The 121896-nt window shown below is 41.3% G+C and overlaps 6 protein-coding genes across 7 annotated transcripts; 5 read left to right on the plus strand and 1 right to left on the minus strand.

Annotated features, from left to right (window-relative positions):
• Positions 1-7012: 7012 nt before the first annotated feature.
• On the plus strand, positions 7013-31862 carry LOC139220328 (SH3 and cysteine-rich domain-containing protein 2-like). Its single transcript, XM_070852408.1, has 11 exons — positions 7013-7102; positions 19635-20010; positions 20774-20868; positions 26274-26358; positions 26553-26665; positions 26803-26863; positions 28024-28079; positions 28276-28364; positions 29415-29466; positions 31391-31528; positions 31764-31862. The coding sequence occupies exons 1-11, from the start codon at positions 7013-7015 to the stop codon at positions 31860-31862; spliced, it is 1254 nt and encodes a 417-aa protein (XP_070708509.1).
• Positions 31863-46125: 14263 nt separating this feature from the next.
• LOC139219672 (large ribosomal subunit protein eL19-like) lies at positions 46126-48471 on the minus strand. The gene is made up of 6 exons (XM_070851604.1): positions 48405-48471; positions 47244-47350; positions 47015-47137; positions 46720-46840; positions 46506-46616; positions 46126-46315 (listed from the first exon to the last, which is right to left on the minus strand). Exons 1-6 carry the CDS (start codon positions 48407-48409, stop codon positions 46189-46191), a joined length of 594 nt encoding a protein of 197 aa, XP_070707705.1. The 5' UTR covers positions 48410-48471; the 3' UTR covers positions 46126-46188.
• A 637-nt stretch (positions 48472-49108) lies between these two features.
• On the plus strand, positions 49109-67558 carry gpam (glycerol-3-phosphate acyltransferase, mitochondrial). 2 transcript variants are annotated; one of them, XM_070851291.1, is made up of 21 exons: positions 49109-49264; positions 52444-52580; positions 52763-52882; positions 53401-53474; positions 54478-54591; positions 54974-55123; positions 55377-55476; positions 55777-55913; positions 56735-56834; positions 58571-58783; positions 59024-59137; positions 59427-59512; positions 60267-60379; positions 61469-61539; positions 62040-62307; positions 62480-62637; positions 62939-63016; positions 63136-63273; positions 63451-63640; positions 63847-63905; positions 64380-67558. In XM_070851291.1, the coding sequence occupies exons 2-21, from the start codon at positions 52497-52499 to the stop codon at positions 64494-64496; spliced, it is 2484 nt and encodes an 827-aa protein (XP_070707392.1). In that variant the 5' UTR covers positions 49109-49264; positions 52444-52496; the 3' UTR covers positions 64497-67558. The 2 variants fall into 2 exon arrangements, with proteins under 2 accessions (XP_070707392.1, XP_070707393.1); XM_070851292.1 differs by having other exon boundaries at positions 55780-55913.
• A 681-nt stretch (positions 67559-68239) lies between these two features.
• On the plus strand, positions 68240-72013 carry LOC139220180 (FERM domain-containing protein 6). Its single transcript, XM_070852249.1, has 13 exons — positions 68240-68311; positions 68484-68574; positions 68722-68801; positions 69104-69162; positions 69361-69586; positions 69663-69818; positions 70039-70104; positions 70249-70317; positions 70452-70626; positions 70926-71102; positions 71387-71518; positions 71611-71633; positions 71713-72013. Exons 1-13 carry the CDS (start codon positions 68240-68242, stop codon positions 71755-71757), a joined length of 1371 nt encoding a protein of 456 aa, XP_070708350.1. The 3' UTR covers positions 71758-72013.
• Positions 72014-72911: 898 nt separating this feature from the next.
• Positions 72912-78655, plus strand: ghdc (GH3 domain containing). The gene is made up of 11 exons (XM_070851918.1): positions 72912-73097; positions 73281-73571; positions 74877-75073; positions 75183-75377; positions 75477-75596; positions 76019-76316; positions 76407-76596; positions 76930-77001; positions 77119-77252; positions 78034-78122; positions 78228-78655. The coding sequence occupies exons 1-11, from the start codon at positions 73013-73015 to the stop codon at positions 78447-78449; spliced, it is 1893 nt and encodes a 630-aa protein (XP_070708019.1). The 5' UTR covers positions 72912-73012; the 3' UTR covers positions 78450-78655.
• A 5228-nt stretch (positions 78656-83883) lies between these two features.
• On the plus strand, positions 83884-118478 carry kcnh4b (potassium voltage-gated channel, subfamily H (eag-related), member 4b). Its single transcript, XM_070851489.1, has 17 exons — positions 83884-83959; positions 92664-92897; positions 95150-95281; positions 95774-95901; positions 103959-104199; positions 105558-105715; positions 106041-106242; positions 107423-107617; positions 108110-108309; positions 108563-108812; positions 108912-109126; positions 113780-113818; positions 114720-115099; positions 115687-115778; positions 116369-116445; positions 117423-118098; positions 118156-118478. The coding sequence occupies exons 1-17, from the start codon at positions 83884-83886 to the stop codon at positions 118476-118478; spliced, it is 3618 nt and encodes a 1205-aa protein (XP_070707590.1).
• The last annotated feature ends 3418 nt before the right edge of the window (positions 118479-121896 follow it).

A 121896-nucleotide genomic window follows, 5' to 3' on the forward strand; every position in this document is an offset into this window, starting at 1 on the left:
GACCACGTGTTCTCTCGGTTAACTACATTATATTCATCTTTGCTGACCTGCTCACTGAGTGTGTAATGATCCATGTTATTTAGTGTGTGAGGCAGCACGTAATATGTTTTCTGACTATAATTAGGTCAGAATCATTTTGGTGTAATCACGTTAAGGTCAGACAATTTAATTTCTTGCCGTTATTAAGTCATAATCATTTTATTTTGTTTTAATGAGGTTAAAGTCTGGGTTGTGATCGCTATACCAGCCACTGTGTCTAACTGTTTGCTTTTGCCTCGTAACGCAAAACCCACAACAACACACATAGGACTGAATATTTCGTTGAACTCACGATCACATGCCTGAATAGCATCTGTTGTTCAAACGTAACACTCACACCTGCCACAGCACGTTTTTACTACAGAGTCCTTGTGGTCAAATGATGCCTGTTCAGGTTTACAGATATTACATAATATACTGTTTGCATTGATACCTGATGCCACTTTCTATGTATGGCTGTTGTTTTGTGGAGTTTTGCCTGATTAAAAACAGACCCATTCACAAACTTTAAACGTCTGGCTCTAAAATGTGATATATTTGATTCTCTGTTTGGTCCATCGTTCAATTTCCTCAGTATGAATAGATGCCATTTTAGATAAATACAATCTTCTTCTCCAGCAACAAACTCTTTCCCCCCTCTCTACTTTCCTGGCACCTTCAACGCCTTGTTAAGTGCAGTTCTTTTTGTGATATCTCATACCTCTATATATTTCATAATTCACGGCTACCCTGTTGGAGAGGATCTAACATTAGCTGTGCAATGGGGGATTCAGTTTTCACATTGTCATCGGATTCTGACACGGTGTAAATTTTTACTTATCCTAAGAGTGGAGAGTCACACATGAACGTCTCAAATTGAAAAAGGCAACATAAATCCACCACACATATAGTACACAAAACAATTCCATGCAGAAAAAAAAAGTGGGCCATGTATTCCGCGAGGAGCATGCTAACGGTGAAAAACCCTTCAAAGTGATAAATAAAAAACAGGGCAGTTTCGCAGATGAGCAAACGTTTGCTTGTTACATCATGAAAGAGATTTGTCTCCTATCAGGAATTAGTAGGTTAACGTTTGACCCAGATACAGCTGGGATCTGCGGATGTTCATTACATCAAAGAGTTTAAATTAAGCTTTCTCATTTAAATAGAAAAGGATCCTTAAAATAACATTTCTTTCACCTAGTGAGCTTACAGCTTTAAGCAAGGCTGAGCGACTTGAAGCTTTTTTTTGTTTGTCATCATGAGACAACAAGGTAAGTAGTTTTCCAGGTGTGTTTAGATGCTCACTAACATTAAAATTCAAGTTGTGCTTTTTCATCATTTAACGTTGCGCAAAGGCAAAAAGAGGAACATTATACCAATATGTCAGCTTTTTCTTTCGAAGGAAGACAGCACTCTAAGTACATATTCACCCCAGCCTGTATTTAAAGCCTGGCTTTGCTCACACTTCCGTCATAAACCAGCTACAACTACAGGATCTCATACAGATTTGTCCAGACTACTGGTGGCTCTGGCTGCTCTGAGGCTCAGGAGGCAAGAGATTTTCACCCTAAACTCTGCTGCGTGAAATAACATGTGGCGACTGTCCTCGTGATCTTCCCATTTTTGCAAAGACAAGCACGCACTCTCCAAGATCTGGTGACGGCTTCTGACACTCATCACCAAGAGTGAGAGGACAGACCTTACTAAATCATATGGCTGTTGTTTAAAAAACTAGTCCACCAAAAAAATCTTTGCAACAGAAACAGAGATATCATCATTTTCTTCCACGCATTCTTCTTCCTTGTCAAAATCTTATGCCTACGTTACCCACAATGCAACTCAACTTGGTCTGAGATTTGAGTCTCATATCTCATATCTCATATCTAGTAGCGGCTAATGTAGCCTCAGCCTGTTAGCCTCGAGCAGAGATGAGGTGTGGTGAGATCACTTCTGTCTAACTTCACACCCACATATTTTTGTATTTTCATATGTTGGCCTTGATCGACCCAAGCCTTCGCATTAAGTGACAACCTTGAGTCAGTTTATCAGACTTCACACAGCTCCCCCTGGAGCCACAAAAGGCTTTAGACAACTTTACTTAGATATGCAATATTGCTCCTTAAAACCTGTAAACAGACGTTGATGTGTGCAGCTACTTGCCTCACACTCCTCTCGTCAGGCCTGTTCATCCTTTTTACCTCTGAGCTGCTGCTGAGTGTTGAACAACCAATGTATGTTTAAATAAGAACTTTTCACCCTCACAGTCTTATTCAATTTGGTTGATATTACATGGATTCCTTTAATCGTTTCATTGGTTATATGGAAGTCATATTAGTTGATTATGTTTATTATGTCCAGTCTCAGTATATGGAGACAAGCACATTATGAATGATCATTACTTATTCATTTTTATGACCTTTATATCCATAGTCCCTTCCTTTAAGTTTAGCAGTATATTGCATTAATATCTAACTTTCCATTTTAATTTTAAGATGTTGTTTTTCTTTATAAGACCATAGCACATTTATGTTGACAAGGTCTGCAGCTGACTAATACATGTGTTGCCACTTAATGTTACCCAGATGAATTCTCCGGTATAATTTTGTTTCAAAATAAACTTGACGGCACCATGCTGGGAAGACCCCTGAGCCCTGGGTTAGATGTATACATAATCCATTTAATTTCCTGCGCTTCCTTTTGAATTTTGGAACATTTTAATTAGCAAGGTCATTTCCCAGCATAATGTTCTAATTATGGCCAAGACTTCCATTTCGCTGGAGTCGTAATGCATATAATGAAGAAGAATAAAGAATGTGGGTGAAAATGGATGCAGCAGGACAGCAACCCACCAGAGCAACACAAGGGATGTTATTGTTCATTTTATATATTCATTTTAACTATCATGATAATAGTGAAATATACAGCACCTGTGCACACATCATACATTGAGATGATTGAGATTTATCATTTTAATATGCAGTTGCAGCAGATTTCACAAAACAAACAAATCTGAGACAGTCGTCATCATGTGTACTGTCTCTGTCATCACTGTTGAGAAGGATGTGTTCTGAATTGTGGCCAAATGGCACCACATGGGAACCTGTCAGACTCCGGATAAACCACAAACCGAGCAGAGCCCAACCAAAGCCTCCTAAAGCAAAAACTAAAATCTCTGGCCACCCTGCACTGAGAAACAGCTGACGTTCGCTGTCTCACTAGACCGCCTGCCGCGAAATGGCTCCGTTTCCACTGGAAATAGATGAGAAGAAAAAGTTGGCATAGATGATTAGTGATAATGAGCAAACAAGGAGGGAGTTTGTAGAGTGATGGATTTTAAAATGAGAGAGGAGAAGAAGATAGACAGGAAGCACAGAGAGAATAGGGTTATGCTAATTTGAGAGGATGGGGAGATTAAATAGAGTCATATCAGGTCGTGTACCTCCCAGACACGGGACCCTAATCCCCCTCGCACGCTCCTTGCAGCTCTACTTTGCACACATCCAGTTCAAACACGCACACTCCCACACCTGAAGTAGCATAAAAAGAGGAGCAGTAAAACAACTGAAGGTGCAGGGGAGACAAATAAGATTGGAGGTACAAGGCAGGTATAGAGTGATGTGTTATATGTTTAATTTTTGTAATCCTTTTACAAATCTTGTACAGGAGTGACAGTATTTGTTTTCAATCACGTGTTCAAAATGAAATGTTTTCTAAGCACTGCCCTTCAAACAGAGGTTGCATGTGATGTCAAATGTACACAATGTCTATATTTGTATGTGTTTATGTGTGTAGTTTAATGTATGTTTGTGGGGCAGGAGTAAAAGAGACAGAGACAGAGTGAGTGGATGGCGGGTAGTGTATCGTAAGTAGAGCGAAAAAAAATTCCCCCGAGCACTTAATAAAAGATGATGCTGCTAAATGGATACCAGCTAGACCTCCTACAGTACAGGAGAGAAAGGATATGACTGTTTCTTTCTTTTGTTGTGAAAGAATTACGCTCTTGTTTGATGTTTTTCAATGGCCAACAGTTGTAAAACTTGCTTAAATACCGAAATGTCCATTGCAGCCACTGCCATCCAGTGAAAGCACAGATAATCACTCGAACTGTGTGTGGTATCTGCCTGACTGATCACATCCACATACAATCAAACAGATCAGACGTGTCACATGCAAATAAAAACAGCACCATGGCACTTTAAAGCATTAGAAAATAACTATCTAAAGTGAGAGTTGTGTTGAAAATAGAAAAGGTTATAGTTATTGTGTATATGCAGCACTACAGTATATGCAGTACGGTCATACCCACAGACTTTCGAAGCTGATTCCAGCTCTGTCTCCAGCACACAGAATTACAGTGAGAAGCCCTTGAGAAGACCACATCAGCCTTTTCATGCATTTGTGAACAAATAATATGGTGTTTCATTTAGATAATTACCTGCTGCACCACAACATTTGATTGTTTCAGTGATGGAGAATGGCAGGGGCTTTTCAGCGCACTGTCAAGCTGCTCAAGGCCAGCCATGATTGTTTCAGACAACTGCCACAAAAAACAGGGAAAATCCGGGACATGGTGCACAGACCTACTCTGCCTCTGAGAGAATATCTCACCCAACAGAAAAAAAAGATTTTATTAAAAGATTTTATCTAAAAAAAGACATAATTATACATTATTTCAGTTCAAAATATATACATCAAATTGAAAAAAGAACTGTGAATCATCTGACTGATAGATAGATAGATAGATAGATAGATAGATAGATAGATAGATAGATAGATAGATAGATAGATAGATAGATAGATAGATAGATAGATAGATAGATAGAATGTTTTTTAGTGGACATTCAGTTATCCAGCATCTGGCTTGTTAATTATCATGCCACAATTGTTCTGTTACCTTCACATATCCACTTGGGCGAGAAGCAGAAATCATTAGTAGTCAGTGTTATTCCTTTGTTCTAGGTTGTTTCTATACTTAGATCAGAGCAGTGGAAGACATAAGACATAATGTAACAAACCAAAACTGAACATGTATAATTTGGTGACTACAAAACCATGTAGTTTTAAATGCAGGGAAGGCTGATGGTTAGCCACACACACACACACACACACACACACACACACACACACACACACACACACAGAGGCAGGCAGAGAGGAGCTGTCCTTGGTGCTGAATCAGCCACCCATGCTTGGCTTCTGGTGCTCCCTGCAGACGGCTGTGTCTGTCTAGTTGCCTGTGGCCCTCAGCGGTTGTATCGCACCCCAACGTTGTTAGCTTGTAATGCTTTACAATGTACTTTTGTCTGCTTTTATATTAATTTGTAGGTATTAGAATGTAGGTTAGCAGGCACAAGATAAAGATGTACCTATAAGAGTATATAGATTTTTAACCAGACCAAGAGAGACAGCAGCGGACAAGATTTCTTTATTCTGTTGTTTGCTTGCTTGCCTAGGAGGAATAAAGCAAAAGCAAACAACAAAATGTGCGTAATTTCATCATGTGCATCAGTGACCTTTTGATTTCAAGTGTGTTTCAGTTTGATTTTAATTATGGACAAATAGCCACAACTAGAGCCCTCATTTTTCCTCACCATACCCTCTAAAAATGATTCAAGCACAGCCCTTCAGTCGTTGAAATCAATGAAGTATCTGTTCAAGAGCTTTACATGGGCAGTAAATCAAAAGACAAACCTGAATAAATGAGAGGAGAAACCATATGAACCATAATGAATGCAGATGCTTCCAGTGATGGAAGAAATGTTCTAATATTTCACTTACAAGTAGCAAAACAACAATGTAAAATGCATCATTACATGTGAAAGTCACACATTCAAAAGCTTTTTACAGACATATGCCCAACGTTAATATCATAATGTTTTATATCATATTATTGGATTATTGTCCCTGATGCATTCATGTGGACATAAGAGTTTACTGTCATGTGGATTAATATCATAATGTTTTATATCATATTGGATTATTGTTTCTGATGCATTCGTGTGGAAGTAACAGTTTACTGTCATATGGATTAATATCACTATGTTTTATATTATATCATTGGATTATTGTTTCCGATGCATTAACGTGGAAGTAACAGTCTACTGTCATATGGAGCTGGAGCTAATCTGAACTGCATTGTATACTGGTGGGTAGTTACATTTGTAACAACCAGTCATATTTTATAATTAGATGATGTGTTTGGTACGTAAAATCTTTCATTAAAGTAACTGCAGGTGCCAAATAAATGTTGTGCTAATAGATAATATTTCTCTCTGAGATGTAGTAAAGTACAGTATAAACTAGATTTAAAAAGTTAAAGTAACTCAAAATTGAGTCATCTTTCCTTTTAAGTGACTTTGAGACTTTGTTATTTATTTCCACGATACTAAATAAAACACATGAGTAATATTTAGTTGATGTGAATCTCATTATCATACACTGAAATTAAAGGATGTAAATAGCCGCACCACCAAAAGTTAAACAGTATTCTGGCACCGCCCACTTCGTAGAGCGTCATCACCTCTCAGCCAATCCCGACGCGCTCCACCGGTGCCTCTGACGTACTCGGAGCTACAGGACCAATCAGAGGCAGCTGAGCGTTTCGTCACGGCGAAATCAAAGTTGTTGTAAAGAGCGCGTGTGTGTGCGCGAGGGGAGGAAAGCTGGCCGGTGGCAGGGAGACAGAGGGGCGCGAGGCAGCGGAGAGAAGTGCTCAAACCGAAAATATTTGTGTCTGTGTTGTATTTTTTTCTGCACCAAATCAGACTGTTGAACCGGGAAAGAAGAAGCGCGTTGTGGACGGAGTACAGTGTGTGACTCACAGATGGATGCTGCCGATGAAAGATGACTTGACAGATAAAACTACCTCTTCGGATGAGACACCGGAGCGATGTTTAAACCTGTGTGTGCGTAGCTGCCCTCTTTCCTCTGTCGCCGTGGACTCGTCACTTTGTGTCACTTCTGCTGCCGAAGGAGCGTTTGCCGAACCGAGATGACGGAAATTAGCGAAAAGGAGAATGAACCACAAAACCGAGACCTTCACCGACCGCAGGCCACCGTGCCCTGCCAGCCTGAGTCAAAGGTAACAACACACCTGTGCAACTGTGCGGACTGTTTTTCACGTTGAAATATAGCTAAGTGGTTACTGAAACCTCCTGCTCTGTCTTAAAGTTGTTTGTCTGTCTTATCGGGCTAATTCTGTGGAAGCTGCATGTCTTGCATAAGAAGTTTAAGTAGCTTTAATCCTTGTAACTATTCTGACCTCACAGTAAGAGGGCAGAGATTACATGCAGGTGTGTGCGTGTGTGTGTGTGTTTGTGTTTGTGTGTGTGTGTGTGTGTGTGTGTGTGTGTGTGTGTGTGTGTGTGTGTGTGTGTGTGTGTGTGTGTGTGTGTGTGTGTGTGTGTGTGTGTGTGTGTGTGTGTGTGTGTGTGCTCTCTGTGGCATGGCGTGTGGTGAGTGCACATCACACATTAAAGACATAGGTTCTAGAAATGCCTGTTTTCTTGAACTACAATGATGACATGAACACAGGTTGATCCCTTACTGACATCCTTATTGAATCGGTCGGACCAGTTTAAGAGATGCAGGCAGACGAGGTGAGGAAGATGCTTTGAGGCTGCTTTTGTTGGCCTCCTGCAACGTCCACAATGTTGTGTCCATGCAGTAAATGTGGGAGGTGCAGCATCCCGGCAGAGGAGTAATGAGCCTGAACCTTTGGGGGCCTTGCATCGTTGCTCTTGGAAAACCAGTCGGACCATCACAAGACACGGGAAGGCAAACATGGTAGAGGCATGGGTGGACTAACCTGCTGTGGAGCTCAGAATAATGAGCTGCTGGTCCCTTATTAACATCACATTCCTTCCTTTTCTCTTTGCTGTATATATATATTTTTTTATGCTTTCTCTGCTAAAATATTGCCTGGCTCCAGATTTGCTGCAGGGGTAATTTGAGTTAACACATTCATTTAGGAGCATGCACCATATAACCATCTTGCGGTTCTACCTTGCGATAATTGGAAGACACATATCTGCTGTTGCTAATGCATGGATATACGTTGGAATGAAAGCTTGTATGATTTCTGCTCCGGCCACTTTAGATAGTCTGCAAAAAGAATTTAGATGGATTTTAAAACGAGTGGAAGAATTCAGGACAATCTTAAATTCTTTGATAGATTATTATGATGAGTTAATTGTCTGTTCTTAGCTTACTGTGTTTAGTATTGTTACCAGTTCATCTTATTGGTCCCTCTGTTTTGTTTACAACTTTTTATGCTGCCATCTTGGTCAGGCCCTGCTTCCAGCATTAATTAGACTGAAAATATAGGCTAAAATTAGATGAACTCAAAACTAGAATATTGACGGTTTAAAACTAGATTTGGTGAGAGAAATGTACTGAACAATGGGAAAAATGGCTTATGTATGCACTCAGTTTAGAATAGTATGACATGATGTATGGAGAAAAATGTGTTGAGATTTTAAATGTGACACCCATGATGACATCATGTTCTTTTTTTATATTTCAAATAATTGAAAAGTAAAATAAAAACTAGATTTGGACCCTTTTTAAAAAAGGTGCCTCACAATTAGGAACCAAAGCTCGACCCAACATATTTATCATATGAACAGCTTTAATGGTGCATATCACCAAACTACTTCTATTGAATTAGCACAAATCGCTAAACACAGTTTTCCTGGAGATCTCAGGGCCCCTGGAGGTCTTGGATCCACTTTACTGATAATCAAGTGTTGTATAAAAACCTCAGTCCCCATCTTGAAGTTTTTTTGACTTGTTTTTGATTGATCCTTCTTGTCAGAAAGTGGAGCTGAACTTAAACCTCAGACTGTTTTCAGTAACTTCTCATTTACTGTCCTAAATCTCCTGCACTACAGCTATTTCTTTACATTTTCAAATGAGCACCAAGCACAGCCTTAATTGCAGCAGCAATCACAGCAACAAATCACATTCAGGCCGGCTTTTGTTGGTCATCACCACAGAGACCTGGAACAAGCCTGGCAGGACGGGCCTCTTGTTGTTTCTATTTGACTACAGACAATACGATGGATGGTGGGCGTTGAGGTGCTGCGTGAATTTATGAGCCAATCAGCTAGCAGATGTTTGCTGTGTCTTGCTACGGGCTAGGTCATAATTCACACAAATGGCCGTCCAAACAAAACAGAACTGGGAGGAAGCAATCCTCCGAGCTGCGTCAGCCGTGGCGCTCTGTGTTTGTCAAGCCCCTGCTGGCGGCCGCTCCGCATACCGCAGACGAAGAACGAATAGGGAAAAGATTAAATGTGTGTTACAACTGGGGACTCTTTTAGAGTAGACTGCTGGAGGGAATCTCCAGAGCTTCACTTGCTCCTTCCTGTCTCTCTCAATCTTCTTACTTCTGTGTATTGCTCTATTCGTTTCATAACAGCTTCCACCGTTTGCTTTCCCTCTTCTGCCTCCACGGCTTTCTCTTTCTCAGTTCCTCTCACCGCATCTCTCTGCAGTCTCTCTCATCTCTTCATCAGCTCTGTCTCCTTCATCTCTCACTCTCTCGCTGTCTCCACCGTCCTTCGGCTCTCAGAGTATCTATTACAGTGCTAAGTGGGCCCACCAGCTTTCTGGAGTGCTTCTAATGGCAGAGGCTGTGACAGACAATGAATAGTTATTCCACCTCCTCCACCTACAGGCAAGGTGACGGCTCCAAAAATATTATTATTCCTGTCTAATCACTCTAATCACAAGAGACTTGCATTAGTGAGGTACAGTAAAGTGGATGACGGGCAAAGTTAGGAGGTGGGAGAGACAAAGCAACGGTTAAAGAAATAGTTATACATTTTGGGAGACACACTTATGTGGTTTCTTGCTGAGAGTTAAATGAGAAGATCGATACACTCTGATGTACTTAACATCACATCACTTTTCCTCAAGCAGTTTTTTCCAACAGCAGGGGGAAAGGGTTTTGTTGTGCCTGGGTGGGGTGAGTGTTGGTCTGAATATCAATAGGTTATTTAAGGATAGGAAATAAAATTAAACGTGACCGCGAAACAAACTCCAGAACATATTTATTGACATTCATTTATTCATATTTGATGCCAGGCATTTCTTTCCCTTCAAAACTTTAGCTAAGAACCGTGAGCCCCTCCCTCCATAGCTAAAGTAATGTTTCCCGCCTGTCTTCCTCATCCAAATTAAAACATTTCTCCAAGAAGAGAGAGATGCTAAACCAACTCGTCTGAAAATGCAATTAAGATAATTTTAATGCATAGCTTATATAAACATTGTTGCCACTGACATGTATTGAAGTAATGTTGGGTGGGGCAGCGTCATTGACCACTGAGCCTCCACCAGCTTTGTGATTTAAAAGCTGCCACTGCACTGGGGCACATGCTGCCTCCCTCGCTGCGCTCACAGCATGGTCACCGAGTGGCACGCCAGTGGGGACACTCGCCAATAACTCGGTCCCAGACGTCACCACTGTCCCCCTAAACAATGATACTGTCGCCCATCACGATGGTTCACCGTGGACATCGTCATATCGCAGTTCGGTTGACATCGCCAAACCCTACTTTTCGGTATTATTAATCAAGTTCGCTCACCTTAACATTTATCTTTATTATCATCTTTATTTATTATCCATGAACATGAATAGATAATACATTTAGAATCTTTGTTTAAACTGTAAAATCTGCCTAATTTTAGCTTCTCCAGCAGTTTGTTTTCCGGCAATGTAATCCTAACCTCTGCACTGTTTGTCACAGAAAATGCTGCAGTTTATTCAGTTGTCATGGCTTTGTGAGTGATTAACGTCCTGACACTGTCGTCCACTTGCTCATCTTCAAAGTGGAGAGAAAGTGGACAATTGAGTCTCTTGGAGCGGACAGCTCTACAAAGTGTGCAAAACTTCATGACATTTCATGAAATTCTGAAGTAGTGGTAGTGATAACTTTGGAGCAGCTGGCTCTTTACATAACTGAAGCAATGCTTAATATGAAGAAACAAAAAGCTGCCGGTTAGCTTAGCCTAGCATTAAGACTGGAACAGCCAGCCTGGCTCCGTCCAAAGGTAACAAAATCGGCCTATCAGGAGCTCTACAGCTCACTAATTATCACGTTGTATCACATTGTTTTAAACCATATGAAAACCTAATTGTTAAACAACAAGTTGCTGTTTCTTTGGTGTATGTGCTAGACTGTTTCTTGGCTGGAGGCAGTTGCCAGGCAACCAGCAGAGGAAGATGCTGGTCTCCGCCAAGAAGTTGTCTGGCACATAACCCCCATTAAACAGCAAATTGACATTTTTACACTTCAGTGTTGTATGGATTAAACAAACAACATATAATGTGCTAATAGCTGAGCTTTAGAGGCGATAGGAGGCCAATGTTGTTATCTTTGGAAAGAGCCAGGTTAACTCTTTCTCCCTGTTTGCAGTGTTTATGCTGAGCTAAGCTAACCAGCTGCTGACTGTAGCTTTATATTAACTCTTATTTTGATTTTGATCTACTATTCTGCAAGAGAGACAGTAAGCATCCTTCCTAATGTATCACGCTATGTAAACTTAAAAGTTTACGTTCTTTATAATTGAAGGAAATGAGAACTCTGCTCAGAATCAGCAGCTACATTAAGTTTACTACCGACAAAAAGACAGTAGGTGTAAATGCTGATAAAGCAAGGTGGTTCTGGGCATCAGTCCGCAGGGCCTTCACATGGCCCATCGCATTCTCGGCCAACACAAAGACATTTTTATGAGGTGAAATGATGGCAGCAGTTTCTCTCTGACTTTGCCCTTCACACTCACTTTCTCAGAGCTTCCCTCCTCCTGCCGGTCTTCTCACTGACTTCCTTATCAGCCCCTTTTTTCCTCTCTTCATCTAATTAATTTCCTGCTGTCCTCTTAAAGTATGTATTTCTTTTTTCTTTTCTATTGGCCCATTTAGATTAAAATGAAAATCTTGTCTTTTTCCACCTGCACGTCAACTCTCCTCGTCTTTCTCACTTTATGTCTTTGCTTTTCCCATCTTCCTTACTTTCCTACATTGTCTTGTTTCTCCACGTCTCTGAGTGACTGGCCGGTGAAGGCTGCTCTAGAGGATAAGGTAATTTAAGAACTGGACCACCAGCCAGAGGTCCTGCCAGGCATGAGAGGAACTGAGAGAAAGAGGACAGGAGTGAAGTACACGTATGAGGAGAAAACCAGGAGGAGAGGAGATAAGAAACAGCAGAGGAGAAGAGAATTTCAAATTAAGAAGCAGCAGGATGAGGAGAGGCAAGTGACAGCAAACAGACACGTCTTTTCATTTGCCTGAGCAAAATGCACGACTAGGGTGGCCAGTCAGATAAACCAAACTACAGTAACCATTCTTTGTTGATTAAGACTTCCTCGCTTCACTCACCTTTATTATCTTCAGTTTTAATTCTCAAAATTACTTTTCAATAACGTTTGCAAATGTGCAAACGTGAAAACAACTCGGATTCCAATTTGTTATTGCTAGGAATCAATAAACACACATGTGTGGTTGTAAATTGGAACGATACTGTTTTATTTAATTAGTTTTGGATGAGCTTTGACAGTGGTGACATTTAATTTCCCCTTAGTTGAAGGTAATTAAACATCTTTCATGAGCAAATGCAACTGCAGAGCTTTTCTGATGTGAATCAGCATGTTTCTGTAACGTTCCTCTGTTTATACGGTGTAGATGACATTTCTGAACAAAGTGTGTTCTGCCTCCTTATGCTCTGTATCGCTGTTAGCAGGAGGATACATCACTCGCCAAGCTTCTGACACACCATGATATGTTTGTGTTTGTCCTGCTGGAATGATTGACTTGCCCTGCCGACCTTTGAAACAAACTACACTCTGCACGGAAAACAGATGAAGGGTTACAGAGTAAGATGTTGATGGATACAGACAGAAAACACACAGAGAATAGGACACCAGCACCGTTTTATCCACGAATGGCTGCAAACTGATAAACCAACTTTTTGTACGTAACGGGGTCACTGCTGTGCTCATGTGTCCAATGTTGACCCCGCACCATTTCAATTAATGATGACGTCATTGAATTACTGTACTTGATTGAGTTCTAAAATGCTGCTGATCCAGCAGAGTCTCATGTGCAGTGTCAGGGTAAGAGCGGAGTCATTCGGGAATAACCACGGACTTTATTTAGTACTTTGTTTAGTACTGACCTTAGGTTTCTGCTTTAGAGACGGTCAACCTCTAAGGTTATGTTGTCTCCAAAAGGCAAAGCTGTTAATGTAATGGAGTGGAAAAAATACATTTTTTACAGATGGTTTTGATCTTTCAGCTCTGAATGGCACTCACCTTGAAAAAAAAAAGTACACCTCTGACTGCAAAACTTAATGCATTAACAGCAAAAGATCACTCGTAAAGAGCTCGGGTTGCATAGCAACTATGATGTAACTTTGTCCTAAAGAAGAGAAGAATTTCTCCCCATTTGTTCACAAATCTTTTATTTCAGATAAATGGGCAACATATCTTAAAGTCAGTCATAAAAAAAGCTTTGCATACAAATATAATGCACCCTGCACATCTCAGTCTGCACAGCATACAGTTTGGTGTGAGTCTGCATAACAAAAAATACTCTCAGATTTGCAACGCTAACTCATTTAGATGTACACTGATACAGACAAAACAGGTTATTATCAGTCACTTGTCTTAGTGTATGATCATTGTTAAAGGTCTGATAGGGCGGCTCAAATTAAAAACTGACTCTCAGTAACCACTACTGTGGACTTCCCAAGTATTTAATCTAGAGGATTAAAATTTAATCAATGATAATTTAATCTCTCTCTGTGTTAAATGTGAAATAATACAGCCCCAGTGGGTAGTGAAAGGGTACCTCAATCAGTGTTGTTCTTTCACCATTGTGTGAAGATCAAAGAGCTGTGGCAGTCACCTAATGCTAACTGCAAAAAGCTCCTTGTGCAGTTTAGCCCTTTTAAACGCCTGGATTTGGAAATGCAAGCTCCTTTTGCTGCACTCCCAGGCAGGCAGCTTGTGAGCCGGTGAAGTCTTTGCCACCAAGAGGCTCATGGATGACTAAGAAACAGCTCCTCAAACAGCAGCCAGATATTTGCGAGCCACACACACAGCTCTGCGAATGTGACAGTGAGAGGGGGGAGGAGATTAATTTACCTTGATTTGCACCTTTTCACACCAGGTTCACCTTTTCTCTTCTGGAAAATCTGGAAAATAAAAACATTTGTCATCGTCTACCTCTGAAATAAGTCATAAGGTTCTGACATGACAGTAATACAGTGGAAATCAAGGGAGCCATATCTGCAGCTTAAAACTGTCATACAAAGTTAATATCATTACATTTGAGTTTGATATTTGTTTTTCAAACAAAGTGACACAACTAAAAATACAACTTCACCTCTCATATGTGCTTTTTAAGGTGTGAATTCCTCAATTAGTGCCACTTTTAAATACCTAAATGTAGAGATTGATAGAGAAAATATGATTGAATTTTTTTCTGTAGTGGAAAGGCTGTTGGTAAACTGACAGTTTTGCATCGCTTGAGGAAGTTTTCAATCTCCTCCAAGCCCCATGACCAGCAATGCAGCTTGTGCACTGAGGCATTACAACTTTCCACTCGTACAAAAGGTCGTTTCAGCAGGTGCACTTTTACCTTACCTAAGGGTCCAGCTGGAGCAATGCCTAATGAGGTCATCTGTAATTCAAAGCTCAGGTCACTGCGAGAAGAATGCCAAACTTAAACAGGTTCCTGTGCGTGCAGTTTTACTTTGAATATCATGAGCAGCCAAAGATGTCCTAAGAAAAACACTGCAGTGGGCATGTTATGTGCAAGAGCTGGCACACGCTGAGGAGTAAGTTGCTCATCCGTGGTCTATCTGCAGATGAGGATTAAACAAACACACTTTCCACACAGAAACTGTTGGTTTACTGTATGAACATTTAAACATGTTCATCTAAAGTGCACAGTAAGGCAGCAATGAGAACAAACATTTAGAAACATGGAGATTACAAGCAAAACACTTTATAACACTTTATTATATTACTATTGCAAGAATTGGAGTAATGAAATTTTGATCATAAATTGTATTTGATCTATTTATGTTTCTTCAATCAATAGGCTGCCACAGTTTTCAACATAACGTCCAGTATACTGCTGTGTCACGGCTGGGGATGAGGACACAGACGCAGCTTTGGCACTCTTCATGGAAGTTAATGGTGCCTCATTATGGATAAAACAAGCAAAGCATTGAGTTTTATGGAATTGCACCCAGCTCACCGGGGATCGACTCCTCAACGGGAGCAGACCACCAGACCAGACGTGCCTGAATCTACTGGCAGACTTGTAGTGCTGTTTATTTGTTGTATTTATTATTGCTGTGGTTTTCTGTAAAGAAAACTTGGATTTCAGTCCAACAGTACATCTTGAATGGTTTGATGGGTACCGTGTATTTTTCCACCAGCAGTTGATAACAGCTGAACATCTGTTGCTAGTAGCAACCAGCGCAGCCCCATAGCACTTACAGTTTAAGTGACATTGTTACAGCCGCCATTTTGTCAGGTCTGTGACAAAGCAAATGTTAACAAGCATCTTTTATCCATCCCCCAAATTACCCTTATTGGAACACTATCTGTAGGTCCTCTTTTAATTGCTGCTAACCAAACCAATCATTAAATTAGCTGTCTGAGGCTAATAATGCTAACACTACTATTTCAAGTAACTGGTTAAGTCTGTGACTGCAGGCTCTGTGTGTTTACTGGAATACTGACTTTCTTGTATTTGCGTGTTTAATCTTTATTTTTCACTGGTTTTGTTTCTTCTTGGCATATGAAGGAAAATATAACTAATCTGACAGTTAGTCTTCCATGAAAACATCATTGGGAGAGTTTTTAGCTCACTGCATAGCTGTGCACCTACAGTAAATGCACAGTGAGGGCAGAATATTTTATAGTTTATGGATTCATCAAAAGATGGAGGACACTGTGCTCAATTTCATAAAGTTTAATCCTTTTCTCTGAAGATTCTGTGTTGAAGACGTAACCACAAACAAAACATTATTACTGAAGCAGAAAATTTTAAGATTTGTCCATATGTCAGACCCTTAGCTGAGAATTCTTCTTTTTCTTTGTGCTGCTGCCTCCCCGGTGTGTTGTAAAAAAAAGAAAAAAAAAACACAGTGTAAGATGACTTTTCGCCCCTCACATGCATCTTGTGTGAACACCCACCCCCCACTTCTTAATCATTAATTTATCCAGGCATTTCTCACAACAGCCTATTTATAGAAGCTTTCACCAAACATCTCTGCGCTCCGTGCTCATTTTTAAACGGCTGAAGAACGAGGCCTAGATGTCTGCTCCGTGTCCGTACCGTCTGTCAGAGGTGTGATAGAGGAAGGTCCAGGTAAACTGTTGGGCTTTCAAAGATGAAGGGGGAATGGTGGTGGTGTGGTATTTTCAGACTCTCTCTCTCTCTCTCTCTCTATGCCCCTTTTCCCCCCCATTTCCCTCGCCTGTGTTACCTAATTTTTCCTCACTTTCTTTGACTGCCCTCATACTTTTGTTCTTTTCTTCATCTTCTTCCTCAAGCCGCAGTCTGTTCTAGTACACTACACTACTTGCACTGTGATGAGCTAATTGCCGTCAGTAGTTCAGAGTGTGATGGGTCCCCAGTTCTGTGATCCATAAATAGACTTTTCAAAACCTTACAGAGCGACGCAAGAGTGCCATGGAGAAATATAGAGATTTGCATTCATTAGAACTCGTCTGCTTTTGATTTCTGCTCTGCTTTCAGGGGAGGATGTTATGGGATATAAGAACAGCGAAGCCGGTTTAGTTTGTTTATGAACACACTCCATGTCTCAAACCAGCAGACACACATTATGACACAAAACCACACATATATAATAAAAGTAACCACAAAGGACAAGAGATAAGATAGTGGTGTGCAGCGTGACGCCCTGCAGCTCCCAAATTTGAGAAACTCTGGCAGCTGCAATAATGTTTTCATTGTTTTAATACTTGTAGTGTGCACTGGTAATAGATTAGATATGAATAACTGGATTTGTTTAGTGCCTAAAATGTTGCCAATAATGTTAGAGGTCTGATTAGATCCCGCAGACATTGCAGTCTCTGTATTTGTGCATACTTGTTCAGTCCCTTATCTAAGTGTTGGTTTAGTCGATTGTTTTGCAGTAATTGCAGATGACAGTGCAAAGTTGTAAAGCCTTTTAGAGGACGAAAGATTTGTGACAAAAGATTTGTGAAATAAAAACTGACCACATACACGACAATAAATGTCCCAATGACATTTGTCAAATGTCAATGTCCAAATCAAGTATGTGAACACCTGAACATTGAAGAATGTTTTTTTGATTATTGAACGAGGCAATGCAAACCCAAGAGCATCTTTCCTTTATATTTTACAACCTGACTGCAGGGATTTGGTCTCATTCAGCCAAAGGGTTTGACCGCTGATGTTAGACTATAAGGTCTGACTCACACAGTGTTCTAACAGCAAGCCATGTGAACAAGCATCATCAACTAAATCAGTTTGATTTGCCTTGTTTTCTGTTGGACTGTCCCAACTGGCCGTGAGCGATGGAGCGCCGTTTTGAGCTGAACTTTTGTCAGACACCTGCTTTCCATTTCTGTCACGCTGAAAATGCCGTACTGTATGATGTATCATGTATCATGAACCGCTGATTGGTGAAGTTGAAATGAGGATACCTCCTTTATTTCACTACAGACACCTAAATAAGGAGGCAGCTGACTGGAGGGAGATCGCAGAGAGCTGATATCAATGATAACGACCTGCTGCTGTTAACTGGATTGTGCCATTTCCAGTAAAGAACCGTCTAAATATCATAATGTAAAATGCGTATCTTAATTGTAAGTAAGAAGCCAAACATAACCGTAAAAAAAAAATTACAGCCTTAAACCAAAAGTGACCATCAAGAGAAATTGTTTCTTTTCCTGTGGAACTGGAGCAAAGATTAACAAAGTCAGACAAGTTAAAAAAAATCTAATAGAGAGGAACATCCATTACTGAATGGGCCACCAGCCGAGCCAAGAAAAGGCCATTAAGGAAAGCATGGACTCAGCTCCCTGCAGAAAACATTTACGAGAGGCACTCACTAATGAGTCAACAGAGACGACTATTTTCATCACTCAAACTAAGTGGCATCTGTGAATCTGTGGCTTAAAGAGGAGAAAAAGGAACCTGTTCAATGTTATTGATTGGATTTTCCTGCGAAGGAATGAAATGGGAGATGTGGCGGCTTTCAGAGCTCAAAGGTGCAATAGATATGATGAGGGTGCTAGCTGCACACATGAGCGTTGATATAAAACGGTGATATAAATCACACATAACAGGTTCTGGGTTTTTGTAGAAGAGGAAAAATGTCTGAGTTGTTGCCCCATCGCTACAAACAGAAACATGTTAATCCTACAAAATAAAAAAAATGCAGCATGACTAAAAATCAGCACAACTTTGAAGTTTGAGGACCCTTGCTATCAAAACAATGTCCTGAATGCAGTCGCTAACACAGACAGCTAATGAGCTCTGTGTGAATCGAGGAGGTACTCCTCAGTCTCAGGGACCCATTACATCCGTGCCTTCATTATCCCGGCCATTCTGTTGATATACGAGTCCACAGCGGTTATTATTTCCATATATTGGATCCCATCACTCCTAAGTCCCCTGTAATTGTTTGTCATTATCAGTTCTGCTTTATTGTAGCCACAAGCAATGGATGGCAAGCATGCAGGAAATGGAGGCAGGCAGAGTCAAAGATAAACACTGTTTGCCGTGCATCACTTGACTGCATCAAATGCAAAGCTGCAGGCCGCTCAATAAAAGTAATCAAACGTGAATTTAAAGGGGTATTGACTTGCGTGGATTCGCAAGGGATGGCAAATTTGTGATGTAAGGAAAGAGGGGGGGAAAAGGGGAAGATGGAAGCTCAGAAGCCAGCCCGGCAGGGCAAGGACAGTCAGAGGGTAGAGCTACCAGACTGCTTTTTAAAACAGTGCACATTCCCTCGAGCTGGATACGTTTGTTTCTCATTTTAAAGGTCACTTTCATTGTTCCCATTTAAAAAAAATCACCCATTTCTGTATATAATGTCACTTTTTTTTTAATGGTAGTCAGTCGTCACTTAAGGACTTTAAAGTCCCTGACAACTCCTTTTCAAATATTTCGCTGTAACATTTAACAATTACAACTAGATGGGGAACAAGCAGACCTAAAGTTGGTAACATTTAATCCATAGTTTTACAAAAACAAAAATTTACCTAATCTGCTTCATTACAACTTCATCTGACCACTCTAAACCAGTGAACACAGGCTAAAACAGTTATACAGAAATGGTAAAATAACCAAAACATCTCTAATTTTGGTAGAAAATGTGCTCAATCTTTCACAGTGAGTAGCTGGCTGATAAAAAAATAGGTTTTAAGGCCTTCAAGACTTCTTGCATGTTTAATATATTTTGCTTTTGCTTACTTAGTCTTGTTTTTAATAATTTATTTCTAATTTCTCATAAACTGATTCTCTTCATGGTTGTAATTTCACATGCTCTTCGAGGTCACCTGCATATCTTCTTTTCTGTCTTTTTGTCTTGCAGTTGCAGCGGTTAAAACGCTCCCTGTCCTTCAAATCTGTCATGCGCAGCAAGAGTGTGGATAACTTTTTCCAGCGCAGTAACGGTGAATCCCACCCTCCCTCAGCCCTCATCACCACACCTCCACCCCCTCCATCTCCACCACCCTTCTCCGAATCCCCCCTGGCCTACGAACGCTCTCCCTCCGGTTCCCCGTCGAACAGTCCCAACCCCTCATTGTCATCACGCTCACCTTCGATCAGTCCCTCGCTGTCCGTGACCTCCAAAACCCAGCCAAAGTCTCAGGCCCAGCCGGTGCAGCCGGTCAAGACCCACTGTTTCCAGGAGCACATCTTCCGTAGGCCTACCAGCTGCCAGCGATGCAAACACATGATCCAAGGTAGGTCCGTTACTAGTTATGGAGCATTCATGGAAAGTATGCAGCCGTGTTTGACAGGTGTATGAGGTGTATGAACCAGAATAAGCAAAGTCTGCCATACCTTATGGTTTATTTTGTCTCTACTTTCATTACTCCCATGGAGGAAATAAACATGTTCCAAGAAGGGAACATATTGTTTTTTAGCTGGAGTTTTCTCGATGGCTGAATGAAAATGCTCCTCACCAATGTACAAAGATATGATGAATGTTTTTCCATTGGGAATTCTGCCACTTTGTTCAAAACAATGAAACAAATTTCATGGTTCTCGAAGGAGTAAAGATCATTACTCAGAATAACCTGCAAATGTCACAGTGGACCGTATGAGTCAAAAATGGTCCCAATGAAAATCATTGACCGCGGTGGTCCAACCTTGCTTTACACGCCTCCTCTGGGAGTCGTATCACCTTTTCATACAATTGGTATGCTGATGTTTCTCTGCTGTACCGTTCGGATCAGGTTCAGGACAGATGGTTTCAGTCCTCTGGCTGCCTGCCTGATCAGGATCAATTCAGCACTGTGATGATTGTGTTCGGGGGACACATTTGTGAACTCTAACTGCTTAATCATTGGCAAAGCGGTTCCTTGGCCTTCTGACCAGCCTCTAGAGCACATTGATCAGTCATAATTCAAGGCCAGGGCTCACTGCCGCCCTTCATTCTTGTGGCTCCACATACTTTAGATGAGATTAGATGACTCTAAACTGAATTGGTTGGTGTCTATGCAGGGAACTCCAAGCAGGGGCTGCGTTGTAAAGCCTGCAAGATGGCAGCCCACCTCTGGTGCTCGTCGGAGCTCTCACAGCAGCCCTGTAATGGCAAGGTAAGAACACATCAGCCTGTATTGCCATTAAGTCTCACTAACCCGCACTGTGCCTTTTATGAAGCAACAGTTACACCTCACTGCCCTCATGAAATATGTAGAAACACAAAGTTTCTGGCACAGATATGACACCCAGAAATATGTAGTCATCTGGTGTTAACGGGGGTGTGAAACTCTGAGATGCTCTCCCAAAATCTCAGAAAAGTAGATGGATTTGCATCATTATTATTATAATTATTGTTATTGTTGTAATAAAATGATTAACTCAAATTCATCACATTTACTTCTTTTGAGGATTCTTTTTTTTTTTCCCAGTTACTGTATTTAGTGATGGGTGCTTCATGAGAGTAAATGAAAGTTACTTCAAGGGTGCCACCATTGAAGGGACACTAATTAGCATAAAATGCTTAATCACTGGCCAGGGTGGCTTTGTATTAATTAATAACATTAGATTCAATGTACCTGAGTTGCTTTTCTCATTTGCCGCAGTTGTCTCCCAGTAGCCCGGCTTACCATGGGCGAAAGCATTTCTTACATAGTTAATTAGATTTTTATATGGAGCGTATTTGTTTATAAAATTCAGTGGAACCGCATGATTTCTCTGTAGGCCAGAGACTAACCCAGAATGCATTGTGTCAGCAGAATTAAGCGCCATCTGAATGCTGTAATTGTCTCTCTGTCAGCTGGCATTGCCTTTACTCCCCATAATATGTTTAGCCTCAAAGCCCCCGTCTTGTTAAAAGAGGATAAAGCCTTTTTCAAACCAGCACAGACAAAAAGGTAGAGGTTATAAATGGACTGGATTGACCAGGGCTTTGCGAGGAAGACTAAGACACCATGTGGAAACGTGTGAAAGGGTAGCAGTGGGATAAAATTATCTCCCAACTATAAATGCCATAAGAGGAACAAAAGCTGAGAGGATGACACTGATAAAGTTTCAGTGGCCAGGTCCCAACATTTTTTCACTCAGCCTTTTTGTCCTTCCTGCCTGCATGTGCTGCTCTTCTCACATAACGCCCTCGTCTCTTCCTCTCTCTTGTCTCGATGCTACATTTCCTTCCTCCCCTCTCAACTCTGTTGGAAAATCAATATCTCCCTGTACCAGCTGGTCTGGCTAATTCAGTGTGAAATTCAGTGTTTTTGAGGCGCGCACAATCCCTAGAGGATATGACACGGCAGACTCTCGCCAAGCCTTCGGCAGTGTCCTTTTCGATCACTGCGCACTCATCAAAGCAAGGATTAGGCATTTTACGGAAACTGGACGGAGTTCGAGCTATTTCTTATCCATCTACGTTAACAAAAGGTCCAGGGTTCACTGACTCTCAACCAGTGTGCATCATCCAAAGCTTAAGTGCGATAAAAAATTGCTTTTGAGATGTTACTTATATTGAATGTATTGTACAGATGATCATATAAAATTGAATAAAATGGAAATGTAGGAGAGATGTAGGGCAGAACAACAATGTCGTGTTGTTGCTAAAAATTTCTAGCCGGAAATCATCATGATAGAATAAATGTAAGTCATGTGATTGATGGAGAGAACTTGACTTTCAGAGTAGAAATGCCAGTCACACTCTTGGGATGACTTGAGGCCAGAAAGAGCAGTGATGTAGTCGCTGCAGGAGGAAGAGAGCAGAGTGTCTGCTAGCAGCAGAGTCCAGTGACAGGCAGGAGGATGAGGCCATCTTAGTGTGACTAATGACATGAATGTAGCACTGCAACTACTGTATGGGGTTCACACATCCACAGTGATGAGTGTTACACTTAGTCCACTAAAAATACCTGAAAAGCATTAACTTACTTGAATATTTCTATTTTGTGTTACTTTATACTTTTACTCCACTACATTTCAGAGGGAGATTATTGCACTTTCACTCTCTTCTATATCTACAATACAACTACTACATCTACTACATGTGTGTGTGTTACATTTAACTGGTTAGTTTGCAGATAAACATGTATGTCATTATTTCGGAGCAAAAATCCTCAATCCTCAATCCTCCAGTAACGTGGCTCCATGAATTATCCAGGTTAAGGTGTCATGTTTTTATTCTAGAGCAACTGTAAAAAAAAAACTTATTTTTCAGCTGTTCTCAATACAAAGGAAACGGGTTGAAATAATCTAACTAGACTGAAAGATAGTTTTAAAATCATCTTTATCAGCTTCATCATTACTATGAATGGGGCCACTCTGCATAACGAAAACTTTAACTTTACAAGAAAATGCTTGCACTTTCACTTAAGTAAATAATGTGAGCACTTCTTCCACCTCTGGTCATTCATAACAAACAATAAAAAACACAAAAATTGAGCGGGCACAATTTGCACAGGCGAGTGTTTTTTGTACAGAAGTTTAATTAAAAATGAAAAAGGATTATTGATGACTGCAGTTCCTCTGGCTCACTCTCAGACCATTTGCTGAATGCACCCATACGTGACAAAATGCATTAAGATATCTCCAGAATCAAGCAGCTTTAAATTACTTTGGAATCATGACAACAATTTGATAATCAGTGTTAATTGAACTTGAAGAAATATTACAGTTTAATTAAAGAAATAGGCCTGCTGAGCACTGCACAAAACTGCTGAAAAGCTTTACTCTCACACACACCCATCCTCATCCGAATACTCCAGTTATGCCAGCCATCAGAGTCCGGTTTTGCTTTCTTCAGATCTAAACTAAGCAAAGTGTGAAATTTCAACTTGTGTGCTCTCAAACTTCAACATGTCTCTAAGACGGCGGTCCAGTCACGCTCCACAGCCACCACTGCTGATACTGACATGTTGATATGTGAGTGTAGGAGTAGCGTTTGGCTCTTGGAAGTGAAAGGGAAGATTCAAGGTTTCCAATGCTGAGGAAATGATTTATCTACCACCAGTTCTGAGCACATCACTTTGTTTCAGTGTGGAGCATCGGCAGAGGAGATGAGGCCAATTGCCACTCATTAATTAGCATAATCCGACAGTAAGTGAAGCATTAGCCAAGTTTATTTACAGAGGGCTCTTTTATTTTGTTTCCTGTGAAGCGCTTTGTGACAAACAGAATAAAATGAAAACAATATAAAAAAAAAAAAGCATCACAAATTCCAAGAGACTTGGCCAGAGCTGCATGTCTATGCCCACCGGAGCTGTCGATCAGCAAGGAATCCGCCAACTATTTTGAGGATCATTTGATATCATTATCTGATAATAACTGCTGTCTTTCCCTCCTTCATATCATCGTAAATTGAATATCTTTGAGGTTTGAACAGTTATTTGGATACAAAACAAGAAGTTTTAATGAGTTCATCGTGGACTGAATGGCATTTTCCACTATTTTTAGGACAATTCACAGACCGGTTTATCAATAAATCAATGAATAATTGTTTGCAGCCCTATTGTACACACACATATGTGAGCACCTGTTTACTTTCTAAATGGGTAAAAGTTCTAGATATCATAATAACTTTACATTAAATATGTTGATACTTTTGAATTTGTGAGGGTGTATTGTTCTAATTGCATAAGTATTCAAAGATGGATAAAAATCTCATGTAATCGCAGTGTTCAGTTATGTTTTAGCGTAGAGTTTCCTGCAGTAATTTCGGTGTAGAGGTGAAGTTTGTGCTCTGTGAGTGAGGAGATAAAGAAGAGATTCTGGGCAAATTCTTGTCGGTCAGTCCTGAAAGCAGCCGTCACACTCCCTCAATACCTTAAAGCAATGTTTCACATTTGGATGACTTCTGTACTTTTCAGGACATCAAAACTCACAAGCTCTGTCAAATTGTCACAGCAGTCATTTTGATTTATTTTCTTTTATGTAAATGGTATCCCTTTACTAGGCTTTCAGGCACAAATGTACTGTGCAAAAAATGCCCTATCTTGAAATCATTCACAGTCAATGGGTAAATCATTTGACTTCATATATCATAACTTAATGACTAATATTTCCTGTACAATGCAAATGAATATCAAAAATATTGAAAAAATTTGCCAGCAATAAGCAGATGGAGCTATAAATGCTGTTTTATTTTGATACAGTGGAGGTAGTTCAGCTACTGAATCTGCCACCAGACAGCAGAAAAATAACTCCAAGATTAAAGACGTTTTTCTGATGACATGTTATTTTCAGCATATGAACTGTTTCTATTTAGAGAACACAGGACAGCCTCTGTCAAAAACAGCGCTTTGTAATTTTATCTCCAAGACTGATGAGTCATGTACTGTAGCTAAACATATTTCTCCTGCTAAATAAAGAAACACAGGCGGACATCAAAGTTGTACAGTACCAGATCTGCGCTGGCTGATCTACAATTGGACAGAGAGGTCGTTTGTGATGCCTCGATACGCAGACCACGTGAATGAATTAGCTTGAAGCCAGATAAGAAAAATATTTAGTAACACCCCATCAGGCATACAGCAGTGTTGGGGGGGGGGCAGAATCCCAGAAACTCCCTGCTAAAACTAATGATGAGTCTATGATAGCCACCATCAGTGGGCAGTAATAGAGTTAGGGCAATAATTGAGTCATAAATCATTTCAGCTGATGTTCATGTGTCAAGATGGAAAAGTATGTCAAATGTATTAGTTTTTCCCCTTCAGCACTTTACAGTTTGCATGTAAATATCAGATGACTGAAGGTCGGGGTTATATTTTCTGTCAAACTGGTATTAAAGGGACATATGCTGAAACACACCTCCTTATGCATCACGGCTTCTCTAACCGGCACACTCGGATGAAGAACCAGCGCAACTTGATCAAACTGTTTTACCTCCAGTGCCAGGTGTATCATTCATGTAAGTGCGGTAGAAATTGAGTTCATGCAGGTCAAGATGTGTCATATCAATGGTTCGAATTGACTTTTGTATTTAGCTACATACTGTGTATAGATACATACATACATACATGTGTGTATAGTTGTTTTGGGGTGTCTTTATTAGACAACTGACAATAGAGAGATGACAGGAATCGTACATGTACAGATATCACAACTGAATAACTGAAAATGTTGGAGATATTTACGAAAACAGATGTATTGTACTAGCTCTCCCTTGCTGTACAAGTTTGTTCATGCATGTGTTATGTGTCTGTGTCATTAGTATAGCAGCATTTTTTTATTTTTTTTTCTTACATTCAGACAAATAAAATTTGTCCCAAAAAAAGGTTTCTGTAATGCAAATTGTCTGTATCAAAGTTATTTGAAGGAGATTTTAAGTTGAGCTGGAACACTGAAAGAACACAAAGACTGATACTTCCACATCTTCAGATACTCGGCTTTCATCCCACACTCACACACCGTAGGCCCAGATGAAACCACACAGGTATTGTCTTACAGCAAAACAGTACATCTGCCCTTTTCCGCCTCAAGTAATGTTTCTCCTTCCCCTGTCCTCCCTCTGCTGTCTCGCTGTCTCTCTGCCTGTCAGACGGGAGCTTTCAAGAGGAACTTCAGCTCTCCTCTGCTCACGACCGATTCACTGGGTGTGGTCAGAGAGGCTCCTGCCGCCCAGGGTGAGTGATGGAAACGTGCTGATTTCTCACAGCGCCAAACAACTGTAATCTCAGGATGACTAATCACCATGTCTGTGGCCTTCGGTCCTTGATGCCTGACAGGCCACTGTGTGTGTGTGTGCATGTGTCAGTATAGTGTCGGCTATAAAACTGCACATGTGTTGCTTTGTTCCATCTTGTCTGGCGGTGTGCAGAGGCAGATAATGGCATTGTCGACCCTGTGTATGAGGCACTGCGCTATGGGACATCGTTGGCTCAGATGAGTCGCTCCAGCATCAGCAGTATCTCAGAGTCACCGAGTCACGAGGTATAAAAACACGCACATAAAACACACAGACAACCCCACTCATTCATATAAATTCATGTTGACATTAATCACACCAAGAATATTGTTGACTTTGCTGGTTGCAACTCTGGTTGTTTTTTTTTTTATTATTATTGGAGGAAAAACTGCAAGACAACCTAGAAAACCAGCCAATACCTGAAGAGGAGCACATCCCAGGAAGTAAGTCAAATCATTTCCTTTGAATTTCTACTGATAACTTACTGTGGCAGCTTTTAAATCATATACTGAAAGCCTTAAAGGAATAGTCCGTCATTTAGGAGAAACCATCAGATATTCCAGGAAGTCCCTGCCTCCAGTCAAGAAATAGTCCCACGCATAATTGCCTCAAAATGGCTAATTATCGGTTTTTGAATGCATTAAACAAATGAGACATAACGTGTTAATTAGTGATGTTTAGAGGAGCTGGTAGGTGGATTTTGTTGCTTTTGGACGGAGCCAGGGTGATTAACTCATGGCAAGAAAAAAATAAGCACATTTCCTGGAATGTCATTGTAGCTGAGCTGTATATTATCATGACCTGGCTCAGTGATCTGATGAGGAGGGAGTCCACACAAGGGACTTACTTTAGACAAAAATAACTGACACAACATTGTCTCCTGTGCATTGGATGCTGTTGTTGAGAAGGTGACACAGGGTGGACGTCAGCTGTAAGAAAGGAGTGACAAGAGTATACACATTGGCTTTTATAGCAGAAGGACCCAGGTGAGCTCAGTCAGATGACAATGCTCTCATGTCAGCCAATAGCCTGCTGAGAAAAGAAATTTAAACCATCGAAAACAACTATTCGTTTCTGGAACCATTGTATTATGTATAGTTATAGATATGAATAGTTATGAATAGTTATGTATGGTGAATGTTTCCTTTAAACGATGTTTTAACATTTCAATCCTGAGATGAAACTGTCTATATGCAAAGTACAAATGTTGAGTTTTTTTCCATAATGTGACACATTTGTGGCAAAGGAACTGCACATTAAATGTCTGAATGTTAAATAACTGCATTAACATGAGATACAGTGTGCTATAGAGGTGTGTGTGTGTGTGTGTGTTCTTTCCACATTACTTTAACCTTTCTGTCTTTAGTCCCAGGAGAAGGGATCATCTCTGTTTGTACTGCTGCCACTTTACAGTAAATGACCTTGGCTTCAGCCTTCCTTCTGTTTGCTGCAAAGTGACAAGACCTCTCTGTGTCCCTCCTTTTTTTTCTTTCTCTCTCACTTTAACTCTTTCCCTTTTTCTCCTTTTCTACACACGACCCCTCTCTTCCTTGGTGTCTCTCTCTCTCTCTCTCTCTCTGTGTGTCTGTGTCTGTCTCTCCAGTGCTCACCCCTCCTGAAAGCGAGAAGGCAGATTCAGAAGACAGGGTCAGCCTGAAGGTGTGTAGTCAGCAATCCTCCCTTCTTTCAGCATATTTTTCTTGGTGAAAATGCACTCCACTGCCAGCTCCCTTTAAACTCTTCTTCTTTTTCACTCGGTTTCAAGCCTCCACACGAGGAACACACAGATAGCCTTAATATCTGTCTCTTTCTCTTCTCACTCCCTCTGTCTGTTGATACTCCTTCTTTTCGTCAGACTCCTAAGAGAGTAGAGGTTCACTCCATCCACACCTATGTGGCTCTCTACAAGTTTCTGCCTCAGGAGAAGAACGACTTGGAACTACAGTCAGTTAATTTCCTTGTATACTGTGCTGTTTGTATGACAGACGGGGAAGTGTGTACCTGGCCAGAATTTGCTAACATTCACACACCATCTGCCTCCTCAGCAGGATCATCGTAGGGGGTTGCAGGGCTCTGATTGGGAGGGGGGAGTGTGCTGGGAGGCCGGGAAGGACACACAGCTGCGTTGAGTGTGTGACATTAAGAAAAAGAGTCTTTGTATGTTAGTAGGTGCAGAGAACTGCTGAGTGTGGTGTGACACCCACCACTAATCTGGTGGATACGTCTGTGCAAAAGGACAGCACACAAGGCATTTCTTTACATGGACAGAGCATCCAGTTCGCTTGTAAATGAATAGCTGATTTCATGGTGACATTTGCAGTACTGCATATAAAACTCAGCAGAAAAATAAGTTAGAAAACAGGCATTTAATAGCATCAACCATGCAGTAATATCTAACCAATATAGCCTAATGTTCTGACTTTCATACAAGACTCAAATTTAGAAAATTAAGTTAATATAAAAGTAGAGAAAATGCTACTTAACGGGTGGTAATCGTGCCATAAATTGATTTTTACTTACTGTATTCTGACTGTAAATGGAACATTTTTGGGAAATAATTTTATTTTGCAGAGAGTTCATTGACAAAATTGATACCACTCATGTCTGTAGACTTGATACCTAGAGGCAGCAGTGGGTTAGCTTATCTTATCTTAGCTTAGCTTAGCTTAGCATACAAGCTGGAAGAGGGGGAAACAGCTAGTTTGGCTCCAGCACAAAACAACAAAAAAAACACAACATGCAGTTTCCAGTATTTGTTCTGGTTAAACAAACAAAATACAGAACCAGGCTAGCTGTTTCCTTCTGCTTCCAGTCTTTATGCTAATCTAACCAGCTGCTGGCTGTAGCTTTCTAGCAGCAAGAAAGTGAATACGTGTATTTTTCGAAAGTCAAACTATTGTGCAGCACATTTTAGATGGTAATGAATGCTTATAAAATTCTGTATGAGTCCTCTCAGGGAGCACTTTGTTTTACCTCCTAACCCTAACCCTCCAGGCCTGGTGACAGAGTTCAAGTCACAGATGACTCTAACGAGGACTGGTGGAAGGTGAGCTATGACAAACATCTTTCTATTCAAATGCACTCAAGTGCTGTCTAATCAAACATTTAGCAATTTTCACATTTCTTTCTCCGTCTCCCTACTAAGCCTGTGAATAGATACTACAGTAACGTGTACATAAGGACTTCAGTTACAAAGTCGTGGCGTCAGTCGAAGTTCTTCCATTCAAAGCAGAGCTGTTCAGAGACAGCAAGACTAACGAGCTGGTGGATGTGCTTGAAGGACAGCAGGTGTGGGTGTTTGCAGAACTAGTTAGCATGAAGAAGAAAAAAGGAAGAAGACAGATTGCGGTCGGTGTTTAATGAGGCAGCTGAAGATCTTAACCTTCACCTGCTGAAGGACAGACAGGTCTTTACATAAACGAAACACCAGGGAAAACTACTGGGATCTCCACTTCAGAACAATGGCAGCAGACTAAACATGCGTCTTACGTTAGGGGTGCGAAGAGCCATGTATGTTTGGGCGGCTTTGGCTCACAGGTGATCAGATCACCCACCAATCTGGCGACTGGCAGTTCGATCCTCCAGTCTGCACGGCCAAGTGTCCTTGGGTAAACGAGAGCACAGTGTTTGAGTGGTCGAAAAGACTAGAAAGGTGCTATACAAGTGCGGTCCATTTACCATGAAAACACATTTAGAGTTACTGCCCAGTTCACAGGAATGCTTATGTTGAGGCAACAATGTAATGAGTGTGATTCGAATGTAATGCAGTATGTAAATAGATGTAAAATGACAATCATACAAAAAGCCTTATTATAGTATTGAGAGTAATTCCCACCCATGAAAACCACATTCCAGTACAGAAACAATTACAATTAAACCCTCAGTCCTGCCAATTTAGGGTAAACGTGCCTTTGCTGAAGGAACAACATCTGGACAAGGACAGAATGGATAAGTGGGCACCCATGGGCTTTGTACACGTGCCAGAGTCTCTGTGGAGAATAGTGGGGGATTAGGGCTCCTCAAATACAGATGCTTTTTGGTGTAGTACGGATGTTGCTAATTACGGAACAAAGAAACACTTTTCTGCTAATTGTGATGATTTATTCAAATTCCAATGTGTTGCTGGGATATAAATGTGATGTATATTTAGGCAACTGGTCAAGTAAACAAAAAACACAAAGAGCCTAATTGTGTATGCTCAGCCAAGGACTGTCAAGGACTGTAGCGGAAGCTGCCTGTGGTGGATTTGCTGTTTGTGTCGAAACGTATGCAGGCAGATGATTGAAATGCTGTAGTTCCTTTTATGTCAGGAAGGTGGCAAATTGTGGCTTTTTTATTATCATTATTTTTACCTTATTGAAGGCCAGATGCAGGTCATACAGAGTACAGCCGAAGCAATGTATTTGCCTCCATTTTTCTTTTCTGTAGCAAACATCCCTCCTGCCCTTGCTTTGGAGGTTTATGGTATAAGTTCAACGGAAAATGGAGTTGGTTCCATATGAGGAAATGATCAATAAAGATAATAAAACACCAGCATATACGATGATAAAAAAAAACGGACAGCCAAGAGAATGCATGCACTTCCATATGCACTGGATCAAATTAATAGAATATTGTATATATATTGTATATTTTTTAGCAAAGGCCAGATGCAGGTCACACAATGTACAATTGAAGCAATATTTTTCTTTTCTTTAAAAAACATCCATTGCTTTAGAGGTGTATAAGGTAAAAGTTCAACACAAATGGATGTCTGACTTAGTGATATAGATATCTGCTACAACAGACTGTGGCCTGTTACATAGAGGAGGAGTTTGATTTCAAGTCAGCGTCATAGATTCTTGTATTACAAGCAATTAAGAAGTGTTTTTCCCATTCTGTCCACCTGAGAACTGGACAGAGACTATCTATTTATATCTGCCGCTGACTAACAGCCTGTGTGTGTCTCCGTGTTTGGATGTGTTTACCAGGGGAAAAGCAGAGACAAGGTGGGGTTGTTCCCGGCCAACTTTGTGCAGCGGGTCCGCCCAGGCGAGCGGGTGTGGAAGGTCACCGCCGGTTTCCACGGCAACCGAGACAAAGGCCAGATGACTGTGAAAGAGGCCCAGGTGAGCACACATAAAATACACACAATTGTTCTGTCACATACACACACGCAGGATAATTGTATGTAAATTCATGCAGAAAACTGCTGAGATTACAGAGGACGACATGTTATGGCCTCCAGTGCGGCTCACTTTTTGCCTCAGTCCACAAACCCCCTCACATTACTGAATGTCACTCGCTCCTCCCCCTGCTCCATACTCCCCCCCCGTCCCTCCCTCACCCACTCGCCCTCCGCAGATCTGTGTGGGGAAGAACGAGGAGATTGACGGTTTCCACCGGCTGAGCAGTGGGAAGAAGAGAGGCTTGGTCCCCGTGAAGTGTCTGCTAGAAATATGATGGCAGCGCACGTCTTTGACCGTCAGTTTGACAGAGAAGTTCACTTCGACGGAGGAATACTCAGGAGTGTTTACCCAACACCTCACTGATCGCCAACCACCCACCTCCACCCCTCCAAAAAGTGGCAGTGAATTAGCAGCTTTAGTGGACGACGACCCACAACTTTGCTTTTTACTGCAGAGGACTTTAAAGACTTGAAGGCGGGCGACTTCTTCAGAGTTCTTTAGAGCTACTTTTCTTGTAGCACAAATTTACTTTGTGTGGTTTTATACACACTCACAACAGAAATGTAGCATCATGTCGGAGAGGATAGTGCGCAGGAAGCCCGGCTACCTCAATAGCCATTTCCATTGGCCATCCGTCTACGATAAATGGGAGAGGACCACCTTACTATGATGTCAAGGGACCTTGTTAGCAAACTGTCTTCATTTCATCATTTGTGTGGAGAAAACAAGATGTAAGAAGGCTGTGAAAGATTGTAGCTGTTTATAGAAGTGGCTTGTGCAAACACTCTTTGGTTGGTTGTTTCACACCCTAAAACAGATTTGGTTTAATACATTCAAATAAGGATATAAGTCATGAAGATCCAGTTTAAAGTACAGCTCACAGGGCGCACATGTCTGTGGATGTAATATGGATTCATGATGTGCATATGTGTCACTCCTACTCTAACTAGAAAATAATTCAGGTATTACATTATGTATATGTAAAAAAAAAGAAATTAAAAGACAGTCCTCTTCTACATCTTGGTCAAATGAAAGTCATAACACACACACACACTCACACACACACACAGGCTGGTGTGTCTGCTCTCCAGTGTTTAGATTACAGTACATTCTTGCTCTTCACAGCTCTGACGTGACAAATGCTTTCCATGCACCTCTGGGAGCTTCTCCCTCTATCACTATGCCCTTCAATCACACTCTCTTCACACACACTAACGCACATGTAGTTCACTCTGTTTCACGTAACTCTGAAATCAACTACTAGAATCTGCTTCCTGTCCTTATATTCTCATCGTCGTTTATCTGTATGTAATGTCCTGTAATATTCGCTGTCATATCTGGTCGTGTACTCCAACATGAGGACGGTGTGCTGTCTTGACTTTCTGGTGTACTTGCTTTCTCTTGCATGAAAGAGCAGAGCAAAGAAATACTGTAATTCAGGATGATGGATAAAAAACAACAACCAAACGCTGTGTTATTTGTCAAAAAAGCGGTGAAAACTTTCAGTCTCTCAGAGGTTCATGTTCCAAACGTCAGCTGTCAAAAATGTGATGAATTTTTGATGAATGGCTAATGTTTTTCCCAGCACACATGATTACTTGTAAGTAACTCTGAGGGACTGTTAGTGTTGCTGTTTATTTTAGACGATACAAGGCGAAATCACCAGACACCATTTGATTTATTGCTCTGTCATTATAAACCATAAGGCACTGCCTTTGTCGCGGCAATAACTGTAAATAAAAATATGACAGTATTTGTAAATAGCCTTATAAAGATACTGTATATATTGGCTCTGAATAGCATTCTGAGCAAGAGGTTTGCAGCTATTCAGCAGCCAACTAAGGGCATTAACCTCACAGTTATGAATTACAGGAGATTATTGTTTATTATCCCACTTACCAATGTATGCATCCCTTCGCTCAATTAACATCTAGCCCTGTCAGCACAAATCTTTTACTATGCACAACAGTTCTAGTCACTCACTTTATTTTGTACTTACTTCAAGCGTAGCCACACGTGTGTCGGTGCATACCCGCGCTTTCGCAAAGAATTTGAATTTGGACTCCAGCTCCGAGAATATTGCAGAGCTTTTACGAAGTGTCCATTCTGGCTCAGTCTGCGCCAACGCTAATCCTAATCATTACATTCACTGACTAGAACCAAGATTGGCTCAGGATCAGTATTACCCAGGTGAATCCCCTTTCTCACCTTAATGCACACTACCAGGCTAGTTCTTTGCATGGCTAGCTGCCCTTTGATCCTCACATCTCTCAATAAAGCCAGATGAACTGTCAAAATTGTGTGCTTTTTTATTCGAGAAATAATTCATACTTTGTTCCGCCGCTGTGTGCTTTGTCTCACTGTCAAAAAGGCTAAGCAGGGTGAAATGAAGATTTGGTTCTCAAAGAGCTCATGACATTAATAATAAAGGCACTACATTGCAGCTTTAATTCACTGCTACTATTATAAGTCAGCTGGATTCATGAATATTTCCTCATTTTTGCCAAAGAAAAAGAAAAAAATCTTTCTCCATCTCAGAAGTCACTCTAGTGTTTAGCCCTGAAGATTATGAATAGAGCACTTAAGTGAACTCTTAAACTGTGTTTTTTTTTTTTACCTGATAAATGCCGGAATTGCTGTAACGCTAATGGTGGAAGAAGTTTTCTTCTGCTTAAGTAAAAGCAGCAATACCATTACTACATTACAGTATGAGCCTTGCATTCAAAGATGTACTTAATTACAGATACAGAAGGAAACAAAATAAAGTATCAAAATTAAAAGTGCTTATGCAGAAGGGATCTTATAAGTTATTACATTCTATCACAATTATTAAGGCATTAACATATCAGCAGTACTTTAATGCTGTAGGTGACTGAGATGGAGCTATTTCTTATTACTTCATATACTGTTGATTAATCAATAATGCATCCTATTTTAAAAATTTATTTTTTAATGTAAAGTCTCAATGTGAAAAGTAACACGTAGCAATATCTGTGCAAAAATAAATGTGGAGTAAATAGTACAGTCTGTTTCTACTGAATGTAGAAGAAGGAAGCATTAAGTATGACAACACACTTGAGTAAATGTGCCTGGTGACTTTCCTCCACTGTGTTAAACATGCATTGCTAAGATCACTGTGGTGTGGGTGCGTACCGGGAGACTGGACCATGTCCCTCACTGCTCCGTCGCTATTAAACACCCAGATCAAGACTGTCCATCCCTCATGTGGCCAAACTATCTTCTGTCGGGTCGATCAGACAGTGACCCTGACATTAATTAGTAATGCTGTCAGCCGCAATTCTTCACAAGTTGATGTGATAAATGACTGAAAGACTGGGCGACATATTTCACTTTGTTTGTTGAAGACATGAAAGTAAACAGTGACCTCGCAGTGAAGGACAATTTTTCCCACCATTTTGCTAAGGATGTTAACTACACCACAACCAGATTACGTTAATAAAACAACAGGGACTGTGTGCATTTTTAACTAGAGTCTACAGCCATGCTAACAGCTCTGTGAGGTTGTTCTGTCACCAGCACATCAACATGCCCACGATGACAAAGCAAACATGCTGATGTCCAGCAGGTATAATGTTTATCACATTCACCATCTTAATTTAGCATTTTAGCATGCTAACGTTTGCTATTTAGCACAAACCACAAAGCTGAGGCTGATTCACATGTCAGCTGTTTTGAAGGAATTCGGCAATAAACCAAAGAAGTGGACACATTATTGACCTGATGGTGGCACTAGATGAAAAGTCATGGAATTACCAGTCATGAATGTTACTAAAATTAATTCTAAAGTGGAAATGGATGTGGCAATCGCTTGAACAGTCGGTGTGATATTTCTCACAGACCTAAAAAATGTCTCGCTGCCTAAAAAAAGGACCATTTCGTGTATTTTTTTTAAAGAAAAAACCTTAAATAGTCCTTTTGTTATCCACCAAGTTCGCCTGCTATGCACTAAAAAGCACTAATTTAACGCTGAAAGCCTGCACTTCGACCTCGTATCCAATGTATAATTTCACACCTAAATTCATAAGCTATTGAATCCAAACAGAAAATGTCTCCCTTCATGGCCACGGGATTATAGTGAGATCTTTCATTTGAGTTGACAGTGCAGAGCCTGAGAGGACTTCTTGTTCTTAATGACCATAAATAATGTGATTAACTCCCAATAAAATTAATTGGCAATGGAGGAGCTGCTGGCAGGCTATAGACTAAGCTGGCAAAAAGAGAGTGTTGTGTGTTCATGTGTCTGTATGTGTGTGCCGTGTGTGTGTGTGTGTTGTGTGTGTCCCTGCTGTGGTGTGAGGAACATTTCTCAAATCATGACCCAGTTCTGTTATCAAATTGGATCAAATGTGATTTTCGTCTCCGTAGAGAGAGAGACAGAAATGTGTGCAACTGGCAGTACATCAAGCTGCTCGTACATTTCACAAAATTGCTGACTTTGGGGCTCACGGTGGCATGGTGCTCTCCTCTAACCACTGAGCTCCCTCTCTCCATGACAATGAGCAGAGGAAGTTGAAATCCTTCTCTGAAATTCTCGCTCTGTGGCTCAAGCGGCAGTGATAAGCGGAGAATGTAAGACTGAGTGACTGCCTCTCCCATAGCAAGTCGTTTTCACTTTCCTTTCACGCTACATCCATCAACATCACGACAAGACACTGAAGTGTGCAGTTTGGGGCAACAAATCCTAACCGAGAGCATCAAAGAGACTGGTCCTCAGCGTATCACACCCGCCCCAGAAAATGAAGTAAAATGGCTCATTAAATGTGTGATTTGTTACACAATCATCCCCTGTCCTGAAGTGTTCACACTCACTTCTTTGCATTTTTCAAAACTGAGCAACAGCTGCTGGACAGCTTCGCAGTAGGGGTGATGATCGCAGCACAAGGGCGTTAACAGGCAGCAGGAATATAGCAAAACTGCAAATTTGAGAAGAAAATCCACGCTCAAAATAGCTCTTGATTATATAGGCAGGCAGGAGAGGGAAGGGAGGGAAAATAAAGCTTTCTGGTGCTTGGCAGACAAAAAAAAAAAAAAAAAAAACATCTTACAGACCTCTGCGTCAAACGCACACAAATAAAAATAATCTCCTATCCCTCACTTCCTCTTACTGTCTGTTTCACTCAGTGTATGTGTGAGGATAATACACACACATTTTAACAGCGCTTGAAATAAGAAAATCTTGCTTCAATCACTCTACAAACACAAATACAGCAAGCTCAGTGCAGCAGAGATTAGGGACCGAGGGTAAGACATTTCCCTGTAAGGTTAACACGGGGCCCACAGGTGGATTCTCAGGTTGGAGACTGGGTTTATGAACAGCAGCAGCGCACTGACACTTTATTGCAAAGTGTGCGGTGGCTGTACAGTTTGCCAGTGGCCAGTTTATTAAGTTCATCTACCTAACACTTATGTAGCTCACTCATGCAGCAGCCCCTCCCTTCTTGAAGGTTGTAGTGTTCATAAATTCATTTTGGAGAATATAGCTTGTGGTGGTATTGAAATTTAGCCTACTCTAATTAAGATACATAGGGTGGACGAAATAATAGAAACACCCAAACAGTGTAAAAAAGTACAGCTCAACCACAAACCACATCCTCCAAAATGACCATACAGTTGAATCAACACCTCTGATCAACAAAAACAAAAGGATTTATTGCAAGGCTGTTGTATTAGGCTGCACTAGTTTCAGCTTGGCGTGCCTAATAAAGTGGCAACTGAGGGTGTGGTGCAACCAGCTGAGTATGTCTTGTATGTGTGAGACTAATAGCTTACAGGAATCGCTCCATTTGCTGAATCCTCATTCCTCATTAAGAAAAATGTCTTCTGTCAGTGGCAATTCCAACATTCAATCACATCAGAAGCTCTTTTCTTTAATACTACATTTACTAACTAAAACATCTCCAATATATTCTCTAACTAGTTGCTAACCTCTGTGTCTTCCCATTTGGTGCTGAGCAGGAATCTCACAGTGAGTTTTTAAGAGCTTCTTTGCTGGAAATACTTTATGCTGATGAGAGCAGATAGACTCAACCAGAATGGTAAAGTTTCAAGTCTTTGCAGCATGATGTTCATTTAGCAAAGTATGGTTCCTTTTAGAATAAAATATACAATAAAGCACAGTATGCACTCCTTTTATACAGTCCCTGGTTTGAAGTTGTCATCATTAAGTGAAACTCTATCGTTGCATCGATGTGTATGAGACTATCAACACCTCCTGCTCTGGCTGCAGCCTTTGATGCCCACATCTGAATTCTGGGTTTAAACTTGTCTGTCTCGTCTTTCCCGCCTACCTGTCTTATGGTGTCACCATAACCAGGTCCTCCAGTCATGTTTACATTCTTCCAGACCCCCGGCCAACTGGACCATTAAAAATGAAGAGGGTACACGGAGCTGACATGTTTAATGCATGGTCTCATCTCCTGCCGCTGAGGCTACCTCCGCTTTCTCAGGATGCTGCTTACATAAACACACGCTCGGTGGCAGGAATGAGCACCTCGTGGCACTGTCCAGGGATAAGAGACGCTACGCCGAGTTCCAGGGCTTCGAGCCTGCACTGTGAAAAGTCGGCGCATATCCTCTGAGTTGATCTTAGAGGTTGAACAGGACAGAGAAACTAGGCCCCAGGGTTGACACATGAAAGCTGTCTTTGAAGCGTGCTACACGGGGAATGAAAAATTCGAGGGACCGCATGCAATTCTCCATTTTAGGGGAGGCCCAGGGTGAAATACTGTTTATTCTCACACACAATAAAAAGAGATCAAGAGAGTTTTATTTATGAGAATAGAATAGCCTCAAACCACCAACATCTGAACAGTTTCCAAAATCACCTTTCCATCATAAAAAGTATTGTCTTATAGATAAAACATTTATGAAAAGGAATGGCATTGTGGGATACACTGAAGAGAAACAGAATAGAGCTCTGCAGGGCCAAACAATCAGAAAGTAACTTCCAAAGTCCCAAAAATCTCTTTTTTTCCAAGAAATAATACAGTAATTGATTATTGTGTGATTGATGGAATTGTACTTTGGTCATCTTTGGAGTTGTTTTCCACCACTGCTTGAAATAATGTTATATTGGTTTGATTGCTCCTTAACAATCATCACAACAAGGACCTCCTCTATTCACATAAGTACAAACATGTAACATAAATCAGAGTATCCAATCAATGGGCTCCTTGAACTAACCTTTTCCAGCTCCCTAAAGTAAACCACTGTTAATCATATTTAAAGTTACACCTTCAGCAAAAGACGGGAAGTGTTCCTTCTAATGTGTAAGTTGCTTTGATTGGATGAAATGAAGGTCAAATTTATATTTTAAAATCAAACTACTACTATATTGGCTGTATCTAACGTTGTCCTCAAACAGAAGTGAATGTCTACACAGCTTCGTCCTGCGTACCAGATGGCTGTTTCATTGATTATCACAGATGTTTCTCTGAATTAAGCCCACTGCACCTTATGAAAACACAACAGCAAGTTCCAGTCCTGCAGATCCATCCCACCTCCACACCTGCTCTGCGCGCTTTCCCCCCCTCAACCACAGGACTAAACTCCATAACATTTCACCTAACATGACTTTTCATAAGTGAGGACTTACACTCGCTTGTTTTTCCTCTTCATCGTGTAGCTCTGATGTTATCGCTGGCCTCTTGACTTGGCCGCAAAAGGAAAATCAAGGAAGGTTGAGCACCGCAATTAAGCGACAAGGTCATGAGGACGTGGCTCCTGGCTGCACAGGAGAGTGTTTTGAATGTGTATGAGTTTCCCAGCTTGCTTTTATCCATGGCTTTGATCAAGCGGGTTAAAAAAAAGGGTAGTTTGCTTTAGAGTTCATGCTTGTTAATGACTGCAGGACCTACAGTGATTTATCTCCACACTAAGCTAAAAGACAGTCTCTATCTCCCTAATTATTGAGTAAACATGCTCTTTTTTTTTGTCACGTAAGTGTCCTGGTGTCCTACTTACTCACTGCTTTGTTGTTGCACATTCGCTCCAACTGGCACACGGCACTGTTCCTCCTTCTGAGGACGTTATGCTGTAGCGTACAGCCAACATAATTATGATTGTGGAGACATTTTATGTGCGCTGCCCTACAAAGGCTGACAGTATACTAAAGAAACAGTGAAGCTGAAAGGAAAGGGCTTTTTTAATTTTTAAAATGTTATGGAGAATAATTTGTCACAGACCTCCAGACCTATTAAGTACGGACAATGTCAGGAGAGCCAGGAAAAGGCAGTAGCTATAAATAAATGTGTTCTGTTTTCTTAGCTTGGACGAATTAACTATACTTTTAATTAACTATAATTTAATATAATTCTTCAAATATGTGATTAAAAGCTACCCCATAGAGTTGGCACACTGCTGTGCTTGGCTAGCTTTTAGCATGACTACCTTAGTGGGGTTTAGCTACATGCTATTTTCTCAGAAATTACACGTTTGTTAGGTATAATAATCTTTTATATGATAAAGACAAGGGTCAAAAAGTCAGATTCTGGTTTTAACTCAGTTTTGATTGTGACTGCGTTTTGGTTTTGTAGGACAAGACACAGAAGCTCTCCGGTTCTTCCTCGGCCGGACAGCCGTGTGCTTCCTCTGAGGCGTGATGATCGGAGAGTGCGATGGGCTGCCACAGGTCCTCTTTATGCCTCACCTCCCCACCCTCAGCCCTCACCGCCCTTAAATGGTTTCCAAATCCAACATGCTCTAAAATCTTGAAAGCGAACTTCAAAATCCATTAAGTCGCTAAGAAAAGGATTTGAAATCCACGGGACAGGTTTTCTCTGCACTCTCTCTCCCCACGGCTCATGCTACGGTGCATTTGTGGATCTGAAGATATTAATTTTTCAGCTACTCCGCCTCAGCTCTTTTCTCTGCCTGGATATATACATATATATATATATATATACACACACACACTCCACCAGTCTATTGTTTTCTTTACGATAGGCTCAATTCAAATAAGTCCTCAATTTAGTCACATTCCCACAAAGGGCCCTCTAAAATGTCCTGTCTGGTATGAAGAGGATAGGCAAAACTAATCTATTCAATTTGAAGTGTGTCACAGACTTTCTGCCTTCACGTTGCAGGGATTAGAGGATAATTGGGGCTGTTCTGTTTTGCTAAAGATGCTTTGCTTGCTATCAGCAGAAGCTACTTTTTCCTCTCATCACCCAAGTCAACAACTCTGTTATGACAACGAGAGATGAAAAAGCCAGAATAGTCAGCATACTGAAGAATCAGCCAGACAGGAAGAGAGTTGGTAATAAGTCTTTCCTTCCCTGGTATGTTTTTACAAAGGAAAGTGCAAGCTTTTGAGAAAGAGGGTAAAGGAGGACATGAAGGAGACAGAAAAATACAATAACAAGAGAGAGCAAAAAGATGGCGATAGGGGAGGAAATGGTCTATTCCATCAGCTGTGCTATTGTGAAACTGCCCACAATGCATAAAGTGGAATTAGAAGACATCTGACAGTACACTGCTACATTTACGTCAAAGGACAGACGCATCTCCAGCCTAAATGGCTTTTTCAATCTTGCCATTTATTCCAAACGTACTGTACACAGTACAGTTCTTTAAATTGCATCCATAATGTTGATGATAATGTTGCTGCATTTTTTTTACCCACAACCCCACTGCCACCTCACTTTCAAGAGACTTTCAGGGTAATTAAAATGTGGCAGCTCACCTTCATGACTCAGCTTGTTTTTTAATGATCAAAATTGGTTTCTTTCATTGATGAGAAATTGCTAATGTCATCCAGATGGCCCTCTCTCTGAAGCAGTTTGTTTTGATTGCTTGATATTCTTTTTTTTCTCTTAATAAGAGAATCCATCTGGCCCTCAAGCTGAAGAACTGACATGATTAAAGCAAGAATTCATGTCTAGATGTGAGGTAAAATGTCACATGATTTTCACATGTGAAAATTTGGGGGAAAGTTTTGATATTTTACGTGTATAAAGAGTGTTTTCTGTGCCAACTCTCCTTCTCAGAAGCATGTTTTTATATCTTTGTGTTCACATCTGATTGTTTTCTGGTATTAAATGTCCGTAAATGTGCTTTTTTCTTTCTTGACGTATCTGTGACGTGCACCCTTACCCCCTAGTGTGAGGAGGGATGCTCGCGTTTGAAGGGTTTAAGTGTCAGGATTTGAGCGTCTGCAGTCGCTGCAGATGAACAAATCTCTGTCAACAATGTAATTCCTGCTGCATTTTTCAGCCAAACACTGAATACATTAATTAAAATCCACACACATCTCGCAAAAGGTGACAAAATGAATCATCAGCCGATCATGCAGCAGAAAACACATTTATTTAGCGTTTTAATCAGTTATTGATGAATGAGCACAGCTGACTCATTTATTATCAAGTGAAGCTTTTAGTTCACTGCTGTATCTGGCACCGCCTATAGCTGCATTGATCCATTTTGTTTGGTTTGCTTTTAAGCTCCGTCTGCGTTTACTGTAAGCTGTGGCAGCACTTTCCAAATCGTAACTGACAACTGTATTTGTACCAGTTTAGCAGTTTATTAGCAGTGAAATTCAAATGTTACATGAGAGCCCTGAGCACAGATACAGGGCGGGAGGCTGCGCTGCAAAGTCATGTCATTCTGAGCAAACACACCTTTGCAAACCAGCAGAGTAAAGAGCAAACTTCGATATTCGCCCAATATTATTGACCCATATTTATCAAATGAAAACACCTGTTGAATCAGAATCAGAAAGTTTTATTGTCATTGCACCAAGTAGTGCAAAGAAATGTAGCTGTGCTAAGAGAATTGTAGTTTTTATTTAATCTGCTCTCAAATTACCAGAAAACTGTGAAATAACTTGCGTTGTAGAAGCATCTCTGTTCACTATAATATCACTATTTGCTCTAAAGAAGCTGCTATTTTAGCTGGTGAATGTTACAAAACTATAAGATTGTAAAATAAAATCTTTGTTTTGTCAGAACAGCAAATATATATTGTCCCAAAGCATCATATGCTCCCGATAATTACCACTGTGATATCTGTCTCACATGTACATCAGGTCCCGTATTAGATTTCAGTCCAGTCTGCAGCATGTGATGCAGTCTGACCTCTAACTGGACACCAGGGCACCCAGTAACCACATCATCATCATCCCACGCCAAGACTGACGCAGCTGGAAAAGCAACACAGTCCTGTTTTGGAGGATCAAAAAGAGAGAGAGTCAAAAAAAACTTTTACTGTGTGAAAATTATTCAGTTATTAGAAGTCGACGGGTTGTTTTTTGGCAAATCATACATTAGGAGTCCATTGTCTGATCTGACTTTACATAAGTTGGGTCGTACACAGGATATCAGAAAATTCTACCCTGGTTTGATTAAAAGCAAATTTTGTATTTGATCGTTTGATCGCCACAATAAAACCACTTATTGCAGAATTGCTTACTGAGGGCTCTTATTTTCAGTGTAAACGTCATAAGAGAACATGCCCCTCTTTGAGGCAGCACACTCACACCTCAAGATCTATTGTGTTTTCTTTCATTTTTGACATGTTTAAGCTGTAAGCGGTGTCTGTGGGGAGATAAGACTGAAGCAGTGTAATAGCACATGACCTGGCTTCCAGAAGACAGGTCTGAGGCGTCTATCCGTGAACGTGAGATCTGATAACGCCGCCTGTCCGACAGATCTGTGATCTGTATCGCTGAGCACCATTAATCCCCCACCCAATCATTCCTCGAAAGAGACGTGTGAGAGGAGACATTGAAGAGAAAGTGAGAGAGAGAATTAAACCTCCTGAATCCTTCCTGTGCTTTCTGGTGGTGTTATATCTCTCTATATCTAAACCAAGGCGGAGCAGGAGGAGGTTAATTATGTCGTTTTACAGGCAGGTAACTGTGCTGTCAGATGAGGATTACAGTTGGATCCCATGCACATCCCACCTGACGCTTATCCTTCTAAAAAGTACCTGATAATAGTCTGTACAAATTAAAGGTGATAATCAAAGACAGCCTGATACACAATGTAAAGTGTGTGTGTGTGGGGGGGGTCATCAAACTGGCATGTGCAGGGTAATTCTTTTCCATGTTAGATCCCTGTTTTTAGATTTCAAAATAATCTCCTTTTAATTGCTCTCATCTCCTCGTCTCAATTGTTATTAAAGATCCCCTTAACTCTTGAATGTGCTCCATTTGTTTTGTCTGGGTTGAAGGCCAGCTGTAATAAAGAGCGCTGCTTCGTTTCACCTCATATTCCTCTCCTTATCTAATCCCATTAAGGCTCACGCTTCAGGAAATAGGGGCGCCTCCTGGTAATGAAGAAATACATTAACCGAGCTGCAAAATGGCCTCGCTGCACAAAGCCTGTTTCCTCCTTCAACAAACCCCATCACATCTCTCTGTAGGTCTCACATTTATTCACGTGGATAGTGTTTGTCTTTATATATAGCAGGGACATTTAGTGATGATTACATTCAAACTGTGTTTTAGTAAAAGTATGTTGGGCTGCGGTGTATCAAAATTAAATCAGGGTGTCAAGGTAAGAGGATGCATTACGTTGTATAATCCTCCACTCAAGCTCCTCAAGGCCTGCAGCTTGGGTGTGCTTTTGTTTGTGCATGACGGTACACGCTTTGAAGACAGTGACCGGGCAGTGAACTCTCCAGGCCAGGCTGTTCAGGAGGTTCACCCCGACTTCTTAATCCAAACATCCAAAAAGTCAATTCTGTATTTCTAGTCATCACTATATGTATTCATATAAGGAAACAGCTGAAGTCAGGTACCAGTAGCATTCACGTATGATCTAAATTGGATATATATATCTGTTTAATTCTCTTCCATATTTCCACAGACAGAAGCTCACAGCAGTCTGTGTGTCCAGGCTATCGACAGCTGCATCTGCAAACACTTCAGTCACACCCTCTCCTGGGGGCACAACAGAAGGAAACCTTCAAGGCCTGAGCATGAAGTGAAAACAACTGGATGACGGGAGCGTTGGGGACAGGATTAATCTGGCTGAAGGTGGTTGTAAGCTGGAGCACGGCCCACGTTTGTACGAAGGTGTGATGCAGTGGATCGCGGCTTTGTTTGCTGCCTTCAGGAAAAAAGCGAAGCAGAGAAAATTATTTATGAAGAATATCATTTATTTATAGCTAAATCATTTATTGATAAAACTTGGGGAGCTAATTGTTTGGGCTCATCTGCATGTCGGCAAGGGACATTCAGCGAGAAAAGAGGTAAATTGTCCACAATGAGAAGTCAAAGTTTGTCGAGCGCTTCACCTCTCTGAGGTTTGTCCACTCCAATCAAGACAGGCTGAACTCAAAGTGACTGATGCTCGCACAGTTAAGTGGAGAAATTGATAAGTCATGGATGAAATGCATCACTGATGCACATAAAGATGGGCAGATGCTGCACTACTTATATTCAATCATCTGTATAAATAATAAACCTACAGCAGGGAGTGCAATCACATCGGCACAGAATAGTTTAAAAGTTTGTATAGTGAAGATTTAGAGAGATACGACGTGCATCAGCTGCTTTACTGCCTGAATTCCAGTTTCATTATTGAACTGCTGCCCATTAAGTTGTTCGACAACCCTTTTTTAATAGATATCAGCAGGGTGAGCAACAAAACACTGCCTGCACCCATGCATGACAGCACCACTCCCTTCAGCAGAGCGGACACACACACACACACACACACACACACACACACACACACACACACACACTCAGGGCCCCAACTTGACTTACCCCTCGTCTTAGAAAAGTGGACATTGAATTAAAATAGTGGTTGATACGTGGAAAGTGCATGTCCATCATGAAATGAGTATAAATAAACCATGTTCTAAAAACTTCGCAACTCCTTGCCTCAGCATGGGAGTAATCGTTATATAAATGGAGGTTTTTGAAAGTGCCTCATAAAAGATGCATTTTGCAAAACTGTTGCCATTCATTTCTAGAAACACACAGAGGCGCTTAATATGGAGCGAAGGAAACAAAGGTTTTCTTGAGTGTGTACAAAAGTTGATAGTCACAACCAAATAATTTATGAGTTTAACTGTGGAAAATATATGACAGAAACACTAATTCTACTGTATGAGATTAATCACTACATTTGTTTTATGTAGGACCAGCTGGCTCTATTTTGTCACCCAGAATCTGCCCATCTTTGACCCTCATTATAGTCTGGTGGTGTTATTGAACTAAAACAGAGCAAACACTGTTCATGAAACTGACGAAGCCTCTGGTATGATGGCATAATTAACTAGATCACTTATATAGTTATGAGTAGATATCTTTCTGTGTTTTAAACATCTGGATGACCGAAATGAAAGTAAATATCTGATGTTCTTGAGTTTGATGCTGGTGCTCTGCTGCCATCTGTTGGACTGTTGACATCCCAAAAACAGAGCATAGAGCCTTTTCTTTGCAACATGAACCCAATTAACAAACTACGTTTCCTCTCAAACAGAAGTGTTGAACTATCCCTACAGATTAGATGGCCATGCCCAAAAAGTGGAAGGTCTAAAGACAGATACAGATAATCATCCAACCATTGTCTCTTTTATCCAAATTTATTAACAAGAAAAAAGAAAGAGGAAGATTTTTCAGTTTAGATTCACTTCTTTGCAGTTTCCTCCTCCTTTGACAAATTCTTGATGATCTCTTCTTTCTTGGCCAGCAGACGCTCTTCTCTGCGTTTGCGGGCCTCCTTTGTCTTTGAGCGGCGAGCTTCAGCCTGGTCACTGGTAGGTAAAGGGAGGTGGAGAAGGGCGGAAATTAATTTGACGTGAAACAGCGAAGTAATAGAGGAAAAAAAAATCTCATTATACTTGGACTCTTCTAGAAAGACGACAATATTAATATGGGCTAGTAAGCTGTGAAAAAAAAAATATATATTTTATTCACTCTAACAATGAAAAGAGTGCAACTTACGCCAAAAGCTTCTTGCGAGCTTTATCTGCCTTCAGTTTGTGGATGTGCTCCATCAGGATGCGTTTGTTTTTGAAGACGTTACCCTTGGCCCTCAGGTAGAGACTGTGGTACCTGCAGGGAACAGAAAACACATCAGAACGTCTTAAAGTAAGACGCCTCTTCCTGACACATGAAATTAAAATCGACTGAAATGCGCGCTGGAATTCACACTTACATGTGCCTGTCAATTTTCTTGGACTCCCTGTAGCGACGCAGGAGACGACGCAGGATTCGCATGCGTCGCATCCATGACAGCTTCTCCGGCATACGAGCATTGGCTGTACCCTTTCTCTTACCTGGGTGGGAGGAAAATGGGGAATTAATTTTAAAAATACCAATCAGCTGCCATTTACAGGATTCAATGAATTCCTCAAAAGCTGAAAAAAATTTGCATTTAATGTAGAATCTGTAAAAGCAATTTATAGTTTTAAAGTGCATTTTAAAGAATTTACATATAAATCAATACCCACCATAACCCATGTGACGTCCCTTGCGACGTGCCAATGTGTTCTTGCGGCAGCGAGCACGGGAATGGACTGTCACAGGTTTTCTGATGATCAGTCCATCCTTCACCAGTTTTCGGATCTGCTGGCCTGTGGTACAAGTTCAATGCAATGAAAATGCTGGCATACAGAACCACACAAATCCACAGAGAGAGAGTGAGCGCTCCACAAAAAAAAAAAAAAGGTAACAACTCACGAGAGTTCGCATTGGCAATTTCGTTGGTCTCATTTGGGTCCAGCCACACCTTCTTCTTGCCACAGCGCAAGACGCTGGACGCCAAGCGCTTCTGGAGCCTGAGCATGCTGGACAAACAATAACATATCAATTTATCAGGATGTGAGATACATGCAGTGCTAGGCATCCTTTTGGATTTCCTGTGAAATCACAGGATGACACCTTACAGCAGTGACATCTATGTCGCCTCGCATTGACTAAAATTATCAATCCACTGTAAAGGAATAGCTTGTTTATGGTCAAGTTCTGTCTTTGAAGTTAATGTGTGTTCATTTGAATGCTTAGTACTTTACTTTAATATTGCTGACCAATGTTAAAGGTAAATTTGGTTATTTCATTGCCACAAAATAGAGTGCTACTACTATTTAATCTAAATTTGTCATAAATATCCTAGTACCGTTAGATTCCTCATAACAGTCACACAGTCAGTTTTGTTTAAGCACACACTGGTCAGTCACAAGAGCCAACTAACAGGCTCAGTGGTTTAATGTGTGATTGAGGTTGGTTTATGGCATAAAAAGGTGCAACAACTAGTCAGGTGCCACCTGTTCATCAGATTTGATAGCCGGTGGCAGACTGATTCATGACTTTTTAAACTTGTAAGACTAGAGACGGTTTCCTGGGGATGTCATCAGCTTTGCCTGTAACTACCTGGCATAAAATGGGGAAATATATATAAAAAAAAGTGTCTGACATCAATAAATATTAGCTTTTTATCCATCTGGGAAGTACGAGGGCCCCACTTTACGCCACCAGGCGCACCAAACCAAACTGAATCCCCATTATTACAGCTTGTTTATTAGATTTAATTGACTTTAATAACCACCCTGATCGGCGTAGACTGGCACACGCTAAAAGTCTGCTGCCACCTGATTCCTCTCTGAGGACCTGCGGTGTCAGTAGCACGCACTGACATGTCTTAGGCTAGCTTGCGCTCAGTTAGCTCACCAACAGAGGCCCTCACGCTACATGCTTTCTGGTAGAAATTAGCGACTTTACTCGAAATAAAATACAGTCCACATCGAGCAGAGACCCTCTTCTAAGGAATAACAAAGCCAATGAGCCACGAGTTACCTGCTTGTGATAAAAAACACATGTTTAAATGCCAAACGTCTATCTTACCTCATGGCTGCCGCTAGCTTGATGAAAACGGAGGAAATAGATCGTTTGAGTCGCTACCATTATAGTCATCGTCATGGGTGACTCAACTGTGGCAGTATCAGAGAAATATAGAAAATATAGCCAAAGATTGAGCAGTAACAGCAAATATTCAGATTGTGTTTCAAATGGGAATGAATGTCATATGTTAATATTTGTTAGTTTACTGTGCCTTCAGTCATAGTGGGTGTTTTAAACGATTCCCCTCATTATAGCACAGTGGTATGCTCCAATAAGATGCATTGTAGATAATCGACCACTGGAGGACGCACTACATCCAGAATTTAGACTTTTTAAGTCGTCTGTTCTTTGTGTTATTGCCGTCTGAGGTCATATGAGTAGGTTTTATTGTTTTTTGCTGCTGTTTTGTGTTTGCTTCAGTGTTTGATCAATATTGTGCTGAAACAGGAACAAAATCTGAACATGCCTTCAAAATAAAAGCTCAGTTTTATTCCAAAGCTGTATGAATTGCTCGAAGCCAGTCGATAGAAAGATAGTTTAACCTATATATTGTACACGCTGTTTGTGAATAAGCGTGTTTAGGTAAAAATGGTTAGTTTATGGTGTCGTGGTTTTAGTGAATGAGTGGTGAGATAGGCGCAGTGCTGCCCCCTCCAGGCTGCTGGCAGTTTGCCGCTGTACCAAAACAACGGCGCTGCTGTTGCCTCCTGTCACACATTATCTGCCTGTCAGAGGTGTGCCCGGTCCTCTTAACAGAGTGGAGCTCTTGTAAGGAGGACACAAAGGGAACTTAGACCGGCTGGCTGCAGTTTTGTCGACGAGTTTATTTCTGAGATATGAGTCAGCGTGACACAACATTCAAGGTAAGTGAGGTGTCGTTTTAGCGAGCCCGGCTAGCTTGCTAGCTAGCTAGCAGCTAGCTGCATCAGCCAAGGCTGGAGTGACTGATAGTAATGCTGCGGGTGAATTGTCATGGAAACAATAACTCTGCTGTATCATTAGCTTACACGACGCCGGTGACACATGTGTGATTTTTAAGAGCTAAGTCACTATAGGAGACGATTTTAGGGGTATAATCTCATGTTAGCCGGTTAACTTTACATTGACATTGAGTTCAGGAGGACCCAGGATGGGGTTTGATTGCTAACCTCGGTGTGCCATGTCTGCCCCAGTGACATTAATTAATTAACGCTCACAGTTTACTCATTAGACCTAAAGTCTGGCCACTAGCTAAAGTATCTGAAGCTCTAACTTAACCCCAGGTTTGTCTCATGAGGCTCTGCAGCACGCCGTGCGAAGTCACGGTGTGTAGTATATGGTTTAGTTATGGCTCAGCACGAACCTCCAAATTGAGCCATTTAACCAGGTAATTATGTGACAGCCTCAGCCAAACAAAACTGTGTTAGTTTGTAGCCAAGCCAGACATCAGGCTGTCCGGTTTGTGCCATTGTTGTCTGCCCTGCTAGTTATCTGCACAGCCCATCTGTCACGCTGAGACTTCTCCTGTTTGACCCGCTTATTGCAGACGGCTTGGAGCGTGTGTGTCGGATTAACGCAGTAGTATAACAGTGTGTATGCACAGGGGTGTTTTTGTCATGTAAAAGAAAAAAAATCAAAGCCACTGTTTCCCTAATATGTGCCTGCCTGTAAAGATCCGAGATCCAAGGCTGCATTGGCTGATACAGGTGGATAAATATTGTCTTTTCCCATGTGCTTCCAGGTGCTTTCCTAACAAATAGCACAGTAGAAACAAATATCTGTATTTTTATCATGCTGACACACCAGAAATTATTTGGATGATAACATGGTGATCACATGAGTATTTTTTTTATTTGAAGACTAAAAAAGTGACAGTATAAGCCCTATAACTCTACACTATCCAATGTATTTACTGGTATATAATAAAACTTTGGCTTCATTATGGCTACCTTTACCTGTTACCCCTCCACCGCCCCTCATTCTTCAACCTCTTTGTTTTGCTTCCAAGAAAGTCACCCCATCAAGTGGAGTACTCTCGGTCAGTGACCCATTTGAAAAACCTCTTCCCCTCATCAGTGTGCATATCACCTACCACCACCAGAAAAACTACAACAGGACAAGGGCTCAAAGTGCATTCATCCACTGTTGGACACTTGTTAGGCAGGAACGTTTTTTCCAAGAGGCTTGCATGTCTGCCGTCTCCCTCAGACTAATAAGTGACAGGAACGTGGGTCTGCATCGTCCTTTAAATGACACACACACACTCTACAGTGTTAGGTGAGAAAGCATTTATTCATAAAGTCACTCACTAACTAATGAGAGGCACTAGCCATTGTGTTTTCTGTTCATTATCTTTGCACTTTGCACTTGTGCCAAAAAAGCATTTACACATTGGTAGATGTTAAACCCTGACATCATCCAAAGTAGAGTATATGGCGCTTATGGCCTGTTGATCCCATCTACCATCACTGAACAGGGCTCCAGACAACCAGCACTGAAATCTTTACAATGTGGGGACAAACAAACGAAGCCCCGTGTGGTATTTGGGGCCCAGACGCTGCACACGTCCATTGTAAAAAAAGAAAGAAAAAAAAAAAAAAGAAGACTGTAACCAATATAGTGTGGGACCATTGTTTGTGATGTTTATGTGTTCATTTCAGGTCAGATAATTACCTAATATAGTCTTTTACGTTGCTTTTAATCTTCAGAACAACATCACAAAAAAATCAACCAAATAAATAAATTATACAGAATCATTCAAGCATTTTACAGTCTGTTATTTTTCTGCAACAGTTGCTATGGGTGCAGTTCTTATAACGCAAGGAATAAAATCATTTTTAAACTGATAAAATCATTTTAAAGTCAGTATTTTGTGTTAAATTGTTGATTTTAATACAAAGTCGTGTAATGAGTGGGATAATGTACAGCGAGCGGCGGCCCCTTAGGGTGGCTTGTTTTGTATCCCTTACTTCAGTTTAATAAGGAAAAACTGATTTGAGTTAAACATTTCTACATTTGTTTTTGTCAAGTTTTCTGTTATTTGAAACCTTTTTTATGTTTAACAATACTGTTTCAAAGGTGGATGAATATCAACAACATTCAGGAACTCGGCTGTTAGACGTCTGAATATGCCTGAGTGGCTCTTAAAATGAGGAAGTCACACCAGTATTCAATATATTTCACGAGCAGAAATATGACTTAAACAAGAAAAATATTGCATAACATAATATAAAACATGGAGTTTTCTGTAGGACTGTCACCTGGTTGTTGAGAAAGGCTGTTCGGTCTCAGATGATTGGTCGTGTAATGCACAAAGCTTCTGCAGTGGGTTGTTATCAGCTACTACAACCACAACAAGCCCATAAATTGTACCCAAAATGTCTGAGGACAGGTGAGACAATGAAGCTCTGACATTACTCAAAAAATCCGGCCTAACTGGAGTAAACAGGTTTGAGTTGAACCCAACTCTTTCTAGCAGAGTGATGGGAGGGGCAGACCTCTTTTTGTCTTTCTGATACACTGACTTTTTTTGGCTTTCCTGTTGAAGTGAAACATCTGTGACATCGTGTTCATGCTCAGTTCAGCTCATGGTTAGCGCTCAAAATGCTTAGCAGAGGCAGATGTTGCAGCATGTGGGGAGCCACATACACATGTTGCAGAAACAACAATGATATTCATGTATTTTAGAAATGTGAAGCACTGACATGACAATACAGTATGTTTTGCATTCAAAGTTAAATAAGTATCTACTACTCTGTATTCTTGTAAAATTGGAGCACCTTGTTATTTTCACACATGTTGTGTAGAATAAGTAGTCTAGAAACTGACAGTGGAGGTGAAGAGTGCAGTCTTTTTTGCAGCAGTAGTTTCCTGTGAAGATGCCCATGTGGTTTATTCATAGTTTGATCTGACTTATGGTGCATGTAAAGTAAATTAAAGTATTGTCAAATGCAAGTTTTAATTTAATAGGCAATTCTCTTACTTAAAAACTGAAAACTTGCACATTGCCAAAAGTAAGAGGTCCTTTAAAATGTAACTTTATGATGTCCTTGGGTCACAACAGCTTCCCAGCTAGTGGTGTGTGATCTGGAGGGAGAGGAAAGGGCAGCAGACAATATGGAGGTGTCAGATGGCTTGTTGCTGCAGGTCAACAATGGAGAGCAGTGGAACAACCGCTGGAAACATCCCAATGATGACTCGGTAAGCCACAGATCAGCAATTAACAGTTTATCTTCATAATGCCATTGTACAGAAGGATCAGCATTACACATCTTATCAGATCATAGGCATTAATCGTGCCTTAGCAGGCGCTTGTTCCACAGAAGAGGTCCTTGTATGCGTGTAACCTTTTTAATGATTTTTGTGTGTGGATGTGTTTCAAGGACCGCAGCACGAGCCCCTCAGTCCTGCGCTGTGTTGCCAGCACATGGAAGGAGGGCTTGTTGAACAGAAAGAGGCCCTTCGTGGGTCGTTGCTGTCACTCCTGTACACCACAGAGCTGGGTAAAGTTACACTAATTAATGCTAACAAGAGTTCATTTGCTAGACTCTAGTCAGGCCCAGGGTAGTATTTGTTCCAATGTAAATATAGGTAGGGAAAAAGATCAAAAGTACCTGTAAAAGACTGTGGAAACAAAAAAATTACTTTGAAAAGCTAAAGAAATGGCAGCAGATAGACAGTTTCTTCCAGCACATTAAGAAGCACTGCATGTATAACAGTCAAGCAAAATCAGAGCAGGCTGACACTGTAACTTTTCAGTCAGTCTGACACAGTATTTGAAGTTTAGACGTTGACGGGTCTAGTTTGTTTAGCGAACAATTGCTTATGTGGAATCCCGTCTGCATTGCTTGCAGATATTAGTCCTATGATGAGCCAAGTACTCAAGTTCAAAACTCCATTTTTGTCTTAATTCCTTAAATTTACAAACACATCACTATCACTGAAGCTTTTAGTGGAAGTCATGTTGATGATTTAAGAGCTGTCTTCTTTTTAATGATTATCATCTTTGTTTCGACCCCAGGAGAGACTGTTCAATACCAGCATTCCATCTTTGGGACTGCGCAATGTCATCTACATCAATGAGACCCACACCAGGTAAACAAAGAAAAATCTACTTCCTTATAGTATCATTTCCCTCCACAGTATTTTCCTCTGGGCACATATTCAACTTTCAAGACTACATGGCGCGCTGGTTGGTTTGCACATGTTGCTTTGACATCTGATGACCCTTAAATTGCCCCTTGGAACAACAACAAGAGCTCCAGCTCCTCCTGCATAGTACAACCAATACAACACAGACAGATGCTGGCCTTCCGGACAATGTGTGTATAATAAATGGCTTTAAGTCAAGAGGACCGATCTGTGAAACAGTGTAAAGGTAGATGGATGAATAATTTAAAGTGTTTGTCAGTGGACACCTGACACATGCATCCAGTGACTGACCTCAGCAGTAAGACGCCTCAATACCTAAACCCCAATATAAGTCCAAGGCAATAGTTTGGATAGAGGAACCTAAATGAAAGCCATCATGTTCCACATTTCACTGGAAAAAGATTCATATATAGTTTTTTTTCAAACTGCATAGTATGAGCATGTAGACTGAGATATCTGGAGCGAAGATGAGCTGAAGTCAATAAGGGCAAGTTCGTATTTGTAGTCTTGTCTAATTGATTTTTGATTAACAATGTGGTGTTATGTATAAGCTCAGCACGTCGGAACAAAACTGACCTTAACACAGGCATTGCTGTTGCTGAAAAAGCTGTGTGTGATGTCAACCAGTGCTGATCTGTGGTTCCTGAAAATGTGTTAAATTACTGGCAAATCAGTGTAACTGTAAAGGCTGATTCAGTTAAATGGTACCTTTTTATTCTGACTGTGTTTGTGTGAGTGTATGCGTGTTTTTGTATGTAAAGAGAGAGAGATTTTGATCTGTTTGCACAGATATATCAACAGATATTTATGTCTTGTATTCTAAACAAAATATGTACTCATTATTGCAGCCATGCATGCAGTATGTTTATAATTTCTCTTCTTTACGTGTCTCTGTTTGTGCACTGTTACTCATTTGTGTGTGTGTGTGTGTGTGCTGTGTATGCAGACAGCGGGGCTGGCTGGCGCGCAGGCTGAGTTATGTGCTGTTTGTCATGGAGAGAGATGTCAACAAGGACATGTTCACCAGAAATGTTGTGGACAACGTGCTCAACAACAGCAGGCAAGCCTCAATGAAACACGAGACATTTGTCGGAAAGAGTCATCAAAGTGCAACTGAGCCTCCAAACGTGTGCACCATTATGACGCTTTTCCATTACACAGTTTTAGCACTGCTTGCCTCTACTCAACTCTACTCGGTTTCGGATAGAGTTGAGTTGAGTAGAGCCGAGTAGGTGCTAGTGGAAAAGCGCCATTAGTGTTATTAAACTATACTTGGAGCGGAAACACTCAACTAATGAGAGCTGGGGATAAAGTGTACCAAAGGAGACCAGATTAAGGGAACTTTTGTTTGGAGAAATGCTGCACTCAGATGTTTTGAGTGATGGTGTGTGTAGACCAGAAGATGCAGCCTCATGTTCACGCTGTCCCTTTGTCCATCTCAGGGTGGAGAGCTCTATTGTGAAGGTAGCCACAGATTTGGATGCCGGAGCCTCCCAGCCTGGCCAGGAGCTCAAAGCTGTCAGTAAAGTGAAGCAGAAAGCCAGGGCTTTCCTTCAGGAGATGGTTGCCAACATTTCACCAGCCTTTATCAGGTACATACTGTATATCTCCCACCCCACCTCAGCTGCTTTTCAGTGATGATTTGAGTATTTTAACACATGAACAATTTGGGAGAGCCCCGGAGAAACACTCATTTCATTCTTCTGCAGTCATCTTCTTTTACTGTAGAATATTACAACTGCAGCACCATGTTACCATAAACTAAAACTGTCTAAATTCTGCAGCAGCTAAAGTTTCAGGCTCTTTGTTTTTGTTCCACATCTTCACTTCTGTTTTTTCGCTCAGGCTGACAGGATGGGTGCTCCTGAGGCTCTTTAATGGTTTCTTCTGGAGTATCCAGATCCACAAGGGCCAATTGGAAATGGTCAAGAAAGCTGCTACAGAGGTCAGCACCAACCACACACACAATGAAAATGGACTTTACTGTCACAACGTGATACAACGTGATACAACATGATCTGATACACATATTTGTTGCAGCTAAGCACAGCGTCTAATACAAAAATACATTTCACAAACACATTTCACAAACTGGCACCACAACAGGACTTATTGTGTTTCATGTATACACTCATACTTTCTCTCAGCCGTGTGTTTCTTAATGTTTTTTCTCTTACATATCTGTTGCTATTTGTGAAAACACTAGCTGATATATTTGAAAATCATGTGTATCTTGTCTTTACAGCAGAATGTGCCCATGGTCTTCCTCCCTGTTCACAAATCCCACATTGACTACCTGCTCATCACCTTGATCCTGTTCTGTCACAACATCAAAGCCCCACACATTGCTGCTGGAAACAACCTAAGCATCCCCATCCTCAGGTAAAAGGCCCACAAAGCCTCTTGTCAAGTTCAATCTGGCAGTAAAGTGTATTTCTGCTCTGTAAGTGAAAACCCAAAGATCAGTTGGATATTAGAAGAAAAGGATTTCCTTGGAAAAAGATCAGAGAGGAATTAAAGATCAACTAAAGATAAACACTGATTTTACATTGATGGACTATAAATGACCAGGCAGCCAGCCTGACAGCAGGTTGTGAACCTTTTTTTTTTTTTATCTGTTTCAAATAATATGTGAGGTTCTGGATCTGATCATAAGCACTCATGTACTATAAAAGACCAGCTTTAGAAGTGCCAGCCTGAATCATCTTAAAATCAACAGAAACAAATGCAAGTGCTTTCTGGAATTCTAGGATACAGAGAACAAAATATCAAATGGACTGCATTTATATAGTGCTTTAGGGCTTTACACTACATGCCATTCATCCCGCTCACACACATTCAGACTTTTGGGGTTCAGTGTCTTGCCGAAGGACATTTGGACATTGAACAGCCCATCTTCAGATTAGTAGACAACCTGCTCTACCTCCTCAGCCACAGCTGCCCCCATTTCTTCACTTTAGTAAATGGAAAAAAAAAAATAAAAATGTACTAATACTCTTTATAATCACACTTTGTAAAGAGAAATCACTATAGTACAGTGATACCTCTTAATCACAGTGACACCATAATCCAAATTGTTGGCCCATAGTAATTACACAGTTAATGGAAAAATACATTTAGTGAGGCAGTAGATTTTGTGTTGGTGCTGCCAGTGTAAAAAGTTTAGTGTGGAAGATACTTGATCAGACTGTATTCGTTTACAGCACCTTGATCCGTAAACTTGGAGGATTCTTCATACGACGGAAAATGGAGGAGACGGAGAATGGGAAGAAAGACGTTCTGTACAGATCACTCTTACAGGCAGTAAGTCCCAAAAGTCCATTAATCTTCTACAGTAAAGACTGGTTTAACATACCATTGTGTGTGTTTTCTTTGCATGACTTATTATATAACCTCAGGGTATCAGTAAGTTACATAATGTTTGCCCATCCCTTTCCCTCTCTTTCTTAGTTTTCGTTTTTAGGTGTACTGCAATTAGTCTTTGCAATTATTTATGACTCAATTAAACTCATCATAGCAGTTTGCCACTTAAACACATTACAACTATCCTCTAGTAGTGTTTATGTAACTTGTATAAGCTCATGCCGTCAGGTTGTTTTTGCTCATGGAAGGGGCCTTATGTCATCAGTGACAAATTAGTATCACATGAAAATAGTAGTGTACCCCGGTGACTATATCAGTGTACAACTATGGTCACAGCTCTGACTCCTGGGACTGTTACAGTGTAGGTCAGCCCAGGGTAAAATTGTGAACAGATAATAATTTTAGCGTTGTATTGTTTTGCCTTTAAAAATCCCCAAAAATGTCTGATATTTTGTTTTTTGGTGTAAGTCCATGTAAAGTAAGAAGTTATTGCCTTGGTAAATAATTTAAAACCTTCCAGCTGTGACGCTGGCTGGAAGGTATTTGCACCCTGATGTGTGCATTGTGCATTTCATGAAAGCCACACGTGTGAGAGATTTTTGAAAAGACTGAATGAGAATTAGAGGCTGATTAAAACAAATCTGAACCTTATGTTCAGCTCTATTATTTGGATAATTTGGCTCAACAAGCTTCCGTTAATGAGAAGACCTGAAGCTGAATTAATGTGAAGGACCACTGATGTTAATATGGCTGCTTTGTCATTATAAGCTACTTGTAAATCTCTAAATGTGCTTTCTACTTAATAGCTGTGCTGCTTAGTAGATTTACTTAATTGTACCAGTCTATCAGTTGTGAATTTGCTGCTAATTTGTATGTTTGGTGTTTGTGGAAGAGAGTTGAGACCAATGAAAGCAACAAAGGCGGCGTATTTAGCCCATAAGATAGGTGTGTGTTGTGCCTATAAGATTAGAGTTATCAGCAGAAGACATGAGTTAGTGCTGAACATGATGACGTACATTTTATCTCATTTTATCTCCAATATTTTACCACACATCCCACCAAACAGAGTATTTTTAGTTCAGTGTAATTGTGCAAAATGGACCCATGATACTTAAATTTGGTAGTAGATTAGATTTTTAATCTGGTATGCCTGTGTGGCTCACAGAAACATAATTAGCCAAACTCACTCACAGGCACAATCACAAGCAGTAAAAAGTGCTGCTCTAATTTTAGTTGCGCCTTTGAAAGCCAAACTGGGATGTCTGCTGTGGCATTTAGATTAAGCTGTGACGGAAACAGAGAGTCACAAAAGGACAAAGCTCCTCTTCTCAAAAGTGTATACATAGCAGGAGACAGCTGTGAGCGTACTGTTACACAACATGGCTGTCATGGCATGTGCCCAACTCCCTGCTGTGACCGCCACTAACCTTTAACTTGAATTCGAGCCGCATTCACAGCAGCTGCACGGCGTTCACTTTATTTGGAGCTAATGTTGTTTTATACAATGCCAAAGACTTTGCAGCAAACTTCACTTGTGATACAACCTTTATACAAATTGTATGCACGCACATTTGTCTCACTTTTGACATCCAATGCCACCTTTTTTTCATTAATCTTTGTCCCCCCACTCGCTTCCTCATCCAGCATGTTTCTCTGTTTCATCAATCTTCCCTCAGTATACAGAGGAGTTGTTGCGTCAGCAGCAGTTTTTGGAGGTCTACCTGGAGGGTACCCGCTCCCGCAGCGGTAAGCCTTCTACAGCACGTGCAGGCATGCTGTCCATCGTGGTAGACACACTGTGCACTGGGTCCATCACAGATGTACTGGTGGTGCCAGTTGGCATCTCGTACGATCGTATTATTGAGGGCAACTACAATAGCGAGCAGCTGGTGAGTGCTTGGATGATTTCTGTTTGTTTGTATGTACTTTTGCTTTGATAACAAAGCTGGTTACCCCACTTCCCCAAAACAACAAAATAGATCTTCTCCAGATCTAATTCGATCTCAAATTTTTGCTGTTGGAGTGAGTCTTTTTTTTAGTGGGATGGTTAATCATACAGTATATGTTGTTATGGTGACTATGAATATGAAGTCAACACTATAACCACCTGAAATCCTCAATGTCACCAGGGCAAACCCAAGAAGAATGAGAGCTTGTGGGGAATAGCGTGTGGCGTGTTCAGGATGCTGCGGAAGAATTACGGTTGCGTCCGAGTTGACTTCAACCAGCCTTTCTCCCTAAAGGTGAATGATCTCAGATTTACATCAGCCTTTTTTACAGACAGAGCTACAGCTTGGTTTATAGAAGCTAGAACTATAACAGAGTTTGGGTATCACTCTTGATTCAAAATAGAGGAATCTTACAATGTTTTCTTTTGGTTGAATAAAAAGAAAAAGTGAAAGAATATAAACTGCAAAAACAATAAATGTGGCTTATATGAGGCGTGAAGTTTAAACTAGTTTTAGAAAGGTTTGAAGGTTAGAAAGGTAGAAAGTTTGTGTTTGTAATGACCCCTTTGTGTGTCTAATGTAGGAGTACCTGGACAGCCAGAGAAGTCGCCATATTCCACCACCAGTGTCCCTGGAACACACCTTGATGCCCACCATTATTTCAGCGCAGTAAGGGCGAACACGCACACACTCCCCGCTCAGTTAAATCCGCCTGTGACCAGTGCACAAGTATAAACCAGCAGTCCTACAGTCCCACCTGTAATATTATATATCCTCATGTCACAATCTTGGCTTCCTGCTCTGTTATCTATACATCTGAGCACAGCACTTTGGCAGGAGTCACTTCAGTTCAGTGCCGTCCGTACGTGATAGCACTGATACAGTAACGTAATCCATGAGGTCAGTAGGTTTGGTCTTGAGTCACAAGTTCAGAGCTTATGCCAGCAGAGCCGGCATGAACGTGACCTATAGCATGCATAGTAACACACACTGAATGGTAGCCTACCCTGTCTTCTGTACCATAAGTCTGGAAATAAAGGAGAGAGTGACAGTGAGCAGAGACAGCCACAGATTCAATAGCATAATAAATATAAATTAAACTAAACTTCAGTTCAGATTAGTGTATATTTTCAACACATTTGCAGCATAAAGCCATTATATAGGAAAGTAGATCAGATCAGACTCAAGCCTTTTTGGTGGCTTTCTATTTACAGTAACGTTTAAACTATCACCTAAAAATTATATTAAACCTTATATTAGTGGTTTCAACTGTTTACACCTGTTCATTTCAGGAAATAGTTTCCAACCAACAAAAGCACCATGGCAGTGTTTATTTTGACACAAAAACCCCCTTTTTGAATCCTACACACCACAGGAAGCTGACAAAAGAAGACACTTGTCAAACATGTTGTTATTCTTCCAGACCTGACGCTCAGGTGTTTGATGGGCAGGACGAGGAGCAGCTGAACAGAGAGCTGCCTGATGACATCTTGAGACGACATCTTATTAACAACCTGGCCAAGCACGTCCTCTTCAGTAAGAAATTCACTACCCCACATCCCGTGGATTTACTGCATGCTAAGTAAACAATATTTAGGGATCATTATCAGCCTCAACTCGAGGTGAGGTTAGTTAACTGAAGCTGTCTTTTTAGGTTGTAGTATAGAAAAACATGAAGTGTGACTGACATGTAACAGGGGTCATGAATTATCACACCAAGATCTTATTTGAAGTCCTCCAACCAGCCACATTCAGCTAAATTTCATATGCCACTGTTTAGCCTATCGCATCTCATTTATTAAACATATCAGAGCACATGGTTTCTGCTTTATTAGGCATTCCTCTTTTATCTTCCTCTGCTGCACATGTGTCTGCTTTTCATCCTGTGTTTAAGGTGCACCTGCTCGCCGGAGCTAAGGCAGCGCTTATGAAATACTATCCATCATACTTCCTCCATTAATTGAACCCCAGTGCAGCACAGCATCAGTCCATCCACTTCACATCACTCAGGGCGCTCTGCCCCAGGGTAGCCACTACAGAAACCGGTTCTCCCCAGCTCATTCAGCTGCATTCTCCTACGCTAGGCCTATTTGCTTTTTCCTCTCAGCCAATCACAAAGCCTCCAGCTGGATGGCATGTTGTTTTCAGCCAATAGGATGAAGGGGAGGATAGAGAAGCAGAAGAGGGGAGGAATGCAGTACCAGTGCTCTCGAATGTGTTACACCCCTGAAGTTGAACACTGCTCAAGATGACCGCTAGTAACCCATGTCCTAAGACATGCGCACACACACGCGCATACACCACAGTCTTTTCCCTGTCTGTTTAATTTGTTATCATTATAATAAACTATTATGGATCTTTTTCACACTGTGACAAACCTTGTGCTTTGCACATTTTTCACATGTTTGAGAATTTCATTTAAGACAGTAAGATGCTTAAAAGCCCAGCATTCACATGTTTTTTTTTTCTCTTTTGTAAAGTAAATATATATATATATTTATGCATGTTGCATCTTTTTATGTTGACTAAGTGTTAATTGTTGCCGTCAACTCCAGAAGTCTCTGCTTTGATATTGTTGTCAGTCTCTTGTGTGTTGGTCATTATATCCTCTCTGTATCCTCACAGCGGCTAATAAGTCATCAGCGATCATGTCTACCCATATTGTAGCCTGTCTGCTGCTGTACAGACACAGACAGGTAAGACTGGCTGTCCTCTCTATAACCTCCTCACCTGGTGCTTTGTCACTGCATACTGCACCCTCTTTAGTTTTTTTTCCTCTTTTTCACCTCTCTTCTCCTCAGGTTTCTACTCCTCTTTGTTTTTCCCTGTTCATACACCTCTTACCGATCACTCCCTCTCCCTCACATCAAGGTGATCCAAATGTCACAAAGCTCCTCATGGTAGTAATGAATGTCTCTCTCTGTTAGAGATCTCGCTCTTCCTGCATCCTCTCTCACCGCCTCTGTACAGCAGTGGGCCTCTGCCCTCTGCAGGCACACTGATGCAAGTGTGTGACAGCAGAAAACAATTACTCAAGTGGTTTTTCTGTCCTGCCGATTCAGCCCGTGGTGCATACTGTATGACAAAGACAAAGACAATCCTGCATTTTGTTTTACTGAATCTTGGCTTTGAGTAGTTTATGGAGTCCCCAGTTTCTGGACATAATTTCATTCTTTTTTTCTCCACTTTGCTTCAGGGGGTGGTGCTGTCCAAGCTGGTGGAAGACTTCTTCAACATGAAGGAGGAGATCCTGTCGCGGGACTTTGATCTGGGCTTTTCGGGGAACTCAGAGGACGTGGTCATGCGTGCCCTCCACCTGCTGGGGAACTGCGTCAATGTGACCAGCAGTGCGAATCGCAATGGAGAGTTCACTATCGCACCCAGCCAAACTGTACCTGCGCTTTTTGAGCTCAACTTCTACAGCAATGGCCTTTTCCATGTCTTCATTTCTGATGCAATCATCGGTATGTCGAGCCATGAGGGTGTTTACCTGTGCTCAGTCTGGTGTATCACCGATCTTTTTCATTTCACTGCATCAGTCTTAAACAGTTAAACAATAGAAATATAGTCAACTCTAGTTTTCGCAGACTTGGATGTTTTAATTTTTCTTCTATAAATTTTGTAATTTGCCTCCAGCCTGCAGCATCCTGTCACTACAGCGAGAGCTGGTTGTGGAATCAGAGACTGATCACCAGGCTGGTGATCCCAGTAGCCTCCTTCTCAGTCAGGAGAGACTCATCCGCAAGGCCGCCGGGCTCTCCCACTTCCTTATCAACGAGGTGTCCGTGGCACCAGTAAGTCCTGCACCTTGTGTCCATCTTTCCAAACTTTGCACTGTACATAATGAGTCCAGCAATTAGTAAGAGTAGTTTGGAGGTTCTTATCTAAGTTCTAAATAAACACCTTCACGTCCCTGTTTGCATCTTTGCACTGTCTGAAATGACATGATTTTTATTTATATGGGCTCCAGAATGACAACACATAGTAATGCTTATAGTCACATAGCAATAGTGTACACTGGTACTGGTATTAGGCTTCAGAATCTCAAATCAGTGTAACTGGTTTCATGGTGTCTCCTTCCTCTTCGTCCCACAGCCCTGTCAGACAATTTACCAGGTTTTTCATGATGCAGTGAACCGACTGATCCAGTATGGAGTGCTCTACGTAGCAGAGGTCAGTGCACAGAAGCAAATCAGTGTTTGTGGATAAAAATGAAATTAATAACTGCGACCAATACATGTAATTGCTTACAGTATGTGTAATAGGTGCTCTAATTTGCGTGTGTGTGTCAGGAGGACCAGGAGGAACTGAGCCCCAGCCCCACAGAGGAACCTTGGCCCAAAAAGTTCCCTGAGCCCCTCTCCTGGAGAAGCGATGAGGAGGACGAGGACAGCGACTTTGGAGAGGAACAAAGAGATCGTTACCTAAAGGTCGAGTTTAGTGATATTTATCTAAAAAGATTGTTTTTAAACTGTTTTATTAAAGCCAACAAAACCACCACCATGGCTTATTTTACAACTTCTACAGCAGTTTTTATGTTGTGTTTGATCAGAGAACATCCAGTCACTGACCTTTTCTCCCCGTTTTTTTTTTTTTTTGTCAATCAGGTGAGTGTTTCTGCAGAGCACCAGGAGTTCTTCATCTTCCTGCAGCGACTTCTCAGCCCGGTGCTGGAGGCTTACAGCGGAGCCGCAATCTTCGTCCACAGTCTGAGTCAACCCATGGCTGAATCCGACTACACCCAGAGGCTCTTCAGATACCTGCTCACCCGTACAGAGAGAGGAGTGGCTGCCTATGGTAATGCCTATTTGATAATAATACAAAGAAAAGTCTTTATTTAACCACAGCAATTACTGAACTATGTGCTCGCACTAGATTTATTCCATATGAAACCGGACATGTCTCACCGCTAAACTTGTAACCTTTTCACAAATAAAATGTCAACCATGAGCAGGTTTAATTAGTGTTTTTGAGTCCTGTTCATAATCTCTTTTATTTTCCAGGTGAAAGTGCAACTCATTACTTGGTTAAAAACACAGTGAGGACATTCAAAGAGCTCGGGGTAAGAGTGTGTTCGACTTTAACAGGGTGCTTTACAGACTTTCACCTTGCTTTGTATCATTACGGTGTGAGTAGTTAATGAAAATGAGCAATTTTTAACTTTACTCCGTGTTGCCTGCAGTCAGAGCTCCCCACTTGTCATCCACCTCATTGTCCACAGGATGACATTTATCAGCTCAAGAGCTGTTGTGTTTGAATAAATGACTTAAAAGTAAAAGAACGGTATTAATTTTAATGTTAAGTCGGTTATTCAATCGAACAACCGCCCTTGAGCCGTGCATAATCTGGTGGACAACAAGCTGGATGACGAATGGGGAGCTCACAGTCAGGTTGGGAATGAGCAGAAAGCATCCCTTTAAATTGTGGATCTATTATATATGTCATGTATGACATGTTGCTTTCAGTTATTAAAAGGAGGAAGTTCCTCCAGCAGGAGTTGAGATGTGCTGATGTCCTGTGTGGTGATTTTCTGCAGGTCCTGAAGGAGAGAAGAGAGAACCAGGTGACAACTCTGCAGCTGAGCAGCACCTTTCTACCTCAGGCCAATCGGAACAAACTCCTGCAGTACATCTTAGGTTTCACGCTGCTGTGACCGAGGCACCTTTCAGCCCAGCTCTGACCCCAGGCTCCTTCCAATAAAAGGGCTTCTACTGGTTACTTCTAAACAATCCCAGGTGCTACTCTGTGGAAAGCTTTACCAGGAAGTGCCTTCATGTAACAGCCGCTAACTTTTAGCTGTTAGTCGGAAGAGACTTGAAGCCAGTCTTCCCTTTTTTGTTCCAGTCTATGACTCTGTCTTAGAACTGTGCAGCTGATAAAACACATGTATCGTTCTTTGAAGAGGTACTCTAGGAATCACCTTCTCTATGTGAACTTTGCCAGTGAAGTCATGAGGTTTTAATATGATAAAAATTTTAAACTATCAGAAAATATACTCAAGCAGTTTAGTGAATAAGAATCACTTTTACAGCAATCCGAACAAAGCGAGCTGCCTTTCATCTCTACAAGTGATTAAGCAAAATATGCATAGAAAATAATGGTAAACTTTACCAAGAACAAAAGCAGTTGTTTTTTTTTGCTGTGTTCTCTCCAGTGCGCTCCACTATCATACAGCAGAAAACATGTCAAAATGTAGTTTGACGAAAGGCTAATTTTGAAAACAATTTCCTGTACATAGGCCTCAAGAACAATATGTCTCTTATTTGTTGTGCATTTAAATGCATGCACTCTGGTCCCATCAAAGTTAATAATGCAGGAACGTTTGGTTTGTCCCTGCAAAATGCATACATATCCAGATTTGGATTTATAAAAACAAATGTCCAAATCTAATCTTTCGTATAGACAGCTTTGGTCGGCTATACTGCACAGTTACTGGTTTAAGTTATTGAAAAAATAATGCCATGCAATAACACCTACTTGGTACAAACACACCAAATGTACCTGCTCAAAGTCCAGCACAGCTGAAGCCTAAAATCACAAGCATCCACAGTTAAGTGCATTCAAACGACTAATATCTAAGTGCATTCAGTTACACTTTTTCTCATGAAAAGTGACTTTGATCTCTAAGTTTGTGTACACTTTTTTCACTTTTCAATGAATGTTTCATAGCACAGCGCTTAAACTACTTAATACCAGCCATCACATCTGCTTAAGTTCAAGTGCAACAAGCTCAGAAACTCTGAGGTCATCCCTTTCAGGGACAGCAGAGATTTGGGATAACCACCATTTATTTACTGTATTATAAACACTGTATAAACACCATTGTGGCATCACTGCTGAGAGAGCAACAGTGCTCTAATGGTTGGGCATTCACAAGACAAAGGAATTGTTTAGTGTGGTAAAAGTGTAAATGGTACATATCCACTGTGTAATCCTTCAGAACAATAGGTCGAGTCTCTAAAAGTTTATTTGTGAGAACAAGATAGTGTCTTTGCCGTACTGTCGAGAACCTCTTGAAGGAAGGAGATCATCGTTCTCCTTTGTTTACTTTGAAGTGCAAACTGCTGTGAGGAGCAGTGATGTTTCTGAACTAACTGTCAGGTTTACCTATTCCTTCTTCTTCTTGGTTATATCAATGCTTCTTTTCAAGTTTTCAGCACCACTGTTTCACTTTCACAAACTCACAGCCTCCAGTCATCCTAACAACACGCTTTAAACTACCAGTAAGTTGATCCCAATCATTTCAGTCTTCATTTCAAACTGCACGTGTCAAAAAGCTGGTCAGACAGGTTGGGAATAAAAACGCTGCGGTACCCGTATGTGTTGATCATGAAAAGTAGAAACGTACCAAAATGACGTGTGAAGTTAAACCCTGATAGTCAAACCTCAGTGCACAGTACCTGTGCATTTGGCTGGAGAACATTTGCCAGTTTTCATTTCTTCTGTAAAAAGAACACAGGACAGGACTCGGTGTTTATGTCCACGCGTGCAAGTCTAAAAATGAGTACATGAGCATAATAGTTAAACATCCAAGTTAACGTTGGCGTGTGAGTGTTTTTGGAAAAGCTGGAGAAAGTCTGATGAATTGTTGGCATTATTAATGGGCAGGCCAACCCAAATCTGAGCATGATAATGTGAAGACAGTGTGAATGTTAGAAATCGACATTCTTGATCTGTCAGGGCAATAAAGTAAATGAAAATCGGGTGTCGGATGGTGTATATTAAGCAGAATATTCATATTGAAACTAGTCTACAAGACTGCTTGTTACAATTAATTTAAATGCTTTTTTCTCAACATAAGCTTTATTTAATATGACAAATCTGCATATTTTCATGCAGTTTTTCAAATATGTGTACAAAGAATCACTGAAATGGAAATGGTTCCTTCATTGAGGGTCGGCGAATGACGCCCACAGCATGTTGAAGAAAAGAAAAGTATGTTATTTAAATGGGAATATGATCAGAGTGCACAAGTTCAGAGGGAGCATATTGACATTCAAAGCGTTTCTGAGCCCACAATGTGTGAGTACGTTCCCGCACCGAGGGACCCCTCCGCCAAGACAAAACCACTCGACGTACTGTACTGCATGTTTCATCTGGTCGCCATTAATCATCGGCACTTCAATGTGAACTCTACTTAACCTGAAAATTGTATTTTTCGGTCTAGTGTGTGGATTATGTTGCAGAGAAAGTTGTTTGTGTAGGAGATGTTAATTTGTTACCTCTTGAATGTATCTCATCTGTCCCCAATAAGGTCAACGTGATGTTGTAGACAAGTCGATGGAGCCGGTACAGATATGATACAGTTTTAGAGAACTTCTCGTGGGGATTGTTGAGACTCATTGCTACTGAAGCTGCATTAACAACATCCCTCTACAACTATGTAACTTTGTAGGATTAAAAAAGAAAAAGCCTGTGTCTGGGGAGCAGGTGCCTTTTTAATGCACTGTAGTGTTCTTTGGTCGTGTTTTTTTTTGTTTTGTTTTGTTTTTGTGCATGTTAACAGATTATTTCGTGTGGGAATCCAAAAGAACACTGTAGATTGTCACTTAAAAAAAAAAATACAAGAGCAGAGAACTTGTGGTTACTATATGAAGAATCACCAGCTACTAAAAGGAAAAAAGTGTCACTTTTCTGTTCTTGCTTTCTCAGAGCAAAGCACAATTGGCATTATTAGATTTTGTTTTTAAATAAATTAACGATAGACTAACAATGGTCTCTTGTCTGTCTTTTTATTTATTTTCCAAGAGGAGGTGGGACAGAAAATGTCTGGGGGTTTTTTCTCTCCTCATACAGAATATTTTACAAAATAGTTAGTTAGTGAAAAGTTTGCCACACTGTGTGTAGATGTATAAGATAAAAAGAAAAATATAATAAAAGAGCATAATGACATGAATAAACAGGTCAAACTTGGCTATTGTTCATCACTCCATGTTGATTTAACTTAATTTAGTTCAACCATTTCATCCATCTTTTTCCATAGAAACATGTTACCTCTTAGTTTATATGTTCTGATAATCGATTGTCGTTTCAGTCATTTTCATGCAGAGCAGCCAGTATGATATTATCATACGTTTATTTTTAACGTGATATTAATATTTCATTTTTTTTTTAATGTCAATACCTATATATCACAACACACCTACCTCTTAGTTTATATGTTTGGATGTTTGATTAACCACTTTAGTCATTTTTCATGCAAAAATGCTAAACATTCTCTGGTTGCAGCCTCTAAAATGTGACAATTTGACAATTTTCCCCCCCGCTTCAAATCAAAAAGAGTGAGAAGTCATCAGGTTTCAGGTCGGGGAGGACGGCTCACTTGTTTTGGTCGGCCCATGGGAGGACAGGAGGAGGATATATGGAGGCCCGAGATGACCTGAAGCTTTAGTGATCATGAGGACGATGCAGAAACGACGAGTGTGCATCCTTTTACCAAACAAGCAGCACCTGGAGTGTACCGTTGGGGTGAGTGGCCTCCGTGTCCTTTTTCTTTCATGTTTATTTATCGGTACAACCGTCTGTTACCAGATAATGAACAAAATGCTGATATAATAAAGCCAAAATACTGTATCAGTGTGCTCCTATGTGCTTATTCTTGTGTGTGTGTGTGTGTGTGTGTGTTATGTGTGTTTTTTAGGTGAGAGCCAGAGGCCATGAAGTGAGGAATACTGTGTTGAAGCACTTTGGCGTCAGTGAACTCCAAGTCTTTGGTCTGGCTGTCCTCAGAGGTCAGTTAGTGTCTGTGTGGGAGTTAAAGAGAAAATGTTTTCAATTCATTTAGTGCTGAAATTTAGGGAGGCTACTGGTCATGTTACTGTATGTCAAGGCTCTGTTTTCTTTATGCAAGTTTAATTTGTGCATTTTTTTTTCATCAGATAACGAATACCTCTTTCTCGATTTGGAGCAAAGGCTGAAAAAGTATTTTGGCAAAACATGGAACAGAGGATCCTTAAGGGTGTGTGTGTGTGTGTTTTGTTTTTCAAGTTGTGTGATGCGTTACTCAGTAGATTTCCCCGCTGTACTGCATGGTGCGTTGTGCTTGGGGGAACTCTTGAACTTACATGCTTTGATGATGTGTAGTATATTGCCTTGTATCTGGGGAGTTGTTTTGCATAAACTCCTCTTTGTTCACGGAAAAATGTATTACTGTGCATCGGGTCTGTGAGACATGATTTCTGTTTGTGTCTTTAAATATTTACTCGACTGTCTCAGTAGAGCTAAAGTCAGCAATATTTCTGTTTGACTCCACATTTCCAGGTCCCATTCGTCTTATTTCTGAGAGTGCAGTATTATGTAGAGAGTGGGCGGCTAATATTGTAAGTTGATGTCCCGTCGGTGTCTTTCTCTGAAGAGTTTTCATCTGTCTGCACACACACATTCACAACCATGAATGTTCTGCCCACTGCCCCTTGTGTGACTGTTATGCCTCAACATCACGTGTGTTTTCTTTAAGAAGTGTTACCAATCGCATTAAGACAACCTCTGTGACTTGATGTCCCACTTTCCTGTCTGAGGAGCAGCAAAGTGCTGCAGCTCTACTACGCAGAGCTGAGGCAGAAGGTGCTGCGTTCACAGAGCCGCCATCAGGAAGCTTTGTTCTTCCAGCTGGCAGCTTCTGCGCTTCAAGCTGAGGTCGGAGATCTGGAGCAGAGAGACGGGACTGAAGTGGAAGGAGAGGAGAAGAGACAGGAGAGAAAACACAGACATTACTTTCTCCCTGAAGATTACTTCCCCTCTTGGGTAAAGTGTGGACCCAACATTGGAAATCCTACCAATTCTTACATGTGTGTGTACTGTAACAACCTTGTATCCTCAGCTGATAAAGCGTCGTGGACGAGACTTCCTGCTCCAGCAGTGCCCTGTGCTGCATGTTGAGCTCAGAGGTTTGTCACGAAGCCAAGCCATCCTGCAGTTTCTAAAAGATGCCAGCAGCCTGCAGGATGGACCAATCACCCTCTACAGGATGAGACAGGTCAGACACACACAGACTCAGACATACTGTAGCGGTAATAACACATTTAAAGTCGGCTATATGAGCTCTAGAGAGATGGGCACTGATTTTATTTGCCGCATCATGAATCATCCTGAGCCTTCATTTATGAAAACAGTTCTCTCCCTCTGAAACATCTGTTTCATGAGCTCATGTTTAATTTCTCTAAACTCTGCTTCTGCATCTGTTCTTTTATGTGCAGGAGAAAAAAGAGCTGAGAAGTTCAATCCTTCTTGGTGTGGCATCGAAAGGAGTCCATATTTATCAGGTCGGTCCTCCACAGGTGCAGGTGACTTTACTGAAAGTTGGGGAAAGGTTTGATTTGTAGATATAAATCAACTTTCTGGAACTTTTTTTAATGAATTTAAGTTTGCATGTGTTAAGAATGTAAACTGACTGTATTTTTCTAAAGGAGGTGGAAGGGAAGCACTGTTTGTTGTATGATTTTTCCTGGACCGATATTGACCGCTTCACTTTCCAGGTTGGTCCTAAAGACCACACACACACACACACACGAACGTACATATATTCACATAAACTTGCATCTTACTACCTGCACAACACAGACTCTTCCTCTCCTTTTGGGTTGCACTGTACCTCTCCCTCGCTCTACAGGGCAGCAGGTTTGAAATCGCTGCTGTGGGCTCTCTGTGCCTCCCTAAGCTGGTGTATTACACTCCTTCAGCCTTCCACTCCAAACACGTCCTGAGGCACCTCAGCGACAGTCACCGGCTCAGCATCAGCACCAGAGAGGCCGTCCGATACGTCCAGCAGCTGGAAGACATGCAGGGTCAGTGATCTCATGCTCTTATTTGGTAAAACCATACAAAACACAAAAATAAAACATAATATATGATAGAATTATACACAATATAGAGGGCTTTTATAGATATACTGTACATACATGTAAAAGCTGGAGAACTGGGAGCTAAAATATCAGTAAGAAGTTCTCATCTCAGCTGAGAGGAAAGAACAAGAGGCCATGTTCCTGGAAACTGAGGAGCTGAAGCCAGAAGGCAGACGCTTATCACCAAATACACACAATCCCAATCCAAAGTTGTCTTTTTCTGTTTCTTCGTACCTCTGCAGCCTGTCAGTTCTACAAAGAGGCCTACATCTGTGACACAACACGCTTAACACGCAGACTCCAGTCCAGCAGCCTCACATCCTCCACATCTGACTGCAGTGCTGCAGTCGAAACAACCACAGCCTGGTTCAGAGAGGAGGAGGAGGATGAGGAGGAGGAAGATAAAGTCTATGTCACAGGTCAGCTGAGTGGAAAAGAACATTCTTAAATATGTTAAATATGTTTGTCAGTTGTCATTTTGTATGAAAATGTTAAAAAGATAGAGCATGCAGAGAATGATTTCTTCCATTTTACTTTGACATAGTTAAAAGGCCAAATAGTTGTATTTGTGGCTTAAACTGATCTCTCTCTCTCTCTCTGTCTCTCTCTGTCTCTCTCTCTCTCTCTCTCTCTCTGTCTCTCTGTCTCTCTCTGTCTCTCTCTCTCTCTCTCTCTCTCCTCTGTGTTTCTGCTTCTGTGGCAGAGTTTGAGCTGTGTGTGGACGAACCAGAGGAGGTTTTTGTGGACGACCCAGCTGAGGTGTCGTGGCTGGCTGAGCTGCTCCACGGTGCGCCTGTCGATGAGCCTCTGGTGTTACCCTCTTCTTATTGGACCGGTTAGTCCAAAAAGCCACGTCCAAAATATGCCTGATCATGTTTTTATCATTTCATGGGCACCACATAACTTCCTGTGATCTTTCATTATCAGCTGTCACCATGGAAATGAAGCAGGTGAGCAAACGGCAGATCTCTCCGATCCCAGCACAGTCCTGCTTCAGAGGTTTACGTGTTACCTCTGATCTTTGTGCAGGTCCTGAGGAGGAGGAGTGCTGATGAAGGTGTTTCTGTGGACTAATGTCCTGCCAGAGGCAAGAGGGAGTCATCACATGGTCTGCAGCTCAGGACAAAACCCCCAATGTTACTGTGCTGGTGCTCAAATCACTTCTTAAATCACTAATTATAGACCTAATACATCCTGTAGCTAATGTGTACATTATACTGATAATTGCTGTGTATGTCCAGTGCAGCATGAGCTCAAACAAATACCTTTAACATAGTGTTAATAGAGATAAATGAATAATTATGTCAACTAAGAAAAAATAGGAATAAATAAATAAGTGTGTATGATACTTTTCAGCTTCCCTTAAGTTTGTATTATGTTAACTATTATTGTCTGGAGATTAATTTAGTAAATTTTAGACAAGAAAATAAATAAATTAAACTTGTATATATGAAATTAACCAAAGAATATAGTAAAAATGTATAATGTAGAATTGTTTACTCTTAGTCTCAATATTGCTTGCGAGTAGATTTAATCTCAAAATAGTGAGTAATCAATATCAATATCTAATGTGTAATGTAATGTAAAGCCCCAGAACAAAAATTATTTGGGTTTCTTTTAATATTATTTATTTAACTGTATCAACAAACATATAGCAGATTATTATTTAGCAGATAGATACATGATGCATTATTGTAAATTATCCGTATATATGAATAGGCAATAATACATGTAAATAAATATGGTTTGTTTAAGCATGAAAAATTTTGTTTTTAGTTTGTTTGTTGTTTCTACATGCGGTAGCACACAGTGTATTCATGTCTATAAGATCAAAAAGAGCAAATATAGTGCATAGAAATGAAATCATAACGTTGCATATGTACGGATAAAATAAAAGGGTAATGCAGGGAGCTCTTTTCCTTCAGCAGAGATAAATGATATAATAGGAGGAGGAAGGAAGATATAAAGTTTATAAAGTCATTTCGATCTTTGCTGATCTTTCTTTTGCAACTTGTGGGAATATTGCTGAATATCATTAACAAAGTCTTTCCACTTGGTTTAATGTATTTGGTATTGCCGTGAAATCACAGACAGCCACATTTGAACCAAATTTCCATCTTAAAAAAAGGTGTGTGTGTAAATCAGACAGTCATACGTCATCATTGAGTCACCTAATCAGCGAAGGATACGACCCAAACACGGAAGTAGGTCAAAACATCCGAGAAAGCAAGAGTTTAGGCCCTTCAGGTGTTAAATACTGTCTTAACTTTTTTATTCATGGATAACAGCGAAAACCCCAAACAACATTAAGCCACACTGTTCGCTCTAGATGGCTTTTTCTTGGTTTCGCGTCGCTGCGCCGCTTTGTTTTGCGGTTTTATCGCTCGCCGTCGCCATCATTGGACCAAATGAGGGTAAGTGGCTTCGGTGAGGTGAAGCTGGATGTGTGAAATGAGGGAAAGGGTTTATTTGGAATAGCAGCGCACAGTTAGCTTCCTCTAACTACAGGTGACTCAGGTAGGGGTGTGATGTAGGCTGACAGCGCCCCCACCCGGCTCCTCTCATGTATGTTGTGTAACACCGGCTCTCCACCACAGCGATGCCGCGTCCCCTGCCCGCCGCCCTCGGTGTGTGCTCTCTGGCCGGGATGGCGCTCATCTGGAGGGACGTAAGCTCAAAGATGAAGGGTGAAAAGCGGACGCTGGGCAGTCTGCTCAGCCAGTATCTGGCGGTGAAGGGTGTGGGCTGGCTGGGCAGGCGGCAGAGGGGGAAACTAGAGGACGATACTGTGGATGTGAAGCGGGTCCAGGAGGAGACGCTGCTGAAGCGCCTGAGCAAAAGCGCAAACACATGCTACGGTAAACAGCACGACTTCAGCTCGATCAGAGGTAAGGACGGGACCCGATGGTGCCAGTGAACAGTGTTGACATTGTAGCGGAAATGCACTCATCCTGCACGTGTTGTACTCTGGTTTGTCCTCCGACCTGCTGTGATGTAACATAATGTATTTATACACAGTCAGAGCCTATAGGCTGCACAGCAGGGCCGTAACCAGGATCTAACAGAGGTCAAGAAGGGCCCCAACCCCCACAATCATACCTGACAAGGCACCAAACACCACTATGCCCTTATTTTAAGTTTATTTATACAGCACATTTTATACACAGGGGCAGTTAAGTGGGCTTTGCATAATTGTTGTGGAAATTTCTAGGAGATAAAGTCTGCTGCATGGAGTTCTTGTGTGCATTTATTTTTGCAAAAAGGATCAGCTGTTACAGAGAGAGTCCTGCAGTCTAACAGTTCTGAAACAGAGTTCCCTGAGTCTGTGTCTCTGTTGCTTTTTATGAGGTGGGGACCTGTAGGCTTGAGGGTTTGGCCTGTAGACCCTGGGATATGCAAAAGAATACACATCCTGTTGATCAGACATTATTTCAACACCTCCTTTGTTCCCATACCTGGCCGGGATGCATCCTGACAGACCAAATGTTTTAACACCTCTTTCTTCTGCGGTCTGGTCGGGACACACCCTGGTGGACCAAACTGTGAATTTACATTTCTTTGTCTTCTGACATGCAAATTCCCATCACAATACTTAGCAAACAGGGGAATTTATAATAATAATGAAATACAAATACATGGAAGTATAAAATAATGAAAATAAAGTGAAAGCCCAGTGTACGTAAAATAGAATAAAATTATAGTGGACATAGCCTCCCCAGGAATAGTGGTGGAAATATAGTATATACTGTTTTGTGTGAAGATGACGGGACAAGAAAGACCAAAGATGGAGGGAGTGTATTACAGGTCCCATATTACGCAAAATCCACTTTTTAATGTCTTTTCAACATTCTTGTGTATCCCTGGTGTGCCTACAGACCAAACTATGAGAAAAGGCCGTCATTTCTCCGTTCCTCCTGCTCCACCTTAAAATATTAATATAACATGTTCATAAGAATGTGTCTGAATATGTAAATGTAACAATGTGGGTCCCATATCGAGCAGGGTCGTCACCGACGTATGGATCAGTATGAGTGATAGATAATCACAACTCAAAGGTCCACTTACTGGCTCTTCTGAGCTATCAACCGCATCTCATCGTCTTCATCAGGGAATTAGGGACTTCAGACAGAACAGAAACTAACCAGCATCTAAACTGGAACAATAAAATAGTCTGTTTTACGGGTGTTTTTCAGACAGCGATGGCTTCCGGGCGCATCACCCCATCACCACATACGAGCATTACCGCGAGCTCATCAGTCGTATCGCGGCGGGCGAGGAGAAGGTGATCATTGCTGAGAAGCCGTTGATCCTGGCCATGACCTCTGGGACGTCAGGACCCAGCGCCATGCTGCTGAGCACCAAGGACACAAACACTGAGTTCTTCCTACAGGTGAAGCTTGATGATGATGATGATGATGATGTGCTGGTCTGGTTCTACCTGATGCTGTGTTGTTGAGACGAACTATGTTTATAATGATATTCATATGTGTTTCCACCAGGGAGTGACTGTGTGCTTGGACGCCATGCGAAGGGCATTTCCTGCGACCGACAGCCTCCAGCGCACCACCAAGTTCTTCTACTCACCTACTTTCCGTCAGTCAGAGGCCGGTATTCCTATTGGACCAAACTCCTCCACGCCAGCTTCCTCCCGCCACATGCTCAACCTCTACACCACCCCAGCACCCGCCTTTGAGGTACTTATTAGTTTCTGTTTATTGTTTATTTTTCTATTGTTTGAATTTCATGCAGAATCTGTTCATTTTTGTAAATCGTTGCTCCATCCTCCCCCTCAGGTTCCCAGTGAGAAGGACACCCTCTACCTGCATCTCCTGTTTGCCCTCAAAGATCCCAGTGTGGGAACGCTGGAGTCCAACTTTGCTTCCACAATCTTTTATGCTTTCAGTACTTTACAGGTACAGCACAGCTCATGTCGTGATTTATTGTACAGATAATGACAGCATGTCTTTTACCCCTTGTCTTAATTACTGTCTACTTTGTGTGAATAGAGACATAAAAAGCAGGAAAGTGTTATTGAAAAGAAAAATTATTTCAGGAAATTCATAGATTTTAGCTAAGATATTTATGATCTTCAGTCCTAAAAAGTTGTTATCTAACTTTTGGTTTGAAGAGATTCAGTTTTTATCCAACAGCAGCACAGTGATGTGTCCTTCATGCTTGCCTGGTTTGAGCCCCAGCGGGACATTTTCAAGTAAAATGGAATGAAAACTTGAGTCAGGTGTCAGGCTCCCACTGACCTAAAGAAAAGCTCTGGTAATTTGTTTGATAAAAGGATTAGAAAAGTAATTTCTATTCGATGTCCTCTCCGTTCCCATAGGATCGCTGGCAAGAGCTCGTGGAGGACATCGAACGAGGGAAGGTCAGCAGCGCTCTGGCTCTGGAGCCCACAGTGAGGTCCAAGCTAGAAGCTCTGATGAAGCCAGACCCGGAGAGGGCCGCAGAGCTCCGGGCCCACTTCCAGAACGGCTTCCGTGGGATCGCCAAGCGACTGTGGCCTCACCTTCACCTGGTGCTGGCAGTGGATTCAGGCTCCAATCAGATCTACGGGGAAATGCTGAGGGAGAGCTACTGCCAGGGAGTGCCTTTCTATTCGCCATTCTACGCTGCTACTGAAGGTATGAACGTGTTTTACTGCATTTCCAAGAAGAATAAACTAATCTACGTTTAGAAGTACTATCTCTGACCATATGCATGGGCCCCTGCAGGTCTGATAGGAGTGAACCTGTGGCCTCAGGAGCCAAACAGACGCTACATGCTGTGTCCTCGTTCAATGTTCTGCGAGTTCCTGCCAGAGAGCAGCCTGGAGGAGGAGACGCCTCACACTCTGCTGATGGAGGAGGTGAAGCAGGGACAGAACTACGAGCTTGTTATCACAAACGCTGCAGGACTCTTCAGGTCTGATTTAATTTACAACCAAAAATGATTTAATTATGAGTCTAAGAACTGTAACTTTTGCAGTCAATATAGACACTTTTATCGTCTGTTACGTTTAAGATACTTGAGAAATAGGCCAATTTTTAATTCATTTAATTAAATGACTTTTTTTTTTTTTTGAATTATAGGCTACAAAGTGAGAAACTATATTCAATAATTGCTTTGTGTCACTGCCGTTTCAATGTGGTCTCACTTCACTGCACTCTATCAAGATAAAATGAGCGGCAACTGAAGTCCGATAATGGTCATGATTCGTGCTCAGACTCCATAATGACATTGATTTCTGTGTGACAGATATCGCATTGGAGACATTGTGAAGGTAGTTGGATTCCACAACCAGTGTCCCATCGTTGAGTTTCAATACAGGTACATGCACATTTGCTCACATAGTGCATGTCATCTCATGCTGCAATTGTTTGACTGCATGTATATTTTTAAAATATGCAACATAATAACCATTTCCTCCTCCCGTTTTTTTGTCAGACGGGGTCAGATGTTGAGCGTTCGAGGGGAGAAAGTGTCGGAGGCGTTGTTCCTCGATGCTCTAAAGAAAGCCGTTTCTCAGTGGCCAGGAGCCCAGCTGGTCGACTACTGCTGCGCTGAGAGCGGCATCATGGGTAAGACGTCTCGCTTACGCCACTCATGCTGGGCTCATGCCACAGGAGTTTTAAATCGGGTCGCACCACACACACAAGGAGACTCGTGTTAGATGTTCTTCTCTCAAATCTCAAACATGCACAAACGATAAGATCTGAAAATAATGGGGCATCACACACTAGAGGATATTATTAAGAATATGGCCTAGAGGGAGCAATGCATCACCTCACGTGATCTCATGGTGAAGCAAAACGGAGACTGAAGTGGTGCAACTTGCTCAGTGGGAAACAAACAAGGCTGGACAATTCTGGGAGAAAACATTGTTGGGGAAGCACGGTCAACACAGGAGACTGTGATATCTGTCAACAGTAGTGTGTTGGCTGACATTAGCCTTAAAGGCTGAAATGTTTACCGTTGCTGTCAGCTGCTCCGGGACTTCTATCTCCTTGTAGATTTTTCTTTTTCATTGGCTATTGACGTCCCGCTTAGAAAGTAGTGACGTATTTATCCGGATGTAATTAGACATTATCCAGATTCTCGATCCTAAATATGAAACATGTTTGAAATTATTGGGGTTTTAGATTGGATGTGTATACTCCTTACATTACCAGATAATCTGGACCGAATGTTGGTACTGACCAAGGTACCAGAGGGGATTTCTCCTCCGATCATCGGTAGAGCTAAATGGGGCCAAACCAGCCTAAAACTCCTGTAGAGTGAGACGGTTTCAGTCACACGTTTGAGTGGTCGGTCAGGTACAGTTTGCACTATGATGAATCTTCCTTTACTGTGGTGTTTTAGGAGATTCAATAGGCGGCTCGGATCCTCATTACCAGGTCTTTGTAGAGCTGAAAGGTGTGAGAAACCTCACAGAGGAACAGCGATACAAGGTGAGACAAATGTAACACACAGCCATAAGAGACATTGTGTTTTTCCTTCATCGTGAAGTTGATCTTTTTCTCCCTCTGTGTGCCGTCTCCTCTCCGTCCCACCAGTTGGACATCTGTCTCCAGCAGGACTCGGCTGTCTACAAGTCTTTCCGCATCAAAGGCAGCATCGGACCAATGAGGGTGCAGCTGGTGGCGGACGGTGCGTTCAAGGAACTTCGCAAGCACATGATGGCCTTCTCGAACACCTCACCCAACACCTTCAAAATGCACAGAGTGCTGCGCAGGAAAGAGTACGCCGACTTCCTCTTGGGAAAAACCATTTCCTAAAACCTCCCTTTGCTCGGAATGAGACACGACTTGTGGACTCGGTTGTGAGCAGTGACTGAACGAAGCGTCTCCAGTTTTTCTATCAGCTACCCATGAATGAGTAAATTAATTGTGCCTTCAGGAACTGTTAAACACAAAAACACCCTCCATTTTTTAATGATGAAATATCTGAAGGATTTATTTTCTCAAACATATTTATGATTGTATTAAAACGAACTGTTGAACAGTTACCATACTTTTGTTTAATGTGGAAACTAACTAAAACTCTATCTAACTGAGGTTTTATTCTTTTTCATTATTAGTTTTTTACGGTTTTAGAGCAGCTGAAGAAAAAGCTAAATGATACACACATAATTCCCCTCAGTAACAGCTCTTAAGGTTGTCAAATGTTTACACTGATACACGTTTTTAACACGATCCTTTCAGCTGATACCATCTGGTGTTACTGAATGTTGCGGCACCACCACATTCACATTGTCCCATAAGCGCAGTCACCTGTGAAGGTTAAAGCAACATTTGGCGAGAGTTATATCTAAAAATAAATCCCTCTTGTATGCCTAAATCATGGAATGAGCCCAGGATGCAACCATCCTATTTATAAACCATAAATTTGCTCAAGTAAAATTCATGTGAAGGTTGTGATCTCCTACAAGTGACAAATTAAAGTGACCTACAAGTGACTTAAAGTGAAATTAGAGTTTCACTTAATCAGCAGCTTGTGTTCCATTTAGCATTTGGTGCAGACGTTACCGGTGCCAGGACTTTGATATCACCACTAGAGGGTGGTAGTCTTATATGTTAGACTTGTTCAGCAGCTGTTACTCACACTGCCTGCTCCAGGTCAGCAGTTTTGTGTCTCATGGTTGTCTTTTGTTTTGACTAAAAATGTGGATTCTTGGTCTTAACTCTTCAGAATCCATGAAACCACGAGCAGACAAAGGTTTCTGAAGTGAAAATGCAGAAAGGTCATTTTTGCTTTAATAGACTTGTAATATTCAGGAACCCCAACATATGAGATATTTATTCTGACCAAAACTGAACCTCTGGTCAGGCATTTATTATGTAGCAGGCACTGAAGAAAAAGAGCAGCTGAACACTGGATAAGCTCACATCTGAAAGCCTGTTACCCTCGCGTGTTGTTGCATGGCACGCTTCTCTCCCGCAGGTCTCTCCGTTCACAAAGTGGGCTAATATTTTTAGTAACGTCCCATTTCAGCAGAGATTTGACTCTGCTCTCGCTTTATTTTGGCTTCATAGTGTGATCAGACCAAAACAGGAGTCAAATGAAAATCACTGAATTTACCTCATGGAAGCCCAGACCAAATGTTTTAATAGTATTGTTAGTCACATGAATCTGTGAAAGTCCGTCATCTTCTCATGTTCTCCAGCACATCAGAGGTTAGGGAGGCTTATTAATGACCTTCCTGTATAGATAAAAAAATGTAATTCTTGCTTTGCCCCTTCGCCTTCAATGCCACTTCAGGATTTAAAATATAGATAAATTGAAAAATAACCAACAGCTATACAGAAAAACTGTACAGTTCAAGTGGTAACTCACTCAGCTGGTTCTGACAAAGACTTAAGCTTAAGTTAAGTTAGATGAGAAGATTGATACCAATATCTAGCTTTGCAGGTTAACAAAATCTTCCCTCCAGCTCCTCTAAAACTCACTCATTAGCATGTGTTTGTGGTTTTACTGGGTTGCCAGGCAACCGGCGGAGACTCCAGTATGTAAATGCTTCTACCCAAGAAATAGTCCAGCACATGACCACCTGCAGAATGCCAAATTGTTGCTTTTACACTTTGGTTTCTGTATAGATTAAATAAATGGAATATATCATGTTAATTAGTGAGCTTTAGAGGTGCTGGTTACCTGGATTTCATTACTTGAAGGGCCGGGCTAGCAGTTTCCCCCAGTTTCAAGTGTTTATGCTAAGCTAAGCTAACCGGTGGCTTTAGAATAAAAATTAGATTAAAATTAACTAAAATAAAAATAAATACATGCATGAATGTATACATACACTTACACAGTCTTATTTTTATTGCTCATGTGGTTCCAGACTGCAGTATAATTTTTTAATCAATGCCTCCACCGTTTTAATTTATTCATTACAGATGGTCGTCTCTCTCTGGTTGGTGTTTAGTGAGATTTGCAGAGTGTCTTCCTTTGTCTGTCTTCCTCACGTGCCTTGAGGATTTACACACACTCATGAACACTCAGAGCTTCGGAGCACATCTGCTCAGTCACAAGTTAATTCAACATACACAGCCGGGATTTGAGAATGACAGGCCTGATTTCTCAATGGGTTTTCTGAGGGGAAAAGCAGGCGTTTAATTGAGAGAAGGGATGCTGTATGTGGAGTGAATGATGTTTATATATCCTACAGCCTGAGTCAGGATTACAGCTGTGGGATTTCATTGAAGTTTAAACTGTTGAATAAGAGTCGTTTTTTTGTCAATATTATCGAATAATTGATCCAAATTTTAAATGTATCCACTTTAAAGCAAGAAAAATCCCTCACGTTTTCACCTCCATGAACAAATCAGGGTGAATGCCATTAGCCGCCAGAGAGCTGAGAACTGTGGGAAATGTAGTTGGAATAATATTTCACCTGGCCGCCGGTGCGTCACTCTGTGGTATTAGACTGCGGAGTAGATAGTGAGCATGTTTAATGGATTAGCCTCTTTATTAGAGACAAGCAGAGATGGATGAACTACAAGAAGAAAGCACAATGAGAAGCCATTAAAAATAGATAGCAGTGAAGGGCTGCCAGGGCTTGAACAGGATCCGAGAGGGGGGAACAATACTTTCTTACAGTATGAGAGCCAGTCTTTTACTTTCACTGGTTGTGGTTTTTCCCCTTTTCTCCAAATGCGGCGCACCTGTGCTGCCAGCTGGATGGGATAATTGTACATTTTTAATCACCAGCAATTTCTGACTGATAGTATGTTAACGATGAGCTCCGAAAATGTCTTCTCCTGCACTCAGAGACAAGTTATCAAGTTATCAGAGTCAGCGCTGGTACTACATGCAGCTCTTCTGCTTCTTAAAGCATATAACTTAGCATATACTGCATACAGTATAAAACAAGGGTCATTCACCACTTCCTCTATCTGGTTATTCCCATCTCAGAGATGTGCAGTTGCTGCCAGGACTACATCAAAAAACCAAACTTATTTTCACCCTAAAGAAGGAAACACCCACACAGCTGCTGAATCTGCTCAACTTTTACATTAACAACGCCTCCACGAGGAAACTTATACTTACAGTATATTTCTGGTTCATTTCTTATCCATTTTTGTTTACTTGACTCCCACTTTGCATAAAGTTACACTTTATCCACGGTCTATGAAATATATTGAGATATAATTCTATTTTTATTTTTTTGACAGTGATAGAAAGAGCAGAAACATTTTATGTACAAACCCATGATGTAATAGGTAGGCTACTTTAAAAACAATTGACTCTCATGCTAATTTGAATATAGAGTTCAGTGCTGAGAGATATAAAAAAAATCTTCGGAATGATATATTGTTGTAGGACATTTTCAAGGTTTTCCTCTAGCTTCTGGGTAACTCTATAAATCCCAAGCATCATTTTCAGGCCCGTCCTCAAGCTTCACATAAATCACAGTGACAAAAAGAAACAATTGTACCTCGCAATTCAGTAGAACTCAGACCCTTCCTCCTACTGCAAACCTCTTGTTTTCTACTTGAGAATGAACAGAATCAGCTGCCTTCTGCCTACTTGGTAACACCTCCTGCAAAAAGCTGTGGACATTTTAAAATGGACAAATTATGTTAATACATTGCATGTAAAACTGTGCTGGTCTCCTGTTAATTAACACATGGACTACATTTACTTTAAAAAAAAGTAATCTCTTTAAAAATTAGCCCCTAATTATCAGGTTTCCTCATGTGCTTTACAATAATTAATATTTAACGACAGCCACTTTAATTCACTTAATAGCAGGATCATCTTTTCCATGTTACTATAAAATCTAATGAGATTACTGTTGACAACATAGATAATTAGATATGTTTGAAGAGAAACAATTGTTCCTGCTAAGCGCCCTTAGCATACCCGGAGGTATTTCCCTCGTCAGCTGAGCTGTGTTGTTTGCTTGGGTCAAAGTGAGTTAAGACGCAACATTACTTTGGTGTGTTTAGCATCATGAAAGTCCTCATGAAAAACATCTCCAGGCTTATCCTTTTAATCCGCTCTTAGCGGCTTTTATCCCACAGCCTTAATTCTCTCATGAGGATGCTGTAGGGGCTGGGAGGGCATCAGTGACCTGCTCCGTCTAGAGGAGACAAGTTTGAAACAACAATAGTCTGGAAGCTGTATCTTAGCGCTACAGTCCCTATAGCTCATGCTGCTCCTTCTTTTGGCATATGAGATTTGTAACAAAAATCTAAATACCCTCCCACCCCACCCTTCCAGCCCTTCCTCACTTTCACATTACCCCTTGAGTCAAACTCCCATGACAAAACAGCACAATAGCACACAGTCCAGCTGAGTACAATAGCCTGCATTGACCGACATGCAGGTAATCCATCTTTCCTTTATTTGCAGACATGCACACAAAAGCCATGTGCTGATAGTAGCACTATGGGGTGTAATGGTCCTGTCAGCTGCTCCAAAAGCATCCTCTTCCCCTCCTTCTCTCCCTCCCTCCACCTCGCCTCTCTCTCTCTCTCTCTCTGTCTCTATACCCCCACCACTGTTGAAAACAGGTCCCCACAGAGGATGCCAGCATCTCATTGGCTGAGACATCACAGGAGTGGATGGGAGCAGGAGCGAGAGAGAAAGACACACAGAGAGAGAGAGAGAGAGAGAGAGTAGCAAGGAGGGGGAGAAAGCTCAAGAAGATGCAACTACTCTGCCACAGCATCCCGACAGAGCACTAAGCTAAGGGATGCAAGAGGTGTGGACACATGCACTGTCGTTTATAGAGATTCTGGGTCCTCTTACAGATGGAAAGCGCTGTGGACTTACAGGATAACTTCCTCCACGTTGGTGCTGGAATGAGCTCTCGGTCCGAGAGGAGCAGACAAGCAACAGCTGGGTTGACTGATCTGAAGCTTTGTGGATCTCCGTGTCACCTGGACTTGATCCCTCTTTGCTGACTGAGCAGCTGCTTGCGATCGCTTCTCTTAATTTCTACTTATCCAGGGTACCCACTCTTGAACCTCTGCATTGTTGGAGTGAGCTATTTTAGTCTTCCCAGACCTCACTGGTGTCTTTGGGTGAGGCATCGCTGGGAGGAGGGTGGCCAGTTTTACTGTAAATGTGTGTCCCCGTGACCGGCACTGGACTATCACCCTCAAAGTCTCCTCCTGCACCTGCTGAGAGCCCCTGGAAGCCACCTGCTGTGCCTCTGGGATGGTGTGACCTCCAGCCAGCTGTTGGCCGTCCCACATCTGGGTCAAGATGCCGGTGATGAAGGGCCTCCTGGCCCCACAGAACACCTTTCTGGACACCATCGCTACACGCTTCGATGGCACCCGTAAGTACAACAGAAACACTTTGAGGATGATTTTTTCACAGAACTTACTCTACCATAACGGTTTAAAGTGTCATCCATGTAACTGCAACATCACAGGTTAGAGTCTCCCCCCTCTCTCCCCTCATATCCTGCCAGCTCTCCACCGTATCCCATCTAATAAAGGAAGAAACTGGGTAAAAATAATCAATTCAAGGCAGTTAAAGGATTTCTGCTATCACAGGAAATAACAAAGATTGAATTTTTTGACCTGCTGTCAGGTTATGGGTCTCTGAACAAAACACAGCCCAACACTGCCTGACTAAAGCCGCTGGTGGTTGCAGTGGCATGTAGAGAAGTTTTTTTTTTTTTTATGCTTTTACAGTATGACATGAGCTGAAAATTGACTTTCAGAATTCATGTTGTCTCTTCACATTTGTTTCACACAGTTGGCTCCAAACTAGCCGCTACAGCCACTGAGCAGCAACTGCTGTTTCTGTTTGGCTCGTGTCTCTTGTTTTGTACCTTGTGCCACCTCAGGGGAGGTTGTGGCTCATTGTAAACAAATACCATGGGGGTGTCTGTGTTTGCTCGCCCGTCGATTCAGCCTGTCCTCCCTCTGCTAGTCTCAGCAGCCTGCATGAACCGGTTGGCTCGCAGTTGTTCTCTGAACTGGGTTCGACTTGGGGAAATAAACACAGTGAAATGGATGGCATTACTGTGTAATTGATGTGTAGGGTTTGCAATTATAGCTTTCACTTGCGAGTCAGTCATTTTAATGAGATGTGAGAGGATCTCTCATGAGCTTAAAGCACACAGACATCGTCGCTCATCAGGAATTGTTCTCATATGTTAACAGTAACTGTGGTTTCGAATACAAACGACGAGATCTGTGAGATGAGAAGATGCAAACACTGAATCTGGAGATGACGTGGGTGGTGCACAGTTCAGCTGGAGGGCCAGGGGTCATGCCCTCATGTTGCATCTGTCGTGTTGAAGAGTCCTTGAGCTAAACGTGGACTCCCTGCCAACTCCGGAGGGCTGCGCTCTAGTCGAACCTCCTCTCTGATCTCCAAGTGACCATGAGGGGACAAAAACACTTCCCCTTTGGGCTCAGTGTCTTTTCTAATGTCTGGAAACATCTTTTATCTGCAGATTAGAGAACATATTCAGTCTTAGTATAACTAACCTTCCTGATCTGCCATTTTCTCTTCCTTTGTTTTGTTTATCTATCACTGATAGAAATGTCTAGAAACATGCAGCGTTGTCGTGTCAGTGGACATGTTGTGGTATTTCAGTCCTCAACATCAACAGTTCCTGAAGCACTACTGTAGCTCCAGACAGGATAACTGGGCTCACATCCATCACTCCTAATAATAAGTAGATATAAATTTCTACAAACTACTTCATTGCATAGCGAATGCTTTTCATTTGCTTTACTTCAGTGCAGCAGTTTGTTTCCTCTCTCTCGTCGTCTCCTGTGTACTTGGGAGGAAATAAACAAGGCTGAGATGAACAACACGTTAGTAGTAATAGGATACACATCTTTGCAACTACATGCCAGTTTTTGTCACTTTTAAAGCCATTCTCAAAGCCACCATAAGGCTGTGGCTCCTAGAGGAGTGGCAGAGTGCCCATGGCTGAAAATAGCTTCCTTCCTGTTGCCGGGGTGACAGGGTGCCGCCACTTGACATTGATGATGCTTGAACACTTTGGTCTTTGAGAAAAAGATGGTCCGCTGAAGAGAAAACACTTGAACTTGCTTTCCAATCAAGGACTTTTAGAATACAGCTGGTCTCTTGTTTCAAATCGGCACATCTTAAAACAAGTGGCATCGAGGGTCGTGCAGCTGTGACCCTATTTCACCTCAAACTGCCTTCAACCTGCTGCACTTGTCATTGTGGTGGTTTTCCGTGGTTTTCCTAAAACAATTTGGCTTTACATTCAGTCCTAACACTTAACAAGTTACAGTGTATCACTCATAAGTACAGCTTACATGGACTTAATTTACCTTTTTCTATGGAAAAACAATATCATTATTATCAGAATTATTATTCAAAGAATGATTGTCTTTGTATGCCTGGAGGGTATCTTTAAATACTTCACTAAATCTTCTTCTAAACTAATATTCCTCCTGGTGCAAGACATTAAGTGTTACCATTCAGGCATATAATGCGTAACAAAAACCCTGAAATTTAAGCGCCTGTCCATTGCTGCACTCCGTGTGAGTTCAGCTTCCATTAAATCATTTCCTGTCGTTTGTGATTTTTCCCATTTTAACAGATTAATTATAAACAACAGAAGTATACCACCATGTTAAGTCATATTAAAGCTATATGACAAATATGATGACTTGTTTTACCTTGTTCATGGAAAATATTTCTTTTGCACAACAACATTTACACATGTTCAAATAGAAAAACAAGCTGTCGGCAGCTTTAAAATAGATGAAACATGATGCTTGTTAGATATTTTCCATAATTATACAAGATTTTAGTAGTTTCCATTTATTTAATATTTGTATATGTATGAAAGTGTGTGTATTCATATATTCATAACAAGTGTGAGCAGAAGTATGTGCTGCTATGTGCAATGAGGAAGAGGAGGAGGAGGAGGAGGAGGAGGAGGGCATTATATGTAAATAAATTATATGAATGTGTCTTGAAGAATACTGACATCATTTAAGTTGTCCTTTGAAAATAAACTTTTCTCACACCAAATCTCCAAACATATTCACAGAAAATCATCTATAGACAATACATAACAAACTAAAATATGTAAAACATGATGCCTGTCACATATATTCAGTACTTGTGCAACTGTCAAAAAATCAGTTGAAAAAAAGGTTTTATATCAGCAAAACAAAAGAAAGCAGCACTGCTGACTGAGCAGCCACACAGTCAAAATTTCTTATCTGATAATGAGCATAATTTATATCAGACAGTTATCTGTGGAAACATTGTCGTCCTATTATGTTTATTTTGCATCATGTCCGTATAATTAGTCAGTCACCACACTGTGCAAAACATAGCTACATGTCTACTCTTCTGAACAAGAACAGGAGCATTTTGATCTTAAAAGCTCTCATTATCTATTGTTCAGCTTCATATTCCACAGAAGGCTTCACTGTAATTTTGCTCACAAATATTGATCGGACCATGCTCGACCTCGGAAATTGCCTTTATAAAAGTGAAAGCAATTTTAAGTTGATTTTAATTTAACAGTTCCTGGACTGAGAAAATTGTTCATTTGTAGCATATAGACCCCTGCCCCCCCCCCCAATATAAGTGTCAGAACAGGTTAAGTCAGTAACCTTTGGCACTGCACTGCACTGCACAGCGCTTGGCTTGGCTCATGGCAATGTCAGCGGTCCTGTTCCCCAAGGATTTGTATGCATGTGTGTGTATTTGAGTGCCTGGGCTCAGGGTTTTGCTTTTGTCATGTGTTTATATGTACGGTGTGTTGATTCTTTATAATATGTCTGTATGTTTGTGACTAGTGGTGGTCCCTGAAGGGAAATGTTGGGAGGTCAAAGGTCAGGGTCACATGACAGATCAGCACCTCTGGAGCCAGGGCCCTTCAGCAGGGCAGACGCTTGTTGTCACGGGCTAAAACATGAAGTTTACAGGTTCCTGCTTGCACCACTACTATGCTGTGACCACCGTGTGTGTGTGTGTGTGTGTGTGTGTGTGTGTGCATGTTACAGCATACACGCCTGTCCTTTACAACCATCCCCATATCCCTCAGCTCCTTTACACAACCTTCCCAGCGGCGTTTTCACATTGACAGCAGCGCTCACCCTGTGGGGCAGTGTAACCACAGGGCAGCTGCAGGCAGAGATAAGAAACAGGGTTTATTTTCCCTCTAAACACTTTTCCATTTAAAAGGCGACCAAAGAAGAGACAGGGAGGACTGTCAGCTTGAATCTTATGGAGCTCATTGTTACCCAGCAGATGAACGGGTCTTAATAGGCAGCTGCAGAGGTCCAGAACACTGATATAGAAGCCATTGGATAGCTGAAGCTATTGTGTGGCTTCATCCTTTGCTGCTTCCTTTGAAGCTCCTGGTATTTTAGTTTTACAGGTGCAAAGTTTGATCCAAGCATTGATTTGGCATGGTCAAAGTTAAAGTGATACTGAGATCACTCAGTAACAGCAGGGTTGGCTGTTTGATCCCTGGCTCCTTCCTGATATATGTTTTTGAGGAAGACACTGAAATCTAAATCTGCAGGTTCAGGCCTGCGCCTTGCGTGGCAGCTCCACCTCCATCGGTGGGTGATTGTAGGTGTGAGTGGGTGTGAGGCTTTGTAAAGCACTTCTCAGAATAAAGGCACGACATAAATGCAGTCCTTTTGGCTTTTTTAGGATTCAGATCACAACAGCACAGATCCATCTGTCAAGCAAGCTCTAAATAATAATTATTGGTGGTGATGTCGTCTAAATGAAGTCTAGAAAATGGTTGTATTATCAAAATGTACAAGCAATTGATGATTTACTCTTCTGACGCCTCTCTACTAGACCAGTGACCTTTTCCCCTGCAAGAGCACTCCTCCTCACACTCTCACCCATCTGCCCCAATAAGCAATTACATGCTGTTGGGTGGTAATTAGCTGGTGAGGCAGTGGCCAAGTCTCATGGGCTTCATCTGTCTTTTATACACTGAGGAACTTGTGTGACAATGCAGGCTGCTTGGTGTTAGCTGTAGCATGTAGCGTCATCATGTCAGATTACAGTTGTAGCGAGTCAGCACAGATGTGTAATTAAGGAAGCTGGCGCAGCGGAGCGGCCACTCAAAGCAATATCCCTCAGAGGATTACGGCCTGAGAATTGAGGCATTGTCACAGTCTCACACACACACACACGCAGAAACTGTTTATCAAATGGGGTTCCTGTGGGCGCTGGATTGCTTGTTTACAAAGTTAACAGATAAGAAATAGGAATGCAATTGTAGAGGCTGAAGTGAATGAAGCAAAATTCCTGCGTTGATCACATTCGGGTAAAGACTGCTCCAGGTTCTAGGATACAAAATTATCCTCTCAGGAGCTGGACATGTGGCCAGACCTTAAGAAGCAGGGGGAAACTACAAGCCTGGCTCTGCATAAGGGTAAAAAAATCTGTCTAGCAGTACCTCTAAAGCTCACCAGTTCACATAATATACTGTATATTGTTTGTTTAATCTTTGTTAAGTGTTAAAACAACACTTTGCTGTTTTACTGGGCGATATCTGCCAAACAATGACTTCCCACAAAGCCAGCTGTCCCTTTAAAACTGCAACTTGTTGTTTTTATACTTTGGTTATTGTCCAGATATACAAAACAGACATATGTGTTAATTAGTGAGCTTTAGAGACGATGTTATGGCTACCTAAGAGTCAGGCCAAGTGTTTCTTCCTGTTTCCACTCTTTATGTTGGCTGTGGCTTCATAACACAACGCAAGTGTTATTGATCTTCTCATCGTACTCTTGGCATGAAAGAAAATGTCAAACTATTGCTTGAAATGCAATTTTCTCAAGCTAAAAATTAGATTTAAAATGTAACGCCGGTCTCAAACATCCCAGCCTGAATAAAACTCTGAATCATGCAGATAACTTGAATGACCAATCTTATTCACTACGTGAGGCAGCATACTTTGCATACCTCCAAACTCAGCAAAAAAGTTTCTTTCCATTGTGGCTTGTTGGTTTAAATACATCCTTACAAAGTGATTTATGACTACACCTGCCCTTGACCTATTTGGAGGACCGATTTAGGGATGCTGAGTAGAGATGTACCTATTCTTAGGTAACATTACATAAACCAGAGATGAATGCCGTTGCTCTCCAACACTTGCTGGCTCACTGAGTTTGGGTGTTAGAAATTTATAGAACATGAAAAAGAGGACACGTCTTTTGTTTTTTGTCCAACTGGATGGCTATCACATCATGGTCAGCCATTGTTTCTAGTTTCTGTTTTTCTTTTTAGATGTGAAAAGGCAGAGAGTTCCAGAGCAGTTTCTCTTCGGAGTTGTGACTTTATACGCAAAAACGTTCAGAAAAAGCCAAGTTATCAGTTTCTCTTGGTGAAGCCCATGTTCACAAACATCTGCAGCTCACTATAGAACAGAAATATTTCAGTTTCCCCACGTTGAAGTCTGGGGAGCAGCAACAGTAGCAATGCATAGCGCAGGCATAAAACCTTCCCTGCATGTTGATGGATCCGACTAATGCCTGTCTCTTTCTATAATTCCACAGTGACAGTTTAGTTGCTGCTCACTGCACATCCAAGAAAGGTTGTCAACGCTCAGAAAAGACATCCCCTATGGACTGCTTTCTGCTTAGTCTGGCCAATTAAAGTGCTAGATTGTGGAAAGTGCAGCTGCTTAATACTCCTCCTTCTTAGCCTCGCTCTCTGTGGAATCGGGAGAATTTAGACCAGTCTGTCTCTCTGCTTGGCATTCAGAAAATCTCGAGTCTGATGTTTCCAGTTAAGCAGTAGAAAAACGTCAGTTTTCTACTCCGGAGTGAGGTTTGATGTCTCATTACTGACTTTTGCAAAGAATTAGTAAAACAAATATGCATGAATATAACCTTAATTATGCAACTCCACCTACTCAGTAAATTAGGTGTAATTACATATTTGTATGTAGTGATTAGTAGTGTTGATTAAAAGTGTGAGGGGCTTTAATCCACCTTCTTAGCTGTGATAGAAGGTGGATTAAAACCTAAGCCACCTGTGCCTCATGAGGTACTTCTGCAGTAAGCAGAGGGTATGTGGAAATATTGTAGAGTAGCACAGCTAATTCAGAAAAAGGGAAATAATGCTTTGATTAAAAGAAATACACGTATTAAGTCTGTCCACATATATAGATACAATAGATCAACTACACAGTTTGAAATATTCCCCAAACGATTTAAGGTGCATGAAAACTAGAAAACAAGAAAAAGAAAAGTTGAAATGTGTGAAAAGTGATATATATGAAATATGATATATGCCAGCTTCTGCCACTTCAAGTTCTAGTGAATACAATCTTGATGCTCTAAAAAAAAAAAATTGAATTAACAAGGAAACAAAACATTGGCATTTCCAGGATTCACCACAGCCGCTGTGTTTTCCCTTTTACAGCCATAAAGACAAACACACCCATAGAACTGATTTGCATTGTTTATGATGTTTTGTATTCCTTGGCAGACAGAACAGACTTTTTAGAATTTTAGAATTGTTTGTCTAACACAGAAGCCACACTGCTGCAAGAACCTGCTTTGTCTTATCAAGGTCTCACGCATCTAACAACTAAGGGAAAGTGTGACGTCAAACTAAAATATACATACATATGCAGAACAGTCTGTGAGTGCTGCAGTCTGAAGTTACTGGGATGAGATCCCAGAACACAGGACAGGGGCTGTGTGTTCATGTCCTGCAGACATAACTGTTAAGAAAACGTGGCAAGAAAACGACACGCTACAGGCCTGCTGCTGGAGAACTGTCCGTGGTGCTGAAAGCATGAGTGAAATAAAAAGGCAAAGCAAAGATGTGGTTTGGGAAAGATTTGGTGCTCAGTGTGTAGCGCAATGCCCACAAGATGTAAAAGCCTGCACACCGGACTTAATATTCCACCACTTTAATTTAGCCATTTAGATGTACGGACCTTAGGGTTCTTCAAATTGCATTTTTCCATCTGCAGCTTCACAAGCACAGCATATCATCAGTACCTTGGGACGAACGTGCAGTCAGCAGGTGAGGGAACATAAGACAAGGGAACGCCGACATCCTCCAGCATTTTATTGGATTTTCATATTAGGTTCAATCCATCATGGCGCCCAAATATAGATTTGATGTAAAGTCAGTGTCATAAGCTGTATAGTCAATGTTATGTCATCCAGCTTGAAATAAATATATATATATATATATATATATATTGTGTTCATATAAAGAAATTAAAATAAGCAAAATGAAAGAAAAGTAGTGAAAGTTAAGTTGAGTTAAGTCACATGCAATTAATTGCACATAATGTTCTTTGATGAAAGGTTTTTTTTTCTCTCTGGCTAACCCCCCCCTGCAATATCAATATCCATCTGCAAAATGAATTTAAGAATAAATGCATTTGAAATCATCCTTGGGTCATTGATGTGAAGGTGAAATGGATTTCTATTCCTCTGGCTTTTTTTTCCCCCCACAGTCATGTCCTTTCTTATGCCTATGTTTTTTTGTTTTTGAAATTCTACGACGTGGTCCTTTATCTGTTCACCTCATCCTATCAAGAAAGACCGAGAGATCCGTGGGATGAGTCAGTAACCTTTGTGCTCCTTTTAAACACCAGTCAACTGTTTTCATATCTTGCCGTCTGCATCCAAGGAGGCTGATTCCTTCAACCACCCACATCAGTAGTCTTGACCACCACTACAGAAATCAGACGATGACAGCCCGGAGAAATTAATTTAGCCTGAAACTGATTCTGCACCAAAGTCTGATTCATGTTTACTTTGAACTCGTAAACTAAAGTTGAACTAAACCTGCAAAGCTTTGACATAATTTCAAAGAGCAAGACAGATTTTGATTGTAGTGCAAAGAACACATTTGCACCAAAATGTAGACTCAAACATGCTGCTGTGTGGCCGTTCCTTATTTATTACACACTGAAGTTCAGACAGCAAAAAAAAATCTCAAACGTCTCAGTTTGTGGTTCCTCACATTGGCCTTGAACTCAGTGATGCTGCACTTCTTCTAACACCGTTTCATGTCCCCCCTCACAGACAGTAATTTCCTGCTGGGTAACGCCCAGGGCCACCGTGGCTACCCCATCGTCTACTGCTCGGACGGCTTCTGTGAGCTGACGGGCTTCACAAGAACTGAGGTGATGCAGAAGAACTGCAGCTGCCGCTTCCTTTACGGGGCTGACACCTGCGAGCATGTGGCCCAGCAGATGGAGAAGGCTCTGGAGGGCCGAGAGGAGTACCAGGCCGAGGTCCACTTCTACAAGAAGAATGGTGGGTGCACAGCAAAAAGGAAAGGCGAGGAGAGAGGCTGAATGTTTTAGTTAACTTACCTGTCATTCTTTGTTCAGGTGATTAAACTCTTCTGGGCGAGACACTATAGGCAAATCTGAGATTTTGGGCTGTTTTGCTTCCATGACGTGGAGTTTTTCAGATAATTAGGGAAGAAAACATTCAAAACACACATTCAGGTGTTTATTTAACTACACTTTGTCAATCTGCATCTGTAGATTTCTTCTAAATTCATGTTTTAAAAGGACATTTTCTCAAAATTAGTTTTTTTTTTCAAGCTCTTAGCCACTAATCTCCACTTCAGTGGCACTTAAATGAACCAAGCTTTCCAATTGTGTTCTTATTTATATTCTAAAGTCTTTACTGAGGGGTTTGTTCATATATTATTCATAGCCTGATTTATAGAAGATTTTACTCCTAAAACCATGGTGGAATTGCTTTTTATGGCTTTTATGACAGTACTTTCTGATTTATGTGAGCAATAAAAAAAGATATCCAAAATGTCCTCTAATGTGCCAAAAAAAATGGAACAAGAATTTTGAACTTGGCGTCATCCACTGTTCCGATTTCAGTTCTGGACACCTGCATTATTTGCATATTTAATCGCAAAATTGGAGAAAAAATGTCATACAAAAAACAATTGTCATAATGTACTGTAATTCATCAAATGTGAAGTTTCATGGTGATAGTTATTAGTTCAACTTTTACTTTCAAGCCTTCTTCCTAGATCTTGTTCTGGTTGTTCTGATCAGTTTTGATCAGAGTGAAATTAAAATTGTGAATTTTTTTTTTTTTCCGTTCTCAACATCAGAGCAGATTTATTTATAGATAAGTGGTGAGCGTTTTGGTTGAATTGTGAATCTCCACAGCGACGCAGAATTTTTTAATGCAGCAGGTCAGCAGTGCAACACATGCTCTTATGCAGAGTTAGTGCTCATTATTATTAATACAAATCCATCAGATGAAGTGAAATTGTGCAGTCAGTCCTTTTTAGTGTTTTGTTGAAAGTGCAAGACGGATAAAACATGCGTGCTGGAATAACAAGTTTAAAGTCAATCTCAGATACATGTTTCCAAAGCAAATTATACGTTCTTAATGTAGAAAATACTGAGTAGAGTGCTGTACATACTGTCTGCGTGTGTGTGTGTGTTTATCATACTAGCTTAAATCCTGAATTTAACTCATTCCTTCTGACTTGTAGCTAATCCTTCTGACAAAGTCTTCGGCTCAAACTACTGTGCGGTGTCATGCATGACAAGAGAACATACAACACTGTTTAAGCCTCACTGATGGGCACACAGGATTATTTTTCCTCAGCATACCTGCAGCTTCACAGTGTGTGAACCACTATTTATGCTGATGGATTACCAAATCTGCACTGTAGCTGAAAAAAAAAGCTTCTTCTTTTTGCTTTTTTTTTTTTTTACAGTACAGTAAGGCAGTACCACTAATGAGAAGAAAGACGCGATCATTTGTTATGTGCCCAAAAATAATATAATGCAGTTTCAGACACAAGAGTGGTAGAAAAAGGAAAATAGAACAAAGACAGTGAAAATGAAAGCGAAGCAGTAAGATTTTTAACATCCAACTGGCAGATAATCATGACTAGTCCACCATTAGCAGGATTTTTCATGATAAAGCCAGACATGGAAAGATATTCAGCAGACACACACGCACACACAATCCTCTCGAGTGTACGCTTGCGAGCACAAAACACACACAGATAGCTTCTCTCATGTTGTGTTTACACCCACAGCTTTCTGCTAAAACACCACCATCTACATTGCATTCTCCCCTCTCTCCTTGTCAGTGTCTATAATCCACACACACACACACACACACACACACACACACACACACACAAGGGACACTGTAGGAGATGTGAAACATCTGTTTGGTGGCAGAGCACAGTTTCTGCAGAGTTGCTAATGAGCACACTGGGTTATGGCAAGGTCTTGGATCTGTGGTGCTCCTTCCCTGCCTGACTTGTTATAACCAACCCTCTCACTTGCTCTTTGTGCACAATCCTCCCGAACATGATCCATATCTGGTTTGAGGTATATTTTTAGAAAGGCTATGCCACACTTGACAAGTATCCACGGCTGAGACACGATGGTGAAAGCTGACATTACATGGGAAATTATAGGCCTGGAAGTGCGAGTTGAGAATTTGCATTCATTCACCAAATGAGGAGGTAAAAATAAACTAAATGGACATGTCTGATTTTGTTCCAGGTGTGGCCTTCTGGTGTCTATTAGACATCGTGCCCATAAAGAACGAGAAGGGTGAAATGGTTCTCTTCCTCTTCTCATTCAAGGACATCACAGACACCTATGGAAGAGGCCACCAGAACAGCAAGAAGGAGGGTAGGCTACACGCCCTGTTTACCAAAACAGGGCTCCTGTTATTTGCTTACTTTGAGCGTGATTTATGAGCGGACCATCCTCTGGCCCCCAGCTTTCAATTTCTCCGTGCGCTCTTGTTCATCAATGTCACATTCTGCCTGGCAGTTTTGTTTGGGCTGGCGTTCGTTCACTGAACTCAGACAATGTTTTCCAATGGGGAGTTTGATTTGGGCAGCGGTGTGTCATCAAGTGGAACCTGGACACAGTCTGCCACAAATACCGAGCTCCATGCCAGGGGAGATAGGCTGTCATTCTGTTATAATGCAAGTGAATGACACTGCATAAAAGTCATGTTTTTGTATCTTACATGTGCAACAGTTAGAGGAAAAAAGTGATTCGGCGTAAAAAACTTGACAGAGTTCAGGCAAATGACACAATATTTTCCTCAGGTGCTGTTTATCCTTGTGATCTAATTGACATGTGCTGATCTGTGTGACTGTGTGAATGGTTCAGGGGACAAGAGGTGCAGGCGGAAGAGCAGCTCTCACTTCAGCAAGGCCAGGAAGCGTGGACGCACCATGTTGTACCACCTGACCAGCCAGTTCTCAAGGGGAGGCAAAAGAGAGGTCAACCTGGGCGGCGTGAGTTCTTTTACCTCTCTTACATACGTCCTTGTCGGCTGCCATTGTATTTTTATGTGTGCCCTGACGTATCCTCTAAGAAAACAGCCAGAAGTAACTCAGACATGCAGCGCCCTCAATCTTGCGTTTGAATTATTAATGTTGATATCTAAAAGATGAGTTTTTAGGAAGACAATATGAGGGAAGTCTTGGCCCACATTCCCAGGGTGAGGCTTATCTCAGTGGGAAATTCATCAAATGGTTTTGCTATTTTAAATCTCTTTTAAATCTGAATGGTTTTAATCCTGCTTCTGTTGCATTTTTTGCATGCAGGCTGTTGTTTTGTGGCATTAAATGGACAAATAGCAAGGTCACTGTAGCAGCGGGGGTTACTGGGAGGCACAAAATGGCGTCTTTGATAGTGCTACTGCTCATAGGGGAAGCTGGATTCATCATCATCATGATCACTTTTTACTGGAATGCCAACACCTAACTAATAGGTGCTCTGGGATATAGCTCATTATGTCAACAGCATGTTGCCTCAACCTTTCCCTTTAGGTCCAGGTGAGGCTGCTGCATTCAAATTCTTCAACTAATATATCTGTGTGCAACTTGTGGGATACAAAGTGTGGATACAGGATATTTCTCAACTCTTTTTTAGATAAATTTGGCATTTTTCCCAAACAATTGCTCACCTTCATCTGTCTTTCGAGTGTGTTTGTGTTTCAAGGACCTTAAGAGGCTATCTGTTGTTTGTGACCCTCGCTGTGGTTCGTCTCATTGCCACTTGCCTTATTCCTACAGAACAAAGGCTTCTGTAGGTTGTAAGTTGTACTCCAAACAATGTTATTCATGAGAACAAGCTCCTGTTTTGCTCTCGGATACAAACGGGAGCAGTTTTTCTAGTGGTGCATCATTTTGAGATAATCCCGCTCACTCCCTGCAGAGGCTCAGTTACCAACTGGGTTTGTGCTCAAACCTGTCCTTCACAATGTGATGTTTCATCCCATGGGGCTAAAAGCAATTCAGGACCTTTCAGGGGGAAATTAAAATGTAAAAAAAAAAAACCCTGTGAAAACCTGTGAGACATGCAGGGCTAATATTAGCATTTGAAAATGAAAAACATGATGACAAAAATGTTGTTGTGTGTTTTTGGAGAGATTAATTTGCCTGGTAACTTGTTCAATTTAGCACTGAAACCGAGAAGCCCAAAACAATTTTGCCATCGAACAGCTGTCTTTTTCAAAGTGCCTCTACCGTTTTAATGGTATGCCCCTTACCTGACACCAAATTTTAAGCTTCCCTGCCTCCGTGCTGATTCACACATCTCTAAAACCTGCAAAAACATGAAGAGAATTCGATATGGAAATTGCATTTTGGACACTTAACTGTTATCATGCAAACATGCTATCATTTCCAGTGAAATTGGCAAACTTCAGATTTGTTTTAGATTACCAACCATTTATAACACAAAGGAAAACAGGTGAAAGTCAGAGAAACACTATTTTTTCAGGAATAAAGAAAATAAGGCATTTGAATTCTAATTAAGGCACACTTATATGAGGGAATAAACCTTATTTAAGTGTTTACAGGCCCAAAGGATGTGACATTTACCTTATTATACTGTAAACATTTAAATAACTACTGCTGACATAGTTGATTAATTAGTTAGTCAGCTCCGGCTCTGGGAAACTGTGATTTCTTATTGTTTTGTGACATTTCATGGACCAAACAATAAAAGGTTTAAGAAAAAAAAAAATTTTATTTCCGAAAAGGCAGCAATAAATACCAACACGTGGACCTACAAGAAGCCAACCTGCATCCTGTTAACACCTCCAGAAACAAAATCTGTGCTGTTGCTTTTAGACTGACCTGCAGGTGCCTTCGTGGGAATCAACGTGCTACGCCTGCCCCCCACCCTCCCACCCTCGTTTGCCTAACGTCCTGCTGCCCTGCTTTCAATCCCACCTACTTACAGATGCCACTGTTCACTGGCACCATACAGACACCCGTTCTAATAGTGTGCACACATGCACATTCACACATATTGTATGCAACATACAGTAAATGGTGCCCTGAGAGGAGAGCAGAGACAAACATATGGCAAAACAGCAACACACTCAGAATTAGATGCACAATATTTATCATTCAAATCTGATTCCAACACCCTCAGCATGAGACTGTATTTTCACACGAACACAGTTTCTCTCTCTCAGACACACACACACACACACACACACACACACACACAGCCAGCCCTCTGTCTCCCTGTCCCCCTCCGTTTCACACATGGAAAACACTTAAGCAGAAATGACACTGTTCCTCAACCTCCACTGTTCCCCCATTCTGCCTCTCCCACCAGGAGAATTACCATTTTAAAGCGTTTAATAATTCCCTGTGAGAATAGCGTTTTATTTTCCAAAGTAGTGTATCCTCACAGGGGGACAAAAAAGTTGCAGTAAATTGATCTAAAACTCAGGATTTGACAAAAATAACATTAGCATTACAAGCTCCTGCATTTTAGTTGAGACTTTTTCCACTTTTCAGTCACTTTTCAGTGACATTATGCACAAGAATACTAGGGGACTGATTGTAACATAATATACAACTGTAAGTAATTCCACATTCAGAACAAGCCTGTGATGATGTAGCATATTAAAAATGTAGACATCTACCAGTTAGAATATAAATCACACATATTCCTATAAGGTACTCTTTTGTTTTTCTGGGTCTTTGACGGCTCATTGGAGTGTGTCTTGTGATCCCATCAATGACTCTGGAAAACCTTTTATCTTGCAGATCTGCCACCAGTGTTAAACAGATACAATGCTGTTTGCATGGGAATGAGATTCAAAGCAATAATGACATGCAAAACACTCAAGATTAAACCCGGTAGTGTTTGCTTGTTTTGTATGCATGGGCTTTTCCCCACACGCTTTAACATCTGCATCATGTCTCATCTCAATTTCATATTTATATATCAGTTTAGTTCAGCACATGTTGCATCATACATGTCAGTAATTAGGAACTGAAATGCAGAAGCTGTTTCGTAATAATTTGGTTGCACATACACCACTTAAGTGTAGGTATCAGCATTAGTTTTCATGACACAGTTTCCCTTGACTTATTATTCATGCTCTCCTCAGGTGGCGCTTTTCATTTCCTCAAATTGCCTCCTCTTAAAACACAATATCATAATATCACTTCTGAGTGAAGTTACTGCTGCCATAAAACTACCATACCATTAGCACCATAAAAGGATAAGAAAGAAAGAAAAAGTTAGGAAGGCCCAAAGCATAAGCCTATTCTGTATTATTAACATTTTGCTGTTGCACCAGTTGCCCTCCATATCATCATGACGCTGTTAAACAATAGAGGTTAAAATGTACGATCATTTCTTGACAAATGACAAGACAAGTGATAATAAAGGAGAAAACGACAGGGATAAAGCAGAATAGCACTTAGATTTCACATATATTAAAAATACATCAAAACTTGTACTAATTTACGTTCAGAATCAGTTTGACGGACGTTAATTGAAACCATAGCAACAGCAGTTGCGCTTGACAACCTGAACTAGGTTCAATAAATATCAGCAAAGTTAGCGTCAACGACAATTATAACTCACAACCAAATTAGAAAAAGAAAGAAAAACACGAAAATGGGTAACCCTTGGTCAGTTTGGCTTGAGGTAAGACATACTGTGCTTTATCCTGATGTTTCCTGCTTTAGTCTCCCACCGTGGTTGGGGGACACGGGGGAGATCCGTCTTCTCCAGGGCCGAAGGCAGCTTTTCCTCCGGGGTTAACTCCCGTGGACTTCACGCTCGTTAATAGTAGTAGTGACACAGAAAGAACAGGCCGTTTTGCTGCTGGAGAGTTGGGGCTTTATTGGCTATCTGCACTGTAACACATACATTTAGCTCACTACCTGCCCCGGTCGCCATATCTGTCTCTCACTTGAGTCCCAGGTACACACACCTCGTTCACACAGGCGCGTGCACGCACTCGCTCGCTCACATTCACGCACTGAGCTGCCTGTTCTACACACATTAGAGCTAGACACATCCCACAACACTGACATGTAATTAGCATGTTACTTCGTTAACGCTAGCTAATTAGAGCTAAGTTAGTCAGTAAGGTTAGCGTCACGTCCAGCAGGGAAAATGAGCCAAGTCATTAGCATGTGTGAAGCTGGTATCATATGAATGGCTGGAGGTGGAGGGAGGACTGTGTGTTCAGGCTCTGTATCCTCCTCTGTTTCTAGCTGTAACCCGCCCTTCTTTATCTGCTGCTGTTCCACGTTTTCTCTCCCTCTCCATCTGTCACTCCAGCCTCATCTCCTCTCGGCTTCATCCCTCTGGATCCTGCTGTCTCTCCCCCTATTGTCTATCTGTCACTCCGTGGCCCCCATTTCCCTCTACTTTAAATGATCTCTCCCACTTCCTCTGCCTTTCCTGCTGCATCTCAAACACCCACCTCCCAAATACTTAATTTTTCATACTTACAGTTTTAAAGTACTTGTGCTTAACTTGATGTCTTCCATTTTCTCCAAGCTAATACTTAGACTTCACTACAGTTCAGAGAGAAATACTCTCTCTTCTCTTCACCCCACCGGATAAAGATTTTACACAGCCTATACAGTAAAATTTACGATCAGGTCATAAAATAATAGCATAAAATGTGCCTCATTGCTAAAGATTAAATGATCCAATAATTTACTTAAAGTTGAAATTTGTTCCATCTCAACCAGCCACAACATTAAAATGCTACTTACACAATTATGCATCTGTAATATTATCATATATTTATGATAATATAACACTGACAAGAGGCCAAGAAGCTGATAATACCTCTGAGAATTTAAATGCAGGCATTTAAGTTGTAATACAGTATTTTTACTTTGTGTTATTGCTGCTTTAACTGGATTAATGGATCAAAGTACTTCTTCCTCCACTGCCGCCCTCCCACTCCGACTACGACTATATTTTTCTCATTCTGTTTTCCTTCTTTGTCTGTCTGTCTCCCCCTCCATCTTTGTCTCACTTTGTCTCTCTGTCTGCTTCTGTCTGTCTGTCTCTCAATCAACTAACAATGTGTTCATCTGCCTCCGCACGACAGCCAGACTTAAGATCTGTAAACAGACAGAGAGAGACAGAGGTGGCAAGTAAGATATCATTTACAACAGGGCTGCAACTAAAGATTTTTTTTTTTTTTTACTGTCGATTAATCTATCTCCTCAATTAGCTGAGTAGTTGTTTGGTCTATAAAATTAGCGGAAAAAAAGTCAGTGTTTCCCAAAGCCCAAGATGATGTCCCCAAATGCCTTGTTTTGTCCACATCCCAAAGATATTCAGTTTACTGTCATATAATATTAAAGAAAGCAGAAAATATTCACATTTGAGAAGCTGGAATAAGAGAGGGAAAAAAAGCATGTTCAGCTTGGATTTTTCTTTCTCTGCAGGCTGCTTACTGAAACACAAACACTGTGACTGACTTGTTGTTTTGTCTGTTCTGGCAGTTTTGAGCCTGTCAACTCATAAGTGTATCAGCTACTGTAACCAATCCAAGACACACTGACAACTAGCTCAGAGTTGATTTCAAGCATTCCCCAGGGGAGAGCTACTATTGCCTCTTTTCACTTTAATGCACTTGTCAAAGGGCCATGAAAGAGAGAAATAGTAATGCAAGGTGGAGGTGTTGAGATGCAAATACTTCTTTGGCTGACTGCGAAATGCAGAGCTTATAGTTTGTGTCCATTGCCTGAGCTCTCATGTCTTACTTGCCCTCAGTTTATCTTTTTTCTACTGCTAATATTTTTGCCCTCCACTCACTCACTCATAAATTAAAGGCTGAGGATCCTCTGTAATTGTCTATATTGTGTGCTTCAGTCACATTTTAAGTGTTTCAAGGTCAGGTTTTTACAGCGCTAAAGCCCAAAAGCATTCTGGGAGATGTAGTTGGAGCTGTAAGCTACGAGCCACATCGAGAGTTAATGAATTGTGAAGACCAGCTGTGTGACACGTGTGACAGCGCAGTTCCATGTGACCCTGCAGTGCTGGGCTTTTCTTTTCTAATCATTTGGATGTGCTCAGCTGACCGCCTCGAGTGCCAAAGGTCAGGCGGGCGTCCTGACCCCCGTGATGTAAGGCAAATTAAAAAAAGAAAACAGTCCAGCTTTTGCTGACATTGCTTGAACTCTCATTAAAGTGGCCGCAGCTGTTGATGACAGTCAGCAGGATCTTTGTTCCAGATTTTCCACCAACAGAGGGATACTGTTTTTGAGCAGAATTAGTCCCGTGTCAAGCAGCCATTATCAATATACACTACTCACAAAAAGTTAGGGATAATCGACTTTCAGGTGAAATTTATGGAAAATGGAAAAAGTTAATGCTACAGTGATATTATATCATGAAAGTAGGGCATTTAAGTAGAAGCATGCAATGGTAATTTCTTCATTTTAAACAATTTATTGAAAGAAAATCTAACAACAGTGGTGGGTATACCACAACAAAAAATTTTCAGTGCCTCAATAAATTGGGATGTGGCCAAAGGACGTCCACTCCTCTCCTTTCTGTGACTCTTCCAGTCTCTGTATCACAGTTACAACCTCCTGATGACACTCTGTGACCCTCTAAACTCAGTGAACACCTCCGTCTGAGGACTTCCTGTTTGAAGCCTCCAGTGTTGAGGTGCTGCTGATCAACTGTTAGGTGTCGTCTTGGTCTCATGATGTCAGGATGTGAACAGCAGGATGAGGAGGACTGTTTAAATACCAATTCTAACTGAAGCAGGAAATGTATTGGTCGATTCATGGATCAAACCTGTTGTGAATTTTACTGTTAAGCTTCTTGTTAGAGAACAGCAACTTGTGCAAAAAGTACTGAAACACTGAACAGTTGGACATGTGCATTCAAAGGTTTAGAAAAGGTCACATTAAGTTCACCTGGAAAGGTTAGAATGCATTTTAGGTTCATCCTGAAATTTCACCCGAAAGCCAAATATCCCTAACTTTTTGTGAGTAGTGTAGTTTTCTTTCCTTCATTCATACAATGGAGTGTGTTATTGTTTTCTGGCATTTCTCCTCTTTTTGAACTACAAGAAAAGGTTGTCCATTGTCCCCCAATTGCTTTTAAAAAGCCAATCTATTCCCTCTAAGACAACAAGGGAGCTTCATGGAAATCTCAGGTTAAAACTTCGTCAGCCAGCTACCTTGTTGCTCGCCCACACCTGTCTGTGAAGTGGTCACATTGTTTTTGGATGAATTACGGCTCATTTATCTCTCATTTCGGTTTCCCCCTCACCACTGTCAGAGGTAATTGCTTCTCCTCCCGTCTCCCAAACATGGTTAAGGCTATTATGTGCCAAGTACATGGCCCCATTTGGAGAGCTGCAGTCTCATTTTGTGCCAAATGGACTCCTCACCTCATCAGCAGTAGCAATTCATACTTCCTGCAATCGGATTTCCTCAATAAAAAAGTAAATGAGTTGAATGTATAAGCATGACTTTCAAAAATTAAAGCAGCTGAGGGTTCTAGTCCCCCTCATTTCCTTATAATAGCTCAACTTAAAGCACTAATGGCATTTAGAGGGATGAAGTCAGGCCAAGGCCAAGTCATGTATGAAATTGTCAGGTGCCATTGTTGGTAATAAGTTTCCTCCTCACTGACCACAGTCTTAACTCTGTCATTTTGTATTGTTAATGCATGGCCATTTAAAAGGTTTATCACTGTCTATTAGAGGCTGTCAAGAACAGATAACCAGCAGCACTGCCATTTCTGTTTCACTTGAGTTGCCTACCGTACTGAATCATCAACGGTCAGAGCACAAGAGAGGGTGTTGACATTTATATTGTCTGTTTCTGCAAAATCTTGGCACTGCAGTGTCCATCTGATTATCATTTTATTTCCACAGCACTCCACCTCGTGACCATCTGGTTATCAAGATATTCATTAATGCAGATTGTCTAATGTGCTTTGTGTGTTTTGTATATTTATAAATAAGCTTGAAATTCATGAGGCTGTTTTTGTACCAAGATGCTTTTTCACTTCAACACGTCATCTACTTGTTCTCCTACAGAGCATTATTGACAAACCTTCGATACCGGAGTACAAGGTGGCAGCAGTGCAGAAGTCACGCTTCATTCTGCTGCACTACAGTGTGTCCAAGGCCCTGTGGGACTGGCTCATCCTGCTGGCCACCTTCTATGTGGCCGTCACCGTGCCCTACAACGTCAGCTTCACGCCGTACGACGATACTGTCACAGCTGCACGCTCCACCATCGTCAGCGACATCGTCGTGGAGATGCTCTTCATTATAGGTGAGCGCTGAAGGAAGTTACTCTGAATGTAGAACTCTTAAAATCTGAATCACGTCTGAGTAATTGTGTGTCTGTCCATTTTCTTGTCACTCGTGCCACCTATGGCAACAACAAGAGCAACCCAGGGATCCTTGTCCCCTGAGAGTTCCCCCAGTTCCAGGCAACCTGGGTTTTGTAGTCCCTTCAGGATGTCCTGGGTCTCTCCCAGGGACTCCTCCCAGTTGATAATACCAGCACCTAAGGGATGAAATGAGGTGGCTAAACCTCAACGTGCTCAGCTTTGTAAAGATGAACAGTGGTTTAGTCCTCCAGAGGGAGAAACCAAATGTATCTGCTTGTTTGTGTAAACTCATCTACCTGATCACTGCCCAGGCTTTGTTTGTTTATCATAATTTATTGTATTTATATTTCTCTTTTGAAGTCCTTTGACTAATTGACAGATTTCATATTGTAAAAAATGGGAATCGCTTCATAAAAAGTGCCTCAGAATAAGGCATGTTGGCCAAAAACTTTCACAGAATACAGCTAATGGAGAGGAGGTGTCCACCATTTTTTGATTTTGGTCTCCTGAGCTGCAACTAACAATCATTTTCATTGTCAGCTAATTATATTGACTTTCTAGATTTATTGATCATTAATTTGGTCTTTAAAATGTCTATCTCAGTTTCCCAGAGCTCCAAATGTCTTGTTTTGTTTGATCAACATTTCAAAGCCCAAAGATATTCAATATACAATGATATAAAACACAGAAAAGCTGGAACCAGATATTTTTTTTCTAGCGCTGCAAAAGTAAATCAAAACAATTATTCGATTTTCAAAATAGCTCCCTGATTAATTTTCTGTCAGTCGACTAATTGATTAATAGGCTGATAGTTTCAGCTTTTCAGCTCTCTGCACTTTGCTGTTTGTGTTTTCTAAAATGTGAAAATCTTTATTTCATCACCTTCTTTTAACTTTTCGTAAATAAAATTTGCACTGAGTGATGATGAGCCGTCATCTCAGCAAATATCAACAGCTTGGATGACAGATGAGGTTTTGCTTCATCAGACCACACACACACAGGTCTGTTATGTGCTCACCACACACTGGCACAGAGGTTAGATCATGTCTACCAGACTCACTGAGCCATATGGATGCCTGAAAACAATGACATGTTCCAGCTGTTTCATGTTTACCCCCCAGTTTTGCAGTACACACATTAACATGACTTTTACATCATCACATACAAATTATTCACCAGGTTGAATCTCAGCTTGTGACTCTTCCCTCGTTGTCCTTTGTGGCCTGATTATGAATTGGATTGTACCGTCATTTAGACACTGGGGGAAAAAACTCACCGTCAACCTTTGTATTTGCAGACATTATCCTGAACTTCCGCACCACCTATGTGAGCCAGTCAGGGCAGGTGGTGTATGAGTCGCGCTCCATTTGCATTCACTACGCCACCACCTGGTTCTTTGTGGACCTGGTGGCTGCCCTGCCCTTTGACCTGCTGTATGCCTTCAACATCACAGTGGTGAGTACAATAATAGCCTTTTTTCACTGCCCTCTGTGACTGCTGACATAAGCAGCAAATTGATGATTTATAAAACATACCAGTTTCTCCCTTAAATGTGAATAGCCTTACAGTGCCTTGTATTCCACAAGGCTGCTATTGTTACTGCCTGTGTGTCGAGTTCTCTCTGAATAGTGAATTTTAAACAAGATAAGCATATTTGTTAAAGCAAAACAAATTGCTGCTTGTCCAAGCTATGATATTCAGCTGTAACATAGCAGAGTGATACATTTTCTCCCTCCTCTTCTCTGTTACTATGCCCCTCATACTGGCCTCTCCTCTTCAGACCTCCTTGGTCCACCTGCTCAAGACTGTACGCCTGTTGCGCCTCCTCCGGCTGCTCCAGAAACTGGATCGCTACTCCCAGTACAGCGCCATGGTGCTGACCTTACTGATGTCTGTGTTTGCCCTGCTGGCACACTGGATGGCCTGCATCTGGTACATGATTGGACGCAAGGAGATAGAGACCAATGAGACCTGGGACATTGGTGAGTCTGACTGAGGCCAAGTGTGAGGGTCAGGTTTGTGTTTTATCCTGCAAGGGTTGAAAAGTGGTATTTTCCTTTTCCTGTGAAGATTAAATGGATTAATAGTTCCAACTGACTTTTTATTCACAGTCTTCACTGCGCCCTCTGACAGGAAATCAATCTAATATTTTCTTAAACTTCTCATTTCATAACTCAAACACAGTGCTGACTGTCCAGACTTGATTCACTTACTGTAGGTGTTATGCAAGTCAGTTTTTTCCCTCTTTAAAAAGGCAAAAGTCCAACAAATAATTTAGTTTTTTCCGGTGAGTAGACATTTGTTGTGTCCCCACTCAGCTATAAATAGTCATGGCTCACCTATTGGGATGTCTAGCTCTGCTCAGTGGTGAGACAGTGGTGAACACCGTACTCTAATGAGGACTGTCTGAAACCAGATCAAAAGCTGTTACCGAAAATGACTGCTAGGAAGCAGCACACTACTGTCTTGTTTGTGTCACTCTTTGAGAATGGATCAACATGGAGACCAATGAAAACTAATAAAAAAAACAGGCAAGCTTTTTCTATTTCTATCTCTATTCTATACATTATCTGTGTGATCAGATCAAAGAATATGTTCATGTTTAGGCTTTTCTTACTATCAGAATGACTACAAATAAAGTGACAAATTTAATCCTGCAGTTTAACACTCATATATGTTCCTAAACAACCATAAAAAGCAGCAACTATACTGTGACATACTGTTGAGACTGTGGTCTCTGCAGTCTCCAGTCTACCGTCCAATGTGGGTGTGTGTATGTTTCTATTTGTGAGTGTGTGTGTGTGTGTGTGTGTGTGTGATTGTGCATACTTTTGTGTCAGTATATTATGTCTTTAGGGAGATTAGTTCATACTCGCTAATTAACACTTGGCCTTTTCCATCTCTGGAGGAGCCAATCTAATTCTGCCCCGTCCTGCACCAACTTGCCGGCCTCATGACGCTGCTGAAAATCTGTCTAGCAAACACACACCTACAGAGAGAGACCCAAACAAACACGCTTTTGTCTCTCTTAGATCAGGTATTGCAGTACGCATCCTGATACGACCATCTAGCTCCAAGCTGGCGGAAGAGACACAAACATAGAGACATGAACATGAACCATAACCTTTGGACATTCTGTCATGCTCTACCTCCTCGTTCAAGGGTGGCTACACGAGCTGGGCAAACGTCTGGAGACGCCCTACATCAACAGCACGGTGGGCGGCCCGACAGTGCGCAGCTCCTACATCGCTGCCCTTTACTTTACCCTCAGCAGCCTGACCAGCGTGGGCTTTGGCAATGTCTGTGCCAACACCGATGCTGAGAAGATCTTCTCCATCTGCACCATGCTTGTCGGTGGTATGTCTGACACCATGGTACATTCTCCCTCTGGTATCCTGGCATATCAGTGCCTCTGTTCGGCACGCCAGTACAAGAAATTCAGCAGGAAGTGGGTTGGATAGTTTGGCTGGCCTTTTAAGACACAGTAGGCCACCATCTTTATATACCACAATTTTAGCTGAGGTGGCAATTGTTGGGGCGACAACCCATAAGATAATTATTGTGTTTTATCCTGATTGCCCTTCAGAACAGTGATACAGACTGTAAATTACTGTGATCCCTTGTATGGACCGATAAGTAAACAAAGAGTAGTAGATGATTGGGTAGAGATCAATATATAATGACATGTTTATTTTAAAGCGGGAAAAGTACAAATGAATAGTTTTACCTCTATATTTGTAATAGGCTAAAAGTAATCTTCAGAATGAAATTTTAGATTATATTATTTTTTATCTAGAAATTAAAATATTCAGCCTTTACAATATCATTCACTGTGTTTCTCTCACACAGCACTGATGCACGCCCTGGTCTTCGGTAACGTAACGGCAATCATTCAGCGAATGTATTCACGGCGCTCTCTCTACCACACACGTATGAAGGACCTAAAGGACTTCATCCGTGTCCATCGACTGCCCCAGCAGCTCAAACAGCGCATGCTGGAATACTTCCAGACCACATGGTCTGTCAACAATGGTATAGATGCCAACGAGGTAGGAGTCCCTTTCATTGTTGTTGTCATGTAATACTTTTGTACATGGTGATGTCTGCTCTCAAGACACTTCAATGTTTAGATGCCTCTTGACCCCTGAAATCTGTATTTCTTTATGATCTCCCACATGGCTGCTTGTACACCATCAGTTGGCAGCTTATTTAAATTCAAAAGAGGGTAACTGGTGGCAACACAGTCCATTCTCTAATTACCAATCGGTGTCACACCTCATTACATCTGTCACACATCCCCAGCTCCTGCATGACTTCCCTGATGAGCTGCGGGCCGACATCGCCATGCATCTGAATAAGGACATCCTCCAGCTGCCGGTCTTTAAGGGGGCCAGTCGTGGCTGCCTGCGCTCGCTCTCTCTTCATATAAAAACCTCCTTCTGCGTCCCCGGGGAATACCTCATCCGTCAGGGCGACGCGCTGCATGCCAGCTACTTTGTCTGCTCCGGGTCTCTGGAGGTGCTGAAAGACGACATGGTGCTGGCAATATTAGGTCTGTGCTGTGGTCAAGACACTTTTTAGCATCATGTTTAAGGTGTTAATGTAGTATAAGACTGAACAAGACAGTGAGTATTTATTGTTTTGATTTTAGGAAAAGGTGACCTGATTGGGTCTGACCTGCCTGGTACAGACCAGGTAATCAAAACCAACGCTGATGTGAAGGCACTGACCTACTGTGACCTCCAATACATCAGTGGACGTGGCCTGAAGGAGGTGTTGGAACTCTACCCTGAGTATGCCAGTGTGTTTTCCTCCGATATCCACAACAACCTCACCTACAATCTGCGTGAAGGCAGCCAGGACGAGGTACGAAATGCACACTCACACACAGACAACTGGTGTTAGAGTTCCTTTTTTCACAAACCCATCAGAGTCATCTGTTTTAAACTCATTCATAACTTTCAAAACTTCAAGTAATTATCCTGAAATCTGAGCCTACCAATAGTACAAATACAGTGAATGTAGATGGGGCAAGAAGTGGTGACACATACTGTAAGTGAGAATTTTCAAGCATACAGGGTTCAGAAATCCAACATGTCTCATTTGACTGCACTTTTGTAAACTCAAACTGTCGTTTTAAAAGCAACCAGCATCTTTTTATTTAATCCTTTATAATAGTTACACTTCAGTGCAACATTTGCTGGCATTTGCTGTTTGATTCTAGACGGCTAACACCAAAACCCCATGTGTACTGTCTATGTGTGAGATAGCTGAAAATATTCTTCTGTTACACATGTCTGATTCCATTATTCATTCAAAACGAATGTGGATATCTGATTGTTCTTTTTTTTAGTAACAGTTATGATTTGGGTGTATTTTTCCTTTTCTGGGTTCACAGCACAGCTATTGATTAATATGTGTATTCAAAACATGTCTCTTGTTACTTGCACCCATTCAGATGGCTGTTGTAACATGTAAAAAGCGGCCACAGTTGTATTATTGTTTGAAATCGATGCGTTCTAGATTATTCCATTTTGCATTGTGTCCTATCAGATTCTACAGCCTCAACGTTCCCCCCCTACCTTTGTCCGACCGTGGAATAGAGCACATAAAACACCAGACAACTCGTTTGTGCCCCCTACGGTGCCTTTGTCACTCTCCTTGACACTTGTTCTACCACAGCGACCAAAAGGGCTGTTGGTGGCTTGATTGTCACACCAATTACCATGCGTGGGTGCCACTGTCAGGCAGCCATATCGCTTCCCTGTTGCCACCCCAAAGCACAGCAGGATGACATTACACCCAGACACTGACCTCCTCTCAGTGCTGCCTGTTATCCCCAACAGTTATTTAAAAACATTACGTAAGACAAGATAATCCTCCATCTGTGGAGAAAATGCACCTGTTGATGTTACACATCTACTCTAGCCATGTTTTCAGGCATTTTTATATAATATGTCATAAGGTGCATACAAAATGTATTCATTTTATCAATTAAAGAAACTGTTCAACAAAGTTCAATGGCTGTTTTGCTTGGCATTTTGTTGAACTGTAAGATCAAAACAAGTTCATGTCAAGATGTCTCTGATGTGTGACTGACAAATCTGACAGAGCTCCCCAAACACTCTCATCCTTATTGTCAGTCTCAAGCGTTTTGTACTTGTGTCAAGCATTCCTCTTGGTTCCCAGAGGCCTGTCTCATTGTTTGAAGATTTTGTTGCTCATTAGTTTATTTCTTTCGGGTTGTTTTTTGTTGGTCTTTTTTCTGTTTGCTTTGGAACATGAAGGACGGGACATCTGTGCTGGCTGTGTTAATTACCAGAGCTCCTTTTTTCAGGCAAGCTGATGGACAACATCTTCAACTGTATTAATGAGGGCTTCAAAAACAGAGTGATTGATTTTGAGTTGTTTCAGTTCTTAAAGAGACATCATTGACTAAATCTGGCACCTTACAGACCCCATGCATTCATGACAGCTAAAAAAGCTAATTATCGGAACAAAGAATGTATGTTTGGTGTATAGATGCCACATAAGTCACACACACATTACTGGAGTTATTATACTCTTTAATTCTGATTCAAGCAGGCATCTCCAGGGCGTTGGCTGATCACGAGTACTAGCTCTCTACTTCTCTCACACCATCTGCTCAGAGTTTGCGCTGAAACACAAAGCCAGGGCACCGCGGCCCCCCTGACAGGATGAAGAAGTACTCAGCTACCTGGCCAAGCTGCCAGGTCCCACAGACTCCTGAGACACACACACACAGGCACACACAAACATACAGAGTCATACTGGTCTCCTCCACATCCTCACAGTGGGTGGTTTTAGGTGGTGGGAGCTGTTGGAGGATGGGAGGTTCTTTTACAAATGAGAGATACTGGAGAATTGTATGCTGACTGTACAGCAATCAGTCAACTGTAATGAAATACTGCCAAAGACACAGATTGTAGGAATGCCTATTACCATATAAGGTATCCAAGAGAGACTACTTTATCTTGTCCAAAATGGGAAAAAAACGACTGCCAGATGGAAAAAAATGTTTAAAACTTTTTTAAAAAACTTTTATTGCAGTGTCAATTAAAAATTCTTTTCAATAGGTTTTTAGTAAAGGACATAGAAGTTCCACAGCTTTTTTAACCTTGCAAACTGCAGAGACAAAAAGTTGTTTTGTACATTTTATGTTTGTAGCCGAGTGTTTAATCTGGACCAACATTAAAATTATGAAAAAAAACACTATACAGTATGAAAGCGATATGACAGTGTGAAAGGGGTTGCTCATAGTGAATAAGGTACAGAGAATTTTCAACAGAATCTGCAACTCCCAATCAGCTCAACAGAGTTTTATTCAGATTTTTAGCTTATTGTGTCGCTGCCCTGCCTGCAGCTTTATTGTTTTGGTTCGCCCTCATACACAGCAGGCAGCTGTTTCCAGTGAAAAAGTTCTAAAAACCCACTGTACACTATGTATTCAGCGCCAATGGACAGACAGAATCCGTTAGCGAGTATAGCTGCTAAACTTAGTGAAGCATTTCGCAGTTATATTTCTGTCACTAGTGGGTAGAGACCAAAAACAGAGCTAAAAGAGAGTGAATGTCTAGACTTACATTAATCATGTGACCATAAACAAAACTCTACATGAAAGTCAGTGTTGTTTTGTAAGATGTTTTGCTGGATGTGTAAATAAGTATTTGCTAACAAGTTAACCATATCAACTGAAGCAGTAATGATATGGCAATGCTGTGTTTACAACTTGTTTCCGCTTCCCCTTATTGGCCAAAGCAATCAGTCAATGTCGATTTAAGGTCAGGTTGAATGATTTGGCATGTGCTTAGCCAGAGAACTAGGAGCATGGCTTATTTTTAAGGTAGGTGAGGTTTTTTTAGAGATAAAGAGTGACTGTGCTGCCCCGTGCAGAGTGGGAAGGTCATTTCACCACCAGGGAGCCAGCACTGAGTCAAAATTTGTTGCACTATAATGACCATGTCGCCGCAGGGAGAGTTAAGTAGTCAGTAGTCATGGAGTGTGAAGAACAAGCTGGTCGGTCAGGAGTTATAGGGATGCAGCTCCCTTTGGAGCCTCATATGACAACAACAGTTTCACAAAGTTGATAAAGGCAGCTCCTAACCAGTGGTGGGAGTGCAAAAACACAAGATGTTTTTTTCTTTCTTGAAAGCGAGAGACAAGATGAGCTCTGTGTTTTTGACATGTTGGATGTGATAACAATACCAATCAGGAGTGGGCTGAAGGAGAACAGACAAAAAAATTGTCATATCAGCTGTCCCAGGTGGCTGTTTGTCCCAAATTACCCAGCAACACCTTTTTCTAAATAAATTTGTGGTAAAAACAAAGCCAAGCAATTTGTTCAGTTATGCTTCATTTTCTATCACTAACACTTGGTATTAGATGGCCACAAGTCACATCATCATATAAACGCTCCCCTAGTGTGCTGATTCTGTCTCAGGTTGAGTTTCTAGACTTTCTAGACTATATTAGCAGAAAGAGATCTCATGAAATGTATTCTGGATTTGAAAGACAAGCGGCACATTATACAAAACTCTACTGGCATGCATGAAACAATTCTCTAATGTGACTCGTGTGCACGTGCCTGCCATTTATAAGTCGGTTTGTTCTTATAAAAAGAAAGCCACTTGTGAGTGACAGGAAAAAGTCCTTCAATTAAGTCCCTGCAAACCCACTTTGCTATGTGGGACACTTGTGGCATCAGTGGCCCATTAATTGATATTGATGTTCAATTAACATCATTTGGCACCAATATTCCTCTCCATCATTCCATGTTGCTCCAGGGTTAGTTTTCCTTATAAGGAGAATTTGTCCCTGCCTTGAATAGACTCACGGATTTGTCCCCTCTGCCTGTCACAGAGCAACACTGTGAAGCGATGTTAAGTTTCACAGCTAGTTATACTTTTGCTTTTATTGCCTTGCAGTGGTGATGATTTTTAAACTCAGTATTGTGCTTCAGTGAAGGATTAAATACAATGCGTAGCCTCAGTGAATCGGCTCCCTGCGTCAAAGAGCATTACCGGCACAACACTGGTAGAGCAACAGACTGTGGCTTGTGTTTTCACATTAAGCCATGTTGTCAGAAGCACGTTTTTCACACATGAGGGAGAGACTTTACACCACCATGGTTTTATTTGTCATCCAGATGGTGATTATGGTAAATTGGTAGCTATTTCTTCACACACCAGCAGAAAGACAAACTTTCGCTGGATTCCCTCTGCAATCAAGCGTAGAAAAAGGATTCAGATTGTGTAGCAAAATGCAGTTGACATGTTTATTAGAACCCAAGGATACACACATTTTCTGGTGAGTAACACTGATACAAAACTTCTGTTTGTTTAGGAGAAAACTTCACAGGGCACCTTTAATTTACAAAGATGTCATTGCCAGGGTTCATTTAAATTTCAAGTAGCGAGGATCTAAAGTTGAATAAATACATTTGTTTTGCCCTAGGATGTGTCTATTGTAATCCCTGTTGCTTTCTTTTTGTTACTGCAGGGACACAGCAGGTTTTCAAGGTCACCCAGGCTTTCCAACGTGAGTTCAATTCAAATTCTTCAAAAGTCGTCCTCTTCTCTCAGAGGTGTCATCATTCCTTTTTTTCACGTGGCTTTCTTAATTTACTTGTAAATTATAATACATTCACAAACAAGTCTCTTTTTGAGTCCTGTTCGAGTAGTGCCAGGCATATCAATTTCAGGTTCTTAGCGGGCATGTGTCTGATTTTTCAAGGTAAAACCCCCGAGTGTTTCTGGGACATACTGTATTGCGAGTGAGTACAGTGGGAGGGTTTGTGCAAGGACTTCCCCTACAGGTTAAAACTCATTTGGAACAGAGAGACAGTGAGAGCACTTCAGTCCCTGGAGTTAGCTCGCTAATTGGGTCAGTAGCTCTCCTAATGGGAAACCTTATGAGCTCCTTCTCTCACTATGTACTGCCCCCCCCACACCTTCATTTTCTATCATAAAATACTCCACAGTGCTTCCCTGGTCTGTTATTAAAACAATCAATTAATGTAAAACCAACTGTTTTTATTCACAAACACATAGACAGCAATGGTTAGAGATATATTCATAGATATGTAAAAAGATTTAGGTAATGTGATTACAATAGTATCAAAAGAACTCGTTAAAATTGCTCTAGCTTTAGAATAAAATGGGTTATTATGTGCCATGTTATTCATGAGATGATTCAGGGGAGAAAGGTGTTGTGAGTGGCATTTTGATTCAGTCAAGTCTAATTATTCCAATATAGTCAAATATTTCAGTGTAAGCACTGCTCTGCTGTCAGTTTTCATATCCTCAAAGTTTGTATTTTGACAAGCACAAATCAAATTTAGGCTTAGTGCACCCCTCTGTAGTGGAAATTGTAATTTCATATCAAACATTGTGCAGTCATTAATGAAGTATGTTGTATGTTGTATTTTGCTGTTTTGCAGGAACCCAGGCTCCCCTCTATCGTGGAGACAAAGGGAGACGACCCTGACGACTCCTTCCACCTCTCTCCAGCCACCCGCTCCCGTCGCAACCTCCTGCTGCCCAGCTTCAGCAGCCCCGTTCGCCGCACCTCCTTGGGGAACCTCCTGGGGGATGAGTTAAGGCAGTTCAACGCCCTGCGCCGCTGCCGTTCACCGAACCTCAGCCGTGGCATCCACGGGCAGAGCTCGTCCCCTCAGCCACCATCGAAAAAAGAGCACAGCACCCCTACAGCCACCCCAGCCTCGACTTCAGCCCAGGGAGAATCAGGGGCTGAGCAAAAGCCCTCAAAGCTGCTTATCCCAACTGTCACCTGCTTTGGACCCCCAGATCTTAGTCCCAGGTATATGAAAATAGATAAAAATAGAAAAATAGAGACACCCAATTTATAATAACAATGCTATAAATACCACCAACTAAAATGTTGATGGTGCAGTTTGAATCTTAGACTTCCTAATTTGTTTTCGGTTACATACTGTTCACTATATGATATAGGAAACAGGCCAACACAACACTTCACGCAAGATTGTCATACAGCATTGTGTTGCAGTAACGGGCACCTAAAGTCACGCTAAAGAAACCAGCATCATCCACTTAATGTAAATGGAGTGTATTTGCATTGCATATTTCAGCAGATGCCACTGCATTTCATTAGCAGAGCACCTTATCCTCATGCCCCTACCATCTGTATTCATAATGTATCCCTAAGTCATCCAGTAAGTCCTAGATATGGGTAAGTGCTGGTTCAGAGAGCTCAGGTATCCGCCCCTCCAGACTGGGCTCTTCTCCTCATGTTCAAACCCACATGGGCCCCTGCCAGCAGCAGCTCTCATGGCACATTCCTGGGTCGTATGCTGGCTCCAATGATAATTGCAAAACTTCTACTGTTACATTAACTCCAGCTTCCCTCCTCCCCACCCCTCCCGGCAGGGTTGTAGACGGCATCGAAGACAATGGACACACGTTCCATTTCAACGTAGAGCACAGCGGGCCTAAAGCCAGCACAGGAGGGAGCACCCAAGGTAAGCCAAACCGCCTCCAGCTGCGAGGGTCACCTGGGTGCCAGATGGCTGGAGGCAAACTCAAGAGTTCAAACGGTGGATACAACAACGGCGCCCTGCCTCCTTCTGCGGAAATATGAGAGCGTAGAGGAATGAGATGACAGCCAGGTGTCCAGAGAGTAAGAGAACATGTTAAAGGACAAATGAGGTCAAAGCAGGGCGCAGATCATCTGACCTGAGCTTTCACTGATGATCGCTATCATTCTGGGATGAATATCCCGTTCAATCCCATTAAAAGGAGCGCTTTGGCAAGAGAGTACACGGTCGCAATATATATACAATACAGCTTTCTAAGCGTGTTCTTAAAACCTGTTGTAGGATTGACTTCTTTATTTTGCTTTTAGTTTTTCTCACCATCCTACAGCGCCTCCCAGGGGACTGTATGCATTTTGTTTGCTTTTCTCTACTTTGTGCCTCATTGATTCCACGGAAGCAACATGACATAGTCAGAATACTTTCTTCAAAACTTGTGTAAACTGTTTCTTAAGAGGGCATACTATCATCGTCTCTAAGTCAGCTTCTTTAATGTTTTCTCCTCTTCATTTCTCCAGACTCCACACAGGCTAATGCCGCTCTGCTGCTGGAGACAGAGGAGGTCAGACAGAGCGTCAGTCAACTCAACCACAAGGTGAGTTACAGCCCCTTAACCCCCTTAACTGAATTAAAATTGATTGGACCAAAAGTAATGTCGCAGTATTGCTGTATCCCCCTCATAAACCTGTCTGTAAAACATTTTGGACAGACTGAATATGAAATACAGGAAGCATCAATGAATTTGTGATGAGAAAATACAACCTGCGTGCTGTTTCGGCATTAAAATATGAATTCCCGTTTTCGTCTTTAGAAATGGATTCAGATATTCAAATAAGACAAAACTCACAGGCTTTTTTCACAAATACATTTTTGGCATCTCGTCCAATAATCAGCCACAGCGGGGGGCATCCACTGAGATCAAGTAGGCTCAGTTTCTGCCTCAAAGTCTGTCCCTGCATTCTTAATTTGAAAGTAAATAGAGCAAAAGCACGTGCAACGAGAAGATCCAGATGGGCCCAGGTAGGTGCTGTCTGGAGTCGATATTAATTAATCAGCAGGGCACTTCTGCAGTGCAGAGGATAGTCAGCAGTGCTGACTCGACAATCTGAAGTAAAAGAAAAAATCTGATGACAACCCAGCTATACTTGTGGCCCTTCCCTGGCCCCCTTTCCCTCCTGTTTCACTCCTTTGTTCCCAGTTTTCTGTCTACTTTCTTCCCTATTTGCGTCACTTACCTCAGTCTGTGTCCCTCTGGATTTCACTACTGCATAGGAAGCCATTTCTTAGAGTCATAGAGGGGATTATAAACTGTTGTTCTCTTTTGGGAGGTCATCAGAAAATTAGATCTGGACATGAGTCCGAGATTAAACCTCAGAGATAGAGGCTGATTAATTTGTGACTCAGTGCTGGGGATTTAATTGGGCAGAACTGTGGTGTTTTCGTACTTTGAAGCTGTACTTGCGTAATTTACTAAGTTTTCTCGTGTAGTAATAGAATATGGTAATATAAATAAGACAGTATAGAGAATGCTCCAAGTTTTTTAACGTCAAACTGTGCTCACTCTCTACCCAGATGGGGACACTAAACCAGGAAGTATCTGAGCTCACCAAGGGCCTGCACCACATGATGCATCTGCTTCAGGTCCACTTATCTGTCCAACACCACAATCCCTCATATCCGTACGGCGTCCAGATGGTTTCCAGCCCTCCCACAGCCCCCGACACTGGGATGTCCCTCAACCTAGCATCATCCTATCACTTCCACAACGACCCCACGAGCCACGAAGGCCACAGCCACCAAAGTGTCCCACCCGCTGCTCACTGGAGCTACGGTGCAGCAGTGGAAACCCAAACAGAGAGCCACCAGCGGCCTCAGTCCTCGAGTCCACCCGCTAACACCTGCCCGTCCCTCTCTGTGAACTCTGCACCCAGGTCAGGTCTGTGTCATGGCTCCACGCACCTGTGGACCAGCCCGTCTCATCTTAGCATCAGCCCAGGCTTCCAGGAGGGAAGTCCCGGCCTTGTGCTTCATGCTGGGCATGAAGACTCTGACAGCAGACCTCTCAGCGCTAGCCCGACCACCATCAGCCAGTCCCAGCCCACTTTGTGCCTGCAGCCTCCCGGTGATAGTGATAGTGATGAATACTCTTGCCTTTTGTCCGATGCCCCCACAGGTGCGTCCACACACAGCCTGCTGGACTCGTCATCCGGTTCTTACCCCCATCTCTGCTTGCCCGCTGAGTCCCATCTCAGCTTATCACAAGCCTCACACGAGGACATTTGCGCTCTGATTTCCCCCCCAACATCTCATAATCTGATCCAGGACACCTCCTTCTTCCAAATGGAGGACTCACACCCCTCCATCCACCCTGTGTCCACCTCACCCACAATGCCAGGCCAGCCTTTTGGCTCCTCCCTGGATTCAGGATCGCCACGATCAGGTGCTCTTGAGCCCCATCTTCCACTGGGCGACCCATCTGCCATAGAACACACCAGTCTGGAGTGCCTACTGGGGAACGGGGGCTCTATGGAGAGCAGGGACAGCGAAAGCGCGTCATCACGAAGGTCCAGCATTGGCGTCCAGACTCAGAGCACAGAGCAGTCGTGGTGTCTGGACCTCACAGATTAAACTGCATGTTTCAGGGGCGGACTCCCTGACGCACCTGCAACTGGACAAAAAGCTAAAGTTATTAACAGGAAACTTCTGACAGTGTTTAAAGAGACTCTGCTGGAGATTGTCAAAGTGTGCTGTATTTCCCCCTCGTTATTCCTGGGCGCTCATATTTGTCAAACTCCACGCAATTTACACCATTTCTATGCAAAAGCATGTCATTTGTGCATTATCTTGGCTTTACTGAAGTGTGTCTTTGAAAAAAAAAAAAAAAACACAGGTTCCAGTATATAATGTATATTTTTTCCAACATCCTCAGAGCAATTTGCAGCTGATAATACCTGTTACCTCCTTGCATGGTAAAGTTGTTTATTCTTTTTCCTAAGGAAAAGGTTTCCAAATCAATGTGTAAGCATTCTACATGACAACCTGTTGATTGTGTACACAGATACTGTATTTGTAAGGTCAGAGTGGTTGGATGTTTTAATATACAGAGGAATTAAAATGACACATACTTCACCTTGCATATAGGGAACAGACTATGTGCGTCACACAGCATAGATTGTTTATTGTTTTTAATTGAATGTTTTTCTCTGTTCAACTTTTTTTTTTTTTTTTTACTTGTGAGCTCTTTGACTACCTGATATATAATAATACCTGATATCCAAACACCACTAAGCAACACACAGTACATCATTTATGATTTTAGTTCCAATGAACATCTCCACTTTTATGCTCTCCTAAAGATCCTTAAAAAGATTTGAATAAATTTCCTCCACAAGGCATTAAAGATTGCGCTCTGAAATAGGTTTAATTGCTCTCTCCACAAAAAAGCATAATATACATATTAAGCTGAAAAGTGGGTCCCATGAAATATTTAGTACTGTCATTAATTTACAAAATATGAATGCCTCTTTGGGGAAAAAAAAAACATTAAGTCATGATACTCGTAAAATATTCAGAGTATTCAGGAACTTTGTTCAATTTGAATGACTTCTCCATGGCTGACAAAATAAAGTATGCAGAAATGTTTTACTGTGTCCTTTACTGTGGTGTCGTAATTAATGTAGAACATAAATTAATAAACATGTCAGCATGAGTAGCATGTTTAGTTGCAGTAAAGCATCTGCTGTCAGAAATCCTGCATGAATACCTTCTCCAAGTGTCCAAAGCAGCGTCACATACATGTATTCAGATAACAGTTCATAACCTGAGAGAGGCTGACACATAGTTGTAGTTTATAAGTACAAACGTATATACAGTATTTAACTCTGCTCTCAGTGGAGAGGCTGGTGTGCGGTTTTCTGACACTTAAACTTTGGAGATAGATAAATAGAAATAAAAGTATGATAACGTATAGCTGTCAAGCTGTAGTAGTTTTGTTTATGTTATTTTACTGTAAATCTATTATTAGTTCATTTCTCATTTTAACATAATAACCAAAGCGACCTTTGAGATCTCTTGTCATTACAGGAACGTCTGAGGTACATTTTTCAACCTAAGAAAGGCTGTTTATATGTAGTTTTTAATAGAGATAGGGGAATTTTATTTGTTTATACTTTATGATAAAACTGAGTTAAAATATGTGTTCTGATGTGTTTTATACTATTAAAAATAAATTCATGATCCCCCTCGAATTTTCTCTAATTTGTAACTAAAAAACCTAAAATGAAGGAGCTGCAGGACCTGCAAGAAACGGCACTAATCAATAATCAGTGCATTCAATCCTAAGTTCAACAAACAGAGCTTTCCATTCAACCATTTCAAGAGCTAGAGGAGGTGTCCAAATTTAAAAGGAGTGAATTAATGAATTACAGCCACAAGGATGTGCAAAAATGTATTCATCCGTTTACAATGACGACCAAATTGTCTGTGAGTCAAATTAGAATCTCTGCTAAGAACAGAGCAGTCAAAGAGGATTTGCAGCTGTTGTTTCTCTCATTAGTGGCTGTGAATCCAATGAGTTTTTGGTACAAAAAAAACAAAAACAACGCTGGTTTATCCCTTCTTTTTGGGGGGGCTGATCCTGCTTGACTCTCAATGCAACACAAGTGTGCGTAAAGTAGTTTAGCAGCATAGATTTAAAAAAAAAACAAAAAAAAAAACAGCCATATTTAGCTGTGTTAACAATTTATTTCTACATTTGAATGTAAATTTCATTCAAGCCTTTTACTTTTTTATTTAGGGTTTCAGTACACACATACTTAAACTCCCAAACAGTCATGATTCGTGTTTATTTTGAGTTTCAACAGGCTCCGTTTCAACACAGCTTCAAACCAGAAATCAGACACATACAGTGCAGCCCTTTGAATTGATTTTGTGAAGCAAGAAACTGATCTTTGCGAGAAACGGGTCAAAGAGCCGATGCTGTTTTACTTGCAAGTTAAGAGAAAAGTCAAAAAGATCTTGATTCATATTGTTTTTTTGTGGTTATTGGTGGTAACGTTTATGGGGTTTATGATCTACAGTACCACACCTTACACTGCAAGTCAGTGATGTAGGAGTGTGTTTTATCGGCATCCATCCAAAATAGCACAACAAAAGTGGATAAAGAGGAAGCAACCGTGCAAACCTGCAGTGTGTTTTTTACATTTTACCAAAATTAAAGATGAAATTTGCAGAGTTGGTTTGATGAAGATGGTGAACGCTAGTTGTTCCTTGTCAGGTGAAACCATGAGGTGTAACTGCGGAGGCCTGAGGCACTGTTCAGGCCCCGTGGAGACCTGCCAAGGTTCAAACGACATCTACGCCAGCGTCATCATTTATGCTGTGAGTGCTTTCTGGGCCTGAGCAGCAGTTGGTCCCAATGACATTGACAGCAATAAGAAAAAATGCTTCTCCTGATGATCCATCCTGACTTTTTCCACATTTTCACAGCTCACAAATACTTCAATACAATACAAGGGCTGCATGACGTCCAATGAGCGCCTGCTGATGAATCATGCAGGTACATCGTCGGCCTCGTGCTGCAGGACCAATCGGTGCAACAGATAAACAGATGGCATCATCTTTATGGCAGCCAATTTCACATCTCCCATCATAGTTATCATTGTTTAACCAATCATTGTCATTCAAGTGTTTTTTTGTTCTGAAATAGATTCTCTGACTAAAAGAAAAATCAAGGTTTATGATTAGTGTCACTTTACAATAAGACTACCCTTGAAATAGATTTATAGATGCTTTGTATTTAGGTTGTAAGCACTTCATAAATCTTATATAAACAATTACAAACAAGTTGTGCCACTATTTTCATACATCAGTGCCTGTGCCAGATCCAGTAACTCCTCATTTTTACTAGTGAGTCACTAAAACACATCAGCATTCATTAATGACTGATAGCTCACTGAAAACAGTAAACATTACCGCCAAAGCTTTAGTGTATGAGTTTGGAAATTTGATATCCCTTAATTCAATGTGCCAAAAGAAACTTTTTGAC

Source organism: Pempheris klunzingeri, chromosome 20 (assembly GCF_042242105.1).
Source record: "Pempheris klunzingeri isolate RE-2024b chromosome 20, fPemKlu1.hap1, whole genome shotgun sequence".
Lineage (NCBI taxonomy): Eukaryota > Metazoa > Chordata > Actinopteri > Acropomatiformes > Pempheridae > Pempheris > Pempheris klunzingeri.

What these genes read in the sequence shown, in the direction of transcription:
- gpam (XM_070851291.1), top strand. Translation starts at nt 52,497, where the DNA reads ATGGAGGTGTCAGATGGCTTGTTGCTGCAGGTCAACAATGGAGAGCAG. An exon ending in TGCTGTACAGACACAGACAG is followed by an intron (nt 61,540 to 62,039) that starts GTAAGACTGGCT and finishes ACTTTGCTTCAG; the next exon opens with GGGGTGGTGCTGTCCAAGCT. An exon ending in GAGAGGAGTGGCTGCCTATG is followed by an intron (nt 63,641 to 63,846) that starts GTAATGCCTATT and finishes TTTATTTTCCAG; the next exon opens with GTGAAAGTGCAACTCATTAC.
- LOC139219672 (XM_070851604.1), bottom strand. An exon ending in GGGACGTCACATGGGTTATG is followed by an intron (nt 46,841 to 47,014) that starts GTGGGTATTGAT and finishes CCTCCCACCCAG; the next exon opens with GTAAGAGAAAGGGTACAGCC. An exon ending in GCTCGCAAGAAGCTTTTGGC is followed by an intron (nt 46,316 to 46,505) that starts GTAAGTTGCACT and finishes TTTACCTACCAG; the next exon opens with TGACCAGGCTGAAGCTCGCC.
- LOC139220328 (XM_070852408.1), top strand. Translation starts at nt 7,013, where the DNA reads ATGACGGAAATTAGCGAAAAGGAGAATGAACCACAAAACCGAGACCTT. An exon ending in AGCAGCCCTGTAATGGCAAG is followed by an intron (nt 20,869 to 26,273) that starts GTAAGAACACAT and finishes TCTGCCTGTCAG; the next exon opens with ACGGGAGCTTTCAAGAGGAA. An exon ending in AAGACAGGGTCAGCCTGAAG is followed by an intron (nt 28,080 to 28,275) that starts GTGTGTAGTCAG and finishes TCTTTTCGTCAG; the next exon opens with ACTCCTAAGAGAGTAGAGGT.
- ghdc (XM_070851918.1), top strand. Translation starts at nt 73,013, where the DNA reads ATGGCTTTTTCTTGGTTTCGCGTCGCTGCGCCGCTTTGTTTTGCGGTT. An exon ending in ATGCTTTCAGTACTTTACAG is followed by an intron (nt 75,597 to 76,018) that starts GTACAGCACAGC and finishes CCGTTCCCATAG; the next exon opens with GATCGCTGGCAAGAGCTCGT. An exon ending in AACGCTGCAGGACTCTTCAG is followed by an intron (nt 76,597 to 76,929) that starts GTCTGATTTAAT and finishes TCTGTGTGACAG; the next exon opens with ATATCGCATTGGAGACATTG.
- LOC139220180 (XM_070852249.1), top strand. Translation starts at nt 68,240, where the DNA reads ATGAGGACGATGCAGAAACGACGAGTGTGCATCCTTTTACCAAACAAG. An exon ending in GCAGCTGGAAGACATGCAGG is followed by an intron (nt 70,627 to 70,925) that starts GTCAGTGATCTC and finishes GTACCTCTGCAG; the next exon opens with CCTGTCAGTTCTACAAAGAG. An exon ending in AGATAAAGTCTATGTCACAG is followed by an intron (nt 71,103 to 71,386) that starts GTCAGCTGAGTG and finishes CTTCTGTGGCAG; the next exon opens with AGTTTGAGCTGTGTGTGGAC.
- kcnh4b (XM_070851489.1), top strand. Translation starts at nt 83,884, where the DNA reads ATGCCGGTGATGAAGGGCCTCCTGGCCCCACAGAACACCTTTCTGGAC. An exon ending in TACACGCTTCGATGGCACCC is followed by an intron (nt 83,960 to 92,663) that starts GTAAGTACAACA and finishes CCCCCCTCACAG; the next exon opens with ACAGTAATTTCCTGCTGGGT. An exon ending in CTGCACCATGCTTGTCGGTG is followed by an intron (nt 107,618 to 108,109) that starts GTATGTCTGACA and finishes TCTCTCACACAG; the next exon opens with CACTGATGCACGCCCTGGTC.